The sequence below is a fragment of the Notamacropus eugenii genome, chromosome 2, assembly GCF_028372415.1.
Source record: "Notamacropus eugenii isolate mMacEug1 chromosome 2, mMacEug1.pri_v2, whole genome shotgun sequence".
Classification (NCBI taxonomy): domain Eukaryota; kingdom Metazoa; phylum Chordata; class Mammalia; order Diprotodontia; family Macropodidae; genus Notamacropus; species Notamacropus eugenii.
In genome coordinates this window covers 241,869,481-242,013,659 of record NC_092873.1, presented here as the reverse complement: position 1 = coordinate 242,013,659, position 144,179 = coordinate 241,869,481, and the positions used below count along the sequence as shown (strand labels likewise).

Below are 144,179 nucleotides of genomic sequence, written 5' to 3'. Positions count from 1 at the left end.
GAAGCTCATCACTATAAATTTAAACTGCATTAAACTGGTTTGAACTGAATTAAAATTATTTTTACTTGATTAAAATAAATTATACTAGTTTGAACTGGCTTAAACTAGATTAAACAAGTTTGAACCTGTTTGCACTAGATTAAACTGGCTTTCATTGGAGTAAATTTGTTTGAAACAATTTTCACTGGATTAAACTAGTTTGTACTGGATTGAACTAAATTAAACTATTTAAACTGGTTTGTACTGTTTTAATCCAGTTTGACATTAGAGCACTTTACCTGGCTCTCTCCTTCATCTCCATCATATCCTACACTGAAACATGTTTATTTGTATCCAGTTCTCTTTTTTTAATTTATTTCTTAACCTCCCTGCTCCTTGAGCTAAGAGATTTTGTCCCTTTCCAATCTCTAAATCCTCCATGACCAAGCAAAATGCCTTGAATGTAGTAGATTAATAAATTACTACATTGAACTGGTTTGAATTGGTTTATACTGTTTTAATCTGGCTTATACTTGTTTGAACAGGTCTATACTGTTGTGAAATGGTTTGAATTGAACTGGTTTAAACTGCTTTGAACTGGTTTGCACTAGATTAAATTGGTATGAACTGCATTAAATTGGTTTGAATATGTTTGTAACAACTGGATTAAATTGATTTTTACTGGTTTGAACAGCCTTAAACTAGTTTGAAATGGTTTTAACTGGATTGAACTGGTTTAAACTGGTTTGAAATGGTTTTAATTGTATTGAACTAGTTTTTAACTGGTTTGAACTGATACAATTGGTTTAAACTGGTTTTAAATGGCTTTAACTAGTTCATACTTCAAACTAGTTTTAACTGCATTAAACTGATTTGAAATGGTTTTAACTACTTTAACCTAGATTGGACTAATTTTTAACTGTTTTTAGTTAGTTCATACTGGTTTAACTGCTTTTAACTGGTTTAAACTAGTTTGAACTGGATTAAACTTGTTTGAAGTTAATTGAACATGTTTAATAAATTAAAACTGATTAGAACTGGTATGAATTTAACTGTTTTGGATGATTTTAAACCAGTTTTAAATGGTTTTTATTTATTTAAAACTGTTTTTAATTGATTCGTATTGGTTTGAACAGTTTTGAAGTGATTTTAACTGATTTTCACTGGTTTACATTGGATTAAACTGGTTTGGAACAGTCAAGTGGCACAGTGTATAGAGTATCAGGCCTAGCATGAGGAAAACTCAGCTTCGTGAGTTCAGATCTGACCTCAGCCACTTACTACCTTAACCCTGTTTGTCTCAATTTCCTCATCTGTAAAATGAGACAGAGAAGGAAATGACAAATCACTCCAGTATCTTGGCCAAGAAAACCCAGTCACAAAGAGTCAGCATGACTGAAATGACTGAACAACAACTACGCTAAACTTAGACTATATTCCAAAAATTCATTTTTGATTTGGTTGCCTGAATTTAGACAATATTTTCATATAGAAACAATATTCTAATTGATCTATTTCTATGACTAATATGATCCACAAAAATCTATTTAATTCTAAAGTGGCTGAATTACAGATTTGTAACCACTAATGTCAGAGACTTTGTCCTGACATAAATGTCCTTGATAAACAATAGGGAGGGCTTTTCACTTCTCTATTTCATTGCTCCCAGTAACATAATATGGGATTTTCAGTATCGATCACTCTTAGCCCCAGGGCCACAGCTGGTGTATTTGCCAGCCTCCCTTACAAGTACACAGGTTCACAAGGCACAAAGCATTAACAGGTTTGTTTTGCCATTCAAGAGGAGGAAATAGAAAGTTTAGCAGGACACCTAGAAAGCAGCAATATTGCTAGTGAGCTTACTCTCCCCAGAAACCTATACAATCTCAGTCCCAGGATTTCCCTGACAAAATTGTAGCAGGGATACCCAAGTGGTTGCTCCCTGACTTTAATACTCTCCTCTATTGCTTTTCTGACTGACTGTGCAGCATAGTTTTTCTAGCAGTTAACACATCCAGCTTCTCTCAATGGATTTTGGTTCTGTGACATATCACAGCTTCCCACAACGATCCTGACTTTGCCAGATCTCATGCTCAACATATCCTCTCTGGGGATCAGATGACAACAGATGACGGTCATTCTTTTTCCCAAAAGACTAGTTCTTTCTCTAAAATTACTGGCCACCTATAAGGCATCTCAAAAATACAGACTCAGATGATTCTCTTTGTAAATGTTTCTCTTGTATTGTTCCCAGCCTCATTCAAAAGAGTCAAGACGCAGTTCTTATATACCATGAGCAGGTCTCTCTCCCCAGTTCCATTTTAGCTCAGGTTGAATTATCATCATTTGAAATCTTCTCTCCCCCAGTTCCCTAGGAAGCAGACTTTCTGACTACCTCAGAACCTCAAATGCATCTAGAGGCTTCAATTTCTCCTTCATTGTCTATCAGTCCTCCGTGACACGTTGTCCCCTGAGTAGTTGGGTAAGGTTGTTCACATTACCTGGAGCAACTTCTTAAAATACCTAGGAGACTGACAGAGAGCTACTCACTCTCTGACAAGTTAAAAAGAAGAAAAAAGTTCTTTCAAAGTATAGCAGATAAATAGGTAAAGATCACACGGATTAGAGATATTTATTACAGTAATTTTATATACAGTAGACTGTCTAGATACTTTTTTTATTTGTGTGTCATTCACCCCATAAAGCAGTATAACTTTCCAGAGTCAAAATGGCACTTCTCAGCACACTGCCAAGTCAAAAGCCTCGTTCACTGGCTCTAGATTATCATGTTAGTCTGTGTCTTTGCCAAATAGTCTTGGTACCTCTGCTACAACTTATTGCCATCTGTGAATCCTGTCTTTCTTTTCTATGTGTGTATTGGGTTTGATATGAGTCATTAAGAAATACTCTTCTGGGATCAGGCTATAGGTAGATAGTTTATATCAATCTATCAAAAAATTGGTTTAATTTAGACAGAAGGGTCATTTTGCCTATCTTTCTCAAGGATTTCAGTACCAAACCTACCCTTATATTAAAGGGACTTCAACATACATGTTGATGGTCTCTCAAACACTCTGGCCTCTCAGTTAACCAAATCCCTCAATTCCCAAGGCTCACACCTTCACTCTACCTTAGCCATACCAAAAGACAATCATCCCCATGATCTTATTATCTCCTACAATATTCTTCTTCCTTGATCAAGAATTATGAAATTCTTCCCTCTGACCCTAAGTTCCTACCATTTCATCTCTCCTTATGCTTCATTATTCCCAATTCTATTTCTTTCTTCTTTTCTTACTTCCTTATCCTATTTCCTTTCCTTATTAGTCATGACCTTACAGATTCAACTTTACACTGCATTCTACTGTTGAATTTCTTGACCTTTGTCCTATCTTGACTTGTGTCTTGCCAAACACCAAATCTGGATTACCTTCATCATCCATCTCCTCTGCTATGCATGTGCTGTTGAATTATACTAGAGGAAAACATACAATCCTGCTGAATGAATATTCTAAAAATTTATGTGAACTCAACTGGGCCTTCACAACCTCAAGACAGACCTTGTACTTTTCTTCAACTGACTCCCGTTCTCATTCTTGAAAATGATTGTTCCAAACTATCTCTCCTCTTTTCAAGACACCACCCTTTCTTCCATTCCTCTAAATGGTGGGTGTCCCTTCATACCTTACTGAGAACAGAGTCCATTCACCATAAACTCCCTCTTACCCCCTATTCTATATCTCAAAATCCCTAGACATCATCCTCCATTCTCTCTTCCTTTACTCCACTATCTCCTGAAAATGTGGCCCTTATCAAAAGCAAACCCCACTACCTTTATATACTTTGTTCCCATCCTCCAGCAGAATGTCCCCATAATCATCCCCTATCTCTCTACTCTTCAATCTCTCCTATGACTCCTTCCTTGCTGTCTTAGAAATATCACCACTACCATCCCACATCTATCTTTTTTAAAAACTTATTACATGACCCTACCATGCTCTCAAACTATCATCCCATAGCTCTCTTACCTTTCATATCAAAATTCTTAGAAATGGCTTACAATTCCTCTTCTTTCCTTTATTTCCCAAGCTCTTGTAATTTGTTTTCCAAACTGATATCTTAACTGAAGTCGTTCTCTCTGAAGTTAACAATGATCTTTTAATTGCCAAATTGATGACCTTTTTTCTCTGTCCTCATACTTATTGACTTCTCTAAAATATTCAACACTGTTGCCTACCTTCACCTCCTGAATAGTCTCTCCTTTCTGGCTTTGTGATCCCCATCTCTCTTGGTTCTCCACTGTCTCCTTTGTTACAATATCATCTATGTTCCACTTTGGATGCATAGTTAGGGAACTATGAGTGCACCATAAGGCACTCCTAGGTCTCCTTCCTTTATCTCTTTACACAATCTCTCTTGGTGACCTCAACAGCAACTGTGGGTTCAATTATCATTTTTATACAAATCACTCCAAATGTACATGTCCAGCCTAAATTTCTCTCCTAAGCTCCATTTCCATATCATTATCTGCCTATTGGATCTTTTGAACCAGATTTCCAACAAGCTTCTCAAATTTAATTTATCCAAAACAGAACTCTTTACCTTTCTAACTTCTGTATTTCTGTCAAATACATCAAGATCCTTTCAGTCACCCTATAACATCCTTCAAGGTTGAAGTAAATACTTGCTGATGACTCATCCACTCTCTCAGTCCCAATAACCAATCAAATGCTGAGTCGTATCCATTCTACTTCCACAACAGCTTTCACATCTCTCTTCCACAAAACAACTGCCCTGGTTCAGGCTCTCATCACCTACTAAGTGATCTCACTACCTTTAATCCATATACCATACAACTGAGAAACTGATATTCCTAAAGCTTGGATCCAACCATGTTTTCACAAAGCTCCAGTGACCACTCAATGCGCTAGTATTAAAGGTGAGATTCTCTATTTGTCATTTAAAGCCCTTCACAATATGATTCCAGCTTACCTTTTCAGATATATTATAACATCATTCCCCTTTGCATACTTTGGTCTAGCCAAATTGGTCTATTAGCTGATCCTCACTCCTGACATTTCCTCTCCCATCTCCATGACTAAACAGGACTGCTACTCATGCCTAGAAATCACTAGCTTCCTTTTAAGCTTGCTGAAGAGCTATACACCACTTACTTTATAAGGCATTTTTGGGTCTCTGCCCCACTCCCAACTTTCCCAAAACGCTGAAATTATTTTGTATTTCTTTTTATATATTTTCTATCTATTTATATGTATAAATACTGTTCCCTTTGATAGACTATAAACTTTTTGAGGGCCGGAACTGTTTTCATTTTTTTCTTTGTATCTTCAGCACCCAGTATAGTACCTATTATAGAGTAAGCATTTCATAAATGCTGTTGATTGATGGATTGATTGATTGAACACCTTGGTGAGATTGATTCTTTTATCTCCCTTTTACACAAAGGGAAACTGAAGCTGAGGTTAATAGACTTGCCAAGAATCATACAGCTAGTAAATTTCTAAGACAGAATGAACCCAGATCTTCCTGACTTCAAGTCCCTTGCTCTATTTACTGATTTATGAGAGGAAGTTCAGCCCTAGCCACAGTCATTTTACTTCACGAGACATACAATCTTAAGAAAAGTCAAACTCTATTCCAAAACTAGTAAAAACTTGCAGTTTTTAGCCTTTCTATGGAGCATACTACATCAGTCTCTCCAGCAGGAGAGTTTGAAAGAATGGGCAAAAAAAAAGTTGTTGGCTTTAAAGCCTGCATATTACCATGCAAAAAAATGTTGTTTCCTCATAAGACACCAGGCCATCAAGAACTGTTCCAGCATGAAATTTAGCAACTACTTCCAAAGAGCCTCTTGCATTAAAACCAGCCCGACTGAGCAGCAATTCCCTTTTCTAAATATTGTCACAGTGGTATCTGAACACTCCCACCAGGGTTGAAGCCAAATCTATAAATAGTTGTAAACAGTGAAACTAATAGAGGGACCCATGATTGGGGATCTTGGGAATGGCAAACCAGAATGAATCCCTAGCTTGGGGCCTTGGTGTTTATTTTTGGGGGACTGGCGGTTAGGGAGGTGTTGTGGAGTGCAGGGTTTTTATTTCAGACAGGAGTACTAGGAAGCCAGAAAGACTGCCAAAGATGTGAAAAATGTAGAGAGAGGGTTCTTTAAGGAAAAGAAAGTAAGGTGTAGACTCTGACATGCTTCTGCAAAATTGGAAAGAGCTTGAGAAAAATATACACACATACTCTAAACTCAGAAAACTTGTGCTGCGAAATTCTTATTTGGACCATCTGCTGTGCTACCCTACATCTGGCTTTTGAATGCCAATGAAAGGAACTGCCTATATTTACTTTACAGACCTGACAGTAAAATTCTCTTCCCGTACTACTCAGCGCTCTTCTCCTTCTGAAGTCTCCCATCCTACCATCCTCCTTCTGAATCTACCCCCATGCTCTTTGGTTTAGGGCTGACTAAAGATAAAGAATCCTGTAGCTTGAAAGATTGCCCCGTAATGTAACTGACAGCTCTTGTGGATCTGAATGTATACCCACTCAAAAACACACACAAGCTGAGCCCCTAGCGGGGAATCCAGCCAGGTTAGCTTGTATACTTTCTAAAGAATACCCAGTAAATGCTTACCATGTGCAAAGGACTAGAGACACCTAAAGTACAGTGGATAGAGTGCTAGAATGCTTGGAATCATGAAGACTTGAGTTCAAATCCACCTTCAGATACTTGCTAGCTGTGTGGCCCTAGGCAAGTCATTTAATGTACTTCAATTTCCTCATTGTAAAATGGGGCTAATAATAGCACCTATCTCTTAGGGTTTTTGTAAACATGAAAGGAAAGAATAATTGTAAAAATACTTTGCCAGTCTTAAAGCATGATATAAATTCTTTACACTTATAATATTGCAATGCAATGTACTATGGACATAATCACAAAAACAGTCCCTGACCTCAACAAGCTTGCGTTCTAGTAGGGAACACAATATGAACATAAATTAATAAATACAAAATAATTTAAGGAAAAAGGAGAGTGCTAACAACTAGAAATATAAGGTGAAACTTCCTGTAGGACCCCAGTTAAGAGCTGAAGAAAGCTAGCCACTCAAAGAAATGGAAGTTAGGAGAGAAGGCAGCCCACAAAAGCATGGAGACAAATCATTAATTGTTCAGTTCAGGGACAAACAAGCAGGCTTGTTTGGATGGAATCTACAGTACCCCAAGGGTAGCAACATGAAGTAACCCTGGGAGGCCACACACATTTTTTCCAGGCTTGACCTGGCAGAGTTTTCCCTCTTTGGCAAGGCTCCCATATACATGCCTAAATGCAGGGTGTGAATTTCTTCCCCACCCAGATAAATGCCAAATATATTTCCTAAGCTTTATAACAATCTGTTCTCCTCTGAACCAAGAGAACAAGGTGTCATAGAAATCCCATGATAGATTCGATCAATTCAGCAAAGAAAAATCAGTCAGACATTCTGAAGTCTCAGAGAAGTGTGCTGTCCATGTATGAAGAAGATGTAAATAATCAACCAATGACAGAATACATGCTTTAAGTTTATTCACTTGCCCATTCAACAAACATTTAACAAGTCCCTATTATAGTCAAGACTCTGTTTTAATTGGTATGGGGAATAAAAAGATGAATAAAACAACATCTCTTGGCCCTTAGGATTATAAAAAAATTGCATCTTAGGCAGCCAGGTTGTACAGTAAATAGAGCACCGGGCTTGGAATCAGGAAGACTCATCTTCATGAGTTCAAATCTGGCCTCACACACTTAACTAGCTGAGTGATCCTGGGCAAGTCACCTAATCCTGTTTGCCTCAGTTTCCTCATTGCAAAATGAGTTAGAGGAGGAAATGACAAACAACTCCAGGATTTTTGCCGAGCAAAACCCAAAACAGGGTCACAGAGAGTCAGACACGACTGAGAATACTCAACAAAAATAACTTAGGCAGGGTTTTCCAAAGAAAAATTTATGTGGAATCATTCTCACTCTTACCCAGTACCATTTGTTACCATGATAACACACCTTCTGAATAGTTGGTCAGGATTAGGGGTATATTCTATAGTCAAGAACAGGACAAAATTAACTAGCCCAAGCTTGAACTCTTTAACATGATACTATAGCAGGTTACTGTTAAAAGCACTTAGAAGATGCTAAGATTTTTGTGAAAGGAACTACCAGAAACTTGTACTAAAACTCCAGTAATGCCCAGGAAATCTCAAAAATCAACTAGATGCCTTTGATGTTGGCCTGGATTAAGACTATCCATCTTTCAGTAGAAAACCATCTTATCTGTTGTTTCCCTATAATGTACACTAGAAACTTACTTATCCTTCCCAAAGTGGCACTTTTCCAGTTTAGCAGAGAGATGGGCACCCAAAGAGAGATGAACACTGCCCAGTCCAAATGCATATCATCTCTAATGTCGGTCAACAAGCATTTATTAAGCACCTACTGTGTGCTAGGCACTGTGCTAAGAGTTGAGGCTCCAAAGAAAGGCAAGACAGACTCTGCTCTTAAGGAGTTCACAATCTAATGGGGGAAATAAACAACTTTATACAAATAAGATTTTATATACATATATATATATATATGATAAAACTGAGCTAATCAGCAGAGGGAAGGTACTAGCATTGAGTGGGAATATAAAGGGGTTCTTAAAGAAGGTGGAGTTTTAGTCAGGACTGGAGGGAAGCCAGGAGGTGGGAACGAGGAGCCGAGAACATCCAGGCATGACAGCCAGCCAGTAAAAAGGCCAGAGACAGAGTGTCTTGTTCAAGGCCAGTGCCACTGTATTGCTGAGTAAGTGAAGGGGAATAAGGTGTAAGAAGACTGGAAAAGCAGAAGTACCATGAATTGGCCTTGAAAGCTTGCCACAATTTGTTTTCTGAAGGCTTCAGTCCTCAAGTTAGCCTTGTTTCTGTCTTTACTTCCCCACACAAGTAGGGTGGGAATGGCTGCTAATCCTCAATCAGTTCTTAAATCAATTCTCAATTTCTTCTTTTGAAAAAGATCTGGCCTCTTTTCTATAGTTCTTCCAAGCAGCTAAAAGACTTTTTAAGACAATAGCAATAATTAAGTCCTACCTTTTATGAAACTGAATAATGTGGTATGGTATAGATATAACTGAAAAGATTTATGAATTTTCATAGATCAGAATTAGAAACTTCATTCTTCTTTGTTAGATCATTTAAACTGTAATGAAAGTTCTTACAATGAAAGGAGTTGAGCCTGATAGGAAATTCTAGGCTTACAATTTCATTACAGCATTTGTGTTGGAACTTGCGAATCATACAGGAATTAATGGAAATTTTTCATTTTAAAGGACAGCTAAAGTTGGCTAACTCTCCATTATTCCTGAGTCTAAGAGCACTTTGTTATATTTTTGCTTTCGTGATGCTATGACTGAGTGAATAAGTCATTTTGACTTTTATAAGATATTTGACTACTATAAATACCCAAATTAACTATAATGAACATATGAAGAAAGACACCATGTGCATGCAGAGAAAGAACTGATAAATAGATGTATAGAATAATTTTACATATATGTGTGTGTCTAATGGTAGCCATCTCTAGGCCGGGGCTAGGGAAAGGGAAGGAAAAAAGGGGGAGGGGAAGAAATTTATAGATAAGTTTATTATATATTTAAAAGGAATAGCAAGTTGTACATAATATATTTTTAGTTTCATATTCAATCATCTTTTTTACTATACTATTATAGAAATACTTGTTTTATTCCACAAATTAAAAATAAAATAAATTTTAAATGTATTTCTATGTGTGTGTATGTATATATATATATACATATACATACATATATATATACATATACATATATATATACATATATATATATATATATATATATATATGAACATGAAACAGGTTCAATCATGGGGTCTCACCCCAATCATAACATTTATGTTAACTTATCTGTTCCTATCCATTTTCCCCTCGGAATGTCAGAATATATTTTGTACTCAGATCTCCAGTGATGTGTGTGAAAGTGTCCCCAGTTTCTATTTAAACACTCAGAGTAATAATGTATATAATATGAAACACAGCTTTTATCCCAAACCCACAGAAAATATAAAACAACACAAAAAACTCACAATAGCCCATAAATAGTTGATAAACATTTATTAAGTACCTACTATGTGTCAGGTACCGTGCTACATACAGTGCCTGCTCTCAAGCAGTTCACAGTCTAATGGAGGAGACAAAATGCAAGCAAATAATTTACAAATAAACTATACGTAGAAAAAAATTGGAAATAGCAAACAGAGGGAAGGCACTAGTATTAAGAGGGATCACAAGGAGCTTCTTATAAAGATAGAATTTTAGACGAGTCTTGAAGGAAAACAGGGAAGGTAGGAGACAGAGATGAGCAGGGAGAGAATTCCAGGAATGGGGAAGAGTCAGTGAAAATGCCCCAAGTCAGGACATGGAATGTCTTGTTTGAGGAATGGCAATGAGGCAGATGTCACTGGATTGAAGAATATCTGAGGATAGAGGGGTTTGAAAGTATGTAAGAAGACTGGAAAGGTTGGGGCTGGAGTGGTGAGCATTACGAAGGACTTTGAATACCAAAGGATATTATATTTGATCCAGGGGATGACAGGGAGACAATGAAGTTTGTTGAATGGGGTCAGGGCTTTGATGTGGTTAGAAAATCACACTGAGTGAAGGATGGACTGAAGTGGGGAGAGACATGCAGCTGGAAGACCAACTAGCAAGCTATTGCAACATTCCAAGCATGAGGTCATCTGGTCCTGCAATGAATGGTGACCATGTTAAAAAAGAGAAAAAGCGTATGAGAGAAATGTCATGAAGTTTAAATTAACAGGTCTTGGCAATAGCGTAGATGTAGGTAGGTGAGAGAGAATGATGAGTTAAGGATGATGGCTCAGTTGTAAAGCCATGGGAGAGATCAACAAGAATACTAAGCATGATAGCAGGAGCTTAGAAAAACTGTAGTGCAATTGACAATAACAAGAAAGTTTGGAAGTGGGGAGGCTTTTGGGGGGGGGTGGAGGAGGGGGAGAATGAGCTCAGTTTTAGACATGTTGAATTTAACCAGTTCCAGATTTCCAATAGGCAGTTGGAGATGCAAGACTGGAGATCAGCAGAGAGATTAGAGTGAGAGAAGATTGGAGAATCATCAACATGGACGTGATCACTGACTCCACAGGAGCTGATGATATAACCAAGTGAAATAGTATAGAGAGAAAAGCCCTGGAGAACACCCACTGGGTGCGACCCAGATGAAGATCCAACAAGTCAGACCTTCTTGGTTTTATTACAGCCTGGTAAAAGGGATCCAACAGACTTGTAGCAGCCCAATATTTTTGTGAGAGTTCTTGAAACAGCTGAGCACAGACCAGAGAGCAGTCAAGCTAAGAACAGATAGTTGTTAAACATATATCAGAGCACCACTGATTGGGGAACACTATGTCGGTGAGAGAGTGGGAAAGATGGAAGGTTGTGTTGGAAGAATCTAATTCCAAAATTCAGTATCTTGAGTGTGGTGCAGTTCCTAGAAACGATGTAACTTAAAGAGTATGTCCATGCTAGCATGTGGCTGAAATGGAGCAGAAGAGGTGATTGTGGTGGAAGGAAGGAAAGAAAGAAGGAAGGACAGAAGGAAGGAAGGAAGTGAGGGAGGATAAGGAAGGGAGGAAAAGGGTAGGGGAGAAAGGGAAAGGAAGAAAAGGAAGGGGAAAGAGAGGGGAAAAGAAAGGGGAAAGGGAAGGGGAAAGGAAGGGAAAGAAGAAAATAGCCATGGGAGAGATTAACAAGAATACTAAGCATGACAGCAAGAGAAGAAAAGTAAGTGGCTAGTCATTGAGTAAGTTGGGAAAGTCTGGAGGTCAGCAGATGACAAGCATGAGGCTAGGGAAAAGTAGAATAAATGGATTGTATAGTTCAGTGCTTCTTAAATTGAATGTAATTGAATGTGGGGATCTCAAAAAAACTGGCAACAGTAAAAGGTTTCAGAATGTGCAACAACCAAAAATTAATTCAAAATCAAATGTGTAAGGATTCCGAGGTGTTTCTAGCAGCACTTTCCGGTGTTGCATCACGCGACTTCACTGCAGCCTCAGTTTTGAACATAGCATGGCTGATTATAAAATCAAAATATCAATCAACTCTGAAAAGCATTGAAGATGCTCTGTGTCCTGCAGTATCAAATATTCCTCCAAGATTTAATTCTTTATGTAAAAATAAACAAGCAAATTAGTCTCATTAGTATGCGTATCTGCTTTCATCTTTAATAAATGGTCAAACTATATGCATACCAAAGAATTGTTTTAAAATAAATTTCTTTACAATTTATTATCAGTAAATGATAGATTTGTATACCTATTTTATGTACCTATACACCTAGGGTCATGTAAAAATTTCTCAGGTGAAAAGGCATCGAGTGAAAAAAGTTTAAGAAGCCCTGGAGAATATTCAAAAGAGTAAAAAGGTTATTTAAAAATTGAGATAAACCACAGAGTAACTTTGTTACTACCTTGTTCAGTTGAATACGTGTATATATGCTTTTATTAAAAAACTATTTAACAGAATTTCATACCTTCTTATACAATCCTCTTTCTGGGTGAAATGTTTATGAATTCCACAACAAAAAAATAATATAAAAAGTATAGAAGAATGTTGTGAAATTGACAATGCATCCCAACTCCTACTCTTGGCCCTGTCATTTCAAGGGAATGAGTAAATGAGTGGACTACCATGAAGATGGAGGCAAAAGAAATCTGTCTTTAGAGGAAACCCAAGTTTTGCTAAAATTAGACTGTGGAAGGAGTATTAGTTAAAAAGTTCAAGGATGTGGAAGGGTTTGTTAAAGGTAGAACAGAGATTCCAAGGACCATAGTGAAATCTGTAAGAATTATGATAAGCAAAGAAGTTTGGGATGGGTCTGCAGGATCCCAGAATAGTGTTGATCAGAATATGGATAAGGGTTCATCAAGAAGAAGCGGGAACATGCAGATAGCTTGCTCTCATTAAGCCCCATTGCTGATAACTTGGATGGCTTATTTGAGACAGAATTGAATAACACTCTCACTTGGCATGCCTCAGAGAAAGAATCTCTCACTACGTTCAACAAAAAAGCTCAAGCCAGCCTTCTTTCTGCTCTCACTGCTTCCTCCAAACTCCTACGGAAGGCAGTTCCTACTCCATTTATTTTGGGATTTTAACCTTAAAGAAATATGCAAAGGCCTAATCTCTTCCCTTTGCTGCACCTGAGGTGCCCTCTAGCGTTACTCTTAATTTTAGCAACCACAGTAATTGGCCCCTCATACTTTATCTTTCAAGTGTTTCATAGCTGTTTGCAATATTTATCATCCACAGTTTTTCTAAGGTTAGAATTCTCAAGCACTGAAAGAAACCTGAAATGGGAGTCAAAAAATTTGGCTCTCTGAATTCTTCCATTGATTCAATAAAACAGGGAGAAAACACTTGACTACCACATAAGTATAAGAACAAAATGAAATGTCTATTAAAATTAATCTGTTAAGACTTTGAAATGTCAATCAAGCAACATCATATTTTTAAGGGAAAACAATTTTTATTCTCCTTATTTTACAAGTGAGAGATTAGGTAACTTCTAATGGAGAGATTCTTACCCTTTTTTTGTATCATATATCCCTTTGGCAGAAACCCTTCTCAGAATAATGGTTTTAAATGCCCAGAATAAAATACACAGAATTTTAAAAGAAACCAATTATGTTGAAAGAGTTATCAAAATATTTTTAACAAGGTCATGGGTTCCAGGTTAATAAACCCTATTCTAAGGTCACTAAGATTCTATAACTGAAGTCAAGAAAATTCAATCTGTTATTTACTAAGTTCCAACTATATGCTAGGCATTAGGGGTAGCCCCTGCCTTTGAGGAGTTTATATTCTCCCAGAAGAGAGAGGTCAAGTGAATTCCAAGAATTAAAAAGAAAATCAGCTCCTGAGTCAAGATGAAAATATGCCATTTTCACCATTCTTCTGAAACATTGTTTCTATCTGCCCCTTTCCCCATGAAGGTCAGGATCCAAAGTTTATGGATGGAAATGACATCACTCAGTTTGGCACACATAATTTCCTTACATTTAACCAAGTTAGTAACACAAGTAGGTAAAATGAGAGAATTATATTAATTGGCCTTTCCCAGTTCAAATCTTTGATTCCCTGATCATACATAGCGGTAATGGACAGTCTCATATGTACTTTCACTTCATGTTCAACCTCAGTTAGGTCACCTGAGAATTATCCTTGTTGGTACACTATGAAGAGATGAGTACAACAGTTAATTTCCTGTCTTGGGTCATTCCAGTTATAATAAAACAAGAAATCAAAAGCATCATGAAATATCATAACCACTATGAATCGTTCATCTTAAGCAGCAAGTTGGACACCTAGTGAAAGTAAAGCTAGGGATTATTTTACCTGGGGCAAAAATGCTTGGAGGAGGGAGGTAGTAGAAATGATGATGGTGGCAATGGTCCCTGTGCAAAAGACAGTCTCACCATGGTTAGAGATAGTCACACTGGGAGAAGAGAATTGGTTTCTAGCTCCCTCAGTTGCTGGAGGGAAGGCAAACCACAGTGAGGAGGCTTAGGATGGCAACCACAGAATAGCAAGGGCCACTTAAGAACTATAGATGAAGCAGAGGATGGTGGAGAATGTAGTAGGGGAGCACAGCATCTTCCCCCAGGGGAGAGACATACTTCCATTTCTTGTTCTAGTAACCATAATCAAATCAGCACTGACTGCTTCAGGAAAAGAATGTGTAAACTAACTGCCTTATTCCCTAGCTACCAATCTCCTATATATGGTATGTCCCTCTATTAGAACATAAGCTCCTTGAGGGAGAAGAGGACTATCTCACTCCCTATTTATACTCCCAGAACTCAGTACAGTTCCTGATATAAAATAAGTGCTTGATAAATGCTTTTTTCATTCATTCATTCCAGATATCAGTGCCTTAAGGCAAAGCCCAGGTCACCTTCTACAAGTTAAGACTCTAAAAGAGAGGTACTGGGAAATTTACTTGTGAAATTGCATGGACTCAAAATTGGATGTTCTCTGGAATATATATACATTTTATATATATGTATGTATATATATATATATACATATAAAATGTGTGTGTGTGTATACTCAAATGTCCAACTACAATCAGCAACCTCTTCCACCACTGATGCGTACTACTCGTTCTTAATAATAGAGCACACAACCTACTAACTATCAGACCAATCAGATTACAAATCCAAATCTCATTTTGTGTGCTTTTTTCATGCTAGACAATTTCTGTTTCCATATTCCTTGGATTAGATAACCTCTGAGATCCCTCCCAAATCAGAGGTTTTGTGATTCAGTAGCATGACTTTGGCTATTCAATCTCTAGCCCAAATAATTGCTTCAGGTATGAGAGTACAACTTGTAATTAACTCTGCTGCCCCTTAGGAAACTGTTGACTAACTACCTGCTGTAGCTTCCTGTTAAAGCTGATGGATTAAACATTTTTTTAGTAGGGAAAGCAGGAAAACAAAAGAAATGGAACTGGAATATCTTTTTTTTAATTTAGTTCCTAATGGAGAAGTGTCTTTGCAAAGAATAATAAGAGGAATTTAATGAATGCTGCACTGAAAAAGGTCTCCACAAAGTGCAAACAGAAGGCAGATAGAATTTGAGCACTAGCTTTGATGATAGGGTTAATTGGACATGAAAAAAGTGACCAGGAAGATTCCAGTTCTTTCTAAAAATGACCACCACTAGCTGGTAGTGGCCATTTTACAAGTATTTAACACTGAAGGAGCAGGAGACCAAGAAGGTGATTGTGAATTCACACTCATGGGAGAGAGAAATGAAAATGGGGAAACAACAGCCTTTGTCTATGAACTGGGGTCAAACTGTGTACTTGATATATTCCTACTGACAAAGAAAATCATTTGCATGAAAAAAGTACAGCTATGCACTGTTTTATGTGCACAGCTTTGTTTATTTTGTGTGAATCCAGTTCATTATTTCAGTATGCTTCCAACTTTTGGCCATTTATTGTATAAATGAAAGGACATAAATGCTTTTCATCTTCATCAAGCAAAGAAAATATTTTTGAAAGGTTTTAAGTCATTTCTTTCTAGCACAAAATCCTGCCAGTCTCCATGCTCAGGGTGGCTGTGACTAGATCACGTGGTGTCTGGGCGCTGGAGCTGAGCAGTGAATTATGCAGTTTCTAGGCAGAAAAGTGTTCCCATCGCACCCAAATGCCTCCAAGTCATATAAGGTGACTTTTTCTAATCTGTAATTTGACTGCTCATCTGGAAACTCAAAGACACTTCTCAGACTGCATGATGCTTTTTTTTAGGTTTGTCTCTCAAGATGGTTAAATACATATTTAATGACGTCTGTGTAGTCAGTGGGTTGATAATTCCTACCACTGAGCAAATTCTGGAAAATAATTCACAGGAACTCACACGTAAAGCTTCCACTGAGAACCATGAAGAGCTATCCAGCAATATCTGATGCACTCAAATGACTTTAAGGCTGCAAAGTCAGTTATTATTTTAACAAATAAGGTTTTTCTTAAACCAATTAGGAATACAAATGTTTAATAATGAAAAGGAGCTATAGAATTTTTTAAACTTTCCCTAGCTCTCTGGTATGAGTAGGAGTTAATATACTGGCATTTAGGGAGATGGAAAATTGGAAAATTAAACTGAACAGAAATCAAAGTGTCAACATTTACATTGGCTAAAGGTTACCAAATTAGATAGCTTGAGTATCCTTATTATATCACTGAATGTCATTCTGTATCCCCCACAACCCATCTTGGGTAGTCCATAAAAAAGGGGGAGCAGTGGGAAGGCTGAGGTAATGAGTGTCTCCACAATTCTCACAATGCTCCCTGATTAGCATGCAAATAAATGTCGGAGCAAGAACAAGGAGTGCTAGGTGAAACTGGCTGAGCTATCCACCTCCACCCCCATTCTACATGCCTTGCTGTGTCTGCCAATGACAAAAATCACTGTTTTTGTTAGCCAGCACAAGCCTCACTGATAGCCCTACAAATCATCGATGACCTCTCCTCCCAAACACCTACAGCCATAAAGATGTATCCAGGCTATGTCCCTCCTAAGTTTAGTCAGAGTTACAGTCTTAGCCACAGGTTCTAGAGCTAGAAGGGGCTTCAGAAATCATTTAATTCAATGTGACAGAAGAGGTACGTATGGTTCAGTCATGTCTTACTGGTGGTAACCAGCATTCCCATTCTTCTGTCTACAAAAGGGAAGAATCAATTTGATAATATCAGTGATATCTTAAAAGCCATTTATTCTCATATACAAAAGAATGTCTTAGTCCTTAAAATAGTCAAGTGTACTCATCCAAGCCCTGTTTCTAAGAGGTGTAATAATGGTAATGAAGTCAAAGATTTCCCTTCTCCCTTTCTATTTTGTTGCCCACTTCCCATGACTGAGATAGCTCCAAGTTCCTGAGACAAGCTAAGAAATAGCTCAAGTAGCAGGGATATGGTGACTGTCCCAGTCCCAAACTGGGCAAATGCTATTAACCAATTTTGTGCTTTCACTATTTGGGGGTATAGCTTTCTTTTCATCAAGGCTCTGTATCCACGGATATCATCCTCTCTCAATCTAATATCTAGCAGTCTAGAGAATGATTTCTAAATTTCTGTTTGTGACATCCATCTTATAATTTGAGAGAAGAGTAAACAGTTAGGGATTCCCAACACCCTAGGTCTTATACATTCGTTTAGATGCTTATGTCTCTTTGCCACTAAATTGAATTTGTACTAATCTATCTCATTAGATAAGGGTGAGGGCCCTAAAACTTTTAAAGACCTATCCATATTTTTCCATTCAATTCATCTAACAATGTAGTCGGAAAAGCTGGCAAATTAGGAAGAATACTGGATCTGGAGTTGGGAAAGCTTGCTTTTGACACTTACTCGCTGATATTTACTAATTATGTGGCCATGTACAAATTCCTTGCTTCTTCTGCGCCTCAGTTTCTTCATCTGTGAAATTTTTTATATTTGCATTTATTTATTTATATTTTATATTTATATTGCATTTTATATTTATATTTGCATCACAGGGCTATTCTGAGACTCAAATGAGGCAGTATACATAAAGCCCTCCATAAACCCTCAAGTCCTATATAAACGTCAATTGTTGTTATTATCATTACTAATACCTCTAAATCCAATGGACTTTTCTCAAGCCTCATCCTTCTTGATTTTTTTTTTACATTGTTACCATGCCTGGGCCTCCTATCTCCTTTGGATTCCATTCTCATCTCTCTCTCCAAGTTTCATTTCTGACTCTCCAGACTTTGCCTACCACACATAACCAACCAGCTGCCAAGGGCTGACAATTCTATTTCCACAGCAACTATCACATTCATTTCTTCTTCCCCAGTCCCAATATCACCATCCTAGTTCAGAATCTCATTACTTCACACCTAGACTATTGCAATATCTTCCTAAATAGTTTTCTCATTTCCACTACTTCTACTCTATGATCTATCCTCCACCTAGCTGCCAAAATAATTTTCCCAAATAATATTCAGGTTAGGCCATGTCACTCTTCTGACCTAAAACTATTTATTAGTGATTCCTTATTGTCTCTAGGATAATCCTGGCATTTAAGACACATGACAGTCTAACTCTGACCTCCCTTTCTCTTTACTCCCCTTCATGAAAGGGGAAATGGACTGCTAGACTTGTGACCTTGGGCAGCTTACTTCATCTTCCTGGTTCTCTGTTTTCTCACCTATGAAAAAAATGCCGGATGGCATCCAGGGTCCCTTCCAGATGTAGATATGTGATCCTATGATTCTGTTTTCCAAACTCAGCTTTCTATCTTCCTTCTTCATTCATTCTCACTAGCCATCATTCACACCCAAGCTGCATCCTTTCCTCAACTCCACCTCTGATTCCCTCAAGGCTCAGCTCCTGTACCCCCTCTTCTGTGAAACATTTTTACCCTTCCCTCTCCCATTTGTTAGTGTCATTCTCCTCCCCAAATTGCATTGTTTTCCTCTATTCTAGACCATTTAATATACTTCAACATCTCAAGAATCCATGGTTTTCTTACATCCACCAATATTAGACCCTATTCTAACACTGGTAATTGTCTACTAGCCCATCTTATAAACGCATGACACCCTGAGTGAAAGTTAATCTGTTCATTGTACCTAAAGCATGAGGTAGAATATGGAGACCAGTTCAGCAAAGTTAAAAGTTAAATAAGAAACTCAGGCCAGGAACAAATTTGAGCACTTTTGCTTTTGGTATGAAATCATGATCACTTGCGCAGGGGAGTATTTCTGATGAGTGTTACAGGTGCTCTTTTACTGGGGGGAAGGGCAGTTTCTAGGATGATGATTTCTGGGAAAGTAAGGTTGTCTGCTGCACTTACAGATCTGTTTTCTGGTATAGGGCATTGTAATTAGTTGAGAGAGAAAGAGAAATAGAGAGAAAACATGACTCATTCCAAGGCTGACTTCGGATCTCTTTTCATAGAGGTATGAGCCTACAATTTTTGGCTTTGGCTGGACTTCTCTGTCTTTTTCCTTTGCTGGTACAAATGCAGATATCCCACATATCACTCATTTGGAAAAGTTTTTACCGCTAAATGTAGGAACTGCAATGGGTATGAAAACTAATAAAGTCTATTTATTTTAGGACTCCTAGAACTCACACAAATATTCTCCATTCAAATTGTGACAGTGAGTCATTCTAATTCAACTAGGCCTACCAGTGGGCTCCTTTTAGTGGCTAATTCACCCTCTATGTCTTGGTAGATGGTCTTTGAGGGATTTTGTTGCTAAAAAAATAATTACCTTAAAATATGATAATCTCTCCAAACTTAGTAAGCTGGAAGTAGATTCAAGGTAATTTGAAAAGGGAAGAATTTTACCTGAAGAAATTAAGGAATACTTCCTGGAGATATCATCTGAGCTGAGTTTTAAAGAAAAATAATGAGGAAGTCTCTCACCTTGTTCTTAATACAAGGCTCTCTAGCTTTGTAGAACATTTGCCCCGATGGCATAGACTTTTTGAACTCATGATCACCTCTATGATAGGATGGGGCAGCTAGGTGGTACAGTGGATAGAACACCAGCCCTGGAATCAGAAGGACCTGAATTTAAATACTGCCTCATATACTTCCTAGCTGTGTGCCTCTGAGCAAGTCACTTCACTCTGATTGCCACCCTGCTCCCCAAAAAAGGCAGAGTAGGAATTTAATAAATGTCTGCTTAATTAAATTTACTTTTTAAGGCACTTTATTAAACTCTGGATTACAAAGACAAACAACTATCCTCAATATTCTTACAGTCTAATAGGAAGGAACACAACATATTCCCAAATAAGTTTGAAAAAAGATAAAATACATTAGGGGGCACAGGGAGATCCAGACAAAGTGCTCTTAGAAAATATAAAAGACAGATGACATTCAGGCAGGGAAAATAAGGAAAAATTTCAGGAAGGAGAAGGATTCAGCATCAATCTTTTCTAGGCCTTGAAGAAAGCAAAGAAAAAAAAATTCAACAAGCACAACTATAAATGGAGTACATTCCTAGCCAAGAGTCTGGAAAGGGAAGGGATAAGGAAGCAGCCAGTAATAGAGTTTTAATGAAATGCAAATTTCATAAAAGCAAGTGAAATAAGACTAGAAAGCTAGATTAGGGTCAAGTTTGGAGAACTTTAAAATGCCACATTAGAGCTTATGTTTTATCCTATAGATAAAAAATGGAATCACCCAAAGGGGTTTGCAATTAGGGTTTTTTTTTTTTGGTTTGTTGGGGTTTTTTTGAGGGGGGGGTGGGGAGGATAAATTGGACACAGGTGTGAAGGATAGATTAGAGAGAGGAAAGACCAAATGCAAGAAAACCGATCAGAAAGGATATTTTTCAAGCACAAGACAATGAGGGCCTGAGTTAGCATGGTGATAATTTGAGATGAGACAAGTGGACAGATACAAGCGATGCTGTGGCAGTAGAATGAATGACAGGACCTCATAACTGATTAGATGTGGGAGGTGACACAGGAGAAGAAATCAAAGAAACCTTGAAGTCTCAAAGTTTTAGACCTAGGTCTGTGGGAATGGAGCCATTAACAGAAGTAGAGAAGAAAGAATTTAGGTAGAACAATCATAAATTCAGTTTTGAAGATTTGTTAGTGAAACATACAGAGGACAATTTCCAGCAGGCAATTGAAATATGAGATTGGAGTTCAGGGAAGATACTTGAGTCAAATATATAGATTCCTTCTCCAACCTCCTCACAGTCATTCCACATGTCTGTTGTGATTTTTAAAATTCTTTTAAGTTTTTTTTTTTAATTCAGGAAGTTTTACACCTGAACTTGGCAAGAAACGTAGTCAAAGATCAACTCTGATTAAATGATAAAGGTAATTATATTTCACAAGGAAAAGACAAAGTCATTAGCTTATACTCTGAGTAAGATCCCTTATGCCCACACTAAGAATGAATGAATGAAAATCATTTATTAAGTACTTACTGTGTGTCAGGCATTATGCTAAAAACATTTTGGGGATACAAAAGCAAAAGTGAAAACTGTCCTCAACATCAAAGAGATGACATATTGAGGGGAACAGTGACCAGGGAGTCAGATTTTAATTTTGAAATTTACAAGAATATAACTATAGGAGAGTAGATCTTTTCCCATACCAATAGCAATATTGATTGTTTTATGGTTCCAAAACTGGAGGAGTGTGAGGAGTGGAACTGAGTATATACCCATGGTCAAGGAAGTTGACAAGTCAAGGAGTAAAGTGAAACATTGTTAGAGACTAATATAATAAGCCATGTAAGGCAGTCCCAAAATGAGAGATCTGGAGATGAAAGAGTTAATTCCTCCAGCATGGTATTTCTGTTCCAGGACCAAAGCTGCTGGTGAGGAGGAGGTGCCCAGGAAGTAAAGAACAACATGACTGAACTGGTCTAGCCTAAATCTTCTATAAGCAACATCAGCTAAAGATTTATAATTTCCACCTTTGTTCAAAGTATCACCACTGGAGCTTGCCCACAGTCACCATTCCTGTTTCTAGGCAACCACCAGAAAGCTTGAAGAGAAAGTATTGGGGAGGGGGAGGCAATGATGCTTCTGGTCACATATGACTCATCAATGAGAGTTTTGCACAGAGAAATGATGGAAGTCACCCAATTGACTGCTGAGCTGGAGGAGATGATGCCTCAGTGGATATACAAAATGAATTTAAGCCACCACTGACACTCACCTCACCCCCATTCATATGTTCCACCCCTACTCTGCTCCTTTCTGGCTAAGAATCACTGGACAAGTAGTGATCTTTGTCTCTAAACTCCCAGTGAGAGAGGATAGAGGGAGGAAGGGAAACAGATTCAATCCAGTGTGCCCGCACCTGGGGTTTTCTCTGCTATTTCTGCTTTACGTTTCTGAAGCAAACAACTGAGCAACCACCTCAGGGAGGATGTGTCCAGGTTGCGAGACTACCTTGCAAGTTCAATAGGTCCAGACGTCCTGGGTTCTAGTGAGGAGCTGGCTGCAAACAAAAGAAGCTTCTATATTGGAGTTTGCCAGTGACAGGAAAGACTCCCAAAACTATTCCAGTGATCTTGGAAGAAAGGTTGGCCCATGCTTGGCAGTTTGTTTGGACAGCACCTTGCTAAGTTGAAAAGCAAAATGACTGCATCCTTTACGAACTGCTCTGTCTGATTAATTTGTGTCAGCCTCCCAGTAGATTGTAATAGTAGTTATATGTCAAATAGATGAATACTATTCTATTAATGTTTAGTTGTGAATCTTTTTGTGTTTAACATTTCTTTTTGTGAGTAGAAATAAATTAACAGTCCTATAACCTAACTCTTAAGCAATTTTTCCCTGAGGCCTCTGAGTAGAGGTCTTAGTAAGAGTATGTTTATGCCATATCCCACCTCCACCAACATTCTTATCCCAATGCAAGCTGTTCCCAGTATACATCCCTCCCTTCCTCTTTGTGTTAATGGTGGGTGAAGCCCAGTCCCAGAAATGGGATGATAAAACGAGAAGGCTTTCTCAAGGCACCAACATGTAGGAGTTTAGCAGGAGTTAGCAGTCCCAAGACTGATTGGTCTTGATCCCACCATGTATGGGAAGGTGGCAAGATAAGAGAGCTCACTGATGTAGAATTGGGATTTTTATAGCAACTCGCCCCCCCGCCCCCATGGCAATAGGATGCTCCTATCCCAGGGAAATATGGTGAAATTCTCAGTGTTTTCCATCGGTCTTCCACCTCTTGTTTAAATACATGGTATTCAGGTTGCATTCATGCTACCTTCTAGCTTCTACCTGGGTAGGAAGCCCCCAGAATGTTGGAATCATATGGAAGAGGAGATGCTTGGTTCCAACTTTATCAGACCTTGGGAGAGGAACAGTATTCCGTTACAAGAGGAGCCCAGAGAACTGATATCTCACCCCTCCCATTGCCCCTCGTGGCGGTGCCATTTTGGTGCTCCTTATATGCATCCTTGCTTAATGGTTTATAATTCTCCTTATAACAGAATTTAAATAAAGTAGCTATAGCCTCAGAGATTAATGGACAAATATATCCCTAAGTAGAATTATGTAATATATTTTACATAATATTCATATATTTATGATATATTCTACATAAACCATTAGGCAAATATCATGTCATTTATATATCTCTGCATGTGTATCATATAATGTTATATAGATAAATATAATATGTATACATTTACCTAGGTACATTACTATCTACATTTATACATACATAAACACACAAACTTAAAAGGGGTACCCAAGAAATGACAAAATATCCTAGAGAAAAGCCTCCAGTACAGTGAACAGATCTTCCATGAAAGAACATGGAAAAGAGACACAGATGGGGTCAAATCTGTACCTATGGACTAAATACCGAGAGATGAGATCACCATTCATGGAAGTATATATACTTAAAAGAGAGAAACTTTAGCGAATAGTGATTGTTACGAGAAACCTCTAGGTGGCACCATAGACTCATTTTTAAATTTTATTTTCCTTTCTTACAACTTTATAGTACAGTCTTTTAAATCATTTTTACTAGTCTCTTAATTTTACTAACATTGAGACTCAGGCCCAGAGACAGTAAAAAACTTGCCCATCATCAGACAAGGAGTAATTAGCAGAGCTAAAAATCCAAATCTAGTCTCTTTGGGGAGACAAAACAAAGAGAGAATTGTCAGAAGTAGTCCAAAAATCTATTATTTAAACTCTTTTATATTGCGGTCTCACATTTTACTTCATGAAAAATTACTTTTGATGAATCCATTGTCTTAAGGTCTACTAACAATTGCTATTAGGAAAATGCGTAAGGGTGAGTGGTCTGGCCTAATTAGGTTAGTCAATAAGGATTTATTAAGCATCTACTATGTGACAGGCACTGTTTTAAGAGCTGAGAATCCAAAGAAAGGCAAAAGACAGTTCCTCTTCTCAAGGAGCTCAGAGTCTAATGGGGAAGGAGACAATATGCAAACAATTTTGTACAAATAAGCTTTATAGAGGAGAAGTTGGAAATAATCAACAGAGGGAAGAAGACACTGGAATTAAAGGCGATTATACAAGATGAAAATGGAATGTACAAGGAGGGGCATGGTTAGCTGGGACTTGAAGGAAGCCAAGAGTGGGAGAACATTCCAGGCATAGGGGACAGCCTGTGAAGACAGCTGAAATTGGAAAATAGAGTGTCTTGTTCAAGGAACAGCAAAGAGGCCAGTGTCCTCTGTGAAGGCAAAGCTCTTAAAGCATTCAGGAAAAGAAAAGTTAAAATAATGGAGGAATTAAATTGTATTACCACAATTGAGGAGCAGGGTAGTTGACTTGCAGAGCAAATGGAAAGAAACTACCAGTAGAAACAACTAGAACATCAGTCTCTCTCTCACTCTGAAACAACTGTCGACAATCAGAAAAGCCTAGAAAGTCTAGGCTTCTGGGTGGTGTTTGGTTGTATGATTTTAGCTATATGGTTTAGAAGAAGAAAATAAATGATTGAGATTTCTTTTTGGCAGAGCATTAGCTTTTGAAAGCCTGCTTTCCTGGTGGACTATCCCTATGGGTCTGTTAATGTTCCCCCCGACCCCGTGTTGTGTATGTCCCTAGTAGTGCTGGCATTAGGATGTCCTCTAAGTGCTTGAAAACCTAAACACAGAAAACACCAGAGAATTGGGCAGTGAGGATTCTGTTTCATAAAGTCATCAAGAGCTCTGTCCTTGAAGAGCACCTTCTGAGATCTTCTATGCTTGTGTCAGAGGTCCTAGGATTCAGACCCAATTGACTCCAGCTGCCAAGGAACTAAAAATCAGCAGCCACCAGACTTTGAGCCAGGAAGATCCAAGTTCGAATTGTGACTCTAATGCAAACTAGCTATGTGACGCCAGGCAAGAAATTTAACCTCTCTGCCTCTAAGATTCCTCATCTGTAAAATGCGGAGGTTGGACTCACTGACTTCTGTTCTAAATGGCTGCTCTAAATCTATGCTCTTCTGACAACACAAAGCCCTTTTATAGTGATCTTGAGAGCATGCAGAAAATCACAGAAGGAAACAGATTTACTACTTGTAATGGATGAGTTAGTGATTGTGGGTGATAGAGAGAAGGCAGAACTCTCCACATTTCTTTGCTTCTGGAGTCTATAGGAAGAATGATCTCAGATTAGGAAGGATAGAATTAAAATGTTTACAAAGAAGATGAAATCCCAGATAAGTGGTAGGAGAATACTTAGTTACCCTCAATGAGTTAACATCATCAGGCCTAGATAAATTACATTCCAGGGCACTGAAAGAGCTGAAACATGTGATTGCTGATCTGATTTCAGTAATGTCTGAAAAATCTTAGACAACATGAAACAAGTTGTTTGACTAGAGACTGGTAGATCTATTGATGTTGCGGAAAAAAAAAAGAAGAAGAAGAAGAAGGAGAAGAAGAAGAAGAAGAAGAAGAAAGAAGAAGAAGAAGAAGAAGAAGAAGAAGAAGGAGAAGAAGAAGAAGAAGAAGAAGGAGAAGAAGAAGAAGAAGGAGAAGAAGAAGAAGAAGAAGAAGGAGAAGAAGAAGGAGAAGAAGAAGAAGAAGGAGAAGAAGAAGAAGAAGAAGAAGAAGAAGAAGAAGAAGAAGAAGAAGAAGAAGAAACGAGCTTTTTCAGGCTATAGCCCAAGAAAGTTGGATTAAATTTCTGGCAAAATGCTAAATTTGCAATGTAACAGTGATGGTTTGTAAGTATTTAGAAAGAGACTCAGACACTATTGGGTCAGTAAAAACCAGCATGGGTTCATCAAGAAAATGTCATTCTGACTAATGTGAAAATATGTTTAACATGATTGTACATGTATAACCTATATTAAATTGTTTGCTCTCTTGGGGAGAGGGGAAGGAAGAGAAGGAGGGAGAAAAATTTGGAACTCAAAATCTTACAAAAAATAAATGTTGAAAACTATCTTTCTTTATATGTAATTGGAAAAAAAACCCAAAGTACTATTAAGTGAAAAAAAGGGGGAAAAGAAAGAAAAGGTCATTTTAGATCATATTTTCTTTTTCAATAGTGTTACTAAACAGGGAGATCAGGAGATTGTCGTAGATATCATATGCCTGGATTTCAGTAAGGTATTTTACAAAGTCCTTCATGATAGACTTGTCAACAAGATGGACAAATGTGGACCAGCTGCCAATACAGTGTTGTGGATTTGGAAACCAGCTAAATGACCAGATCCAAAGAGTAACGCTTATTAAATCTATCTCAAGCTGCAAAAAATATCTCTAGAGGAACAATACAGAATCTATTCTTGGTCTCACTCTACTCAATATTTGGTGGGGTTTTTTGTTTATTTGTTTGTTTGTTTTACAATAACATGGTTAAAAGTAGAGAAAAATGCTTATCAAATTTGTCAGTGGCATGAAGCTGGAAAGGATCTATGCGAGGAGGAGAAGTGCCTTCTACTCAAAAATAAGCATTCTTTTTTATTCTTTACTTATTTTATTTTTAATTCATGGAATAAAACAAGCATTTCCATAACATAATTTAATCAAACAATATAATAAATTATATTATATATTATATAAAAGATATAATAAATATAATATAAAATATATTAATTAAATATAATATAAAATTATATATTATATAAAATAAAAATAATATAATAAAAAAGATGATACATGAAACTGCAAGTCTGTTATGTATAACTTTCTATTTCTTTTAAATGCATAATAAAGTTGTCATGTAACTTTTTTCATTTTTCCCTCTCCCACCCACCCTAGAGATGGCTACCATTAGACATTTATATGTAATATCATTCTATACACACTTCTATTTATTAGTTCTTTCTCTGGATGCAGATAGGGTCTTCCTTCGTATGTCCTTTGTAGTCAATTTGGGTATTTATAACAGTGAAAATGACCTATTTGTTCAAAATTGTACTGAAAACAATATTGCTGTTACTGTGTACAGTGTTCTCTGTTCTATTCATTTCACTCTTCTTCTCATTCATATTTCCTCCAAGTCTATTCATGTTTTTCTAAGATCATCAAGGTCATCATTTCTCATAGCACAATAGTATTCCATTACAATCATATACCACAACTTGTTCTGCCACTCCCCAATGAACACAGAGGTTTTTTTTCCTTTAGAATGAACATTCTGACACCTGATCATACCCTACACATCCCAGTGATTCTGAACCTTCAGAAACCCCATTCCCCATATCCCACAACCTGATTCCTAACTTTAATCTCCCTCAACCCTTCCACCCCAACGACTCAACCAAACACCATGCACTTCTTCCACTGTGCCCTCTGGAATGCCTGTTCTGAAGATAATAAACTTCCCTACATCTTAAATCTTCTCCTCTCCCACTCCTTCCTTCTTCTAGAAATCACTGAAACCTGACTTTTCTCTGATGACATAGCCTTCATGACCACACTTCTCTTCTCCCTCTATACTACTTTCCTTGGCGATCTCATCAACTCTCATGAATTTAATCTCTACAATAGATCATATTATTATAATATGTTATAATTATTTATAATTATATCACAATATAATTATAATTACATGGAATACAATATTATATTATAATATCATATATCTCTATGCTGATTATTCTTCAATCTACTTATCTTTCTCTAACCTCTTTGCTGACCTATCTCACATCTCCAACTGCCTTTGAGACACCTAGAACTGGATATCTAGTAGATATCTTAAACTCAACATGTCCCAAACATTTTTTTTGCCTTGAGTCCTTCCCACCTCCTACCTTTCCCTTAATATAGAGGACAACACCATCCTCCCAGTCCAAGTATAATTCTCAGTTCCTCACTTTCTCTCACCTCACCATATCCACCAAAGGCAGCTAGTGGCACAATGGATAGAATGCTGGACCTGGAGTCAAGAAGACATGAGTTCAAATCCAGTCTCAAATGTTTACTAGTTGGGTGAGCCTAAGTGATTCACTTAATCTCTGTATGCCTCAGTTTCTTCAACTGTAAAATGGGCATAATAACAGCACCTACCTCACAGGGTCATTGTGAGGATCAATGAGACAGTATTAAAAAGTGCTTAGCACAGTGACTGGCATACAGTAAGTAGGCACTACATAAATGCTTATTGCCTTCCCTTTCCCAAGGTCTGTCAAGTTCAACTTTGCAATATCTCTAGAATACTCTCTCTTCTCTCCTCTGACGCTGTTACCCCTCTGGTGCAGGCCCTCATTACCTCATGCCTGGACTATTGTAATAACCTGATGGTTAGTCTTCCTGCCTCCAATTCATTCTCCATTCAGCCACTAAAGTGATTTTTTCCTTAAGTGCATGTCTGACCACCCCAACCCCAGCCCTGACTCTCCTCAGTAAACTCCAAAGCCTCCCTGTCACCTCCAGGATCAAATACAAAGTGCTCTGTGTGGCACTCAAAGCCCTTCATAACCTAGTCCTACCCCTCCCTTTCCAGTGCTTACCTTACACTCTCCCAACATATACCCTTTGATCCAGCGACCCTGGCCTCTTGGCTGTTTCAAGAACAAGACATTCACTCTGAGCTCCAGGCACTTTCTCTGTCTGTTCCCCTGTGCTTGGAATGCTCTCCATCCTTATCTCCACCTCCTGGCTTCCCTGGGTCCTGCCTAGTCCTAACTAAAATCCCATCTTCTGTAAGAAGCCTTTCCTGACCCCTTTGAATCACAGTGCCTTTCTTCTCTTTTATTTCCTGTTTACCCTGTTTGTAACATGTGTGTGCTTATTGTTTGAGGGCAGGGACTCTCTTTGGGCTCCTTTTGTATCCTCCAACAACTACAGAGGGCCTAGCACATGGGCACTTAATATGTTTATTGACTGAATTCATCAAGATCCAAAAATCATCTTAATTGTTGTTACAGATATTGTCATAGCTGTTCAAAGTTTACAAAATTCTTTGCATACATACATACATACATACTATGAGATAAGTATGTGAGGAGTTCTTGTTTTTATTTTACACAAGAAGAAAGTGGAGTTCATAGAAGTTAGGTGATTTGTTCACAGTCACACATGTTGTTGTTCAGTACTTTCAGTTGTATCTGACTCTTCATGACTCCATTGGGAGTTTTCTTATCAAAGATACTGGAGCAGTTTGTCATTTCCTTCTCCAGCTCATTTTTACAGATGGGGAAACTGAGGCAAACAAGGGTTAAGTGACTGGCCCAGGGTCACACGCTAGTATGTTTCTGAGTTCAGATTTGAACTCAGACATTCCTGTCTCCAAGTCCAGCACTTTATCCACTGAGCTGCCCCAGCAAGCTGCCCCAGTCATAGGTGTAGAAGGGGTTAAATACAGGATTTGATGCCAAGTCTTCTTGTCTCTAAATCCAGCACACTGGCATGCCACATTGCTTCAACCAAAAAAATCTCAACAAGCTGGAAAAGTGGTTCAAGCCTATTAAAATGAAATTAGTTAGGGATCAATGTGAAATCTTGATAGCATTTATAGATAAAACTCAGGCAGAGAATGGTAAATAGATGCAACGCGGAAAAGACCTACTAGCATTATTACAACAATCTGTTCTCATCAACAGCAACAAAGGAGCCATCACATTTGCTTCTCTAATACCCCAACAGCTGATATGCTAGGAAGCAGAACTAACACTCCAGAAGGTGATGTTGAGAGCAATCAGTCCAGAACAAATATGCAAAAAAGCAATCTGTGCCTGAGGCAACATGATTTCAAAGATGCTCAGAGGTCAGTTTCTAAGATATTTCAAAGTAGATGGTATAACTGCTCCAAAAGGTAACCAAGATACACCACCAGCTACTAACTCCTATGATTACTTTCCTACTTACTCATCTCTAAAAATTCTTTATGAGAATAGTTTATGCTCACATAAGATAGAGGGGGTGATAGAAGAGTCATTAATAAATTTGAGGAGTTAATCAACCTGATGAGATCATAAAGGGGAGGGCCATTGTTCTGAGGCAACCAAATGGCAAATCCTCATGGAATGCAAACATGTCCACTGATGCCACACTGATTGGATTTTAGTGACTGAGGTTGCCTCTTGGTGACTGGTTGACTGAGAATCAACAATCCATCCCTGTACTCTACAAAAGTGAGTAGTGAAATGAAGTTCAAGCTTCCTCTGTCTCTTCTTCTACATACTCCCCCCTTCATCTTTTCCCATGTACCTTCTTCCTTGTTGTTCAGTCACAGCTGACTCTTTGTGATCCCATGGCCCATGCCTCATTATGCCATTCCCCATTTGCATCCCTCCATGCCCTTCTATCCTCCACTATCTCCACCAAGTTCATGTTGGTTGCTTCCACAGCACTATCATCTCATCCTCTGCAGTCCCCCTTTTTTTTGCCTTCAGCCTTTCCCAGTATCAGCCTTTCCCAATATTTTCCAACAGGCCTTATCTTCTTCCTGAGCACAGTGAAGAAAGGAAGGAAATTTCTCATTTTTCTGGTCCCTGGGTCAATGATGGCGACATATCAGAAGCAGAGAGCAGTGGTAGAAATGCAAACATTTGCATGTATCCCGAGGGATAGTACCTAGGATTACACAGAGTTAGAAAAGACCCTAGAGACCCTCTAGTCTATAACTCTCTTATTTTACAGATAAGGAAACAAAAGCCAAAGGAGGCCAAGTGATTTGCCCAAGGTCACAAATGTCATCAGCATGAGAGGTGGGATTTGAACACAGGTCCACTGACTCTGGAACCTGTACTTGTTTCACCAGACCATAATGCCTTCCCAATAAATCATGGTTAATATTTATGAACTAGAACTCTTCAGGGCATTTCTGGATGTACTATGATCCTTGGGGGTTTCCTGTGAAGCTTATCTTAAAGAGCAAAGTCAGGAGACTACTCAGACATGGCAGATCTGAAGAAAAGGGGGTTTGCTTGTATAACCATCCTCAAAGTATTGTATACCTTCATCTTCTTGTTGAGTCGTGTCATTCATGTCCAAGTCTTCATGACCCCATATGGGGTTTTCTTGACCAAGATACTGGAGTGGTTTGCCATTTCCTTCTCCATCTCATTTTACAGAAGAGGAAACTGAGGCAAACAGGGTTAAGTGACTTGCCCAGGATCACATAGCTAGTAAGTGTCAAAGGCCAGATTAGAATGCAAGAAGATGAGCCTTCCTCACTCAAGGCCCCAGTACTCTAACCACTGTACCATCTACCTGCCCATATACCTTCTAGGGGGAGTCTAAGTCAGAGTAAGTGGTACTTCAAGTTTTAGGGAGACTGTGAGTCAATAAAAAACATGTTGACTGGTATGGATGGCCTCAAACCCCAATCACCCCCCAGGATGTATATATGCTAAGATTCAACTGACCTGAAAACCAAGCACTTCCCTCCCTCCCCAGACATTTGCTTACTGTGGAACAATTAGGGTTAACTTTCCTAGGTCACTGACCCTCCTTCCTAACTGGGACAACTCAGAAAATACCTTCATTTCAGTAGTCCAGACTGTAAAACTCCCTTGCCTCAAAGGTGTCTAAGACTCTGAGAATACAGCTTGTTGCATGTCTGAGTCATTAGCTTGCCCATAGAGGTGAGGACAGTGTGGGAAGGCAAGATAACTCATTATGCCATTCCCTATTTGCATCCCTCCAAACTCCCGTGGCTGCCATCTCTGTGGCAGTGTTGCTTTGTAGAAACAGTTACCTTTCCTTTTGCCCTACAGAGACTACTTGGAATTCTGTGGGAAATGTAAATCGACCAAAATGACAAAAAGCTGCTCTAATAGCAACTCCAAGTTCAGCCCCCTTCCCCTGGGAGCTGATGGGCTATTTGAGTGTTTTATACTTCAATATCTGTTCCTGGATTCATATGAATCCTTTACATATTCTGTATTTTCTATGGGGTAAAATAAAAACCACCATGCCTCATGCCTATAATGTAAACTGAGAGATATAGGTATGGGGTATTTGTGGAAATTGTGGAAATATGATGCTTAGACTCAAGAAGAAAAGACTCGAGGAGAACACAGTAGCCATTCTCAAGTAGTTGAAAGGTTCTTTATAAACGGAAGAGGGATTAGAATTGTTCAACAAGTATATGAAGGTGGGATTCGATTTGTTCTGTTTGACCTCAGAACTAGATTCATGAGTTAAAAAGCTGCAAAGAAGCCAATTTAGAGTTTATAATTCAACAATTTCTAAAGATTAGAGCTGTCCAAAAGTAGAATAAATTGCCCCTTCCTCTTTCCTTATTCTTCTCCATATTTGTATATTTCTACCCAATTATGAGAAAATAAATAGTTCCTTGTTTCTTCCTTATTTCTTTGTCAATGTATTCTTTTTTCCCCTCCCTTCTTTCTACTCTGAAATCTTGTAGAAGAGGAAAATCCCTGGGCTCCACGTTTGTCTACCTTTACTCTTTCAGTGGCCCTAGAAGACAATGAGATTCTGAAGATAATTGTCAGTTTCTCCTTTATTAGACTATAAGTACTTCATAATCATTCTGGTTCTTCTAATGGTTCTAAAGGTTCAGAGAAGTGGTGGGTCTCTCCTCCTTGAAGGTCTTCAAGCTGAGACAAGATGATCTCCTGTTAGGTTATGTTACAGCAGAAATTGCTTTCACAGATGGAATGCACTAGATGACCTCAGAGGTCCCTTTTAACTCTCAAATTCTGTGATTGTTTCTCAATTATAGATAATGTCAGATTAATTAACCAGGAGTCCATTGATAAGTAGTTTGATAAGATGACATTGTGAGAGAAAACAGGAATCACAATCATTTTACATCTTGATGAACTAACAATGTTGAAATTCCCCAACCACATGGTGCTCTAATCATAGATGTTCCCCAATTGCCACAGAAGGAGAGAAAGACTATAACATACTTTGCAAGGACATGTCCTATTCACTGTTATAATAGCTACTTGTTCTTAGATAAGAGATGTCTGCATCTTGTATAAATGGCTACTTCAACCAGGCAGGTTTATCTAAACAGACTTCTTTAACAATTGAAAAATATTTGTTCATTTTCCCCTTGTCTCTTGCCCTTGAAGAGGAAAAGTTTTCTTATAATAAATCCTTCCAAATGCATTCCAAATACATTCCTTTTCTCCATTGGTTATTACTTAACTCCCTTCTCTTTCCCTCCCCCCCCCCCATGAAATACTTTTTATTTATCTATCATAAATTGCTACAGAATGCTGTTGATTGGCTGTGTACTCAAAACGAGCCTGAAAAGTTAATAAAACTCCAGTCTGTACCCTAAAAAGCTGAAGCTGTTATTCATCAGGCCTTCCTTAATACACTAATAAATTTCTTTGCTTTCAATTTGACTTCCTATGTGACCTCCTGTGGGTCAAAATCCATAGTACTCAGATCCCTATTTACAGGTATGCCTCTCCTAAGAATTCCAATTCTCACAACCCAGAGAATTCCCTGATAACATTTTCTATTTTGCAAATAATTACTATAAAATTGGAGTTAATTGCTTTTGACTGCTCCCTCTCTACTCTTCCTATTAAAAAATCCTTTCCTTGTCCCTATCTGTTTTCCTGAGTTTAATGTATTTCAGCAACCCTTCTGTTCATTCAAACCTCCTCTGTCCAGTTCAGATAAGAGTTGGGTTCACAAAATGCCCTTTCCTCTTCTCCATGTTTGTATATTCCTACCCAGTTATGAGGGAATAAATAGTTCCTGTTTCTTCCTCATTTCTCTGTCAACATATTCCTTTTTCTCTCCCTCTTCTTTCTATTCTTAAATATTATAAAAGAGGAAAATCCCTAAGCTCTACATTTGTCTAACTTTACTCTTTCAGTGGCCCTAGAAAACAGTGAGACTCTGAAGATAATTATCTCTTTCTCCCTTATTAGACTATAAGTACTTCATCATCATTCAGGCCCTTCTAATTGTTTGACTTCCTGGGTTTCTCTTGCCTCCTCTGTGTTTGTATTTCAAAGATTTTGATTCATCAGGATATAAAATAAACACATATAAATATGTATGTGTTTATTCTATACATTACCAACAAATTCCAGCAACAAGAATAGAGAAGTTCTATTTAATATAACTGTAGACAACATAAAAAACTTGGGAATCTACCTGCCAAAACAAACTTCAGAACTAACTGAACACAATTATAAAATACTTTTCACACAAATAAAGTCAGATCTGAACAACTGGAAAAGGGTGAGCCAAGCCAATATAATAAAAATGACAATTCTACCCAAATTAATTTATTTACACAGTGCCACACCAAACTACCAAAAAATTATTTTATTGAACTTGAAAAATAATAAGAAAATTCATCTGGGAGAACAAAAGTTTAAGAATATCAAGGGAATAAATGATCTCAAACTATATTACAAAGTCAAGACAATCTGGTACTGGTTAAGAGATAGAGCAAAATAGATTGGTTATGCAATATACACAATATAATGACCATAGTGATTGATTGTCTGATACATGCAAAGATCCCTGCTTTTGGAACAAGAACTCACTATCTGACAAAAATTGCTGAGAAAACTGGAAAGCAATTTGACAGAAAGAAGGGACCAACATCTAACACCATACACCAAGATAAAAATCAAAACATGATTTAGGCATAAAGAGTGACACCATAAGCAAATTAGGGAAGCATGGAATAGTTTACCTGTCAGATTTACGAACAAGAGAAGAATTTATGACCAAACAAAAGACGGAATGCATTATATAATATAAATTGGAAAATTTTGATTACATTAAATTAAAAAGATTTTGCACAAACCTAACCAATGCAGCCAACACTAGACAGAAAACAGGAAACTGGGGGGGGGGGGGGGGTGGAATTTACAGCAAGCTTCTTCGGTAAAGGCAAATATATAGAGAATTGAGTCAAATGTATAAGAATACAAGTCATTGACCAATCGAGAAATTGCCAGAGGATATGAACAGGCAGTTTTCAGAAGAATAAATGAAAGTTTTCTATAGTTATATAAAAAAAAGATCTAAATCATTATTGATTAGAGAAATGCAAATTAAAACAACTCTGAGGTACCACCTCACATCTATCAAATTGGCTAATATGACAGAAAATAAAAATGGTGATTTTTATTTATTTATTTAACATTTAATACATTTATTTATTTATTTATTTAACACTAATACATTGCTGGTGGAATTATAAACTGATCCAACCATTCTGGAGAGCAATTAGGAACTATACCCAAAAGGCTACAAAACTATGCATACCCTTTGACCCAGCAATACCACTACTAGGTCTATATCCCAAAGATATTTTTTTAAAAGTAAAAGGACCTATAGGTGCAAAAATATTTGCAGCAACTCCTTTTTGTGGTGGCAAAGAACTGGATATTGAGGGGATACCCTTCGATTGGAGAATGGCTGAACAAGTTGTGGTTTATGATTGTGATGGAATACTATTGTGCTACAAGAAATGATGAACAGAAAGACTTCAGAGAGGCCTGGAAAAGACTTCTATGAAATGATGTTTAGTGAAAGGAGCAGAACCAGAAGAACTTTGTACACAGCAACAACCATAGTGTGCAAGGAATTTTTCTGGTAGGCTTAGTACTTCATAGCAATTCAAGAACCTAAAAAATTTCCAATGGACTTTTGAGGCAATGCCTTCCACATCCAGAGAAAGAACTATGGAATTGGATCACAGAATGAAGCAGACCATTTTCTTTTATGTTATGTTTTGTTTTATGGTTTCTCCCATTCATTTTAATTCTTCTATTCAACATGACTAAGGTGAAATTGTATTTAATAGGAATGTATGTGTAGTACCTATATAAGATTGTACACCATGTTGGGGAGGGGGTGGAGAGGGAGGGGGAAAAAAATCTAAGATATATGGAAGTGATTGTAGAACACTGAAAACAAATAAAATAATTATTTAAAAAATGATGAACAGGATGCTTTCAGAAAAAGTATTATATGGAAAGCCTTATATGAACTGATGCAAAGTGAAGTGAGCAGAAACAGGAGAGCATTGTATACAAGTAACAAAAATATTTTATGATGACCAACTGTGAATGACTTAGCTTAGTAAATCCATTAAAAAATGAAACAAACCTGGCAAGACCCACTCTTGATAAACCTGTGCTATTTCTTTATGATCACCTCTTCCTTTTCAAGATGTTGTAATGGTAATTTAAATGGGAAGATCTTTCCCATTCATTAATAGATCCATGTGACCTGCTTAAATCACATGGAAGCCTAAATCACATGTGGCAGGAGGAGCTTGCTGAACAGGTAAAATAGGAAGGATGGAACAGAACTGGGAGGAAGTTGGTGAGAGTGGTTAGGATGGAAGAGAGAGGACACAGGCAAGCAGACAGCTAGGCTCCTGAGTGTTTGTTTGTGGAAAGACCCCACCAGGGGAGGCAGGGGAGGCTTAGGAATGGGTTTATCCCCTGCAGTGCTAATGTGTATCTACTTCTTGGTTACTATGATGGATCTAGCTTTCTAGTTTTGGGATTTGGTTTTCTGGTATCTGAGTAAATGTTTTTCTTCTGCCTTCAGGAGAGTCTATCATACTTTGCAATTGAGAACTACTCTGGCAGTTCTATATTCATAGTCACCACTATTGATGTGAATATTGCCTTGGTGATACAGATGTTCACCAACCATTTCTTTAATAATATATATTTTTTTATTTTTGCAAGGAATTTAAGTCAATCTCATAGATTTCTCCTCTCCCTCCTTTTTTTTAAATCAAGATAATTTTTTCCTTTCTTCATTCCTTTGGTAACTCTCCTGTTTTCTATCATTTTTCAAATATCACTAACCATAGCTCAGTCTTCACATGACCAGTCCGTTCAGTACTTGAGGATATAGCTTATCTGGACCAGGTGACTTAAATTCACAAAGGGCAGTTAAGTGCTTTCTACCTCCTTACTTATCTTCAGTTTCATTTCTCTGTTAGACTTTTTTGTCCTGTAATCTCACGTACAGAAGCCATTCTCCTTAGCAGCAAAAATTAAGCAACCCTACTTCTCCTCTTTGTTGTCAATTATCGTATCCCCACCCACTCCAAGCAAAAGCCTAATCCCATCATTTTAATTGTTGTCTTTCCCCAAAGACAGTTGAAAAAACTTATCATCATTAGTTTTTCTCAAATACTACAACTCATCTTGAGCTTTAGCATTCCTGATACTATTATTACAGTATTATTTCACACTTTTGCATTCATCCTCTACTATCCAATCTTGCCTACGTTTTCTGTACACTTCTTTTTTTCATCCATAGCTGTGATTTGACTGGTATTTCCTAGTGAGAAAACTTCCTCCTTTTTAAAATCTACTTTGTTTATGATCATTTCTCCCCAACAATCCCATCATTTCTACTCCCAGGAACCAGTTGCCCCCATCAGCAAAAATCACATCCTGAATAGAATTCACCACCATTGGCTCCTCCATCTTTTGAAGGATAAATCATAACTCTCAAGTCAAGAACTTAGTAGTTGCTCTGCTTTGGGCAGAAGAAGACTTTCAACAGATATGTGGATAACTGAAGTCTCTTTTTCATCACGTATGTGTGCCTGGATTAAAGAGTTTCCCAAATTCTTCATCTGTTCCTCTTTCTATCCAAATGGTCTATAATAGACCTTAATTTTTTTTTTTAAAAATTCTTTCTCCCTCTCTTAATCTTTATTTATCCAAATGCTCTCCACAAAGCTTCTCTGATTCCTAGATTTTTTCACATAATTATACCTATTATAGTATACAGTATTACTATCACCTTACCCTTTTACCTGTTCAGTTTCTTTTGAATAAGGTATATCCATCCAGATCCATACTCCAGTCAAAGGTTTATCCTACAATATCTCAATAATATCTTTGAGGTCAAATTTCTCTTTGCATTAGTGTTTTCTAGTTCAACTTGTTATTTGCCCATACTTTCATATTTGTGTATGGACATTTGAAGCCATGTGTGTTCATGAATTCTACCAAGCCACAGTTCTCACTAGACCCAGTCCTGGGTTGTGCTCAAGGACAGAGCTGAATAGACCACTATAAGATCAGCACAAGCACTGATGAATCATACGCAGTCTCCCCATGAATCAGCATTCTGTTTTGGTCGCAACACCCTAGTCATCATTCCCTTCCCATTTCAACTGTGTCACAGCTGTTTTGTGTCCCAATAAGAGATTTCAAAATCTTCCAAAACTGCCCTAAGAAATCAACATAAAAGTAGGCAAGCGTGTACACAAACACATATACATGGTGACTTGAGGAGAAAGAGGGCACTAATAACTAAAGGGCACTAGCCAGGTGATCTTTTGTGTCTCAGTTTCTTCTTCTGTAAAATGGAAAAGGTAGAATATGACTTCCTGCTTTAAACTTAGTTTCCTCCAGGATTTAGATGGAAAAATCCATGTTCACCATATTATGCCTTTCATGAATTTGCTTTCCTAATTATAATCTCTTGTTAGCCTTCATCTTTTTAGATTAAAGAGTTCTGATATTTTTAGTCACTTCTTATCTAGAAGTTCTTTTGTCCAGTGATAGGAATTCTGATGCTTAGACCTTGAGAACAAACATATTTCATTCTTGACCATGTTAAACAGAGAAGAAAGAAATAGAATTCTCAGATAAAATCATTATAAATAATCCTTGATCATAAAACCAATTCAGGCCAAATCTCTCTCACAAGTCATTCTAGTGATGCAATAGTAAGTCATTATCTCAACTTAGCTCCAAAGGGCCCTTTTGCATGCAATAGAAAAATACGTTTGTGGCCCTACAAGGTGGTAAGGAGGGACAGGACAGTTAGTGAAGAATGTTTTCTTCATACAGTACATAACAGCTTTGCTCCCAAAACAGGGCCTACCTCACAGGCTCACAATCTTGCAATAAAGATTAAAGAGACAATCAAAGTGAAAAAGATTATGAAACACTAAAGCACTACACAAATGTAAAAGAGAATGTGAATGATGATAAGGGAAAGACAGTAAAGTCAAGAAGGTGAATTTTCAGTCCAATTTATTGTTTAGTAGATTGGTTAGTAGGTTGAGTACACTGATTAATGATAATGCCAACCTGGACAGACGTCTTCAGTGACAAGTCACAGAGCTCTTTCTTTCATCCAAACACATTTTTGTCAATCATTTATATAAAGATGCAAGTGATATAAGATTTGCAGATAACGTAAAGATAAGAAAAGGGACAGTTAATAGGCGAAAAACAGAATCAAGATTCATAATTATCTTGGGCTAAAGCCAGCCAGTTCAAATTTAATTCAACATAGTGAATACTGATGAAGGCTTACTATTTATAAGACATTTTGTAGTACTTACAAGCTGAGAGGAAGGTGAAAATGATCAGGATGATAAGAGGAGAAAGGAACAGATGTGAAGACCCAAATGGATCTATGATCTCATGATTAATGCAGCCCATAACCACTCAGGCCTGCTTACTCTGTGAAACTTGTCTGCACCCTCCCAAATGTTCATTATAGGGCTCCACTCAATGTACCAGAAGCCTTCTTCTCTTTTTCCTAACACGACAAGGACACCAAAGAAGGATTCAGTCCATTCTGTCCACTATCAGCTCTTGCCCTCACCACATGAACAGTTCATATTTTTTCCAGTCATCCCAGATGATAACTACTACCCCTATTCTTTTTCAAATGTGGCAGCCTGGTCACCCCCCAAACACTTCTCCATTACCCTTTGTGTGATATGTTCAGTGCTTTGGAGACTTGTACTCCACATCTTTTATGTGAATATATATATATATATATATATATATATATATATATATATATATATATATATATATATATATATATATATATATATATATATATATATATATATATATATATAGCTATTATACAAAAGAGAATGTGATAAGCTCAAAAGAATAACCTTGGCAAAGTTCCATGCAAAATTTAAGGATGAGGAGATAACATTCAGCTGGGAGTAAATGGGAGTCAGGGAAGATTTTATGGATGAGGCAGTACCTAGAAAGATATGGTAAATGCCTAATCCAAGTATGAAGGACAACATTATCAAAGAATGGGAGGAAGAAAAGAAAGAAACAAGCATTTATTAATCACCTACTACATGCCAGGCACTAGGATAAATGCTTTATAAACATTATTCATTTTATTCTCATAAAAACCCTAACTGAGGGAGACAGAGGTTAAATGACTTGCCCTGGTTCACATAGCTACTAGCTTGGTAGACACTAAGTGTCTTAGGCCATATTTAAATTCAGGACTTCCTGACTCCAGGTTTAGTGCTCTATCTACTGTGCCACCTGACTAGTAGTTAGGTATGAAGATGGGAGAGGGCAAAGAGAGTAGTCCAGTTTGCTTAAATGTGGAATACTTCTGCAGAGTAGCATGAGATAAGGCTAGAAAGTTCATATAAGTCCTTGAATGCTAGGACCTAAAGTTTATACTTTGTCTGATAGGTAATGGAAAGACAATGAAAGATATGTGATAAAAACTGGTAATTAAAATGAATTCTCAGTCAGTGATGTGAAAGATATATTGGAAAGATGATTAGACTCAACCTAATGGCAACTAACTTAACACTGCTACATTAAGACCAGTTTGGAGGCTTTTACAGTAGTCTACAGTAGTCTAGGGTAAAGGGATGAGGAATTGGGCTGGAATGACCACAGAGAAAGTCAAAAGATAGAGACTGATTCAAGAGGTATTACAGAGACAGAAATGACAGTCGTTGATAATTAATTGGCTCTGTGAGATAAGGGAAAAGGAAGATTCAAAGAGAGACTCTGAGGGTTCAACCCAAAGTGAGTGGGAAGTTCATGATAAATAAGGTACAGGAATACAGAAGAAGGTTCAGTACAAGTAGCTGGGGCAGATGATCTGTTCGGTTTTTAAAATATTCATGTCAAAATTCATTTTAAGGATGGCCCTTCTCTGTTCTCAGGTTCACATGAGCTTTCAAATTATTCTCATGCCTTCTAAAAGAGTGTTTAGCTTTTCTGGGAAGCTAATTTTAGGATGAAGTCCTGTGTAAGTTCAGGTTAAGGATTTCAAGGAAGAGAAAGAAAACCTCATAGTTAGTTGATCTAAGTGCAAGATTGAATTCAAACCACATGAATGTATTCATATAATCAACCAAAATGTACATTTCTATTTCACTGCCATCCACTGAGCCTTCATCTCTGCCTGACACAGAGAAATGAAAACACATACTTAATTTTCTCCCAGAAGGTCAGCTCATCCATACAATAACCCAATGACCAGATGGTCTGAAGTTGCTAAGGATGGTAAGTTTTGTGTCAATTTATACAAGAGTTGAAGCGTTAGGAATTGATCAGATTAAGTTAGAAACAGAAGATTTTCACTTAAATATTCATACGCTGCACTTCTCAGGATAAAGTTTTTAAATGATTGGAAGAAATGCTAAATTTTAGTTAGAGGTTAGTATAAATAAAGATGTAATTTTTTTCCCATTCAAGTTCACAGACACTTCCACCTTCAAATCTATCCACAGCTCCCTTGGGAGTCAGTGTACCACAGGTTAAAAGCCTCTGATCTGCAGGATGCTCTCAGAAAAAACCTGGAAAGGCTTACATGAACTAATGCAAAGTGAAATGAGTAGAACCAGGAGAATACTATATACAGCAGCAGCAATGTTATATGATGATCAGTGGTGAATGACTAAGCTATTCTCAGAAATACAACGATCCAAGACAATTCTGAAGGACTAATGATGCTATATGCTATCCATCAGCAGAGAAAGAACTGCAGGACTCAATGCAGATCGAAGCACCCTGTTTCTTTGTTTTCTTTGTTTTTTGGGGGGGTTGTCTTTTCTTTCACAACATGACTAACATGGAAATGTTTTGCATGACTGCACATGTAGAACCTATATCAAGTTGCTTGCCTTCTCAATGCGGGAGAGGGAAAGGAGGGAAAGAATTTGGAACTAAAAAATCTTTTTAAATTAATGTTAAAAATTGTTTTTACACGTAATTGGGGGAAATAAAATATTAAATTTGTGGACATGAGCTCTGTAACGACTATATGCTAAAATTTCCCTTCCTCACAGGTGAACAAGACAACTGAGTTACACAACAACTAGCCAATTAGAAGGATTTCTGAGGCTCAGAGCTGCTTGACATATCAGTGATCTTTACAAAGTGAACTCTAGATGAACTTGGAGATGGTGGTAGAGGCCAGGCCAGACCAGCCTTGAACAGCTCAAAGCTGCCTCAAGCAGCAGTTGCAGACTCAGGACTTTCCAAATACCTTACTCCCTGGCTTGTATATTATCTTACCCCTTTTCCTCTCCCCTTTGAGCAGTTGAAGAACTCTCTCTACCTTTCTGTTACCTCATAGGATCTTCTTTCCGCTACAAGCCTTTTCTCAGACAATAAATACATTTATTTGGTGTATTGGACACTGTTTCATTTAGGGTCCCTTCATGGTTCTGGGGGTCATATGTTAACAAATTTTTTAAAAGAATCCCTAATATAAAAATAAATCAATGAAAACTTCTGCTCTGGCTTTCTATCTGTATACCCTTCCTGCTCTTAAGGGACTTATTCTAACCAGCTGTTAGAAAGTCCTATATCTCTTAACTTTTAGTATATGATGTTCCAGCTTCTTTGTTATTAACGAATTTTTGTAGAAAAATACTGAGCAATTCAAATTGTTTTTTTTTTCTTGTATGAGAGGTAGTCAATCTTTGCATGCAGAAGAGCAACACTTGTACCTGTTTTCACCTTTCAGCTCAAACCACTGACCAGGGATAATCACATGACCATCTCAGTAACCACCTAATTACCTGCATTTTTGCCATCCTGCTACAATTAAATCAAGAGACTTTGTCAAATCTCTTATTGAAATTTTCTTATCTATGGAATTTTCCTGATTTAAGAATTCATATCTAATAATCTAATGCCTACCCCAGAGGTGGGGAAACTGCAGCCTCAAGGTCACATGTGGTCCTTGGGTGCTGTCTTTTGACTAAGTCCAAGTTTTATAGAACAAATCCTTTTATTAAGTGGATTTGTTCCGTGAGGTTTGGATTCAGTCAAAGGGCCACACTTGAGGACCTAGAGGGCCACATATGGCTTTAAGGACACAGGTTCCCCACTCCTGCCCTACCTCATACCAAAAAAAAAAAAAAAAAAAGGAAAACAGGTTCAAGATAGGAAAGAGGAACCTGTGGCTAGACAAGACAGGGTAAGAGAGCAGTAATTAGAAGTCTAGCAAAGACCTCAATTTCCCAGCATACAGTTGTACTTGACCTACCTGGGCCCATGTTTCTAATGTTGAGTCTGGGGCACCTATACCAACTGTGGAGGCAAAACTTCCCTAACTGCATTGAGAGATCCTAGCAATGCTACTCCAGAAGACTAGGCTCAAAATGGTGGAATCATTGTCTTTTCTAGGATTTCACTATAACTTTGGCATTGAGATCGAAGTCACTACATGGGATTGAATACAAGTGACCAAGATGAGGTCAATAGGTAGGAAAGAGCTGACCAACATTCTTCTAGCTCTAAGTACAAGGCAACAGAGCAACACTTTAAATTCAAGTCCACATCTTGGAGGCTAGACTTCAGCAGGACCAGCAGACAGAGGAAAATGGAACTGGAGGAGGGGGGAAGGGATGGGTTTCCACACTACCCAGCCCTCTGAAAAGGAAGAAGCCCAATAGAAAATTAACAAAATACTGAACAATAAAAGATGATGTCAAAGTCTCTCCCTATTTGTACCAATCAACCCAGTGAGAGATAGAGAACTGGTGAATGTTTTGTACCCTTAACTAGTAGGATAGTTGCCAAAGGTAGACAGTTTTCCCCCCTCAAGCATTCAGAAAACCAAGTTGGTTTTCCTTTTCTCCTAGGAAGAAGGTGAAGGCAGGTCATGACCTAACTATACAACAGGGTTTAGAAGGGAAAACAGGCACAGTTCCTATCCATTTGTGTGAAAGTATTTTCTCCCTCACCTCACTCCCATTAACAAGTAGGGTGACTGCAGAAAGTGACAGCTAATCTATTTGGTAGCATTTAGGAGAATCAGGAAGTAGGCACCAAGCTATTTGTCTTTGAGAGGCCTGAGAGTCAACCAGAGTATGGCAAATATAGAACATGAATTAAGAAGCAGTAGTTCAGAGTAGAGTTTAGGAGCCTTGGCAGTATGTTGAGGTGTAGCTTAACTAGTGAAAATTAGAAAATATGGATAAGAACTTGATTACATACTTACTTATATACTGGGTAGGGCAGCTAGCTGTTACAGTGCATAGTGTACTAAGCTTGGAATCAGCAAGACATCTTCATGAGTTCAAACTCAGCCTCAGATATTTACTAGCTCTGTGACCCTGGACTAGTCACTTAACCCTGTTTGCCTCAGTTCCTCACCCATAAAATGAGCTAGAGAAGGAAATGGCAAACCATTCCAATATCTTTGCCAAGAAAACCCAAAAATAGGGTCATGAAGAGTCGGACATGACTGAAATGACACAACAAATGTACTAGGCATGTGCTAAGCTGTGGATATAGTTTCAAATAGGCTACTGGCAAAGACATCACTGTATGCACAAAGGCACTCCTAGTGTTCTCACTACTAGTCCCCCATCCCTATCCCCATTCTCCGGACATGGCATATACAGTACAGGCTCAACAATGATGATACATGGAAAGATCAGATTCAGTCTAGTACAATTTGTCTGATTCATGGACATCTTAGAGATTTTGTTTCAGAGATTGTCCAGGGAGAGTACTGGGCAGCCTAACAGCTCTCAAAGAGCATTGATTAAGCAATGTCAGTCTAAATAGAGGCAGCTAGTGACATATCACAGAGCTCTAACTCCTGTCCTGTTCAATATTTTTATAGATGACTTGAATGAAGACAGAAAAAAAATGTGAATAACAAAAAACTTGGAAGGATAGCTAATATATTGGATGACAAAATTAGGATCCCAAAAGTGCCCCCCCAAACCAATCAGAATGTATTTTCCCTATTAAATCTCAAATTCAGCAGTTAAGTTGAAACACATCAACTATTATAGAACAGGGAGACCTGGATTAATAACAGTTCACATGAAAAAAATTTAGTTTACCAAGGGAATCATCAGTCAATAATATGACATAATTTTTATAAAATGCAATCTTAGCTTTCTAGGTGACAAAGTGTGATAGAGCATTGAACTTGGAGTCAGGATAGAACTGAATTCAAATCCAGCCTCAGACACTTTCTAGATATGAGACCCTAGGCGAGTCATTTAACCTGCCTACTTCAGTTTCCTTATCTGCAAAATAGAGATAATATCACCTACCCCTCACAGCTGTTGTGAAGATCAAATGAGTTATTTGTAAAGCTTATATAAATGCTATTAGGCCACATCAATATTTAATGGTTGCATTTATTATCGTCCAGTCCTGTCCAACTCTTCATGACTCCATGTGAGGTGGGATCTTTGGTTTATTTTTTGGCAAAGATACTAAAATGGTTTTCCATTTTCTTCTCCAGCTCACTTTACCTATGAGGAAACTGAGACAAACAGGGTTAAGTTACTTACCTAGAGTCCCATATCTAGTAAGAATCTGAGGTTGGATTTGAATGCAGGTCTATCTTGACTCCAGCTCCAATGCTTTATCACATGTGTCACCTAGTAAACTAAGATTACATTTTTTTAAAATTTGTCACATTGTTGACTGATGATTCAGACAGCTAGTAAGTGTATTAGGCTGGACTTGAACTCAAGTGCTCCTGACTTCCATATATTCACATTTACAAAACAAATATACATATTCATACATATGAAACAAATACATATACTCATACATATGAAATATATATTTCAAAGGATCATTGAACATGTAATTTAGTGAGAGCCTGCGTTCTAGCTACCCTCGCACCCCCCTCCCCTTTTCACGGATGAAGAAACCAAGGTCCAGTGACTTGCCCAGGGGACTTGTGCTGTTAGATGCAGTGCTCTTTCCATTACGCCTAGCTGCCACACAGAGTTTACGTTCCGGGAGACGCAGATTATTAACAAAGCCTCGGTGAGTCTTAATCACAGCCTTCGCTCCACCCCTTGCCCTTGACCTGAAAACGCTTCTGGTTCCGAAAGGCGGTGCACCTTCCGTTAGCAGGGCTGGGAAGCTCCTCACCCCAGCGTCTGCCACTCTTTACCCGAACCCAGGCAGACCGGGGCGGCGGGCAGAGAGTAGAAGAGGGGGGTGAGGGAGGAGCTTCCGGGCGCGGTGAGCCAGCTGTTCGGTGTCTCCTGCCACGGCCCAGAGTCCGTCGGCGGCACACATTGCTGAGAGCCATCTCCCGGGCGGGCAGGTGCAGGGAGGGAGGGGAGGACGCGGTGGAGCCGCGTCAGGCGCGTGGGTGTGCGCCCAGGAAGAGGAGAGCTTTGGGAATCGCAACACCCCCCCAAAAAGCCAGGCCATGCTGCCTCGGGCGGCTGCTCCACGGGCCGGGGAGGCGGCTTGGGCCGCGGTGCAGCGAAGCCCTTCAGGCGGGCTGCACTGAACCTGGCTGGAGCCAAAGGGACTGTGGAGAGCGAGGGGGACAGCGCCGCGCTCGCGCCCTCCCTGCCTTCCTGCCCCTTCTCCTTCGTCTCCATCCTCCTTTGCTCCTCCTAGGTTCTGTCCCGAGCGACCCGGGCGGCTCCGCACGCAGCCTCGGTGCTCCGTCTACGCCCGGGCCTGCAGCCATGGCCTGGGCTCCCGCGGGCAGCAGCACGCGGGGCCGGCGGGTGCAGTGGCCGGGGCTGCCTTTGCTGCTCGGCGTGTGGCTGCTGGGCCAGGCGGCCGGCGGACAGCGCTCGGCACCTCTGGCGGATCTGCGCTCCTCCATCTCGGGCGTGGAGGAGCTGCTGGAAGAGTTCCGCAAGCAGCTGCAGCAGGAGCCGCCGGCGCGGGAGCCGGAGCCCAGCGATGCCCACCGCGAGCGGCCGCAGCAGCGTGCCGGGGCCGAAGCCGGCTGCCCCGGCGGCGGCTACACGGTCCAGACCGACTCCATCATCCGCACCAAGGACTCGCTCGGCGCCGGGGCCACCTTCCTGACGGCGCCCGCCGCAGTCCGGGACTGGCAGCAGTGCGTGGCCGCCTGCTGCGCCGAGCCCCTCTGCACCGTGGCCGTGGTGGAGCTGCCCCAGCCCCAGGCCGCCGGCGACCTCAACTGCTACCTTTTCAACTGCACCTACCGCGGCCGCAACGTCTGTAAATTCTCCCTGCACCGGGGCTATAACAGCTACAGCCTGAGCCCGGCCGCCGAGAGCCACCGCAACCTCACCTCCCGCCCCGGGGGGCCTCCGGGAGGCGGCCGAGGCCGGCCGGCTGCTCCCCAGGGGCCCCGGAAAAAGCCGCTGCAAAGCCCGACTTTGGCTGCCCAAGCTGCCTCGGCAGCCTCGTCTCCACCCCAGGGTAAGAGCAGATCTGCACCGAGCCTCGGGCATTCCTTCCCTTCCCCTTCCCCCGACTATCCGTTCTCCCTCATCAGCGGTCGGAGGATAGCTTATTACTTTTCCACTCACTGCCCTCCTTATCAGTCGCGTCCTTTCCCTTCTTTTGCCCAGTCTCTCTCCCCTCTCTGGCTCTCAGACCAAGTAGAGGCTGAATGGCCGTGGGATGCATAGCCAGCTCAGAAAGTGGGCAAAGGTGTGTCTACGTGTCTTGTTTTCTAGTTTTCTGTTTTGTTTTTTTCCTACTAGGCTCCCTCTAAGTGATTAATAGCCACTCAAGGAGAAGTTCGGGGACTTTGCATCATTACTGTGGTTTCAGTGAGTCTGAACTAGCAAATAGCAAACCGGCATTAAAAACCCAGGAGAGTTTGAAGAATGAAATTAGATTTTAAAATGAAGCAGAGAAAAGTCAGGTTTAAAAACACGTTTTTATAGTGAATGGTGCCAGTATATTAGATAGGACAGGGGTGAAACTGTTTCAAGTGCAAATGTAACAGAGCTGCCTTATGTGATTACAGCTGATTTTGCCTTTTTAAAATGTGGCTCTCCTGATTCCACCTGGAATTGCTTCCAGCAGGGAAGGAAAACATGTACCTCATTTTGGTAATGGCTTACCAGCTGTTATTCTTTTGTTGAAGTGAGAAGACAGTATTTCAGTAAATAGCAGTAACAAATCTCAAGTCAATTTTTTTTAATTACAACTAACTATTAATTAGTAACTAAAATTACAACTAATTCTGTGGGTTTATTTCACGCACACTTTAGCATTTTCTGTTTAGCTGTGAATAAGCGTTAAAACACATACATCAGGCTGTCCTGGAAGAAAAAAAATGTTAGGAAAGGAACAAACTCATGACTGTACTTTTACAAAAATATGTCAAGAGTGAATGGGTTGAATCATATTCTCTTCCTGTTGGACCTCGAATCACAAAACAGAGGGCAACCTAAGAGATCTACTGAGAAGAGAAATGAAGACAGAAAAAAGTTACTTTCTTAGCTTAAAAGGAAATGGGTCTGTGTTTCACACCGACCTTGATAATGTAAGGAGAATAAGTAAAGAACTCTATCTTAACAATTTCAGCAAATCATAGATCTGGAGGTACAAGGGACCTGATAGGCCATCTAGTAAGTCCTCTTTTAAAGTTGAATAAGCTGAAGCCCAAAGGCAGGTTCTTAGACCCCAGCACCAATGTTCATTTCACTCTTTTTGTTAAGTTGTTTTTCAGTCTTGTCCAATTCTCTGTGACCCCATTTGGAGTTTTCTTGGCAGAGATCCCGACTCTTTTTACAGATGAGGAAATTGAGGCAAACAGAGTTAAGTGATATGCCCAGGGTAACACAGCTAGTAAGTGTCTGAGGCCAGATTTGAACTCAGGAAGATGAGTTCCTGACTCGACCACTGTGCCACCTAGCTGTCCCCCATTTCACATTACTATCTCCTTGCTAGAAGACACATCGAAAAGTCACCTAGCCCATTCCTCTGACTTAAGGACAGACTACATTTAAAACTTTTCTTTGCAGATAAGAATCTTCTTCATTTATGAAAAATATAATTCTATAACTTCCCTCTTTTATATCATGTTTCACATAGACTATTTCATTAGATTCTTTTCTCCAGGAACAGTTAGTGAATAATCTCATCTACTTAAAGATATATGCTCATACTCATCTGTAGTCTAGTCCCATTTCAATCATCAAATGTATAGTGAGCTCTCATAGATCTTAGCTTTGTTTTATAATTCGTCAATATTCCTTTTTCTTCATTTATGAAAAAATCTCAAAGAGTTTTTATTGTTTTTTAGTTTTGGCTCTTAGAATTGTGCAACCAAAGGTATGATAGGAGTGCCTAGTGTTAGCCATGGTCCTAATGTTATATTCCCATTTTTGCATCTTACTGTCAATTCTTGCTTTTTTCTTAACTGCACAATTGATGGATAACTTGTCAAACATCCTTCTTAGCAGCCAACTTGATGTTCCTAAAGCACCAGTCTGACCACATCACTCCCCCACTGAAGTAACTTCAGTGAATCACTCTTACCAAAAGGGTATAAAATGCAAACTCCTCTGTTTGGCATTTAAAACCCTTCACCATATGGTTCCAGCCTCCCTTTCCATACTTCTTACACATTACTCTCCTTCCTGAACTGTGACTTCCAGCCAAGTGACCTGTTTGCTGTTCTCTGTACATGGCATTCCATGTCTGTTCTCGGTACTTTTTATGCAAGCTTTTCCCTCATTCCTGGAATGCTTGACCTTCTTATCTGTGCTTTCCAGAATCCCTACCTTTCTTCAAGCTCAACTCATGTGACACCTCCTAAAAGAAGCCTCTCTGAAGTCCCACCCACCCACCCAGTTGCTAGTACTCTTATTTCATGAATTACTTTGTAAACATATTTTGCACTAAGATTTCTATGTATGTATTGTTCCATATCCGAATGTGAGCTCCTCAAGGGCAAAGATCATTTCAACATTTCTTTGTTTACTTGTGTCTTCAGTGGCTAGTCATAGTGTCTGGCACTTAGTAGGTGCTTAATAAAAGTTTATTCAATTGAATGAATTGAATAACAGCCCCCACTTCCCCCCAAACACTCTTTTTGTGCTATACTCATCACACTTCATCTTCCTTGTATTTATCTTGTATTTATACTATCAAATTTTGTATTTATATTACCAAATTTTCTTCCCCCAGTATCCTATGCCATGCATACATGTTTACACTTTATTCTATTTGTTTATGAAGACTTCTAATTTTCTCTTTGAATGGCCTTTCTTTTCTTGAAATTCTGAGCTCTTGCCATTTTTATAATTTCTTTCCCCAAGGTTGCCTTCTTGCTTCAGGTATTTAACTAATCCCTTCCTTTTGCAAATATTTCATCAGAAGATTTATCTCCTACATTCTGCACAATAACCACATGTAAGTCCCTTAACCCTCTCTGAGTCTGATCCCTATATATAACATTCTGTCTCTTTTCTCTGCCCTTTTATATAAGCTTTCCCTCATGCCTAGAATGCATAGTCTTCTCATTTCTGCTTCACAGAATCCCTACTTTTCTTCAAATTCAACTCATGTGCCACCCCCTAAAGAAAGCTTGAGTCCCACCCACCCATCCCGTTGCTAAATACTCTTCCCTTAGGAACATGTAAAATGATGGTGTTGGACTTTATTCCTAAAGCTCTAAGTCTATGAGTCTTCTTCCATTTAATCTTAAAAATATGTCTGATGATCCTGCTACTTTAAATTTTTAACTGGCATCATGGTAATTACCACTAGGCTCTTTGCCTTGACAGTTTTGCTTAGTTGCCCCCTTAGGTTTAGTATACCCAGACTCTCCTACCAAAAGGCTAGTTTTCTTTTTCTAACAGAGATCCATTCTGACGAACCTTTCTTCCTCTCTTTCTTTCTCATCCTTCCTTCCTTCTTTCTTTCTAGACCATGAAGTAAATATATTTGTCCTTAATGTGCAAAATCATTGAATATTGCAGCAGGAAGGAATCTTAAGATCATCTAATCCCACTTTCTCATTTGATATAGTAATAACTTGAAGCCAAGAAAGTTTAAGGCTGCTTGCTCAAGGACACAGTTAGTGGCAGAATGGGAGCTAGAATCCAAATCTCCAGGCTCCCCAGTCCATTGTGGTATTACTGTACACTAAATTGCCTGTCTTTCCTGAACCTTCCATCTTTCTTAAATAATCTGTACACCTCCAGTCTGAGAATATCATCACATATCAATTAGATCAACTCCAGTTGAACTATCATCTTCCATAGCACATGCATCAGTTTAAAAACACTTGGCTTTATCTATGATGCCTGATATAGCCCCATTCAGAACATCTGAGGGAGTACCTTGAAAGGTATCATGATGTACCAAGCTAGAGAGGTACCTTCCAGGGGAGGTTGTGGGGAAGTAACCAAATGTGACTTTAGGAGATTAGAGCCTAAGGATATAAAGCTAGAAACTGGCAATTCTCTGTGCGTAACTTACTACCGACTTTTATTTATTATGACTTGTCATCCCAGTTCTGAGGAGCAGATTATAAAGGGGTGGAATTTTTTTCTTGTGGGGAGGATGTGTAGATACCTTGGGTAAAACTTTTTTTTCCTGAAAAGGAATAATATTGACTCCACTGGTAACCCAGTCTTGGCACATAAAGAGCATGAGAAATTTTAGGGGAGAGAATTGACTTTACAAAACCAAAGAGGCAATGAGAAGGGGCAATGGAAGAGAAGGGTATATACATAATATATACATTTTCACTGAAGTTGGGAGTTAGCTACTCTATAAACTGTTACAACTTTGCTAAACTCTGTATCAGTCTCTTTTTAGGTTGTTGTTTTAAGCTCCGAATACAGTCAAAAGAACACTGGATCTGAAAGTCAGAGAATCTGGTTTCAAATTCCACCTATCATTTTTTACCTTTGTAAAGGCAAGACATCATACCTGTTTGGACCTCTCTTCATTTGTAAAATGAGTATGTCAGAAGAGAAAGAGCCTTTGACTCCAAATCTGCAATCCCATGATCCTGCCTCATAAACAGGAAGATCAGAATTTAGGTGTCTGAATTTACATTTTCCTCCAACACATATTGGCTTCTTCACAATCCTGAGCAAGTCCCTTAACAAGTCAGTGTCCACTACTATAAGTTGCAGAGTAGACTGATTTGCATTGGCAAAAGAGGCTTCCTCATGAGGAACTCCCTACTTCAATGAAATCACAAGCTATATTTTTTTTTACATTTCCTGGTAATAACTAGTTTAAAAACCTAAGGAAATGGTCTTCCATGTTTACTTCCAAGACACCTTGGTAGCCAAGAAGTTGGAAACTCTTCATTCCCACTTTGTTGCTTTCATCTGATTGATCTAGGTGAAAGGAACACAAGATCAGAAAAGGAAAGGTGATATTGTTAGTAAAGGGGGTGAGAAGCAGGCAAGGCCTGCAATTCACAGAAAGTAGAACTATAGAAGCAGACTGTGATTGAGAAGCGTTTTAGGAATAAAACACAAATGTGGGTAAGGAGAGCTGTTATTCTTACTCAGCAGAGAAACTAGCCTGTTTGATTCCAACTCTCTGCAAGCAAAATGGGGTCTGGGGGGAATGCGTTCTAAGTGTGCTTCCTTACAACCTGGAATGTGTCTTTCCATAGGAGCAATATACTAAAAGGTGGTCAAGTATCTTTGAACAAGTACCACTAGTAAATTACAGTTTGGTGGATCATCCTGGAAAATAAACCAACATTTAACAACATTTGAACCAGAACCTAATTTTCCTATAAAAATAATCTATTGATGTTCAGTGGGTATCATCAGGATGTAGCTTTGTTCCTCCTTGAGCTTTATTTCTAAATATAAATAACCAATTATTGTTATTAACTATTAATATTTCATTAGTAACTATATTGATATTATTTTATTAATACTTTTTAATTAATAACTAATTACTAAATTAGGACCAAGATTTTTCCCCTTTTCTACTTCCTCATCCAGAAATCAACCAGTGTGGGAACTCTCAGTCTTACCTAGACTAAAGATCTAATCAAAAACAGTAAAAGAAATTCTAAGTTTATATGAATGGATTTCTGCTCATTTTGTTTACTCAGATCTGAGAAAATGTGGATCCTTTCTTTTGTCAGACAGGTGATATGGAAATTGATATATCTTTTTGACCAAGACTTGGGTGATCCAAGTCACGTACCTCAAGATACTCATTGAAAGATAGCCCAGCTTCTCATTGTAATATTCATCCTCTCATTTGTTGACCCATCAGAGCTGGTTGCTACCCTCAGGAACACCCACTCTTCCAAGAGCATATAACCAAGAGTATATAAACTGGGAGCCCACCACCGTGAGGAGTCTTTGGCATTCAAGAGTGCTACTGACCTCCTTTTATTATTAACCATGCTAGCCATATTAATAAAATGATTAAATTACCCAGAAATTATGTTTCTTTTTAAATATCACGCCTTTATCAATACCTCTTTTTACTTCTTCCCGGAAGCTTCCCATTTTTCCAATAATTTTGTACATCATTCTTCTCTAATTTGTCCCACCCACACTCACCCTATTTTAAAGCTAGTTACCTTTATCTTTTATTTAATAGAGAGAAAAGAACAGAACCAGATAAGTGAACAACCTTGAAAGCTACAAGCTGAGCTTATTTTATACTTAAAAAGAAAAGTCAGCTGTACCTAATAGAGAACTGAAGGTTCATGTTTTATATTTTTCTGTTCTTCCATATATACGTAAATCCAGAGAAAACAAAATTTAATAAAATAAGAACTAGTTAGCCTCCTATTAAAGACATTCTTTTCTGATCAGGTAGACTTTAATCCCTGTTGAGGAGTCCCTCCTTCCAGAGAGTAGAGGACACATGTTTTTGATCCCTATCCTTTCTTCTAGTGCTAGGGGGTTCTTTACCTTTTTTATGTCATAGATTCCTTGGTTATCTGGTGAAGCCTATGGACTTCTCAGGCTGATTTTAAGTGCATAAAATGAAATTCAGAGGATTACAAAGGAAACCAATTATGTTCACAATTATCAAATTATTTTTTAAAATTCATGGTCACATGGGGTAGCAAGTTGACACAGTCAATAGTCTGGAGTTAGGAGGACCAAATTGAAGTCTAGCCTCAGACACTTAGCAATTGTGTGATCCAGACACAAGTCACTTAATCCCAATTGCCTCAAAAAAAAAAAGTTCATGGACATCTGGAAATTTATCTATGACCCTTTTGGAGATTGGTAGATGCCGGGTTAAGAATACCTGTTCTATGGTCTTATGGCCCCCTTTCATCTTCTCGCAGCTAATATGACTCTCTCATCTGTACCAACCTGAATAAGTAACACAGGACAAGAATCTTTTTTTCTCTGCATTAAACCATATTCATAACCATGTCACTCCCAGCGCAGAAACCTTCAATGGCTTTCTATTTCCCCTAAGATAAAATAGAAACTTCACCTTGGCATTTCACAATCTGGCTCCAGCCTACCTTCCCAGGCTTATTTTGCATAAATCCTTTTTATATATGCCACTATTCAGCCAAACTGGCCTACTTGCTGTTCCTAGAACTCAGCATTCCATCTCCCTACTCTGCACCTTGTCATTTGGCTTTACCTCATTCCTGGAATGCATTTTCTCCTCATCTTCCAATCTTAGAATCTTTTATTTCCTTCCAGCCTCAGCTAATGGGATACCTCCTCAAGGGAGCATGTCCAGACTTCCTTCCTCACCCTCAAATTGTTAGTGTTTTCTACCTAATGACCCACTGTTTATTTATTTCTTATTGCATCTTATTGCATTAAAATAATGTCCTTGGACAAAAAGAAATTCTAGGGTGGCATGTTTTCCAAATCATTTTGGCCATCTGATGTTTCTGACCTTAAAATATATTAATGGAACCATAAATGCTTTCCCAGGGAGTCTGGGGACATAAAATTTTATCTCAGGATAAAAGGGAGTTGGGGTCATTTTGGAGCAAAACAGAAGAAATCAGGCCTATTTTATGATTGTTGGTTGCCTAATTTAATATTTAACATTTTAGAAAATAGGAGAAATCTCATTAGTATTGACATTTGATTTTCATGAAGTGCCTCCACCTCTACCATCAACAGAGTTCCCAGTGCAGCATGGGAAATAGCATAGGTAACAAAGAAAATTTAAAGAATTCTTGAAATATGATTAGTTAGAAATTTTAAGAATAACCAAATTCTTCTTATGTCTATAAAATGCCTTTAATATTCCATTAGTAAGAAAAGGGTGGGTAGGATGAAATGAATAATCAATTAGCTTATTTTTCTTAAGTGTACCGAATTGAAGAGGTCATTAAGGGGTTTCAATTAAAATTGTCTTGGAGCTGTAAATGATGCCTTTTCCAAAATAAGTTTCTAATATTTGTTGAAAAACTCAAGAAATGAATGAAAACATGATTTTTGCTGAGGGAGCAAAAGCTTTACTTCTTCTTTTCATCTTTTTTTTCTCCAGCACTGACTCCTGCTTTGACACATATTTATTGTTCATTGTGGTTTTGCAATTTTGTAATCCACCAGAAGCACATTTAACAAGTAGTTTCAAAATAGCAGACTTAAGGTGGCAATGGTTTGTAGCATATCTCAAGAAATATTTTCTTTATTTAGCCAGAATAGTTATAATGTATCGCTCATAACTTACCTCAGTTTCATCAAGTATTTTTTTTATGAGAATATATTAGAAAAACAAACATTCAGCTCCATTAAACTGCAGTGATATAAAATCTAAACCGAATGATATTTTTCCTGTTCAACAGCCAGGTTAAATGTCTGTGCCATAAATGATTGATCTTCCTCTAGATCTCCCTGGTAATGTTCATTCATTTTAAGCTGAATGTTGTAATGTTATTCTTGTTCGGAGTAGGAAGGTTCTGGTTCTTTGTAAATGATTCTCTGTCATGTATTCTACCTAACTGTCAACTAGGGAGCACACCTGACCTTAGCTCAATAATCAGAGGATGTAAATGAATGAATAGATCATTTTTTTATTTATTAAATGTCTACGTGCCAGTTATTGTGGATACAAACACAAAGAATAACAAAGCTAATAGTATTTATGTAGCACTTTAAGGTATTATTTCATTTTATCCTCACAACAGCCCTGGGAGGTCGATGCTATGAATAGCCCATTTGATAGATGAAAAAACTGAGACTGAGAGGAAATGAAAGAATACCTACATCCAAGTACCTTCTATTTCATGTCATTTAAAGAACCACAGAACCATAGAATTTCAGCATTGGCGGAACCTCAAAAGCTATCTATTCCAACTTTTTCCTGAACAAGACTCCTGTCTGCAACATAAATGAAAAGTAGCCATCCAGCCTTCACTTGAAGACTTCATTAAGAACAGGGACACATTGTCTCCCAAGCGAAGTTACATTTTTGGATAGTTCTAATTATCCAGACAGACAGACAGACACACACACACACACACACACACACACACACACACACACACACACACACACAGTCAGACAGACACACACACGCACGCACGCACGCACGCACACACACACCTTTCTTTCCTTTCCAATACTAATATCCCCAATTCCTATAGCTTGATTGTGAAGTATTCAGGTTTAAGGGTAGAGAAAGCCAGGTAGTCTGGATTTTCTACCAGGGCAAGAATTTGTTTTTTGCTTATCTCAATTCAGAATTGATGTCTCTAATGGTACTGAACATTCCTAAATCATAGAATGCCACACCTAGAATTGTCCTTAGAGTTAATCTAATCCCCTTTAGAGCTAATAATCCCCTTACTCACTTTATTGATTTTTAGCTTTTAGGAAAAATATATCTGGCTATTTGAAGATAGCATGTGTACCTACAAATAGGGATATTTCTATGCGTGGGATATAGTACAGTAAAAGGAAAAGAATCATCATTTTCTTGGATAGTTGTATGACATATTCAGAAAAGAAATTATATCTAGATGCCTCTTGTGTGAATTACATTGCTTTCAGACTGTAGTTATTTATTTAATAAATGAATAATAATAATTTGAGATCCTTTCAAAAAAGTGGTCTCCCAGAAGCAGAGCCATAGCTGGGAATTCCAGTACCTGGCACAAATTCAGAGAAGGGAGGGGAGAGAGAACAGAGACTTTGGGACACTCCACCACTATTATTGTTTCTACACATCCCACAAGATAGGAGTCTCCAGGCCATCGTATGCACAATCCTTAACAATCTGAATACCATATAGTCAAACTGGTAGGAGAACACAAGACCAGAAGTGATGATGACAGGAGCCTTGAAGAATGATTCACAGGGGGGGGGAGAGGCATGGCAGTCCTTGGATTAGGCAGTAGTGAGGGAAGCCTGTCATCTCCCTCTGTTCCCTGGTTCAGCACTGCCCAAAATGACTACTTAAATAGAAAGCCCATGTCCCCACATCATTGTAAGCAACCCAAGGGCAAACTCCCACTTACCTTGGCTGCTCTGCCTAGAATAAACCTTTCTTCTGATACTACTAGTGTGAAAATAATGTAAATTTTCTCACAATGCAGAGTAATTTGCATGAGAAAGCAAATTTGGTGAAACGTTATAGTTTATTATTTTTGAAAGTCTGACTAGTTTTTTTTTTCCCTTCAGAACATATCTAGTACAAAAATATACTGATTGGACTCAAATAGATCTGTGATCGATGTAGTTATTGCCTCCACCAATCCAGTCTAACCTTTGTTACTCTTGTCCACACCACAAGTTTTTCACCTAACTTGGAGGAGGTCTTCCTAGCTTTTTTCCAACACTGGGAAGATATTAGTTGTAGTAAGCTGAAAATTGGGTTAGTTAGGCTGTAGTGCAGATATAATAGTGCAACTAGAGTTAATAAGGAACTCCCCCACTCAGGTAGATAGTCTTGGATATAGATACAGATTACTGGATGAACAATCAACCAAGAAATGGTCTCCCAAAGAGCAAACCATGAATCTTTCAGGCCTGACAGAACCTCCAGCTCCTTGCAATTTGCCTTTACTGGGAAGCTGTGCTCACTCTTTATCCCTGTGAACCAATTCCTATCTCCATAAATTAACTGTTTATATACTCAGACTCCAAGCACTCCATTGTATCAAATCGGACCCATGCCTAGAACACCAACAGCTCTCGAGTTGTCTCTTTGTTATCTCTCACTCTCACCATGTTACCAGTCAGTCCATTTTACTTAGACACTTCTTGGATGACAACTTTTCCTGCCTTTCTCCATCACAATTCCTTGTTTATAATGTGCCACAATGTGTTCATGCCCACTAGTCTTTGGAGACTAAAGTGTTTGTTCCATGACTTGTAGCCATGTAATACCGATGGAATTTTGTTGTTGGAAATATTGGACTTTGTTTCATGGAGAATTTTGAGTTTATTAAAGGAATTTCATAATTTTCTGAAAGCAATTCATTCCACATTGCTCTTGTTTAATCTGGGCCCACTTCCTAGTGTCTGTCCAAGATATTTCTACTAATGAACACTATAGATTATCTAATTTTGTATCATGGAATTAAAATAAAGAACAAATATTTCTCTTCACTTGGTTATTACTATATGATTAGTTTAGGCCACACTCTTCCGAGTAGTTATGGATCCCATTTTTTAAAAATGGCAGTTTCAGGTCTTGATATGATCAGCCCCAAAACAGGAGCAAAAAGTAGAAGACTTCATCATCCATTGGGAATCCCACTTTGACTTGGCCTCCAATCTGGATCTCGTCCATGTCAGCGGCCAACATTTTGGCAAGCAGGCATTTTCCAGTTTTATATGCTTTACTTGGTATTAGTGATTATAGGGTCATTGAATAGGGCTGTCTTTCTTGTCATTTCTTGCCAGGAATCTTGTACAATTGTGACTGATGAATGGGAGAAAGCATTTTGGAGGATAGACTGTAAAATAGTGTTTGCAAATGAGATAAAGTCCATAAAGCACTTATCACACCTGGCACTTAGTAGACACTAATAAATGCTCATTCCCTCCCCTCTGCAGAATAAATTTGGTTATAATCAGTAGATAATAAGCACAGTATTCTTTATGTCTTTAGGTCAATTTTGTGATGGTAAAGAATAATCTCCTATGGAATATTGCCTGCAAAGTCCTACCTGTTCCCTTCTAATACCTTTATTAAGGATAGCTTCAGAATATTATTATTCTCCAAGAAAATTTATATAGATGAGAAAGCAGGCATATGTTAGTTATTAATTAATGTTCTCTTGGTCACATTTTTGGGTTATAATAATGCCTTAGATGGTTTTCCCATGTCTTTAATATCTTCTCCTTCAGACAGTTTGAAACTTGGTCTCCCCAGGCCCTTACAATTGTTATGCTTGCAGCAAAGACCTCCTCTAAAGAGACTTTATCTAGTCAAGCTGTTTTTCCCATCTCTGTTCTCTTTATGACATTTCTAATCAAGTCCAGCTATAACGTTACAGTACAGTTGTGATTATTCCACAATCTTTGCTAGGAAAGTGTTTATTACAAAAATCTCCATAGATCCTTTTCTATTTTTCATCTACTTATTTTATTCTTTCCTGTTTCATCCTCAGATACCTTCAGGGTTATTTTCCCAGTTGGGTCTACTGCCAAACTTTCTTTAAACATATTTTTCCTGCACAGATTTGATTTTTTTTTTGACAATTTTGTTCATTATTTTTCACCTTCACTTTCTATAACAATTAACAAATGCATTCACATACTTATTGGGTGTTACATGTATAGAGATGTGTGGTAACTAAGGCAAGTCTTTGGTGACTAAGAAACTTTTTAGGCTATTTTGGTTCTCTCATCATGGAATTTGATTTACATTGACTACACTGCTATGTGAAGTTATTAAGATTAACGTCAATGTCATTTCTTTCTATCCTATATCTTGGCACCAAAAACTTATTTATAAAGGCTTAACCAGATTGTTTTGATTACATGCTATATCTTTTTTTAATGTTATTCTTTTTTCTGAATTTATATAAGTTTTTATCTTTGCTCTAACAAGTTGGAATTTTGATTGTATATAGACAGCTAAGTAAAGAACTTCAGACATACACAGGATAATCACACCTTTGATCAAAAAATTCTCCACAAGTGTTCTAAGTCCATGATCAAGAATTATGAAATTCCTTTATCTGACGACAGCTTGAATTTCATTTCTCTTTGTAACTCTTTCAGTGTAAGCATATTCTTCAGCCACACCCCCAATCTCCAAAACTTCCATCCCCCAGTACTATTGGAGTCCATCGCCCTGACTTTAGTATCATATTCTTTTCTTCTTAATTATGACTCCAGAATTAACCAGTTCAATGTTACACTGTCCTCTGTTCGTGATTCTCTTGTCCTCGTGTTTCTCACAGCTTGCTAAACTCCAACCCTGAATTAGTCCCACCATCTGCCTCCTCTACTCCTACTCACAGACAGAAGTGCTGAAGAAAGATGTGCAATTGTGCTGAATGGGCCCATTACAAATTCATGTTCTCCAATCACAACTGGGTCCTCATTACAGTAAAGTAATTCTTTTACTCCTCCCTAATTGGTTCTTCAGCCTATTCTACACAGCAGCTGTTCTAAATCTTCTCTCTTCAAAACGTTCCATACCCACCAGAAGACCTTGCTTCCTACAACACTAAGATAATAAAGGTTTAAGTGGCCTCATCTCTCTTACTCTGTATCACAAAATTCCATGACATCTTCATGCATTCTTTACTTTAAGTCCCCTATTAAGAGATGTTCCTTCTCCATACAAAGACCATTATTTGTATCCTACATCCTTTCCCTCCTGTCTTTTCCAATATATTACCCTCTCTATCATACCCTCTCTCTAATCTTCAGTATCTCACTGTCTACTGATTTGTTCCCCAGTGATTACACACGTACCTAGGTCTTCCCCATCTTAAAAAAAAACAAAAACAAAACCTTTCACCCTACCCATCATTTAATCTTATCTTATATCCTGATTCCTTTGCATAGCCAGAAAAAGTTATTTATATTCTTTGCTCCTTTTCCTCACTTATCACTCATTTTTAACTCCTTGCAATCTATATTCTAACCTTCTCTCCAAAGTTACCAATGATCTCTTAATTATCACTTTTTCTCAGTCCTCATACTGTTTGACCTCTCTGCATCGTTAAATACTGTTGACTTTCCTGTCCACAATATTCACTTCTTTCCAGGTTTTCCAGATGCTACTGTCTCTTGGTTCTTCTACCACTCCTCAGGCTCCTTTGTTGATTAATCATCCTTATCCTACCCCTTAACTGCTCATATTCTGAGCTAAATTTTGAAGAAGTCTAGGGATTCTATAAGGCAAAGGGTAGCTAGTACTGAATTCTAGCTATGTATATTACAAATATGTACAAAGACGTAGAGAGGGGAGATGGGATGTCAAGTGGGCCAATTTGCCTGGATTTGGTATATGTGTAGAGAGTAAAGAGCAAGTTAATAAGAAAAAAGTATGAGAAGGCAGACTAGTGACATGATCAGATTAGTGGCTGTGTGGGGAATGGATTAGAGAGGGGAAAAGCTGCATGTAGGGGTGCCAATTAGGAGCCTACTGCTGGTGTTTAAGCAAAATGTGATGAAAGCTTAAACTAGAATGATGGCTGCATATGTAGAATGAAGGGGTCAAAAGCACGATAGATTTTGTAGATCCTAGCTAGGTTCAAGCTGCAGCATCTCTTTCAGAAAGGCAGCATGATACTGTGAAAGAGCAATGGATTTGGAGTTAGAGAACCTGAGCTCAAATCTTATCTCTGTCACAAATTGCCAGTCTGACCCTGGATAATTCCCATAATCTCTCTGTGCCTCAGTTCCTCATCTGTAAAATGAAGGCACTGGACCAAATGGCCTCTATGGTCTCTTCCAGTTCTAATTCTAAATTCCTATAAACTTGTTATAAACAAGACTTGGCAACTGATTGTATATATGAGGAGTAAGGGATAGAGAGGGCAGCAAGGTGGTGCAAGGGATAGAGCGATGGACCTAGAGTCAGGAAGACTCATCTTCATGAGTTCAAATCTGGCCTTATACATTTACTAGCTGTGCAACCCTAAGGAAGTCACTCAACCCTGTTTGCCTCAGTTTCCTCATTTGTAAAATGAACTGGCATAGGATATTTGCCAAGAAAACTCCAAATGAGGTGACAGAGTCAAACATGCCTGAACAACAAACACAAGGGACAGAGAAGAGATTTCTGAGACCAAGAGTGCCTGGAAACATGGTTGTACTGTAGGCAGAAACAGGATATTAAGACCAAAATGATACTTCTTATTTCTATCATATTTTTATAAACAATATGCAACAAACAGACTATAAATTGTTTTATTTAAACAAAACAAGTTTATATGTTCTATTTTTTGGAAATTTGCAAAATGAGAAATTTGGAGTCAGAAGGACAGAGTTCAAATCTCATTTCTGCATGTGTTGGCTTAGGCAAGTTATTTTTAATTTCTCTGTCTCAGTTTTCAAATCTGTAAAATGATGGAATTAAACTAAATCACCTCTAAAGTCTCTTCCAGCTCTAAATATATGATCCTTTGATCCTTAACAGTAAGCACAATTATTTTAATGAAACAAGTGTATTATAGTACATGTTAAATTACATCAGTTATAATTTTAAAATCTGAAGTTTTTAAACAAAAGTCAAATAAATTACTTCATCCAAGCCAAAAAGAGATTTAAAATATTGAGGCTTGCAGCTAACTCAAAATTCTTCTTCCTCCTCCTCATTATTTATATCCTAAAAAGGATATGATTTCCTAGCTTACAGATTATTTTTAGAATGATTTTTTTTCCAAAGGAACAAAACATTCTTTCTACATTTGTGAAGGGAAGCTTATTCCTAAATTTGAACATCATCTCAATAAAGTGACACCATGGTCACTCAAAACAATAAGGAAAATATGGGGGTGAAGTATTCTAGTTAAGTAAGGTAGCTAGACTGTTACAGGTGATCTTTTTAATGATCCATATTTTGAACCATTAGAAGTACCTTAAAAGTAATAATCTTTCTAAAATATACGTTATAAATTCCCTGCCTAGTAAATAGGCTGTACTGAACATGATGTGAGCCCTTTGACTGACTCACTCTTTTGAGTTCATATCTCTACTCCATAGCACAGGGCTGGGCACATAGTGCATGCTCAAAAACATACTTTTTCATTCATTCTTGATTTCAGGGTCAGAGGAGGTGTTGGGTAGGAATGTTTTGAGGAATAACATTCTGTAAGCTTTTGAAGCACTATATAAATGTTAGGTTGTTATTATTTAGTAAGGTAGACAGGTAGAACAAGATGTTGCTGCAGATATATCTTAACATCTGGGAGCTTTGGGGAGGGGGGAGGGAAGTGTACCTTGTAAGTAAAATGACCTAATTTCTAGTCCTAGCCCTGCGATAACTTAGCTTATGACCTTGAGAAAGTTACTTAACCTCTTTAGTCTCAACTTCCTCATTTGTAAAATGAAGTGATTGAGTTTGATATTTTAAGGTACCATCTCAGTTAAAAATTCTGTCATTTTCTTTGTGCTCTATGGTACCTGGCACAGAATTCAATGAAACCTTGTTGAATGAAGAGAGAGATGTGTTATTTTAGGCAACAAGCACATCTAGTTAGAAAAGACTTTGTCTAAATCACAAGTTCCCAACCTGGAGTATACTCCAGATCACCTGGGTGTGAGAAGCTTGTCAATCTTGTCAAGCTAAGGAAAACTGGGAAAATAAGTATATTATCCTGTGAGCATGAATCTCTATTTCTTATGTGCATACCCGTAGCAGATGCTAGCATTTGTTTCCTTTCATATTGAATATAGAATAAAGGAATGTATATGAGACATTTTTCTAAGGACAGAAAAAGTTAGTAGACCTTCGTGTAAGTATTAGTATTTGAAGGAGGGAGAAAGACCATGTTCTAAGCACAGGAAATAGCTTCAGTAATGGTTTGTCGTTGTATTAAATATTAATTTAAGGGGAGGATATTTGCGCAAACTGACTATAGGGACCGAGTAATAGGAGGTAAGGGATATTTTTGGTACTATGGAAAAGAGGGAGAAGTCAATCAATCAAGAAGGATTTATCAGGCACCTTCTATTTGACAAGTATTCTGCTAGACCCTGGAATATAAAGACCAAAATGCCAGTATTCTAAAGGAGTTTACATTCTCTTGGGCCATGCAGGTGGGTAGCACAGTGGATAGAGAAATGGTCCTGGAGTGAGGAAGATCTGCAGTCAAGAGGTCAAATCCAATCTCATGTATTTACTGGCTAAGTGACCCTGGGCAAGTCATTTAACTCCTTTCTGCCTCAGTTTCCTAAGCTGTAAAATGGAGATAATAATAGCACCTACCTCCCAGAATTGTTATGAGGATCCAGTGAGGAAATACTTGTAAAGTACTTAGCACAGTGCCTGGCTTCTAGTAGGAGTGTAATAAATGCTTGTTTCCTTCCCTCCTTTCTCTAGACAATATATAAATACCCACAGAATAAATACAGCATAAGATTGTTGTTTGACTCTTCCTGACCCCGTTTGGGTTATCTAGGCAAAGATCCTGGAGTGGTTTTGCCATTTCCTTCTTCAGCTCATTTTACAGATGAGGAAACCAAGGCAGAGTCACACAGCTATTAAGTGTCTGAGGCCATGTTTGAACTCAGGAAGATGAGTCTATCCACAGTGCCACCTAGCGGCTCCTGATGTTTCTGTCTGGGAAACGAGGTAGTTTGAAAGGTAGCTGAGGGGATCAGGAAGGACTTTATGTAGAAGTGATGCTTGAGCTTCATCTGGAAGGAAGTTAGGGGGGAGTTAGGGGCTCATGAGAGAGGGGTGAGGAGGGCATGCATTTAGACACGGGAGACTGCCAGTGCAAAGACAGAGACAAGAGAAACAGAAAGAGGAAGAAAGGCCAAGTATTAGACTAAAGATTGCAAGGACAGTAATGTATGAGGAGCAAGAAAGATAGGTTGGGGGTGAGCTGTCAAGTGCTCTATGAACCAAACAGGACTTTCTGTTTATCCTATAGTCAGTAAGGGAAGAGCACTGGTTCAGATGTGGAAGTAGTTAGGAAGCCATGAAAGGTGGTGAGTGTTGTAGCTAGTGGTTTTAAACGTTAAAATTAGAAATTCACTTTGACTCTTACAGAATAGACATCTGCAGTTCCTCTGCTGTGCAGTGTAGGGGACTGTCTGGCAGTATTTACACCTACAGAAAGAGAGTGGGGAGGCAACTGGTGGGAACAAATGCTCTCTCTTGTTCTGACTCTACCTTGCTCTCCACTTTATATTTTTCTCTATACAGACTATATAAGTGGAAAGAGTGGAAAAAAGCCTTGAGTCCTGCCTCTGAGTAACTGTGTGACTATTGTCATGTCACATGACCTCTAGAACCCTCAGTTTCCTCATTTGTAAAAAATATTTGTATTACCCACCTCACAGAGCTGCTTTAAGGGAAGAATGTTGCAAACCTTAAGGTGCTACATAGGTAGCACTTCAGATTAGTAATTAAGTGTTGGCAAATGAGTAACTTAAAATTGCAGACGTTTAACTAAAGTAATTGACACACACGCATGCACACAAACACACACACACACACACATACACACACACACAGTGTTTTATAGAGTTATCTATCTCTGTTCCTGTCAGTAAATCACTGCCTGAATTAACAGAGTTGGGAGGTCAGTACCATACATACAGCCCTAGTACTCTGACCTCAGAATGGGTCATGGACCTTGTAGAGGATGTTTAGGTAGCATCCGTGGCATGATTTAAGAGTTAGGGGAGTTGATGGAGTCATCACAGTGGTGAGAGAAATGATTTGAGAGCATTAAGTCAAATTAATTAAGAGTGATAAGAGGGGAGGTGAGTCTCTAGACCAAAATCTGAGTGATGGTTTTATTAGTGGGAAGTGATAGAGAAATAATAAATCCACAAAATGCTGTCTAAGAAGCAGGAGAACATTTTCTCATTAGCACCTACCCCCTGGTGTTGTGATGATGATCAAATAAGTTGATATTTGTAAAGCACTCAGCCCAGTGCTTGGCACAGAGTAGGCACTGTCCAAATGCTAGTTATCATCACCATTCTTATTTTCCTATTATGTTATGTTACTTCTATTAAAAAATACACTGAAATGAGCTATAGAAATCTTTCTTGCCCTACAGGAAAACAGAAGGAAGGAGATGGGGGTGGGGTGATAGAAGGGAGGGCATATTGGAGGAAAGGGTAATCAGAATACATGCTATCCTAGGGTGGGGGGAAATGGGGAGAAAATTTGAAATTCAAAATTTTGTGGAAGTGAATGTTAAAAACTGAAAATAAATTTTAAAAATAAAATAAATTAGTAGATTAAAAAATAAAATAAAATATATGCCAAGATTACCTATTGTGATGTTTTAAAAGTTCAAGAGACATAATTTCTGGATAATTTAATCATTTTATTAATAATACCAGCATGTTTATTAATAAAAGGATGGTCATTTGGCCATCTCTCTCAGACCAAAGACAGTCATGGCAGAGGGCATGGCTTTTATGCCCATTGGAAGAGGACTATTCCCAAGGGTAGCGATTTAATAATTAATAAGAGAATAAATGTTATGAAGGGCTGAGAGTGACATTATGTCAAATAGAGATTATCCCTATAGCCAGGCCACCCCCAGTCTTGGACAGTCTATTCAGATAATTTATCCCCACCCTGAGTAGAAAACAATGACTTCTACCTGAGTGGGTTCTGAACAAGAGTTTTAAGAAAGTTAGTCCAATCTCATTATGCGTATTGTCCTTCAAGAGACTGAACTTTCGAAATTAGGACTTTAGAAAAAGGGGAGAGCTCTGGATTACCCTAAATTATTGGTTATTAATAATCATTTCTTTCACTATTGAGTGTTTAAATACTAGTGTGCCTTTTTTGCACTTCAAGATATTTTCAACCCTAAAACAGATGTCAGTATTAATTTTTAAAGAAACACAATTAGCCTTAAATTTTAAAATACCACACAAAGTCATAAGAATGAACATATGCTTGGTTTGCTGTTATATTGGTTTTGCCATAAAGCAAAAACTCATCTCTAATTATATTACATATTAGTTGCCTGCTAGAAAAATTCAGATTTCTCTTTTTTTTCTAGGTGAAGATTTAGATTGTTATTTTCTATGGACTTATTTTTTGTACAGGGAATAGGGCTTTTTTTAAAAAAAAAAAATTGTTAAAATGTAACAATGATCAACAAAGACAATTAATCAAAAGAACATATAAAATATGGAGCAAGATCTTAGGTAGAAGCCATAAGAAGCAGTAAACAAAGGAGACCTAAACAAATTAACAGACAAAACAAAAAAAGCATTTGCTTTTCGTCCCTGCCCAAGTCCTTCTGAGGTTCTGACTTTGCTTTATTTCATTTTTAAAATATAATTATAGTTTGTATATAGTTCTGGTTCTGGTGATTGGCTTTATGTAAGTCTTTCCTTTCTTTTCTTTATATGCTTCCTGCTTGCTGTTTTATGGCAACATAATAGTCCATCAATCAGTCCACAAGGGTTTATTAAGCACCTCCTTTGTGTCAGACACTGCATTAGATAGTGGGAGTACAAAAAGAAAGCTAAGAAAGAAAGGAGAAGAGCAGAGGGAGTGTGAACATTTACACCTCCTACAAATTAGGGCTTGATTTATTGTTTTGTTCATTGTCTAGACTTTAAAGTGTTAGCAATGCAGGTTAAATTTTTAAGTGTGTACACATTATTTTTTCTGGAGAAGCCAGTGGTTGAATGTTTACTACCCCACCCTGGCATTGCTCTATAAATATTGCTGGGGCTCAACAAGCGTACAGAAGAAGGATCAGAGAAGGAAGTCATCATCAGAGGAGAAGACCTGGTGTCTAGAGGCATGTCTATAGGGCTTTAAGGTTTGCAAAATAATTTACGTACATTTTCTCATTTGAGCCTCGAAATACCCATGGGTAAAAGAGACTAACCACCAGAGGAATTCTGAAAGGCTTCTCAAAGGAAGTGGAACTTGAGCTGAGCTTTAATGGGAGCTAGGAGTTCCATCGTACTACTGTTTCATCATTTATTAAATCTGCAGGTCTTCATTAATTGGATAGAACAATTGTTTCCAACTTTTTTTTTTGCTTTCATAAGTAAAGCAGCTATGAATTTTTTATGTGGATAAGGCTTTTTTTCTTTCTATTATGTTTTTTAGAATAAACTCCTACTGGAATCAAAGTGTCAAGAAGTAGGATCGGTTCTGTGACTCTTACTGTATATTGCCACATTGTTCTCTAAGTCAGGTTCAAAGGATATTAAGCATCTACTGCATGCCAGGAACTATGTTAATCAGTGGGGATTCAAAGAAACATAAAAGACAGTCCTAGCCCACAAGAAGTTCAAAATCTAATTGAGGAGACAACATAAAACAATTGTTATATAATATATATAACATAATAATAATATATATAATATATAGTAAGGATATATATAAGACTTTAACATGTAATTGGAAAAATATTTTTGAAAAATATATATGTATATGATAAATTGGAGATCATCTCAGAAGAAAAGCGCTGCAATTTAGAAAGACTGGGAAAAGTTCCTTGCAGAAGGTAAGATTTTAGCTGGACTTAAAGGAAATCAGGGGATCCAGGAAATGCGAACATTCAGTATTCCATATGTGGAGGGGATGAGAAGTAATTGAGAATTCCAGGAGACTAGAGATTGTGTCTCTTGTGTGAGACACAGGGTCACTGAATCAGAATATATGGGAGGAGGGAGGAAATAAGTATATGAATACTAGAAAGGAGAGGGCCAGGTTATCAATAGCTTTGAATGCCAAACTAAGAATTTTGTATTTGACCTTAAAAGCGAAAAAAGGCACTGGAGTTTATTGAATAGGTAGGTGACATGATCAGACTTCCACTTTAGGAAGATTAGTATGATAGCTGAATGGAAGATACACTGGAGTAGGGAGAGACTTGAGGCAAGGAAACTGTCCAGCAGGTTGCAAGATCATGATGACCTGTACAAGTTATCTAAAATGTAGTCTACAGCATTATAATGTATTAGTGTCTGTTTCTTCACAACTCCATCATTATTGAATTTCATCATTTTATGCTACTTTTGTTATTTTGATAAGTGTAAAATGAAATCTTTGTCTGCACCTCTCTGATTATTAGGGAGTTTGAACAACTTTTCATGTAGTTATTAATTTGTATTTCCTTTTTCAAAATTATCATTCATATCTTTTTTAACCTTTGTTCTGTTTAGGACTATATATTCAGATCTTTATTTACTGTAAATCTGCTTTTCCATTCCATTTATTCTCTTTTCATTTTAGAAGTATCTTTTTGTTGTGAAGCTTGCCTTAACTTTTTAAAAAATATTGTTTGGCTATCTTTTTTTTTATATCACCTTTATTTTCTGATATAGCCCTACCCCTTCTCCTAGGCTATCCCTTATAATAAAATATAAGTTCAACAAAATCAGTCAACATGTCTGTCAAATCCAACAACTTATGCAGTGTTTTGTGTCCATAGTCACCTATCTCTATGAAAATGGGAGAAAACGTGTTCTTTCTTCCTTCTTCGGGGTCAGGCTTCTTTGGTGACTTTTCATTTACATTTAGATTGTTGGAGTCGTTGTATATGTATATTGTTTTCTCTTCTTTGCTTACTTCATTCTATAATAGTTCATGTCTCCTCATTCCACTATGTATTCTTTACATTCATTCATTTTACAGTGTGGCAATATTTCATCATAGTCAGTTATCACAGTTTGAGCATTTCCAAAGCCGTGGGCATTAACTTTGTTTATATTCTTTTGCTAAAGTCATATCCAATAGATATGATCTATAATTGAATTCACTTCCACTTGAAAATTTGAGAGGAATGAATACTAACAACTATGTAAAGGAAGCTAGAGTTATATGCAGATATATACACAACAGCTTCAAAAAATTATTAGGGAAAAAAATTATGTGCTCCTCATAGTCATATAACAAAATTTTGAACTTAAGATATTTGTGAATTAAGTTACAAATTCGCTTTAAGGACAATACTTTACCAAACTTGAATAATAAGATCTTATATTTGTGATATTGGCATGCTTCTGTTGACATCCCAACTCCCCATACCTTCTGCAATATGATCTACAGCAATGTTATTTACTAGATCCAAAGTATGTAAATATTTCTGCACAATACTTATTTTTTTTTAAAGAAAAACCAATAAGATAATAGATTTTAATAAGGAGAAAATCTTTTACTGGTAATATTATAAGAGCACCTCCATTCTGTTAAGGAGTTTGTTTAATGAAAAATAATATTTGTAGGTAGGGTAATCTCATTCAGCAAATATTTATTGAGCACTTACTACATTCAAAGGATTGTATTAGATGTCAGGAGGGCACAATGATGAACAACATGGTCCTTGATTTCAAGGAGCTTATATTTTAGTTGGTGAGAAAACATGAGCTGACAGAGAACTAGAATATGAATCAGAATATAATAAATGCACAGAAGACATGCTATAAGACCTGCAAAAATAAAAATAATGTCTTCAAGGAGCACATAATCCAGCTTGTGAGATGACAAGAACACAAGTTACTTAAACCCAAGGTTGCATGTGAAAAAATGCTATAAGAGAGGTATAAACCAAGTGCTATGGAAATTTAGACAAAGAAGACGTCAATTTCAGCTGGAGGTTGTCAACCAGACTGAACATACCTCTAATGTGTGGATGGCTGGAATCAAAGCAGAGCAGGTTAGATACCGGAGAGTCAGAAATCAAACAGTAGTTTAATTTCAGAGTGAGGGAAATGGCTTGCAGGCAAGGAGGGGATCTACACAAGTGTGCAGGGGAGCCCCATCCCTAGTGAGGGGACCTGCTTTAGTATAGCTAAAGCTTGATACTTATACCAGTAGCTATACAGTGAGCTGTAGCCCTGATGATGAGGGATAAGACAAATTTGATTCATAACAGGATTTCAAGACCAGAACGTGTTCAAGCTTGTCTGGTGCTTGTCCAAGCTCAGAGTACACCTGGTGTGGGTCAAAGTAATACAATAATTATATGATTTTGTCAGAGGTTAAGATCATTCAGAGGGTAAGTGCAAAGGATTATTGCTATGCCAAGCTCAAGGGCACACCTTGCTTGCTGGGCTTTAGCTCTGGAAAACAGGGTATCTCCTAGTGTCTTGAGAAGGTAAAAGGAAAGAGCACTGTATTAAAAGTCAGAAGACACAAATTTGCAAACTGACTCTATCAGTAATTAACTGTGTGACCATTGTCCTCATTTTTCCATAATATAAGTAAAATAAGATCCTTAATTTCATCAGACTAAATGATCTTTAAGGTCCCTCCCAACTCTAAATCCACCAAGACGAGGAGGACTCTAATGCCATTCCATCAAACTCAGGCCTTCCACAGCTGGCACGCTTAGCAAAATGGCAGATTAAATGAAGCTAAGATGGATAACGATTTTGTTTGATCAAATCAGGATCCAGAAAGAGTGTAATGAAGGGCCAAATAAAACAATGGAATTTTAATGGGACAAATGCCATGTACCGCAGTTGAACTCAAGAAAATCAATTTCATAGATATAAAATTGGGGAAATGTGGCAAGGCAGTAGGGAATAGGTTTGGGGGTAACTGAAAGCATTTTTAGATTGTATTAATAAAAATAGGTTGTTAATTCAGTGGAGATAATAATTTACTATATTCTGTGCTAATCTGACCACACCTGCAATATAATACTTAATTCTGGGAACACCATACACTAATAATAACTGAAATCTGTGTCATACTTTTAAAGTTTGCAAAGCACAAATAAATAAATTTTGTATTTAAATAAATCATTTCAACTGACCCTACAACAATCCTTTAAGACAGATACTATAGGCGTTATTTTTATTCTTTTTACTTCTTAGTATGGTAATTCATACTAAACTTCTGCCTGATTAATCTAAGTATCATGGAATCTTAGATTTCAAAGGGACATCAGAAATAGTGTAGTCCTATATTGATAGATGACTGATACATCCCTGCAGAGGTCATCTATCCTTTGCTTGAGTAACTCCATTGGGGAGTTTTACAGATCTGGAAACTGAGCTCTGAAAAGCTAAATGACTTGCTTATCTTCACACAGCTAGTGTCAGAGACAGCATTGGAACTCAGATCTTGTTAACTCTCAGTTCAGCACACAATCCACCATGACACATTAATCCTCATTTTGAAAGAGACCCTAACAAGCTGGAGTGTACATAAAAGGTGACCAGGAATTCAAAGTCATGTTATACGGAGAACTGTTGAATAAATTTGAGATTGTTTAGCCTGGAAAGAAAACACTGAATGGAATCTGTCTTCAAATGTTTGAGGGCTATATGTGGAAGAGGTATTAGTTTTATTTTATGAAGTCCCAAAGGACAGAATTAAGGTCAGTGATAGAAAGAAAAACAGAGAAGTAGACTTGGGCCTAAATATGCAAAATCTTTTTAACAATTGGAGCTCTCCAAAAACAAAATGTTATTCTCTGAGTATTAATGTTCTACACCAATGGAGCTGTTCAAACAAAGGCTAGATGGCCTCTTTTCAAGAATATTCTTGCATCAAGTAAAGTGTTATTTTTGAGATCCCTTTGATATCTAAGATTTCATGACCTTTAGATAAATCAGACAGCAGAAAGTTAGTATAGATTTTTCATACTAAGATGTAAACAGAAATAAGCAGGGCACTTAGAAGACTGTTGAAATAAATATTTTTGGTTAAGAGGTAATGACAGCCTTATCTAGTAGCAATAGTAATAGAGAGGAAACAGAATCTGTGTTTGGATGTGGAAGAGGAGAGAGGAAAAAGTCAAAGATGATTCTAAGTTGTTCAATCCTAGGTGACTGGAGGGATGGTGGTGGGGAGGAGGAAAAGTCATTGGAGACAAGGAGTGAAGAGTTCCATTTGAGGTATGTCAAGTTTGAGGTGCAGGTGGGTCGATCAGGCATGCAAGTAGAATTGGAAGTCCTTGGGTTTCTAAGAAAGGTAAAAAGCTTAAGATGTGGATTTGAGAGTAATCAGCATAGAGGTGAAATGAAATTTTCTGCATCCATGTGATAAAAAAAAAGGTAGGAGGACAGAGTATGTAGGTCTTTGCCTTTTTTGCTATTTTGCCAGTCTGATGAAGCCCATGAGCCCCTTCTCAGAAAATTTTTTTAATTAACAAAATAAAATATATAGGATTTTAGTGATACTAAAATACAATTAACAAAATATTTTTTAAAACAAGTGCACAGACCCCTGGTTGAGAACCGTGATGTAGAGAAAGAAGTACCAGAAGCAGAATTTTGAGAAGCGAATGAAATTAGGAGTAAGAGGTTAGCCATGGAAAGGAGGTAAGCTTCTTCTATTCTATTTCACTAATTTTCTTTTCTTTCTTAGAATATGATGAACCTCCACATAGCAAGGCAGGACAAGATGTAGTTTTGCAGCTGCCTACAGATTGGGTGACTTTGGATGGCCGAGAAAGCACAGATGACCATGCAATCATTAAATATGAATGGACTTTGCTGCAGGGTGACTCATCATTGGATATGAAGGTAATATAAATTGTATAGATGCAGTTCCTGACCAAAATTGAATCCTGGTATCATTTGGTGTGATTAAGCTGCCTCTCATTGGCATTCTGCACCTGTTCTTGTGCTGACTAAAGTCAACAAAAGTGGGTATAAAATTCACCCACGGAATCAGCATGTTATACACAAAATTAACTTTTTTACTGATTAATCAATAATATAGAAGAGTTACTTTTCTAAAATGAGAGGATTCTCTGTCAGCAATTATTGTATGCAATCCTAAGGAAACTCAGAAAGTTTTTCACGATGGCTGAAGTGTCCTCATTAGAAGACCCATTTTTCCTTTGACCTCTTATTTAAGAAAAATGTAGGGTCTCACTAATCCTACTTCTGGCATCTCTTGCGGGGAGTCATAAACTCACTAAGCAAAGTTAAAAGCAACACCTAGTAGTCCAACTCCTTCATTTTATAGATTGGGAAACTGAGACCCAGAATATGTGAGTTGCCAGAACAAGGTCATTTGACCAAGTTAGTTGCTTCATGCCAATCTGTATAACTACAATTCCAGCATGGTTATAATCCCAAGAAATGCAGGAGATATGAGTATAATAAAACTAGGCTTTTCCCCAGGGCTAAACTCAGCAGAATCTAAGGATCACAGATTTAAAGCTGGCATGGAAAGCTTTTAATCCAATCCCCTTAATTTTCAGATTAAGTAATTGAGGCCCAGAGAGAGTAAATGACTTGCTTACTTGTCACACTACAGAACCACAGTTTGAATTTAGACTCTTATTTCTCCAAATCCAGTGCTCTTTAACTAGCTACCAGACAATCTGAAAAAGAGGTTCCACTATTCAAGCTATATTAAATATCTGATATAACCTGGTTTTTAAAAAGTAGGGCTTTATCAGTCCCTTCTGGGTCAAGATTTCCTTGATTATCGAAAAGCTCCTGGCACTCTCTTTGTGACTCTGGTAAGGCTTGATGGGATGCTATGGTGACATCAAGCATTGTTTCCCATAATACAGAGGATTTAAGGAAGCTTTTGCCAAAGCAGATTAGGAACATGTGAATACCCTTAGGGCTAAAAGGGCACCTCTTTCCCAGACATGTCACCCTCCTTGTCTTCTCTTCCATTGGAGATACTTCAGGAAAGGCATTCCTCAAGGAGCACTAGACTCAATGGTATAAGAATGAAAACCTCATATTCTTTTACATTCTTTTTTAATGATGGAGTGAGTTGGAGCCTTTTTTCTTGAATTATTATAAATCTTGGATGAATCCTGGCAACTTCTGGTTTAAGTCCAGCCCCCCATGCCAAAAGATGGCATGTAGCCATGTCTATCCTAGACAGCCTTCTATGCCAACTTTACTGATCCCCAGTAAACACCAAGTGGATAGCCATGTAGGAAATAAATTAGACCTAGTCCAGTCGACTGTACTTTTCTCAGCCAAACCTATATTGGGGGACTTCATAATTAATGATTCTGGTAGCAATTAACTGACCACCCCCTGAGTACCACACCTCAGAATCTAGTCTCTAAACAATTAGATTCCTAAGGCTCAACATGTCATTCATGTAGTTTCAGTGTACTCCCATCCCTCGATTCTCTCGTATACAAGATTGAATATCACAGAGTTATATGGCCCTCAATGGGGAAATAATCCAATTCCTCAACTGATTCTCCTAGGAAAAAACCAAGAAGATTTATATATTTTCCTTTCATGCTGTAAGCCATGAACTTGTCTGGAGATATGACACCAGATACCATTCTCGTCTTCAACTACTTGGGAAACAACCACCAAAATAGAACCTCTCCACATTAATGTGAAATCTTTCTTTTGGAGGAGAATTGAATCTGCCAATCTATACTACACCATTTTATGTACTCTTATGTTCTTACTAAACAGGACTATTACTATTCTCTAATCTGATCTTTGCCTTTCTTTCACATTTCCACACACCATATTGGCTCACACCATATTCTATGTGGAATTCCTTTCCTCCCTTTCTCATTCTCTACATCTTCCCCACTTTCCATCTTTACCTAATCAAAGCCTACTCATCCTTCAAGGCCCAAATCAAATGAAACCTCTTCCATGTAGCTTCCCTTTACCTTTCCAATCAAAAGTAATTTCTACCTTCTCAGATTTTTTTCATAAAACGTACTTCTCCTTCTGCTTTATTCTATTCTAAATAATTATTTTACCATCATGTGCATCCTATGTTCCCTAGAAAGCTACATACTTTTTGAAGATAAGCTCTATTTCTTACATATCTTTGCATCCCCAGTATAGTGCCTTGAATATAGTAGTTGTCCAATAAATTAATAAATATGTGTTTGCTGAACTTGTATTATTTCAAAGGGAAGTCAGGATCACGTAGGGTACAACAAATATCCACTTGGTGTGACGTGCAGAGCTGTGAGCTAGGCACTTGATGGGTGCAAAGCTTAGTTAAGAAGTGATAGTTTACAAGAAGGAATAAGACACTCATACAAGTGATAGTGCCCATTATTACATGATAAGCACATTCAAATGACAAAACAAAGTGTTACATAAGTGAAGCGTGAAGGGGAAGATTGTTACCATCTGGAAACAACACAAAAGACTTCCTGGAGGAGATGACATTTGAAATTGGCTTTAAAGGATCAAGAGGAGTTCAATACATGAAAGTGGGAAGAGAGGGCATTTCAGGAATAAGGAATACCCTGAACAAAAAGCCATGGAGACAAAAGGGGGCCATGAATGTTCAAGGAACCAAAGGTTTGCCAATCTGACCAGAGCACAGAGTATGAGAAAAGGAGAACTGTGAGATAAGACAGGTGTAGAAGAGTCCAAGGTGTCAAGCAGAGGAATTTCAGCTTTATTTGTCTGGTAATAAGGACTCACTATCACTTCTCCCCTCTCCTTTTCAGATTTTATTTCATATTAACCAAGAAAATTTAGGTCATCTATCATGATTTCTCCCCAATTTTATATACCTCAAATCCCCTCAACATAACTCCCCATTCTCATCTCCTTTGCTTCAGCTTTTGAGAAAGCAGTCCTCCTTGCCAAAATCAACCCTTCAAGTTCCATCCTCACTTCCATGCCTTACTGTCTCTTCTGGGAGTTTGCCCTTCCCCTCTTCGATCATTCTCTCTCTGTCTCTCTCATCCTCAATCTCTCCTTATTCATTGACCTCTTCCTCTCATACTGAAAACATGTCCAGATCACCCCCACCCTTAGCAAACCTCTACTTGACCTTGCTGGCCACTCAGATTGTGACCTTTCTCTCTCCTCCTTTCACAATCAGATTTGAGACCCAGAAAGAGAAAAAGGGAGAGAAAGAGACAGGGACAGAGAGAAAGAAAAACAAAAAGAGACAGACTTGGAGAAACCCTTCACCTTCATTGCTTCTCTTTCCTTACCTTTTATTCACATTGAGGCCTTAGAGGAGGAGTTTTGTAGAGGCAAGAATTAAGAGTTTGTTTACATAGGTTAAATTGGGAACTGCATGCAGAAGGTGTTTATCTTTAGCTTTATCCTTTCTTCTAATCTGGTGTTGATTTTTACCCCTGCTCTGATTCCATGAGGTCTGAGGGCGTATGGCGGCTGGTTTGGAAATGACTCCTATGTCAATAACAAGACCTTTCATCTTCATAAAGATAAAGACAGTTTCATTTTCTGTGATGTTCTTTGGGCTTTGCCATGCTTGTTGCTTTCTCTTCTTAAAGACCATTATTCATTATTCAGGGTGAGCTTCTTGTTCTTATTTCAATTTGTCTTGTTGTTGTCTTCTAAGCCTTCCTTCACAATGAAACTTCATATCAAAGTATTATTCACTTGGCTTTGAGAGCTTCTCAAGTCTTTCCCTACTTCTTCATCCAGTGCTACAGATGTTGGCATCTGAATTGCATTTATCCATGATGATATGCTCATTTGGACCAGTGGAAGGGGAGATAACTAAGTGTCCCCTGAGATGATGGGTTTGATGCCCTTGGGCACATCTCCATCAACTCCTTTATCAACTCCATGGGAACCTTTAAGCTTTAAAGGCTAACCTTTAACCTTCTACTTAACTGTAACTTCTTTTCATCTTTTAATTTCATGGATAGTGGGGATGCCACACACTGGGGTTCTTCACCTTTTTTGGGTCATGGACCCCTTTGGCAGGCTAGTGAAACCTATAGAACCATTCTCGGAATGTTTTGAAGTGCATAATATAAAATACATAAGATTACCAAGGAAACTCATTATGTTTAAATATCATTATCTGCTTGGGGCCTGTCCCCAAGCCGTGGCCTGGTTGCTTACCGCTCCTGTAAGCCTACCGATTTCCCGGTCTTCCGACGTCTCTGGCCCCTCCTGTGGGGGAGGGGAATCCCCTCCTGTGAGGGAGGGGAATGACCAAACAGTTCACCCGAGGAGGCTGCTTTACTTCACTTTATTGCTCACATCATTCCTCTCCACCTTCCCTTGTTTCCTCCCTATATACCCTGCCAGAGCTCTTCCCATTGCTTCACCATCTCATGACTATTCCAGTAAGTAAGGAAGCTTATCTTGTTCCTGCAGCTAGTTCCTGGGTTCCCAGGCTCACTTGTAACTTTACTGTATGGGTCATCAGTATCTGCGGGAACATCAGGTTCCAGGGTCACACAGAGCTTCTGCCAGGGTGTGCGTCAGCACCTTTCCCACGGGAACAGGCTTTGCCTCTTACTTGCACCCCCTGGGACCCTCTGGGCCCCTTACAATTATCAAAAAAAAGACCCTAGGTTAAGTGATAGTATACCATTGGTAACTAGACAAAGATTTCACACTTAGTATACTAACAGTTAGATGAATAAATAGGAACAATCTAAATTTATCCTCCCCGGCACCCTCTGTCTGCCTACTTTTCTACCCCTCTGCTACCATGACTGTGGAAGTGCAGAACCAGAAGCACATTTTGTATTTTTATTTGTTTCATAGGATGTCATTATCTCATAGCAAACTTGCTGGCAACCAGCCTAGCCATTCTAAGCCAGTGCAGGTACTTTGTAACTGGAGCTGTGCTTAAAGTTCTCCCAGGCTGGTATAACCTGCCAGGGCTTGTACTTACTGGCATAGACTGTGAGAATCCAGGGACACCTCTATACCATGCTGAGGCTTCAGATCATGCCTCTTAATAGAGGTGGTAAGACACAATAAGGATATGAGTTGGGGCCAAAAGGCTCCAGAGGAAGTGAAGATATACCAGCTATAACACTTAGCAGTAACACTTATCATCAAGCTCTGAAGAAATATGCTCTGGAAAATTAAGAGGAGTTTGAGAAAGAGTGGGGATGGAAAAAAGAAACCTTCCCCACAGGGTTTCTTCCTTCCTTTGTCTCCCACTGCCACCAACCTACCCCAGACCCCCAGCCACCCACCCAACCAGTCTGAACCTCCCCTTAACTGAGCTGGGCACTGGCAAGTCTTTGAGTTCCTACTTACTTTGAGAAGAAGTCGTGCGGTTCAAGTGAGAGAATGCATAGAAAGTGCTTTATAACCTAATCCAAGTCCAGGGCGATGGCAGGCAAAGCTCTGAACTTGGAGTCAAAAGACATGGATTCAAATCCTGATTTTGAATGATTGGTTCTATGACTTTGGGCAAGTCATGTAACCTTTATTAACCGCCATTCCCTTTAGTAACATAAAAAAGAGTTAGTCTGGGGCAGCTAGGTAGTACAGTAGAAAGAGTTCTGAGCCTAGAGTCAAGAAGACCTGTGCTCAGATTCAGCCTCAGACACTTAACAAATATGACCCTAGGCAAGTCACTTGACCAGTCTGCCTCAGTGTCCTTATCTGGAAAACCAGGAGAATAATAGTACCTACTTCCCAGAGTTGTTGAGATCATAATTAGCTTAGCACAGTGCCTGGCGCATAATAAACACTGTAAAGGTTAGCTATCCTTATTTTTATTATTATCATCATTATTATTAGAACTTTAGGCATTCTTCACCTAGGGTCCATGATATTTGGAGGGTTTTCATATTTTGATAACTGCATTTCAATATAATTTGTAATACTTTGTTATGCATTTAAAAATATTTTTCCACTGGTTTCACCAGACTGCTGCAGGGTCTATGACACAAAAAAGGATCGAAAACCTCACAACTCGAGAATTTGTCTAAGGTTTCTTCAGGCTGTAAGGTTCTGAACTCTGAATGTCTGTGACGTCTTAAAGTCCTATAAAAGCCTGAAGGTTGACACCAGTCCTGTGCTCAGAATGGACTCCCTTTCTCTTCCACTTTCAAATCTGATACCCCTTCTGGCACCTTTGCCCAATTTCTGACTCTGGGCACCTTGGCCATCCCTTCTATTAGCACTTCCACTTTTCCCAGGGCTCGAGCTCTCTTTACTTCCCCATCTTCCCAAGTATTTCTTTTCCCACCCCCTTCCCCATCTCAGAGCTACAGGTTCTTTTTCAAAGATCGCTTTACAATTATACAATGCCTAAAATACTTTAGACATAGTTTAACAATTCACAAACTGCATTAACAGTAAAGGAGGTTATTTCATCACACAGGAGTTAGTACACCTCTTGAAAAGAAACGCTCTTACTGCTAAGTAACTGAAGGTTAGGGTAATCGTTTTGCTCTTGCCATTCTTTTGTTGATTTATTTGCTGTGCATAAGCATGGAAAGAAAGAAACCATTATTCGTATGTACCTTAAATCTAGCGTCACCTGACACCTTGTTTTTCCATGAGATAAAAGCCTTTAGTGACTTAAATATAATTGAGTTCCTGGTTGAGGGGCAAGTTTATGGAAAGAGCTCACATTCAGTTGTAGCAAGCAGCCCTGAGGTAAGAAAATGTCTTCTGTTTAATGTGTATTTAATCTAGGTTGGAATTGGTTCAGAAAAAAATGACCTGCTTTTCAGGTTGCTGCTTAGACACCAGGATCATTGAACTGTATGACAGGTAGTTTTTTCAAACCATGGTGTGGAAGCTTTCCATCCACTTTAATTTCAGTGTAAGGATTATGTTACTCAAGGAAACACTTGGATTTGAGGGGGAGAGAGAGTAGGAATCATTGTTATACCCTGAGGGTCTTCCCCTCCCAGTTTGAATTTTTTTTTTTTTAATTAAAGGAGTCATTCCTTGAGTAACTTAAAGTAGCCTATTCATTGAATGGATGTATCTCACTCAAAGTGAGAATGTGATTTGAAAGGGCCAGGGTCTCCCATTGCATCCTAGGCCGTCTCCAGTCATCCTGATGAATATCTGCCCGCTGGACCCAGATGGCTCAGGAGAAGAAAGTGAGGCTGGTGACCTTGCACAGCCCTGCCTCACTCAAATCAAAGTCAACTACAAGTCATGTCATCATCCTGATGTCATGATCCTCTTCAAGAGCAAAGGACAAACACAACAACATATATGTACTCAACAAGTATTGCCAAGAATTTGGCCAGGTTTTTAATAACTCTATTTTTAAATGTATATAAAAAAATATTGATTTTAGTATAAAGTAATCATGAGGAGGGACTAGATGACTACACCTCTGATTTCATTAGTGTAGGCAATTCAGTGAGGAAACTCTCTGCTAATGTATATTAGCATACGTTCTTCGACACCTGGGACACTCAAAAGTTAATGATACCTTGAGTTACACAGCCAGAATATGTCAAAGACTGCTCTTAGTTTCTTCATTTATAAAACAGAGAGAATAATGCCCATGGCACCTTGTGCAAATCAATTGAAATAATGCGTCAGTCGAGTAGCATTTATTTAGTACTTATTAGTACAAGGCATCCTACTAAGTGTTGGGAATACAGATTGTTGTGGTGTTCCTCCATTCTCTAAGAAGACCATGACATCAGAGAAATGATGACATGACTTGTACTTGACTTTGTTTTGAGTGAGGGAGACCTGTGCAAGATCACCAGCCTCACTTTCTCTTCCTGATCCATCTGAATCCAGTGACCAGATATTCATCAGGATGACTGGAGATGGCCCAGGACGCAAGACAAATACAAGTTGAAAGAAAGACTATCCCTGTCCTCAAGAAGCTTATATTCTAATCAGGGAAGACTACACATAAAATCCAGTCCATTTATATTTAGTTTTATGACTGTTAAATTTCTTTTCTTTTACTATTCTTTTTGTTAATTATTATTATTGTTAAATTATTATTCAGTTTACCAGAAAGTTATATGATCTTATGTTTATTGTTTTACTATCAAATTTAACTAGATCACACTAACAAAGTTCCTGTGTTTAACACTCCTAACTTTGTAGATTTCTTTGGAGTTCCTGTTCAACAAAGGCAGGGAATTTGCTTTGGGCCTATTTTGACCTAGGGGTAGCCAGGCGGCACAGTGGATAGAGTGCTGGGCCTGGAGTCAGGAAGACTTATCTTCCTGAGTTTGAACCTGGCCTCAGACACTTACTAGCTGTGTGAAATTGAACAAGTCACTTAACCTTGTCAGTTTCCTGATCTGTAAAATGAACTGGAGAAGGAAATGGCAAACTGTTCCAATACACTTACTGAGAAAATCCCAAATGGGGTCACAAAGAGTTGGACAATGACCGAAAAACTACTGAACGATAAAATTTTGCCCTGTCCCTCATCCATTGCCTTTTAATTTTTTTTTTTGAGACACACTTTTGAAACATTTAATGATACAACAATATTCTAAAGGTTCTCAAACTTAATTAGTAACTGATTTATCTCTACTTGGTATCTATGTACTTTTTCAAGTCCATATGCTTCACAGATGTCCATCTCTTATCTTCATGCATTACAACAAACTTTGCTAGATAAAAAGTTTTGAACTCATTCTTATTAATTTTGAACCCTTCATACTCTAATCCCTCTGAGGAGTAGTTTTTATGATTTTATTTTTGTTGACAAGTTTGTCATTTCTGTCTTTCATCTTATAGCTTATAAAATTATTTTACAGGATAAAGATGTAAAATTGGAAGAGAACTTTTAAAGGTCCTATATTTGGATCCATCATTTTTCACATGAAGAAACTGAAGGTCATTGAGGTTAAGTGTCTTACTCAAGGTCACCAAGACAGTAAATTACAGAGCAAGGATTAGAACCCAGCTCCTCTGAACCTAAATCCAACACACTTTCTGTTATGTCAAGGCTTGCTACTATAGTGCCAGAGCTCAATAATAGTGTGTCTGGGATGTTTAATTTGTGGTTTTTCCAGACTGTAACTATACAGATTCTTTCTGCTGTATATTGCTACTTTTTAAAATAATTTTTGAGATTTTTCTTGAATTAATTTCCTGAAATTAGAATATAATTCTTGATTTTTTTTCTCAATTTCCTGAGAAGACAATATGCCCAAAGTTATTGATAATGATATTAATAATAGCTGAAAATGATCAAGTAAAAAGTAAAAGTAAAGTAAAAATCTGATTTGATATTTACAACAAGTCTATGAGATAGGTAGCTAGCTATTTTACAGATACTAACATAAAGTTAAGAAATTTCTAGTACATGTGTTAGATGAGATTTGAACTCAGTTCTTTCTGACTCCAGGTCCAGCATTCTATGCAATGTGCTCTACAGATCTGCCTTTGGAATTTGCATATTTTATAGTTGTTTCAATAACTGAGTAATATTATGAGCTTATTTCTTCACTTAATCTATGCTATCTGAAATTCTGTTTTCTGCTATAATAAGTCTGACCTTAGGGGCTTCTATTGATTTTTTTTTTAATATTTTAGTTAGAATTTCTACATTTGTAACTTTTTTCATCCTTTCATCTCAATCTTTTAATTCTACTTTTACTTGTCCTGTGTTTAAAAAAAAATCCACATATTCTTATTTTATTTTAGTTCTGGTGTTGATTCTTGTTTAAATTTTTTTAATGTGTTATTTATCCAATTGAGGATGAATTTCAAAATAGCTTGAATTGTTTCTTTTTACCACTTGTGTTATTTCAGGTAGTTTCATTTGCATCATGGTAAAGATATGAATTGTTCATGGTTGAACCATGCCAATAAGAGAAAAAAAATGACTCTGCTACCTAACAATTTATTCACTGACTTGACAGCCAAACGGCTAGAAAAAGAATAACAGAATTTATCTGGAATGACAAAAGGTCAAGATTATGAGGAAAAAAAATAAAGAGAGAATATCAAATTTTAAAAAAAAAGGAAGAAAAGGAATCTAATAATACCATATCTCAAACTGTTCTACAAAGCAGGGATGTGATCATCTAAATGTATAGACTTGGTTAAGAAAAATAGAAAAGTTGATCAGTAAAGCAGATTAGGTACAAACGTACAGAAGCAAAGGATCATTTCCAGTTTATCCTTCATATATTTTGTTTGTACATATTAATTTGCATTTTGTCTCCTCTATTAAACTGTGAGGACATTGAGAACTAGGACTTGTCTTTTGCCTTTCTTTGTACCCCCAGGGCCTGGCATATAATGGTGATTAATGAATGTTTATTTATTGACTGATATAGATTGACCTACTAGTTATAATGTCCATCAAAGTCAAACACTCCCACCACTAGGGCAAGGCATCCCTACTCAACAAAAATTTCTGTAGCGTTGCAAACATTAAGTTTTAACAAATATTTCACACTGTATCACAATAAATTCTAAATGGATGCATAGTGTAGATATAAAAGGTCTGACCCTAAGCTAATTAGAGGACAGTGGACTGAGATACCTTTAATAATTATGGATAGGGAAAGAGTTTTTGACCAAATGAGGAATAAAGAGGAACAAAACAGACAAAATGGAGATTTTATTATATATAATTGAAAAGTCATTGTCCAAGAGTAATCAATTACAGTTAAAACTAGAAGGGAAATAGTGAAATGGGAGAGGGGAGATGCAGAAAGTTTCTTTGATAAAGGCTGAATCTCTAATTGATTCAAATATAAAAGAACAAAAGCCATGTAAAAGGATACGAACTGACAGTTCTGAAGGAAAAGAAATCTAAGATATAATCCAAGTCATATGGAAAAGTGATCCAAATCACAAATAATGAGAAATGAAAATTAAAACAACTCTGAATTTCCACTTCATATTCATCTTACTGGCAATGATGAAAAGAAAATAAATTATTGATGCAGAGAGATTATGGAAAAACGTACACTCTCACTGGAGCCTATGAACTGCTCCAGACATTCTGGAAAGTAATTTGGAACCATGCCCAAAAAGTCCATAAAATGTGCATATCCTTTGACCCAGCAGTATCATGATTCAGCTTTAACCTGAAAGAGATCAAAGATGAAGAAAAAAGACTCATATGTACCATTCTATTTAGTGCAGCACTTTTTATGCCAGCAAATAACTGGAAGATAAAAAGATGCTCACCCACTGGGAAATGACCAAGCAAATTATGCAGTATTAATGTAGTGGAATATTATTGCACCATAAAATTGCCCAAGGAAACTTTAGAGAAACTTGGGAAGATTTGTATGAACTAGTGCAGACCAAAGTGGGCAGAAGCAGAGCAATTTATCCAAGATGTACAACATTGTAAAATTTGGAGAAAAAAAGTTTAAACTGCAACTTTGAAAGACTTAAAAGCTGGTCAATGTAATGACCAACCATTGTTCCAGAAGATGGTGATATAGCCTGCTACCCACCTCCAGGAAAAGAATGGCTGCCTGGAGTTGTGGAATGAGATACAGTGTTTCAGATGTGACAATATGTGGTTTGCTTTGGCTTGATCATGATTATTTATAACAAAAAAGTCACGTTAATTTTTTTTACAAGGAGGCTTGGAAACAGGAAAAGGGGGTAAAGATTAATTAATTATTAATCAAAAAGGAAATTTAACAAAGGAGAAAATAAAGTATCATTGAAGATGAGAAGAGAAGGAAGTTCATGGTGAGACATACAAGCAAAACAGCTTTGAAACATGTTAAACTTTTTATCCATACTTTAAACATAAGCTGTACATAAGATAAATGTGCAGTTTCATATACAATTCTTTTTCTATTAATTATATATGGAAATGTTCATGTTTATTGATACTTGTCAAGTTCAGAATAATAAAACATTTTCTTTAAAGACTTTTACACATGATTTTCTGTAACAGATGTCATCTGTGTAGTCACATAGCTGACTGATCAAATCTCTCTGTCTATTGATTACACAAAAAAAGTTTTTTGACATAGAAAAAAATCTTAGCCTTCAAGGGTCTTCTTGAGTAAAATTTATTCCTCTTCATATGATAGACCCCAAAGTAGAGATAACTCTCTTCAACAAACTGCTGAATGTAAACAGCAAACAAAACATCGAAAAAACATAGTTCAACAACATGTTCTTTGGTGCCCTTGAGGATATCATGCTCAAAGTCTAAAGAGAAAAGGGGTTCTTTACCAACGGCAAATTTTTTTGAATAGTCTTGTTTGGAATTAATATTGTGGTGATAAATTGATTGGCAACATCACAGGGCCTCAAGAGAGATTAGCCTACCTACCCAAAATGGAATAACAAAGTGGATAAAGAATTCATATTGCCCAGATTTTATCACGATTGAGGAAGCAGTATGGTGTGTCAATAGACAGCTGGCCTTGGCATCAGAAAGAATTGGGTTCATGTCCTGCCTCTGACATGACAGCTAAGTGGCACAGTAAATAGAGTCCTGGGCCTGAAGTCAGGAAGACTCATCTTTGTTCAAATCTGGCCATAGACACTTACTAACTGTGTGACCCTGGGCAAGTCACCTAACCCTGTTTGCCTTGGTTCATCTGTAAAACAAGCAGGAGAAGGAAATGGCAAACCACTCCAGTATCTTTACCAAGAGAACACCAAATGGTATCACAAAGAGTTGGCCATGACTAAAATGGCCAAGCAACAATCTGTCTCTGATACATCAGCTGTGGGACTCAAGGCAAGATACTTAACTTTGAAGCATGTATATTACAAGCATCATCACATGATAATTTTTTGCAGTGGAGTAAACTTAAGAAAGTGGATAGGCATCTTCATTATTCATCCTATCTGAAATCTAAAAATAGCAGTTAATAGCATCACTATTCTTCATCTTTGCAAATAATCTACATCTTTAAAAAGGAAAACATCTTTCTAGCCATTTTGTTTGAGACTTTTTTTTTTAGCCACTTAAGTTATGTATTTTTGAAAACATGTTTTTGTCCTTGGCTTTCTGCCAATCATTCCTTTGTATATCAGAGTTGTGTATACTATTATGCCTTTCAATTCAACAGATATTTATTAAGTACTTGCTGTAGACAAAGCCGAAAAGGGAATGAGATGTAGAAAACAATCACTACCCTCAGTCACCTTATAGGCTAGGAGGAGTGAAGGAACTAAGAGAAAGGCACAAAGAAGTAGAATGAAAGAGGGAATATGATGAATGACCCTGAGAAGCTCAGGAAAAAAGTATTAGAAGGATTCAAAAGAGGGGAAGATTAAATCCATTGAAAGAATTCAAGAAAGGCTTTCTCAGACTTTGAATAAATAATGTGTCACACTTCTATTGGCAAAGATTGGGGAAAAAACATGCAGCAGCAAGAAAGAGCATGAGGTTTGGTTTAGAGGTAGGAAAAAATGCCAGCTGTAGTGTGGGACAACACCTAGCCCAGTTTGACTGGCATATAGGGTTCATGCAGGGAAATGGTAGGAGATAAGACAGGGAAAGGTAGACTGGCACCATTATGTGTCCCTAGCCCCTTTCTGTTTGTAGTTCATTCAACACGGAAACAGTAATCTGATTAAGAATGTCGACCTGGTTTCACATCACTACAGTCTAGGTGGGACATCTTGCCAAATCCAAAGCAAATCTTCGTGTGTGTGTGTGTGTGTGTGTGTGTGTGTGTGTGTGTGTGTGTGTGTGTGTGTGTGTGTGTGTGTGTGTGTGTGTGTGTGTGTGTTTTCTTGTGGCTGCCCTGGTACTCTAAACATCACTTCTTACCCTTAACTCTATTTCTACACTCATCCTGACTTGTTTCCATTTTATATTTTCAGTTACGCAGAAATCCTCAGCAATCTAGGCCCAAAATTACCACCTAAATAATATCCCCCTCTATCTCACATCCACATACCAATCTACCCAAACAGGCCCAGAACCACTCAGTCTCCCACACACAATGCAAACATAACAAGAGTGACAGTACTCTCAATATAATTCACATACGGGGTGTTCCAAAAGTCCCTGTTCAGTTTGAAGCTATTAAAAAGTTTATTTTAATCTATTAAAGCTTAAAACTATATTAAGACTTTTGGAATACCCTGTATTTTATGCAATTCCAATCAAAATACCAATGGGTATTTTGAGTCATAGATTCCTAGAACTAGATAAGATAATAGATGTCATACACACACACACACATATATATATACATACACACATAAATAAACATATATACAAATAGATACAGACTACATAGTATTGATTATATATAGATATATATGCAAATATATAAATGGTGAAGAATAACAAAGGACTCTAGTATATCAGTGGATATAGAACTGATAAACAAAACTAAAAACTGAATTTTTAAAAAGATTAACAAGTATATAGACCATTAACTAAACTGATCAAGAAATAGAGGGGGAAATCAAGTTACTAATATTAAAAATGAATAGGATATATTCAGAATAAGAGGAAATAAAGTGAATTATCAAAAACTACCACATCCATTTATATGCCATCAAAACTAAGAACCCAGGGGAAGTATATAAGTATTTATAAAAATTGAAATACTCAAATTAACAAATAATTAAGAGCAGAAATCTTTCAGAAGAAGAAATTAAGTAAACCATAAATGAATTGTCAAAGAAAAAAAATCCTGGTTCACATGGATTTAGTGAATTCTTTCGAAGATTCAAAGAACAATCGATACACGTTCAATAAAAATTATTCTCAAAAATGGAGACAGAAGGCATGCTACTAAACTCCTTGTATAAGAAGAATGTCTTGGTATCCAGACTCTAGAAGAACAGAGGGAAAAGGACTATAACACAGTATTGCTAATGAATCGTGATGCACACATTTTAAGTAAAATCCTTAAATAAAGAAGAGACTACTGTATGAGAATATATGCAGAAAACAATTTATTATGACCAAGTTGGATTCATACTAGGGAAGCAAGAGTGGTTGAATAGTAGGAAAACAATTAGCATAATAAATCATATAAACAAAATATTGATTATTTCAATAGATGTGGAAAAAAACCTTTGACGAAACAGTATTAATTTCTGTCAAAGACCCTAAAAAGCTTTAAAACTCAAATTACACTGCTAGGTATATTTTCTGATTATAAAAAGAAAGTCTTCATATACAGCAAATATTTATAGCAGCACCTTTTGTGTTAGCAAAGAACTGGAAACAAAGCCAAAGAAATTTTGGTATATGAATTTAAGGGAATATTAATGTGCTATAACAACCAGCAAACATGGTGAATCCAGAGAAGCTTGGAAAGACTTACTTTAACCTATGCAAAATGAAGTAAACAGAGCTAGGAAAACAATGAATGACCCCAGCAATGTAAATGGAAGAACCAGAAACCATGAAAGAGTTCAAAATGGATGAAGTGAAATTATGTAGAAGTTTAGTTCCAGTGAAAAGATGTGAGAAAATACCTTCCCTCTCCTTCTTTGTAGTCAGGGTTCGCTGGTATTCAACATTTTTATGCATTGACTGGTTTTGCTACATTTATTTTCTCTTCTTCCTCTTTTTCTTTTTTTCTTCTTTAAATATTATTTTTTATATGTTGCCTCCTAGAACAGGAAAGAGAAGGGATAAAGAAAATCCAGGCAATATTAAAAAAAATATATATCATTTTCAAAAATATTTAAACCCTAAAAAGCATAAGCAAGAAAGATCCCTTCTTTTACATTATCAAAAGCACATTTAAAATCAGAAGTTAATATTATTGGCAAAAGATGAACTCTAGAAGTTTTCTCAGCACATTAGCAAATATATCTCTCTCCCTATTATTATTCTACATAGTTCTAAAATTGTTAGCCGTGGCAAAAAGACAAAAGAGAAAAATGCAGATTGGCTAAAAATATATATTTTATGTGAAAAAGATATTGGTTAATAAATAACATATATAAGAACAGTCAAAAGACAACATCCAGTTCATAGGGATAGTTTATAAAATAGAAAAAACAAATTGATAATTATCACTTGAAAAAAAATTCACTAGTAACCAAAGAAATGTACATTAAAACAACTGTGATTTATCATGCCCTTCAAAATAATTATTTAGTTTGCAAAACTGGTAAAGACAAAACCAACAAAACTCAATGGTGACAACGGGGTGTGTCACTTTGGGAAAGTAATCTGGCAAACAGCAAATGTTCTGCAAATAATAATACGAAAACATTTTAACCCAATGTTTGTGTTGCTAAGACTGTATAAGAAGAGTGTTGGGGAAGGGGAGAAAGGAACCAAGTAGATTTTGGTCCAAAGATTTTTTTTCATAATTTTTGTATTATTTTGAAAACTGTTCCATGTTGCCCATGCCATCTTTGAAGAACTGAAAATTCATGTAAACAGTAGACATTGGTGAGGGATGCTTTTGATGTGAAAAGCTACAATGTATAACAAATAAGAAATTTCAAAGGACTAGAGTAAAGGATGTCAGCAGGGAAACATGTGATCCAAAGATAAGAGATGAGCTAATAAGGAGAAGGATGACAAACAGCTGGACAGCCCAGGAGTTCCAGTGGTATAGCCTCAGTGTCAGGAGAAATTGAACACCTCCACATTGTTGGATTGATCCCTTGTGGTGAACTCTTGGAGGACATGAATGGGTTATGTAAGATGAGCAGACCTGGATGGGTTACAAGTTGTATCAGGGGCCATCTCCAGTCGTCCTGATCTGTAATTTGTCACTGGACGCAGATGGCTCCAGAGGAGAAAGTGAGGCTGGTGACTTTGTACAGCCTTCCCTCACTTAAATCCAATTTATGTGCAAGTCGAAACATCACCTTCCTGATGTCATGGTCCTCTTCAAGAACAAAGGACACAACAAGCTGTATCACTAGGAGAGAAACATTCAGACTGATGAGATCACAAATTCATTTTAGTATTTGTATTATTTGGTATTTATTTTAGGCAATGCAGTATTATTCAGAAGTGTAAAAAATAAACACTGAAAACATGCAAAATGTCTCATAATAAGGGAATGATTAAATCTATTGTAGTACATTAATAGAAACAGCATCATTATAGAATAAGTCCTGTTGGATTTGGAATCAAAGGACATGCCAGTGTCAAACAGCAGCTCTGCTAGGTAGTAAATGCATGACCTTGGACAAGTAATTAGACCTCATTAGACCTCAGTATCTCATTACGGCAATGACATAGTAAGAGTAGATGACTCTACAATTCCCTCCAGCTCTAAATCTATAATCCTGTGAAGGGAACTCCTTTAATGTAATTCAAATAAATAAGCATGGGAAATATTTCAGAATTTGGAAAAAACTCTCATGAGACTATGTAAAACAAAAATAAAAATCAGAACCAGGAAGACAGCATGAATACATTAAGATCTTATAAAGGAAAAATGAACAGGAATGAGCAGGTCAAGCAAAATGTAAATGTAGTTGGTTTTATTGATGTGTTGATACTATTAAGTTCTTTTCATAAATCATTTTAAAAGAAAAGATGGTTGAAAGCAGTTTGGAAGCCAAAGCAGAACATTTTAACATGTCAGAGAGTCTGGGTTCTTATCCTGGTCCTCAGCTACTGTCTTTGTTGTTGCTGTATCCATCATGTCTGACTCTTCCTGACCCCATTTGGGGTTTTCTTGGCAAAGATCCTGGAGTAGTGTAAGGGCAAGCAAAGTAGGATCTTTTGCTGTTTTTGTTTTAGTATAATCAAGAAGTATAATGCCTCCGATTGAATCTTGCTTTTATCAACCAAAAGTCTTTACTAGGAGAAAAGTACAAAAACCAGAGTTTGTTTAACTAGAAACAGTATACGTATTTGTATTGTTGATATGATTAAAGATCTTCCCCACCCATTAATGGGGAGTTTGATTGGGGAAGATTTGTGGGGAGGCCCAAATTTTTTGTTAATGAGGCACTGGTTCTCAAAGGTTGGGATGCCCTCTGGCTCTAAAAAAGGTATAAATAGCCTGAAGGACAGGTTTTACTTTGGGGTTTAATTTTTGGAAGAAGCTTTGTGTGCCATACAAGACTCTGGGAAGCTGCTAAGTAGCCCCCCAGCTTTGAAAATCCAGATGTTGATGCTTCCCTCTCTGGAAACTATGGTCAGACAGTTGCACTTGTCTGCTGATTTGTGATATATGTGTTGATTACGGACAGACAGTTGGGAGCCATATCTGTTGATCCTGCATTTTCTCTGAAGTTCAGGGTGCTAACTTTTTTCCCTGAGCTAGGTGAATGATATATGTGCTTGATTAAAGAAAATTGTTAACCCCTCAAAAGTTGCCTTTAGTTTTAAAATAGCAGATCAAAAAAACCTGTGATAGCAAGCTCCCCTGTGTATGTTGGGGTGTTTACTGATACAAGTAGTTCACCATTTCCTTCTCTAGATCATTTTACAGAGGAGGAAACTGAAACAGTTAAGTGACTTGCCCCAGGGTCACATAGCTAATGGAGAGATGAGTCCTCCTGACTCTCCACCGAGCCACCTAGCTGCCCATGTTGTCTTTCTTAGGTAGTGTGAAAGTCAATCACTTCACAGTGATTTAGTGTCCGCCTCAGTATAGCAATGTTAAATTAAATTTCACAAATTAGTTTTAAAAATTAATAAGAAAGCTAACGTGATTCACAAACACACTTTGCATTATAATATGTAGTAGTAATAGCATATGCTATCCTGAAACTGTGCAGAATATCAACTTCAGGGTTTCATGAAAAAAAACAGCATATAATGAGAGGTGATAAGTTAAATAATAGGTCTATACTCCAGGGACTTCAACAAATATACTTTCAAACTAACATGGGATGATTATTGAAAACATCATGCATTTCTAAGCCCTTTTCATGGTGGCAAAATATTAGAAACTGAGGGGATGTCCCTCATTTGGGGAATGGCTGAACAAGCTGTGGTATATGAATATAATGGAATACCATTATGCAATAAGAAATGATAAACAGGTAAATTTCAGAAAAACCTGAAAAGACCTGCACAAACTGATGCAAAGTGAAATGAGCAGAATGAGGAAACCATTACACACAGTCTCAGCAACATTGTGTGATGATCAACTATGAATGATCAGCTCTTCCCAGCAACACAGTGATCGAAGAGTCATCTTACATTTTTATCCAGGTAGAAATGTTCAAGGAAAACTTGAGCAATTAATATATTTCCTCCATGTTGATTGTGGCTACTACAATGGTTCATGATATCCTTTAACAGATTATTTAAGTGGCCAGTGCAATATCTGTTATCCCTTGGTACTTGCAGAACCATCCTAGAGATCAGGGGCTAAGTATATTATAGCCATTTGAATGAAGGAGTTAAAAATTGGGCAACTGGGAAGTGCAGTGGTTAGAGTGCTGGGCCTGGAGTCAGGAAAATTTATCTTCCTATATTCAAATTCAGCCACAGACACTTACTAGCTGGATGGCCCTGGGCAAGTCAGTTAACCCTGTTAGCTTTACTTTCCTCATCTGTAAAATGACTTCGAAAAGGAAATGGCAAACTACTCCAGTATGCCTGCCAAGAAAATCCCAAATGGATTGAAGAAGAGTTGGACATGAATGAAAAATGATCAAACACCAGAGTAAAAATTGTAGAGTAAAAGTATATTTGTCCTATAAGGAAAACAACACTAAGCACATATATCTGATAATGATAGCTCATATATACACACATATTATTTCATTTGATCTTCCAGCATTTGAGTTAGGTGCTATTATTATGCCCATTGTACTGGTAAAGCTGAATAAATTGTAGGAATTATAGATCTAGAACCAGAAGAACCTCAAAGGTTATCTGATCCAAAACCCCTCATTTTATAGATGAGGAAACTGGAGCCTGAGAAAGTTAAGTGGTTTCCCAAAGGTCATAGAGGCAATAAGTACCAGAAGCAGCCAGGGTAATCAGAAAGCCCCAGGGGGACATTGGAAGCCTCTGGGAGTGATGTGACGTCACTCAAATCAGGACACCTCAAGTTCAGGGGCTCTGAGATCCTGAGATGCCAGAGAGGGCCTGCAAGATCCAGCATTCTGAACTTCCAATGTTGGGGGAGAGGAAACAGAACCAACTCTGGGAAGTAGAGGTCAGAATCGTGGTAAACCAGGGCAGGACTTAGGATGGACAATTACACAACCCCAGAAACACATCAGGGAGTAGCCTCATCCTGACACAAATCCCCAGACCAGGAATTAAGACTAGAGAAATGAGTAAAATAAATAACACACTAACCAATATGAAAAATAATTATAGATCTATAGATTCCCCCCAAAAGAGGAATAACTGCCTATAACCTGAGACTCAAAGGAAAAGATTAATTTTTCCACAAGGTCAATCAGTACTTAAAAAAAATAAGGTAAGAGATAAAAAGTAAAATAAAAATTCTTTTGGAAATAATTGGAAGGAGAATAAAGAACTTAAAAAGAAAAAGCAGTAAAACTTGCCCAAGTAGCAGACTCCCTGAAAACTAGAATTAACCAAACATAAATCAAAAACTCCATGAGACACTAATAAATACTAGAATAAATTTAAAAGATTGCAAAAATAGAAAATATGTAAAATATCTGATATAAATAACTATTGGCCTGAAAAATAAATCTCAAGATCATTTAAGAATCAGGGAACTCACTGAAAACTCTTTTTTTTTTTAGAAGCCTGGACCCTATTTCAAGAAAACCCAAATAATAACTGCTCACATCTGTTAGAATCAGAGAGCAGAATGAAAATAGAAAAAAAATCTACCAATAACTATTCTGAAAGAAAGCCCCCAATTAAAAGTCCTAGAGTTGTCATAGCCCAAATCTAGAGCTCACATATCAAAGGAAAAAATACAGTAAACGTGAAAAAAGAAGCAGTTCAAATACCAAGGAACCACTGTCAAAATCATACAAGACCAGGCAGCTTCTACAGTAAACAAGAGGAGATTTTAGAATGCAATATTCTAAAACATCTACGATATCTAGAAATATACATATTTATAACCAAGAATAATTTGCCCTGTAATACTAAGTATAATTTTGCAGGTAGAAAAAAAAAGTAGATTTTTAATGGACCCTCAAGCATTTCTGTTGAAAAGATCAGAGCTGAGTAGAAACTTTGAAATGTAACTGTGGGAGTCAAAAAAACCTAGAAAGATAAATTTATTTGAGTAACTGGAAGGGGTTATATGATGATTTAATGCTAATTCTAATATAGGAAGAAACAAATGACCCTTCTGAACCACCGTGTCTTCAAAGGGTATTGAGGGGTTAAATTAAAAAACAGGTCCTGGGTGTAGATTGCTTCTGCTTTGAGGTTTTAAAGAGGGAAAAGAGAAAAGAGATTAAAATGTAGTTTAGCATAGAAAGGAGAAAGATGGAGCTGGAACTTGCTACATCTCTTAAAAGAAGATGGGTATACCAACATGAAGGAAGGGATGGAGAAAGAGGGCATCACTTGAAGCTCCTTCTCATCTGGACAAGGCGGGTTGCGCACACACACACACACACACACACACACACACACACACACACACACAATTTTGAGAGACTTTAGAATTCTGATCAGTGTTGTACCAACTATGTCTCCAGGAAAACCTATGATGAAGTATGTTACATAGCTCTTAACAGAGAAAAAAAATGGACTCAGTGTGCACAAAGAAACATATTTTGCACATGCGAGGCCACTGTAAGGATTCATTTTGCTTGACTATTCTTATGTGTTATAAAACTTTTCTTTTTCCTTTCAGCTTTTAAATTTGAGGTGGTTGAAGGTGGAGGAAGAAGACAGGTAGCAAGAGTAATGTCAGAGAAGAGACAAAACCATTGAAACTTTTTTAAATTTTTTAATGCACAGAAGAGAATAGGAAGTGTAAAAGAAAGCACAAGCAAAAATAAACCATTTTGAAAATAATGTGGAATGTTATATAGTTTTTTTAAAAACAAAATTGTAGGAAATGGAAATTTATTGTTTGTTATGCAATTCTCTTTCCCTGTTCTGTTGTATATGTGGAAATGTTCCTTTTGGAAAATTGAAGTTTGGAATTTTTAAAAAAATGAAGTATCAGGGTTGGGATTTGAATCAAGACTTCCGTCTCTAGAGGGAGTACTTGTTTTCATTCAGCTAATAAGTGTCTCAAACACACACACACACACACACACACACACACACACACACACACACACACACACACACACACACACACACACACACACACACACACACACACACACACACACACACACACACACACACACACACACACACACACACACACACACACACACACACACACACACACATATACACTTATACTTGGAGACAGGAAAAAAGACCCAAGAGAAAAAAAATGGGGAAAAACTAATGAACCGGAAACTTGCCAAGTTCAAGATAGTAGAAATAGCTTTTCCACACATTTGGGACTCTGTTACCCTATCCAAAATAGAGAGCATCTGGAGTTTATGGAGTGTGAGGGAGGGATACAGTCAGACCTGCTCTTTAGGAAAATCACTTCGGCAGCCATAGGAGAATGGATGGAGCAGGGAGAGGCTAGGCCAGGTGGGGAGCAATGAAGAGGCTATTGGGATAGTTCAGGCAAGAGGTGAGGAGGGGCAGAACTAGGAAGGTGGCTCTGTGAATAGAGAGAAAGGCCCCAAACTAGACATGTATTCTCTTAACAATAACAAATCTAATTATTTCCAAATGGCAACTGAAAACGGAATAGTGAGCACCAGAAAAAAAATTGTCAGTGTTGTATACAAAAGCAGAAGGTCTGTGTTGGCCTAATGCCAAATGAAATTTTAATATAGTTTAAATTTTATTACCTCACACTATTTCAACACCTGGAGGGGGAAGGCCCACAAAGAACAAAAGCTACACACAAAAGAGTTAAGAAATCTTATAAATAAGTTGGTTTATCCTGTCATATAAACTAAAACATTTCAGTGCAAGTAAAGGGTATCAAATAGTTTTCATCAATTGTTCACAGGTTCTATGTATCATAGTAATCATCCAGAACCAATTAAGATAAGATCATGTATTTTTAAAAGGGTCTTAGAGGCCATCTGGTCCAAACCCTTCATTTTAGTTAGGGAAAAACAGACCAAGCAAGGTTAAGTCATTGGCCCAAAGTTACACAAGTAGATTTGATCCAGAGCCCAGGAGACTTCTGGAGGGCCACATTGTTTCTCACATCCTTGCCTGCAATTTTTACAATCTTACCTGAGAGTGTTGACAACCCCTTACCCCGTACCCATTGAGAAAGAGAGCAGAAAAAAAAACAAACCAGAGAACTGTAAAATTGGTGCAAAAGCAGGTCAAGTGTGAGAGGAGAATTAATAGATTCTGCGTTTGTTCAGATAGGGGCAGCTAGGTAATGTAGTGGATAATATGTCAGGTGTGGAGTCGACCTGAATTCAAATCCAGTCTCAGACAATTACTAGCTGTGTAACCCTGAGCAAGCCACTTAACCCTGCTTGTCTCAGTTTCTCTTTCTGTAAAATGAGCTGGAGAAGGAAATGGCAAATCGCTCTAGTATCTTTGCCAGGAACACCCCAAATGGGATCATGAAAAGTCCAACACCACTGAACAACCACCAATTTCTATTAATACTACAATCGTCTTCTCAGTCACCCATTACTCAAATTCTGATGCCATCTCTGCCTATCTCTCTTGCCCCACACCATCTAATTAGTCACCAAGTCCCTACTGCTCCTAGCTTGAAAATATCTCTAGAATGCATCCTTTTTTTTCCCCAGTCTCACTGCTACCACTTTCCTTCAGGCTCTCATAGAATTTCTCTTGTGGACTACCACAATAACCTCTTAACCTGTCTTTCTTCAGTCCGTTCTAAAGCACAAGTGTCAATAATAGTTGATCATAGTCGTGACCCTGGGCAAGTCACATATCCATTCTTGATCTCACTTTCTTCAAATAAGGAAGTTGAACTAGATCACCTATAGGGACGCTTTCCAGCTCTAAATCCTATGTACCTACGATATAACAAGGTAGTTACATGTCTACGGGGTTTACATTCTTCCATTGAAGCACAATATAAAAGGAGAGATATATTCAATTTGAAAAAATGAGGATAAAAACTAAGTTTTTAGGCTTTTTCTCTGAATAGACATCTCAGCTAACCCTGCATGAACATGTAGACTGCTGTCTTTTTAGGCAGCTAGGTGACACAATGGATTCAGGGATGGCGCTGGAATCAGGAAGATTTACTAGCTATGGAACCCTGAGCAAGTCACTTAACCTCTCTTCCACAGTTGTTGTGAAGCTAAAACAAAATAATAATTGCAAAGAGTTTTGCATATGGAAGATATATACACAAACACGTATATGCATATATAAATGTTTGTGTACGTATCCTGTCTATCATTATTTTTCTGACCATTTTGGAGGTTGGTACCACTATTTCCAAAGTTGTTTTTAAATATTCCTGACTCTTGCCTCAAATCTACCTTCTCTAACCCTCCTCCACACAAACCACCAAAGCGATTTTCCTAAAGCATAGATCTGACCTTGTTGCTTCCTTATTCTATCAATTGCAGCAACTTCCTACTGAAACTAGAATAAAATGTTATTTCATCTTTATTTCATCCTCTTTTTTTTCTATTTTGTGCAAACGTTATAATGTTAAGTTATTAGTATGGCAGAACATGCATATAAATAAGTATACGCAGATTGGGGATAAATGCTAAAGGGTGTTTTACTGACAGGGGGACATGATCAGAAGTGTGAAGACCACTGACCTGAAACACTGCTTATGCTCAATAAATGTTCAATTGTACCATATCAACTGAAATGAGTTAGCTCATGCTAGTTAACAGTGGATGCCAGTTCATTTTGATATTAACTCTATACTTTAATTTCCCAAAGTAAAATGTGATGTTTCCTGTTTTTGGATCAGGTACCTCTATCAGGAATCCTGAAGCTATCCCACTTGCAAGAAGGAGTATACATCTTCCAACTGACTGTGACAGACACTGCTGGTCAGAGGAGCTCTGACAATGTCTCCGTGACTGTACTCCCCAAGGCACAAACTGCAGTAGGTGAGGGGGAGAAAAATTAAAGTATCATTGGAGGATAATTCAACTAAAAAAAAACCCATGTTATTTATGGATCTGTAGTCTTCCTATGCTTACAGGAATAAGGGCTTTTGTAGGTTCTTCCATTTGATTTTCTAAAACCTGAAATCTGATATCATTTCAGGATGATTAACACTTCATTATGGGCAAGATAAGAGCTTCTTATTCCTGAAATTTACAATGAGATGGTTAATAGAGTGTGAGAGCTTCAGGGCATAGTAAAAGCCCCACAAATATATTTATATGTGTACATGTTTGTGTGTGTGTGTGTATATATATATATATATATATATATATATATATATATATATATATATATATATATATATATATATATATATATTCTGTTTGCAAAATATTTTACAAATACTATCTTGTTTTAGTTTCACAACAACCCTGGAAGATAGGCTCAGGGTGATAAAACTACTACTTTTTTATTTTTCCTATTTCTCCTAAATTCTAGGTCTCTTGTTGGAAAGATTGTTGATTGATTTAGTATGTGTATGCATACATATATGTATATATAAATATGTTATATATCACAACCCATATATGTGTCCACACACATATATATGTATATGCATATACATATATATTTGTATGTGTGCAAATGTGTATGTGTGTATTTCCTGCAGAGCCTCTACTAATATGTAATTCTAAATGGATAAAAATTAATAAGACATTCCCAGGATTTTGTTTTGTTTTAATTATTTAAAAATATTGTATAACTACCATATTAATATGTAAATAATAACAAGATTATTATTAGATTATAAGTAATAATAATTTTTAAATATTCAGTATATAAATCCAATTCAAACTCACTGCCTTTATTTCTTTTGAATAATCATCAAACTTTATTATCTTCTAAAAGCTCCTCATTTCTAAGGTGAAAGCATCAAGTGCATATGGTAAACCAATCCGTATGAGTCATGCGGATTGTTCACCAATGGCACTAGGCAGCACTGAAGCTGGTGAAGTAAGACATCTAAAGTTGTTTAGCCATTACTGGGAAAGTCACTTTTGGAGAGACGCTGTATTTGTAAGCCTGAGATGTTACATACTGTTCTTAAGCTTGCAGCAAGCCTCTGGCAGTCTTGGACTTTCCATTATTTGCAAAGGAATTAACATAATGGGCAAGTAATAAGGATAGAAGGATTAAAATATAAATATAATTTCTCCAAAACTATTCTAAGCTCACATCAAAGATATGGCTCAGCATGCATATTAGAAAGAAAAATTTCTAAGAATTCCAAACCTATGGAGCATGGCAATCTTCCAGTGCATTATGCTTTCATTAGAACACCAGTTGTCCATTTTTCACTGTATTTGTGATCTCATTGATGTGGGTATTATCTCCACTGATGCTGATCATAACTCATCCATGCCCAAATTATGCAAGTCTTGTTCATGTCTTCCCCAAAATTCATCATGTGGCATCCACTCGACACACTAGAGACAAACTATAGGTCACAGAGTAAAAAATAAAATTTTTGACCATTTACTTTGCCTCCTTTAACTTTAAGCTTTAAGGGTTTATGGGAACAGGTCAGACAACTTTTCTCCATTCTGGCAACGGGAGCATGTGAGAGAATTCAGATCCTTGCCCATGAGCCAGCATTAGGCTGATGCTCAGTTGACAGCCCCATGAATAGAGAGTAAACTTCCTGTGCCAGGTATGGGCAATTGATTAACGGCTGTGCCACACAGGGAGTGATTGACTTAACAGTCTGTTGAGCACCCATTTGAAGGCACTAGATGTAAATCAGGAAAATAATAATAGCTCACATTTATATAGCTTTATACAGTTTTAAAGAGCATTTTTATCTCTCACATACAATTCCTTCTCTCCATTCACACAGCCACCTTCTTTCTGCCCCTCATCACCTTTTCTGAACTATTATAATAGCCTCTTACTTGGTCTCCCTGCCTCAAGCATCTCCCTGCTTCATTCATCCTCCTCACAGCTGCCAAAGTGATTTTTCCTAAGAGCAGGTCAGACTATATCCCCTCCCTCCCACTCCATCAACTCCAAATGTTCATGTTACTTCTAAGATCAACTCCTCAGTTTGGCATTTAAAGCTTTTTATAACCTTGCCCCATCCTACCTATTCAGCCTTATTCTCCATTACTCCTTTCCACACTCTATGGTCGAGTCATATTGGCTTTCTAGATGACCACCTCCCATTTCCATACCATTTCAAGGTCTCCTACAGCAGAAAGGATCTTCACTTTTCACTTCTACCACTTGGAATACAGAGTTCCCTTCAGGACTCAGGTCGAGTACCACTTTCTGCATGAGGTCTTTCCTGTTTCCTCCACCTCATCTGCTAGTGCTTACCCCACTAAGATTGCCTTTTATCTGCTTTGGAATTTATTGAGCATATCTATATGGATATATGTTGCCTTCCCCATTAGTATGTACCTCCTTGAAGATGGGAACTATCTTATTTTTCTTTTGTCTTTGTAGCACAGTGCCTAGCACATAATAAGCATTTAATAAATCTTGTTTGTTAGATAAATTGATTCCTCACAAACCTGTGAGATAGGAAATTGTGCCCATTTTTTTATGAGGAAGTTAAAGGACAGAAAGTTTAAGTGGCATGTCCACAGGTCACATGACTAGTTTAGTACACTTTGGGATTTGAATCTAGGTTTCTTGTTCTAGGCTAGCTTCACTACACTTCCTCTCATGAAGTATATGATTTCGTATTCTCAGGAGTAAATGGTACCTGTGTTGACCTAAATGATTTGTGATTGAAGCTCAGTACGTATCATAAATGTTGGATTTGCTCTGGCTAGTAGTTATCAGGGTCACAGGACTCTCCTAGGCACATGCCTAGCCAACTTCCCAATCCAATATTGATTCTAGGGAACCTAGATCTGGAACTAGGCTTTTGTCTCTGTCCATGTGTAAAGTAACAGGTGAATATATTCCTGGCCCCTAAAAACAAAATAGAAAAGGTGTATTTCTCTGACAGCTTGAGAGCACCATTTTCTCACTACCTGACTCTGCTTGTGTCTTGGGGGCAGGGAGAAAGTAGCCTAAGACAGACAGATGGTGGGCAAACAGCCAGGCATTTGTTTTGCCTCCATCCATTTGCTTGGCCAGATTCTACAGTCTCCAGTAGCAACTTGGCAATTAGAAATGAGAAAAGGTCTTTGAAGTTGCCTGGGACAGAGTGAAGTGAATGTCCTTTGAAAAGCAACTTCAGGCTCCAGACTCTCGCCTTCCTTCCAATGGCCTTGTGTCCTGCTACAGAGCGAGCTCACATGTAGTTACTGCAGATGTTCTCTTGAGTCACACTTTACAGCTAGGGCTTTGTCATTGCCTTATGAATAAGATGTTAGGAATCAGACCCTGGGAGTAAAACTCTTTAAAATATTGAAAACAGGAGGTGGAAACGTTTCAAACATTGCTCATCATTCTGCAGCATATAATGACCTTGTAGCTCAGGCAGAGCTGTAGTGAATCAGGGCCACTTCATTACCATATCGTCCCCGTCACACGCCAGCAGGCAGCAGACAGTGTTAATTGTGCAATGAAATCTGGCTCAGTGGGATTAGATTTTGTATGAAGAGGCTGTGTATTTTCAAAAGAGAAAGCTTGAAGATGTATTCAGAAGTAACTCTTCTACACATGAGCTGACATTTTTGTGTGTGTTCTTTTAAAGTAGGACAAATGGCTCATTTAAATATGCCAAATGTTTTCATTAACTCATTGTTGCCTAGAGCTTTCTTGTGGCAATTTAAAAAAAAAAAATGTAACCTAATAAGGACTTTGCTATGCCAGAACTCTTCTACATCCTTCCCTACCTTGTCATTTCTCTCCATCTCCCTGGAATTCTCTAGAATGCTGGCCCTATTCCCCATCTTCCTTCCCTGGTGACAGTTGCTATCACTGCTCTCCTCACCCTCTTCTTTCTAATTCCGATTATTCCCCAACTTCCTCAAGATCAAACATTTGCTTTTTCCCAACTTTTCCAACTGCATAACTTCATCATTTGTTTCTCTAGAGTAGAAATCTCTAAGGCTTTGCTTGGGCATGTGCACTGTACCTTTTATTCCCTATCTAATATGATATTTGTGTTATAAAAAGATCTGTTTAATCCACTTTGTTCCTAGGAACTTCTGAAACTTTTCATGATCCTGCTCTGGCCAGACCTTTAGTCTACGTTGTATATGCTAGATGCGTGCTCAATTGAGACAGATTTAACTATGAATAGATAAATTATCCTTCAAAAAAAGGTCTTCTCCTTAAAAGTCTCAATTAGATAAAAGGTCTTCTTGAGAGCCCAGGAAGGAATATGATTTCATCATCTGGAGAAAATAAAATTGTCATTGGCAAAAAGCAGAGATTCTGACAAGGCACTGCCCTATGCCAGGGACACTATGACATTCACTCAAAGGATGCAATAGTCACAGGTTGAAGACTAACCAAAAGAAACTATTAGTGAGAAGACAAGAGTACACACATGATATAGTGAGAGATAGTGTCTGCTTTAAAAATAATGAAGTAGTATTTTAAGATGTATCACTAGTGTGGGAGGCAGCTGGGGAGCTCAGTGGATAGAGCACTGAACTTAAGAGTCAGGAAGACCTGAGTTCAAATTCAGCCTCAGACACTTACTAGCTGTGTGACCCTGGGCAAGTCACTTAACCCTATTTGCCTCACTTTCCTCATCAGTAAAATGAGCTGGAGAAGGAAATGGCAAACTGCTCCAGTATCTTTGCCAAGAAAACCCCCAAATGGGGTCGCAAAAAGTCAGGAATAACTGAATTACAACAAAAAATAAGATGTTATCTTGGAGATAGGTTGAGATGAGCAGCTAGGAGACAGAGCAGATAGACCACTGGACTTGGAGTCAGGAAGCCCTGGATTCAAATCCAGCCTCAGATGCCTACTAGCTGTGTGACCCTGGGCAGTTTACTTCTGTCTGCCTCAATATCCTCATCTCCATAATGGAGAAAATAATAGCACCCACCTCCCAGAGTTGTTGTGAGAATGAAATAACATAATATTTATAAAGTGCTTTGCAAACTTTACAAGGGTGTGTGTGTGTATATATATATATATATATACACACACACAGCTATAATTGTTATGGGGAAAGAGGTCTTGAGGTATAATCTATACAATGAAAAAAATGGCAGGAATGAGTGGTAGAAGTTATTTGCCAACCAAAGCTCAATAACATTCTGAAATATCGAATGAATGTATGAGTGAGTGAGTATAGGGCTCTATCACAAAGAGGAGTATAAGACATTGGTCACTAAAAAAGAAAACATGGCACCCTGGCAAGTCACCTAATCTTTGTGAACCTCAGTTTCCTTGCCTGTAGAATGAAAGGCTGGACTAAAGAATCTCTAAGATACCTTCTGTCTTTAAATCTGTGATCTTTCACTGACCCAGTATTCACCCTCACTTAAAAATGAGTTTAATGAAAATGTGTAGGAGGGGAAAGTGACTCTTGTGCCATAGGTTGTTAGTGGCATGAACAAGAATCCAAGGGAAGATATATGAGCCTTCTTTTATTTTTTTCATTTGTCTGATTTTTTTTAGTGCCTTTTGTGTGTATATAAATCTTTTCTTTGTTATTGGTTTTTAAAGTGGATATCACAGAAACTTGCCTTGTTTGGTTCTTTCCTGTTCTGAATTTTTTCATCTTCTTCCATGTGTTTTTTAATATCTTATTGATGGTTTGGGGGTATTTTCATAGCTTTCCATTAATCACCCCACCCAAATTGAAGCCTTCCTTTAAAGTGAATGAGGATAGTCATACCAAACTGAATACATTAGCTCCATCTAAAAATGTTGGCAACTGGAGTCTAGACTCATCAATTTCCCCAGAGCCTGCTTTTCTGACCAGTTACTAATTCTTTCCGCAGCAGCTGCATCCCTTTGACTCGGTATATTTCTTTTACCTGTTCTTTGTTGCCCTAGACCCCTCTAAAAGTCACAGCTTCTGTGTGCCCCATCCCAGAGGTAGCTTACCAGTGATTTGAGGTTTGCTTTATAAACAGAATGTTGGAAAGTTTGCTCACGTTATCATTTCTTCTGTGACGACGGCTGCTGCATCGACATCACGCTGGCTTGCGATGGAGTGGATCAGTGCCCTGACAGATCTGATGAAGCTTTCTGCCAGAGTGGTGAGTGGCCAGGAGGGAACACCCTTGGTCTCGGGGCTTGGAAGCCCAGGGAAGTGGATTTGTAGCACAAATGTCTGCATGCTTATTTTTAAGGAAGTAAGGTTCTTTGAGGCAACTGAGTGGCTGAGTAGATCGAGCTCCAAGCCCAAAGTCAGGAAGACTCATCTTCCTGATTTCAAATATGACCTCAGACACTTACTAGCTGTGTGACCTTGGGCTAGTCACTTATCCTCTGTCCAACTTAATGCACTGAAGAAGAAAATGGCAAACTACTCAAGTATCTTTGCCAAGAAAATCCCATGGATAGTATTGGTGTGCTTTGGTTCATGGAGTCACAAAGAGTTGGACACGACTGCATGACTGAATAACAACAATACATTTTTTTCATCCAGAGGTTGGGTGGCATTTTTCATCTTGGTATTGTTAGTGTCTGCAACGACAGTGACAATAACTCGTACTTATATAGTGCTTTAAACTTTTACAGAGTACTTCATATGTATTATCTCATTTCAACTTCACGAAACCCCTTGAGGTAGGTATTATGGTGGGGCAGAGAGATGGCACAGTGGATAGAGGATCGGATTTTACTAGCTGTATGACCCTGGGCAAGTCATTTAACCTCAGTGTGGCTCAGTTTCTTCATCTATAAAATAGGGATAATAATAGCACCTACTTCCTAGGGTTGTTTTAAAGATCAAATTGAGATAATACTTGTTATGCCTTGGCACAGTGCCTGGCACATAGTAAGATCTCTACAAAAGTTAACTATTATTGTTATTATGTCATTAAAGATAAAGAAATGGAGACTCAGATTACCAGTGGTCACACAGTAGTTAGCTTCTGAAGCAGTATTTCAACCCAGGTCTCCGTGGTTCCAAATTCAGCATTCTATCCATTACATCACCCCTGACTTTCCCGTCCCTGCATGTAGTAGGCACTTAATACATGTTCACTGAATTGAATCAAAAAGGAAGTTAAATGCATAGACCCTTTGTCATTGATAACTGCAATCTAAATTTGCAATCCCAATCGAAATTTTTCATTGTGTGTACAATATAAAATATGAAATAGTGGTGATTGTCAGATTAATTATTGATCAGATTTCAAATAGCACTCTGTAATTCGGGGATTTCCCACATGCTTGATGCTACAATGTCCTATCACTGCTTCATACTTCAGTACTCTTGCCTGATCTAAAAGTACTCATAACATGTACTTTTTGAAAATGTACAAGTATTTATTTTCTCCCCTCAGCTTCTCCCCTTTTAAAAATAATAATAGCAAAATCCTTATGCTTCATCAAGCAAAACAAAGGCCCACATGGGCATGTCCAAAAATGTAGGAATTCCTTCTCCTTCTACTTCCAGTCCATTCCTACCCTCTCAGGAGGTAGACAGCCTCCATCATCACTGATCCCTTTAAATCATGATTGATCATTGCATTGATCAACGTTTTGAAATCTATTAAAGTTGTTTGTTTTTACAATGGTGTTATTATACAAATTACTCTATCTGGTTATTTGACTCTTATTCATACACTCATCAGTTCATGCAAGTCTCCAGGTTTCTCTGGTAAAATAGTGTTTCATTACATTCCTATACCATAATTTGTTTATGGTATCCCCCAAGTAATGGGCACTCTTAAAATTTAAATTAACATTAATTTTGTTTTTGAAGTAATTTTTTCAGATTTTTATGACTGATGTTTAGTATAATTTATGAAAACCAAATCACATGCTAAAACGCTTTTCTAGTTATAGGTACTACAGGAACACAACCAAGGGGAAAATCACAATATTAAAAAGACTGATAATGTTCATTGATTAGATCTGCAAATGTTGGGTCTGGGTCTTGACTCTGCCATTAACTATTTCTGTCTTTAAGTCTTAAATAAAAAAGTTCAGACAAAAATTGTCCATTAAAAACCAGAGATGATGGCATTTATTTAAAAAATTTAAATACTTGCATTTAGAATTCTGCATAACTGCAATATTTCATTATTAGAGATACACTGACAAGTTAGTGTTTTTCAGTTTATTTTTACACCCAAAAAAAAACCCTGACAACTAATAATTAATTTATTTCCATTCATTCAGTGAGTCCTGGCCGCAAGACAATAACTCATGCTGCTCTAAGTCCAGCCCAGCAAAGAACTGTGGGATTGACTGAAGATACAAACAGAAGTCTTCCTTCGCAAAACGTCCAGAAAGCCACAAGGAAACAGCTGCTCCCCTCAGCCAATGCAGACAAAAGTAACCATTCAGTCTCTCAGGGACCACAGAATCAAATGAGTGCTTTAATGCCAGGTAAGGGCTTAAAAGTATCACTCTCTAAAAAATTCTTTTAATTTAAAAAAATTTTAAATGATAACATCAATTCAATAAACATTAAATAAATATTAATGATCATCAGTAGACACAAACTTTTCCATATACAGAGAACAAGGAGTTATATAAGGAACTACATTTCTGTTGCCTATAGTTTTTAAAGTATATATTAAATTTAACAAGATGAATTGTTCTACTTTTATGTCCATTTCTGAGCTTCTTTCTGAGCTGCATTTGCCAAAAAATATTTTATTAATGCACTTCTTTTTTTTGCATTTCTATCACTACCCATCCAGTCCCAACAGAAGTACTCCCTTGTAAAAATAAGTATTGTCAAACCCAATAAACCACCGCATTGTTCATGCCTGAAATTGTGTACCTCATTCAGGACCACCTCAGTTCACAAGGGTCTTCTCATTTTTCTCTGCACTTCTTTTTATTTCTTATGGTGCACTTATTGCTTTTATACGCCAGAGATGTGCAGCCATTCCCCAGTTGGTGGGCACTCCTTATCCTTCCAGTTCTCAGCTACAACAAAAAGTACTGCTATAAATAGTCTTGTATGCATAAGTCATTTCCCTATACATCCTTGGCCTCCTGAAGTCATATATAAGGTATATATTAACTCAGTGTCTCTGGATCAAAGAATATATACAATTTAATTACTTTGGGGGTCCAAAATTATGGAATTTTCTTCAATAAAAGCAAAAAAAATGTTTATTGTGATTTAATCTTGATTCGCAATTGTTTGTATTTAGTGTATAGTTAAGATTGAGAGTTCAACCTAATATTTTGGGTTTTGCTGTTCAGTTCTTTCTGTCATGTCCAACTCTTTGTGACCCCATCTGGAGGTTTTCATGGCAAAGACACTGGAGTGGTTTGCCATTTTCTTCTCCAGCTCATTTTACAGATGAGGAAACTAAGGCAAACAGGGTTAAGTGATTTGCCCAGGGTCACACACAGCTAATAAGTTTCTGAGGTCAGATTTGAACTCAGGAAGATGAAGCTTCCTGACTCTAGGCCTGTGAACTCTTTTCACTGTATCACTTAGCTGCCCCACAGCCTATTATTATCTAGCATTTGAACAGAGCTGACTAACAGAGTCTTCAGAGTTGAAAGAAATTTTGAAGGTCCACTATTCTAAGTTCATGACCTCTCAAACATCCAGCCTCTGTTTAAACATGTCTAGTGACTAGAAGTTCACTATCTTACAAGGCTATTCATTTCACTTTTTAAAATAAATCCAGTTCAAAAGAGTTTCCTCAAAGCAGAATGTAAAAGAAGTATTTAATATATAATATGAATCAAGTATGGGATAAGAGTTTATTCCTTTCTTTTTTTAATTTAATTTAATTTATTCTGAACTTAAGAAATATAACAAGCTTTTCCATAACATAGTAGACTAGAAAAAAGATGATTGTACATGAAACTAAATATATAACATGATTCCAGTATGGGACTTTATTCCTGCACACAGAAGGAATGCTAAAAACAGCGGCCTTAGAAGCATGCAGTAACAGAGCAAATTAAACAGGCTTCATATTTAGTAAATTTACAGATTAGGAAACAGGATTAAGCAAATTAAAAAGATTCAGTAATTTAACTTTTAACTACTATTACAGTCTTCCAGGACGCTGACATTTAACTGTGTCAGAACATAAGGTAGTACTAAGTATTGTTGATTAGGCATTTAACATTTTGCCTCTGCGCAGCCCTTCCCTTATGATTCTTAGTTGCCCTCCCCCTCCAGGGTGTTAAGGTAGTTGCTGGGGACCACTGCAGTGCTTTCATTCAGCTCTAACTTTTCATGGAAGCTTTAGACTTCTTGAACTCACAAGGCCACCTCCAGTCTTGGACACATCCACTTCAGTATATTCATCAGAAAACAACACAAAAAAAGCAAAGGAAGCTGTAGACCCGGTGCAAACTCACCTCATTTTGACCCCTTGCATTAGATGCCACATAGACAAAGTCACCAGGAAACCCAAATAGAAAAAGACCCATCTTTCCCAACCCCTCACTGGAGTCACATGATGCCACATGGAGAGTCACTGCCAAGGGTCCCCTCAGGGTTTGCAAAGTCCTTTCAGCTCTGGGCTACCACATGTCTAGAAGAAGTCAAGAAGTTCATCATCTCCAAAAGCCCCCAGACAATAAGTGCCCATGTCCTTGAGGTCCCCAGAAATTTCCAGGGGATCCCTGGGTACACATAAGAGAGGATCCTGTAAGCCAACTCAACCTCTACTACACCATGATTCTGTGAACTAACATATTCCTGCATTTTTCTCTATTTTGTCCTATCTGCTTGTCAAATGAATAGATAAATTTCTCCCTCAAGCTTATTTCATCATCATAAAATGATCATCTACATTGGTGATTCATTTTCAAATCCATGCTTAAGCCTCAGAAATGTTTGATTTTCCTCATCGTTTCCTCCACTATAAGGTTAGGGACTTGACAAAATCTCGGCGGTCTCATTCTGCTCAAAAGTTTTGTGATTCTCTAAAAAACACGAATGTCTATTTATATTGTTCAAATATCTTGATTCAACCAAAAAAAATTCTATTTTTTGTTACAAATGCTTCAATTAATGTGATGGTTCTATCATTCAAGAATACAAAATGTCCCATTTCTGTCTACATTTATAACCATATCGTTACCATTCACTCTAAGCATAAATTTTTTTTAAACTTTCTATAGATATTTAAGTAGCCTAGCAAATATATACATTGAATGGATTGCTTACACACTCAGCAGCATTTTGTTGTGGCTGTTGGGTGTGGTTTTTGTTTGTTTTAGTTTGGGGGTTCTTGAGATCATGGGTTCCTTGAATCTCAGAGCCAGAAGTCAATTTAGAGGTCATGAAGGCCTATCTCCTCATTTTACGGATGAGGAAAGTGAGCCCTGCAAAAATTAAGCTGTGTCATGGGCAGCAGCATCTGAGCAAGGACAGTCCCATAAACACTAGGGTTTATTTTCTATCAGTTTTATAAATATAGAAGGGAACATCAAAGAAGTGAACACTGAAAGAAGTAGGAAGCAGAATCTTTTTTTGATTGTCAGTAAAGGAAATACCAAAACAAAAAAAAAGTATCCATCCTATGTCCTAATTCTCTTTTGGAGGGAGGGAGCACACGGAAGGTGCTATAAGTTCTGTATGCGTCAACCATATGTCAGGGAATACCACAAAAAAACTGCTAACATGATATTAGGCTACGTTAACATAGTGTCCAGAATATGGAAGATGACAATCTCATTATAATCTTCCCTGATTGGACACATTTATGTAATATCAGTATTTAGTATTGTACCACTTTAAGGAAAGGTTATTAACTAAAATTTGCCCAGAATGACGAAAGAACTAAAAATGTGCATAGGATTTGTTGGAGGAATGGAAGATGTTTGGCTTGGAAGACTTAGGGCAAATATCATTTTGTTGTTAAGTCGTTTTTCAGTCATATCTGACTCTCCATGAGCCCATTTGGGGTTTTCTTGGCAAAGATACTGGAGTGAGTTGACCATTTGCTTCTCAACCTCATTTTACCAATGAGAAAACTAAGGCAAGCAGGGTTAAGGGACTTGCCCAGAGTCACATAGCTAGTGTCTGAAGCTAGATTTGAATTCAGGAAGAGGAGTCTTTCTGACCCCAGACACAGAACTCTCTCCATTGCACCACCTAACTGTCCCTGCAGATACCATAGCTGCCTATAAATACATGAAAAGCTGGCCTGTGGAACAAAGATTATATATGGGCTTAGACAGTAGAACTAGAAACACTGGGTGAAAGCTGCAGAGGCAAATTTCAGCTGGATGTAAATAATCATTCTAACAGAGCTCTTACTAAAAAGGCAGGTGGTTCTTCCTCTGTGGGTGACCATTTGTTGGAGATGTTGGGCAAGACATGCAATAGCTCTGGCTGAGAGACTCCTTCCAACTCTTGAGACTCTGCAGTTCTCTAATATGACCTTGGTTGTTCACTCTTCAGCCCAATTCATTCTTTTCCTCAGCAATGAGTGTCAAAACTTTTGTAGACAGAGCTTAGGGATGCTTTTGGATACAAGTCACAAGGTTTGAATTTTAAAATTCCTCTATAAAGTTAGGGAAGGGAAAAGCTTATAGCCTAAAAATACTAAATCAAATTTATATAACCCTTTCAAAGAACTTTCCTCACAATAAATCTGTGAGGTAGGGATTGCAAGTGTTATTATCCCCATTTGTAGATTAGGAAACTGAAGCCAAGAAGGGTAAGTGACTTAACCAGGGTCACAAATCCAGTAACTGTAAGAGCTGGGATTTGAAGTCACATCTCTCCTGATCTCAAGACTGGCGCTGCAGTGTTATTTCTCTATCATGCTATAAATTATTTCATGGTAAATCTTCATTGGAAGATCATCAACTTGTTCCCCAAGCCACCTGGGTAAGTAGGATTCTGAGATGTGGGTAGAAAGTTATCAGTCCTAATAACTCTAATATAAAAAATGAAGAAGCTGTGCCTACATTGAAAACTTCGAAGTAAAGTATCCTGGAAGTAGTTATTTGTTTTCTCTTTTGATCCATTCCCCTGTTTGAGTGACTAAGTATAGGATGAGGGTTCATAGATTCAAAGATCATTTTATTATAGAACCTGAAAGTTGATATAGTCATTAAAGGTTCAATGTCAGTTTGGCAGTCTAGTGCCCTAGGGATCTGTTCTTGGTCTTGTACTGTTTAATATTTTCATCAATAACTTTGACAAAGGCAAAAAGAACATCTTTACCAATGACATTAAGCTAGAAGTGACAGCTAAACCCTGGATCACAGGGTCAGAATCCAAAATGGTCCCATCAGACTAGAACATTGGTCCAAATCTTATAAAAGGAAATTTAATAGGGATAAATATAGATAAAGTCTTCTACTTGGGTTCAAAAACATCAGCTTCACAAATGTTATATTAGGAAGGCATAACTAGATATAAGCTTATCTGAAAGAGATCTAGGGGCTGTAGTAGACTGCAAGCACAGCATGCATCAATATTATATGCTATGTGTTTACACACACACACACACACACACACGCACACACACACACACTCACACTTATAAGTGTTATATGGAAGCCAAGAAAATCAATGAAATCTTGGACTGCATTAAGAGAGGATCAATGTCCAGGACTAAGTCAATGATCATCTCTCTGTACTCTGTCCTGGTCATGCCACATCTGAAGTGTTGTGCTATGACCAACCACAGTTCTAAGAGGATTCAGAATGAAACATGCTTCTCACCTCCTGAGGGACTCAGAGTACAGAGTATTTTTGTTTTATTTTGTTTTTGACACTGCAAATAAAGGAATTGGTTTTGCTTGACTCTACATCTTTTTAAAGGAATTTTTGTTATTCTAGCTTTCTCAATGGAGACGCGGGAAGGGGGAAAGTGTGGATCTGAAAATAAAATAAAATTGAATGAGAAAAAAAATGAAGTGTTGTGTTCAGTCCAGGGCACCACTTTTAGGAAGGAAATTGATATTCTTTGCAGTAACTACAAGGAAGGATTTTATGTCTATTCCATGTGAGGATCATTTGAAAAAACCAAGGATATGTGGAGAAGAGAAGATCCAATGGGTACATTATAGCTGGACTGTCTCATATGAAAGACAAATTAGACTTGTTCAGTTTGGCCTCAGGCAACAGAATTGGATTCAACGAGAAAAAATATCAAAGTGGAAGATTTAGCTTTGGCATAAGGAAAAACTTCTTAACAATTAGAGCTGTGCAGAAGTAGATTTGGCTGCTTTGGAAGGGCGTGGGTTATCCCTTCATAGAAGGTCTTCCAGCAGTATTTTACAGGAAGGATTCTTAATCAGATACAGGCTGAACTAAATAGTTCCTTCCAGTTCTGAAATTCTGGTATTCTGATTCTGAGAGCTCAGATGTTATCTCATCAATACCTCCATGAGAATATATGTATACAATATGCCCAACAAATGATCATCCAGCCTCCACTTGAAGTCCTGAAAAGCCGTGGATAGCCTGCAATCTGCCTCAAGGCATTAGATGTTTTTCTTTCTCTTATTAGACTTATATGTACACCATAAATGCCAGAAAAACTGAGCGCATAAATTAAAAGGAGAATAGAGTCCTACTGTTGCTTGATAAAGCCCTTTGATTGTCTGGACTGCCTTGTGTTTACCCTCTGTGAAAAGGCAGGATTGCCAAGATGTTGTTGGATTTCACTGTTCAGCAGCAGACGCTGCATAGTCTGTGGTCTGTTCACTCATTAACACTTTTTATCTGACCTGGCCAAGGCAAAAGAAAGCTGGTCTCTGAGACAACTAGGATCTGTTTTGTATACACACACAAATTGGCTCTTTTTCATTTGTAACTTGATTAACTTTGTCCTTTTCAAATCCAACTCTATAACCTTATTTAATGGATTGAGACAAAATTTACATGTTGAGTTTCAAAGTTCTAAGTTTTCATTAGTTCAGCTGTTTACAGCATAGAAGCAGGGTTTCTTAACTCAGGATCTGTGTTTTGCTTTGCAAATTTTAAAGTGCTATAAACTCCGAGCTAAAAATGTGGGGGTTTTTGTTGTTTTTTAATATTTTGATGATAGAATTTCCCTTGTGATCCTATGTGTTTTATTTTATATATTTAAAATATTTATGTATTTAAAACATTACTCTGAGTAGGGTTCAAGGTTTTGCTAGACTGCCAACGGAGTCCATGACACACAAAAAACAATTAAAAAAAAACCCTGTACTAGAGCCTGGACGTGACTGGAGTAATTACCAGCTAAGCATATTGCATTTATGACAGTGCATGCTAACCAAGGTTTCTTGCCCATTGTAAATTTTTTGCAAACTAAGTGGCTATAAGATTTCGTACAGTCATTCTCATCATCAAATTTTCCTGTTTCCTTGCCAGGAAATTAAAGTTTAAAGAAATTAAAAGATGATATTTCTGAGAAAGGTAGATTTAATTTATGAGAGTTTGACAAATACTATAGCTAGGTAGAACTCCATGCTCCCCATGATTACTGTTTCAAAGTGTTGGAATTCTGACTTCTCCATCTTAGCAAAAAAGCATTTTAGTTCTCAAGCGAATAAACGACCAAATAAAAGCCAATCCATTTATCATTGTGAAGGAAAATGAATTTTTTTGCTGATAGAAAAACAACTCTTTCTACAAGTTTGTTTTAAGGAAAGCAAGCACTAAGATCTACGTGTCATAGTCTATATTATTGATAATGCCTTGTGAACAAATATAATCTAATAAATCATAATCGACCAATGCCAATATTAAGCGTTACTTCTATGCATAATCCAGCCCTGAACTCTGAGGAACAGACAGCAAAATTAGTTCTTGCTTTTTTCGAGTTTATGGGCATGTATGTAACTATTTGGGTTTTTTGAAGTCTACAGACATGATAATTTGTCACCATTCAGAGTGATAGGTGCAAAGCCATTTTGTTTCTAATGAAAAGATACTAAGATACACTAATTCATCTGTTCCAAATCATTCCTTGGTTTTGAACAAAATGATGCTTTTATTTTGTCAAAAAACAGAATGTCACCAACATTCTGATGCCATAAAAAGATTATTCTATAAACAGCCTTGTAGATAAGCACAAAATAATTTATCAAAACTGTCATGCTTTTATGGGTTGTTCTCTTCCCCTGAATGCATGTTGGTAATATAATTGATACAATAAACAGTTTTATTAGGACCTATTAATAGTCTTGCAAATAGGCTTACTATAAGGCAGCTAGGTGGTGCAGTGGATGGAGGGCTGGGCCTATTGTTAGGAAGACCTGAGTTCAAATATGGCCTTAGATACTAGCTGTGAGAATCCTAAGCAAGTCGTTTGACTTCTGTCTGCCTCAGTTTCCTTGTCAATAAAATTGGAATGATAATACCACTTATCTTCCAGAGTGATTGGGAGGATAAAGTGAAATAGTATTTGTAAGTTATTTTGCAGACCCTGAACAGCTATATAAATACTAGCAACTCAACTCTGACAAACTGGTAAACTATTTTTTAAAGTTGGCTACTACCATAATAGGATAGCTGACCAAACAGAATTTTATTATAAAAGCTATTTGTTTATAAGAAAACTCAAGTAATATTTCCAGTACAGTAAAACAACATGGAAATTAAGATTACTTGTACTAACTCAACAGCAGAGTAGTAACTAAAGAGATTTTATAGGTTTGATGTTATAGGTGTGAAACGTGACCTGTCAAGGAATGATGGCGAAGCACACAGTGCTAAAAGTCAACACCAATATTTCTCATTCATTTTTGTTGTTGAGTCATTTCAGTCATGTCCAACTCTTTGTGACCCCATTCTATGATTTCTTGGCAAAGACCTGGGAGTGGTTTACCATTTCCTTCTCCAGCTCATTTTGCAGATGGAAACTAAGGTAGGCAGGATTAAGTGACTGGCCCAGGGTCACACAGGTAGTAAATGTCTGAGGCTGGATTTGAACTCAGGAAGATGAGTCTTCCTGACTTCAGGCCCAGAATTCTATCATTGTGCCACCTAGCCTCTAATAATAATCACATTGCTTGAAACTGACCTGTCATTCAGATGACGGAAGGAACTTCTGATGAAGGAAAACCCTCCCTCCCTTCCAATGCATATCATCTTCTCCTCTGTAACTTTGAGTCTTAGAGAGCTGTCTGAGTCATTGATAAATTAAGTGATTTACCCAGAGTCACATAGTATGTGTCAGAGGTGAGACTTGAACCCAGGTTTGCAGATACTAAGACCAGCTCTAGTCACTTTAGCACATCATAATAGCTGCTCTTTATAGTGCTTTAAGATTTATAGCATGTTTTACATACATGATCTCATTCAATCTCTTTGGTCAACAGAGAGTCTAGAGTTGCACTCAATAATTCAGCCCTGAGATCCTGTTTCAGTCAAGTACAGGTTAACACCAACTATTTTAGTGGGATCTTGTGATAGTCAAGGGTATTCTAGCGTTCCTTCTCCACTTTGCTTGAATTACTTCTGTTATGGCTGTTAAGGATATGGAAACACCTTCAAGAATCCAGCTCTTCAGTTTGGAACTGTGCCCAAAGAAAGAGCTATAAAAAGGTGCATATCCTTTGACCAAGCAATATTACTTCTAGGGCTGTATCCCAAAGAGATCGTTAAAATGGGAAAAGGACCCACATGTACAAAATTACGTATAGCCACTCTTTTGTGGTGGCCAAGAACTGGAAATCAAGGGGATGCCCATCAATTGGGGAATGACGGAACAAGTTGTGGTATATGAATGTAATGGAATACTATTGTGCTATAAGAAATGACAAACAGACAGACTTCAGGAAAACCTGGAAAGATTTAGGTGAACTGATTCTGAAAGAAGTAAGCAGAACCAGAATACTATACACGATAGCAGCCACTGTGTTTGAGGACTGTTTTTGATAGACTTAGCTCTTCTTAACAAAACTTTTCCAAAGGACTTATGATGAAAAATGCCATCCGTGTCCAGAGAAAGAACTATGGAGTTGGAATGCAGAGTGAAGCAGACTCTTTTCACTTTTGTTTTTTTCTCATGGTTTCTCCCATTCGTTATAATTCTTCTGTGCAACATGACTAATGTGAAATGTGTTTAATAGGCATGTATATGTAGAGCCTATATCAGATTGGATGCTGTCTTGGGGAGGGAGGGGGAGAAAATTTAAAACTTATGGAAGTGAATGTTGAAAAATGCAAATAAATTAAATATTTAAAAAAAGAATCCAGCTCTTGCTCATCAGTGCAGATGCACATAGAATAAGTAGATTGTAAATTCCTTGAGAGCAGAAAGATTGTGGTTTATCCTTCTTTGTATCTCCCTTGGGGCTAATCCACATAGCCAGTGCTCAGAAAATATTGGTTGAATTCATTAGGAGCAGTATGTGAGTAGGAAGAAGAGGGAAAGTACTTTCATGTCTTTACAATTATCCCTTCCAGATTGGAGGGCGGAGGGAGGTGTTAGGAGCACAGTAGGGAGAGGGGAGTTGTTAGGCATATAGAGGGGAGAGTACGCTCAATGTGGAAAATCCACATAAAATTTTTTGGTCCTCCCTTCCTAACAGAGAAGTCCGAATTCTTATTATATTAAAAGATAAAATATACTACACATATATTTTATGCATTTCTGAATTTCTAAACTTTTTTCCATTTCATTTCCTGGCCTTCACAAGTCATCAGGGCTTATGCAAAATTCCCAAAAAATTCCCATTTAATTTCTTATTTCATACCATGCCATATCCAAACTGCAATGGGGAAAGTTTCCATGTGGAAGGGATGACTGTATTTCTTTCTCACAGAGACATCAGACAAGCAAATTATCAGCCACAAACAAATGACTCTGGGCCCTTTTTATTATTGTTTTTGCTTCATCACCTAAAAGCATAACTGAGATTGGAAGAAGCAAAATAATTGCCTTATGCCATGCTTTTTATTTGAGGTCACAAAAAAATGAATCTGGGACTCTGGTAAAGTCATAGTAAATTATGTCTAGAAATATTTGTCAGAGGAAAGCTGAAGGCCAGTTTAGGTCTGGGATATTTAGATGAGCCTGTTCTGCCAGAAGAATATCCTGTTTTCAACTTTGAAAAGCTAGAAGAACTCTGATAAACACAATGACAAACAATGACTCAGTGCTTAATACGGTAGCAGGTACTTAATAAAATGCTTCTTGTCTAGAAATGCTCACTGATTCCAGAGGATTCTTCTTGAAGCATACTACCCACTTCCTGACCCAGAAGTGTTCGATTCAGGGTGCAGACTGAGAAGTAACATGTTTTTTTGGACAAAGCCAACGATGGAATTTGTTTTGCTTGACTATGCATATTTGTCACAAAAGTTGTACTTTTCTTTTTTCTTTTCCAATGTGGGTGAGGGGGTAGGAGGGAGAGAAAATAGATTTTTGTTTATTGAAAATAAGTTTAATTTCAAAAAATTAAAAATAAAAAGAATGATCTTTTTCATGTGGTCTAACTATGCCTGGAGATTCTGTACTTTTGAAGCTGATATTTTTTGAATCACCCATTTTCTGGAACCATCCTCTCCAGAATTTCCAAATGACCTCTGAATCACCATATCTGATGGTCTTTTCTTAGTCTTTATCCTTCTGGACCTCTTCAATGCATTTAATACTCTTTACCACCCTATCCTCCTATATAATCTTTCCTCTCTGGGGCTTTTTTTTTTTTTTAACAGTATTCTGTTCTGGTTCTCCTACCTGTCTAATGACTCCTTCTCAGTCTCCTGTGCTGTTTTATCAACCACGTCACACACACCCCTCAGTGTTAGAGGGGAGAAGGCACAGACCAGAAAGATAGGCAGTATTTGTTTTATTTTTAATCTATCTCCAGCATCTAACACAGTGTCCAGCACATTGCAAGGGCTTAATAAGTGCATGAGGATTTGTTGTTTATTTTTCTCTTGAGTGGGGAGATTAGCCAGTTAAGCCACTTTATTTAAAAAAAAAAAGATAAAGATGCTATGAGAAGTGCTTTGATAGATTTGTGCTTTTGATTTTTATTTCTGTCTCATTATTTTAGAAAAGGGAGCTTGTATCCACAGCTGTGTGACCTCATTCACAATTCACTTTGGAAAGATAAGCAAAGAGTTCCATTGCAGGGTAGCTCTCAGAAGTCAGTCCAGGAGTGAGTTCCAAGGATCTGCAGACAGTCAGCAGCTTCAGATCAGTCATCTGACCTTCTAGTTTATGAGCCTTCTATAGCCTCCGCAGAGTGTCTTGCACATCAGTGATTTCCATCTCCATAAAACCAACTCTACTTACATGCTTCTTTTATAAAGCCATGAATAAGATAAATGCTTAGAAGGATGCCCAAGCTATGTGAGTGTGAAAGTAAAAAGGCCCACACAGAGCCTCCAAGTGTTGAGGAGAGAACCATTTGAATTGGCAAGGATGATCTTTCCAAGATATTGTATTCAAAATGGAAAGGAAGTAGAGCTATATTAACTAACACTTTCCAAATCATCAGCAAGTTGAAGTCTTAGGAAAATTCACAGAAGCTGCATGAGTGACAAAGTGAAGCTATGTTGGTAGTGGTTGCAGATAGGTGGTACAGTGGCTATCATGCCTGACTTAGAGTCAGGAAGACCTGAGTTCAAACCCAACCTCAGACACTGTGTGACCCTGGGCAAGTCACTTAACCTTGTTTGTCTCAGTTTCCTCATCTGTAAAATGAGCTGGAGAAGGAAATGGCAAACCACTCCAGTATCTTTGCCAGGAAAACCCTAAATGGGATCACAGAGAACCACTGAAATGGCTGAACAGCAAAAACAGCTCTAAATCTGTGAATATCCTTTGCTATTTTCCTCGTGTGCATTGTTATTTTCCCTTGATAAGCCTGGTGTAATGGATGGAGAGCTGGTCTCAGGACCAGGGTCTGAATCCAACTTCTAACTCCAACCAGTCCTCAGAGTTTGAATCTGATCTCTTAACACATACTGTCTCTGTGACCCTGGGCAAGTCATTTCACCCTGAAGTGCTCTAAGCAGCTCGGTAAGACTATAAATCTGCTCATCTAAGTGGCTCCTACACCAAAGAAATCATGGCTACGGTCCTATCCCTAGATAGATGACTCCTTATAAGGCTACAGTTAAAACATGCACAATATAATTTCATTTATCTAGATGAATCAGGACCAAAGATGATCCAAATATAAGATTACAGTCTTTCCTTTTACTGGATTCTGAAAAACAGAGGACTTAGATGAAATATGTTTAGCATACAAAGGTATTTCTTATAACCCTGAAGATACTCTTTATTGAATCAGCCTCACTTTTGACTTCCTGGTTGGTCTCTTAAAATTTCCAAGCTGGGGGCAGCCAGGTAGCACAATGGATAGAGCACAGGCCCTGGAGTAAGAAGGACCTGAATTCAAATTCGGCCTCAGACACTTATTAGCTATGTGACCTTGAGCAAGTCACTTAACCCCATTTGCCTCAAAAAGAAAAAAATCTCAAGCCACATGTGGTTTGCTTGATCCTACAAGTTTAGAAGACTAATCTTCTAGAAGATAACATAAAAGTATACAAGTTTATTATCAGAGATCATTTGATTTACCAGACTCATTCTACAAATGATGAAATGGAGGCTCAGAGATTGAGAGGTGACTTTCCCAAGGTCACACAGGTGGTGAATAGCCAGCTAGGATATGAACACAGGTCCTTTGACTCCAAATGCAGGGTTCTTTCTACTGCAGCTTGTACCTGAATATGAATTCCCCTCAACAGCATTTCCAGTAAATAGTAATCCAGCCTCCTATTGAAGACCTTCAGTGATGGAAGACCTAACTCTAAGAAGCCCATCTAACTTTTGGACACCTACAATTGTTAGGAAGTTTTCCTCTATAGGAATCCAAAATCTGCCATTTCAAATGCTTACTTGGTGCTCCGTAGCCCCAATCTAATCCATTCTCTATATGACAGCCTTTCATATACTTGAAGATAATTGTCATATATGCCCTTTTCCTCTTCTCCAGACAAAGCATCATGGATCCCTGCAACTTGATAGGGCTTCTAGGCACTATCACTATCCTAGTTGACTTCTTTGGAGTGAACACCAACTTGTGAATGGTTTCCTTATCTAAAAAATGAGGAAATGGCAAACCACTCTAGTATCTTTGCTAAGAAAACCCCAAATAGGGTCACAAAGAGTTGGACATGACTGAAATGACCAAACAACAATTTAGATTTAACTAAGGCAGAGTGCATCAGGATGATCACCTCCTTATTCTAGAGTCTATGCTTCTCTTAATGTAACCTAAAATCACATTAGCTTTTTTGACTACCATGTCACATGGTTAACTCAGGTCTTTTTCATAAGCTATTGTCTAACTGTGTCTCCTATGTCCTGTACTTTTGCGGTTGACTTTTTTGAATCATGAAACTGAAATTGCAGTCTCCAAAGTTACCACTGATACTTTAATCAACATATATGAGGTTCTTTTCTCAGTTCTCATTCTTTTGAAAAAATTTTATTTTATTTTTAATTTATGAAATAAAATAAGCATTTCCATAACATAGTAGAGTAAAAGAAAATGAACTGCAAATCTATTAAGTATAGTTTGCCATTCCTTTTAAATACTTAATAAAGTTATCATGTAAATTTTTCCCCTTTTTTTCTTCCTTCTCCTGCTTGACCACTCTCTTCTCCAGAACAATATCTTCTCTGAATTCTTATGACGCTATTCTTTCCTGGTTCTCCTTTTACTGATCTCACTCCTCAGTTTCCTTTGCTGGCTAATCCAAATCATGCCCCCTCACAATCAAACAAAATATTGGCCCTCTAGAACTGACTGCCCTCCTTCTAAGCCATGTATATTCAAGGCCATGAAAAGATGTGCTTGGGCATCCCACTTGTGACTAGTGAAAAACGTCTACCTAGATTCCTTAAACAATTAGAGCCCTCTGCTCCCAAAAAGAGATTTCCAAAACAGAGGATCGCTGTTCTAGTGTCCTTTTCTTAAACTTGTTCTCTTTTGTTAAACAGGAGCAGTTTCCCAGCAGACTACCACAGAGCCATCAGCCCACTCTCACTCTAAGCCAGGTTTGATCTTCTTTCAATTCTTTCAATTCAATGTGGCTACAAATTGATTTTGTGGGTCAGTGGGAGAAAGGAAGGGAAATGAAGGTCAAAGATGTGTGGGAGTAGGGGGAGAGGAGGTTTGGACTAGGGAGGATGAGACCATGAGAAGGAAAATGCTTTCTTCGGCTTGTTGGTGAGATAATGAGGCAGCAGCTTCCCGGGTTTCTATCTCTATCAGAAGCAAATGAGTAGGAAACATAATCTGTAACATTGTAATGCTGGGCCCCCAGCTCTTTCTGAGATTTCAGAGTGTCAGGTTCAAGATCCACAGTGACTGGATTCCACCATGTAGAGTTTATCCAGATGACAAACTTGTCTTGCCAAGTAGGCCATGACCAGACCCTATCAGCACACTCACACAGAGAATGCCAGATTTATGCTGAGGGTGTAAGGAAGTCTGAAAATGATTCCATTGTAAATGTCTCCTTAACCCTAAGAGAAGAAGGAATAAAGATTCATGAGGGAGTCAGGTTTAATTTTTATTAAGAATAGGCAGTATTAAGAAATGTGAATTAAAACAACTTGAGGTACTATTGAGGTTTAGGGGTGCTGGGATCCTGAAATAGTGACACATGGGTCCTGCTTGAATGTATTTGACCCAAACCTTCTTTCTACCAAAGAAAAACAAGGTTTGTCAAAACGCTATCCAAGGTGGGTATGATTCTAAAAATCTTCCATCTTGGCCAGACTCTTAAGGAATTTCACCTTTATATTGCTAATGCAAGTAGGCCAGATTGAATCTAAGCACTTTAATGGAAACAGGATGTATCTTATATACAGAAAGACTGTGGGAGTGATCCAGGAGTGGCCAAGTAGTCTGGAGTGACTGGAGGAGGGGTCTAGAGAGGATCTTGATGGGAGTGGCTAGTAGGCTGGGGTGACTGAAGGTCAAACACCTGGACAAAGAAAATGGGATATGGCTAGGATCAAGACTGGGAAATAGGCAGTTGTAGATCTGGAAGTAACAGACAATGAAGGGCTGTGCTAAGTCAAGGGCAACAGAGAATTGGGCATGGGGACAATGAAAGGCCAGTTGAGAGGATTACTGGGATGCCTCAGGTGAATGCCAGAGACTTAACCATTTGGGAGAGTTCAGGGGGGTTTCAGAGCCTGTACCCTCCAGTACCACCTCACACCTATCAGATTTTCTAATATAACAGAAAAGAAAAATGATAAATGTTGGAGAAGATGTGGGAAAATTGAGATACTAATACATTGTGGCTGGAGTTGTGAAATGATCCAACCATTTTGAGCGATTTAGAACTATGTCCAGAGGACTATAAAATTATGCACTCCCTTTGATTCAGCTGCACCACTACTAAATCTGTTTCCCAAAGAGATCATACAAAAGGGAAAAGGACCTACATGTCCAAAAATATTTATAGCAGCTCTTTTTGTGGTGGCAAAGAATTAGAAATTGAGGGAATGCCCTTAGTCATTTGGGGTATAGCTGAACAAGTTGTGGTATGTAACATATTGTGCTATAAGAAATAATGAGCAGGTAGATTTTAGAAAAACCTGTAAAGACTTACATGAACTGATGCTGAGTTAAATGAGCAGAACCAGGAGAACATTGTACACAGTAACAGTAACACTGTGCAGTGATCAACTGTGATTGACTTGGTTCTTCTCAGCAATACAGTGATCCAAGACAATTCCAAAAGACTCATGATGGAAAAAGCCATTCACATCCAAAAAAGGAACTCTGGAGACTGAATGCTCATGGAAGCATGTTATTTTCACTATTTTTATTCTCTGTTCTTTGTGGCATTTCCCTTTTGTTCTCTTTCTTCTTTCACAACAGGATTAATGTGGAAATATGTTTCCATGATCGCCTATGTATGACCTATATCAGATTGCTTGCCATCTTGGGTTAGGGGAAGGGAAAGGAGGAAGGGAGAAAAATTTGGAAAAAATCTTATAAAAATGGATGTTGAAAACTATCTTTCCATGTAACTGGAAAAAATTAAATGCTATTTACAAAAACAGAATAGACAGTAGCCAAAATTCACCTGGGATTCAAAAGCTTGAAAGTGCAGAGGATAATTATAGAATGTTGGAGTACTAAGATCCCAACTCTAATCACTTTGAAATACTCAGGCTATTCTCAGTAGAACTGCTAGAGAAATCATTCTGTCATTTTAGTACTTCCACTTTCAAAACAGGAAAATTAGACTGTAGACCTGATGAAGCGATGGATAAGAGGACTAAGGGAGAAAACAAGGGAAAGATGTCAGTGAGACAGGACGTAAAGAACTATAAGAGAAGACCCTAACCTCAGGTGACTTATAATCAAACTAATAATCAAAATCAGCATGCACAAAATGAATATATTCATTCATTTCAGTCATGTCTAACTCTTTGTGACCCCATTTGGGGTTTTCTTCACAAAGATGCTGGAGTGTTTTACCATCTCCTTCTCCAGCTCATTTTACGGATGAGGATATTCAGGCAAACAGGGTTAAGTGACATGCCCAGGGTCATACAGGTAGACTGTCTGAGACCACATTTGAACTCAGGTTTTCCTGACTCTAGGACCAGCGCTCTTATTGACAGAGCCATCTAGCTGCCTCTATGAAACATAAAGAGGACATCTAACAGTGCTAAACTTGTATTCTTCCTACTCTAAATGCAACTGTGGAGTTGAGTAGTAGGGGAAATCTTCATGGATGAAGCAGGCTTTTGAGATGGGCCCTGATGGATTGGCAGAATGTGGATTTTGTAGAGAGTAAAGTTTGAAATGGTTTACTTGGTGTTCAAGGCCCACCACAATCTGGCACCGCTTTATTGTGGCCATTTTTTCTCCTCTTTCCCCCGCCCCCACATTCTGCAATATAGCCAAAGATGATTACATACAACCAAACACTCCACACCTTCCTGTCTCTGCCTTCTGTCACACTGTTCCTGTTGCCCAGAATGTCTTCCTTTCTACTCCTCACCTCTTGAGTTCTTAACTATCCTTTCAATTCAAGTAACCTTCATCTTTCCTAATCCTTCCAGGTGGTAATAAACTTCCCCCTGGGCCCTAACATAATACTTTTTTATAGCTCTCCAATTCATTTATCATGAATTGTGTGTGTATATATATATATGGATATATGCATATATCTATATATATAAGATATATAGTTGTATAACACTGTATGTGTTCATCCTTCATGTATAAAATATATAGTTATATAACACTGTATATGTTCATCCTTCGTTGCCGAAGAAGACCATGCCATCAGAGAAACAATGACATGACTTGTACTTGACCCTGTTTTGAGTGAGGGAGGGCTGTGCAAGGTCACCAGCCTCACTTCTCCTCCAGAGCCATCTGAATCCAGTGACCAGATATTCCTCAGGATGACTGGAGATGATGCAGGATGAGGCAGTTGGGGTTAAGTGACTTGCCCAAGGTCACACAGCTAGTGAATGTGAGGTGTCTGAGGTGAGATTTGAGCTCAGGTCCTCCTGACTCCTGCACCGGTGCTTTATCCGACGCACCACCTAGCTGCCCTGCTTAACAACTAATGAGAGAATGAATATTAAAATGAGAATTGGGCTCACTCCCATGAGGGGCTAAGAGAGGTAAGTAAAATCATGTCACTCTTGGTAAAGAGACTATCTCTACTCTCAGACCACCACCAACCTTAGGTAATCTAGACAAAGGATCTACCTCCACCCAAACTTACTTGAGTGCGACATAATGGGCAGGAATTCAATTTAGATAAGATTTCTTATAAGATTGGGTGGGATCTGACCAAGATTGAGAAGAAAGTTCAATTTTCAGAGAATAAGCTTTTGAAATGAGGACTTTAGGAAAAGGGGGGAACCTTGGATCTTCCCAAATCATTAGTTATAAAATAATTTCTCTCATAAAACACTTGATAAGTTTTCAATTGATTAATGCCTGAAGGTCTTAAATGCACATTTGTTCTCTGAAATAGAGTAAACCTTCCTTCTTGCAACCTAATTTACACTATTACAAATAACTTAACAGAGGTAAACTATAACCTGTGTCTCAATTAATATAAATTCGCCAGTTTGATTGTTGAGACTTTGCTGTATACTATGTTTGCTATTACTTATTGGGTTTGAGAATGCAAGCCTTTGGATAGTCTGGAAATCCTTATTCCAATCCCCAGTTCTTACTGGAATGAGCCGGGCAGGAGATCACAACAAATGGGGAACCAATAGTTCATTCACTCTGAACCTACAGAACCTCCCAGAGAACTAACTGTGACTGAGTTCAGCAGCAATCTGTGGATAAGAGGGAGAGTAGATTAAGGAAAGCAGTGGTTAGAAACAAAACAGATTCTTGAGGAGGAGACAAGGTAAAAATGGGAAAGACAAGTATAAGAGAATAGAATGGAGGGAAATATACAGTTAGCTATCATAATTGTGAATGTGAATTCATAAAACAAAATCTCAGACTGTACTATAAAGCTATGATCATTGAAACAATTTGGTACTGGATAACAATGATTGATCAGTGCAACAGATTAGGGACACTGATGTGAAGTAGTAACAAAAACACTTAAAGAGTCATATAACATATATATATATAATATAGAGTTATTTCTGTATATATGCGTCTCATCCCCTTGTTAGACTCCAAGATCTATGATGAAAGGGGCCATATCTTATATAAGCCTTTTTAACCACCTAGTGCCTAGTGTAATTTTTTGCACATAGTGTTTTGAATGAGAAAATGATTGAATGAATGATGAATGGGGCAGCATATAGGAGGAGGAAAGGCACTGAGAGGGGAATGAGTGTAGAGTGTATGCTGGGGATAGTGAGGAGACCTGCCTGACAACAGGCAAGGATGCATGTTAAAGAATAATGTGTAACGTGACACAGCAGGGTCAGGTTACAAAGGGACTTGAAAGCAATCTGAGAAATACAGTCATCATATGTGGTAGGCTATTCTCTCTTTTACTCAGTTGCAGTGCTCTGAAGGTATGGTGTGATGTTCAAAGAAAAAAAACCTGTCAGTTCCCTTCCTGTGTTTTCATCTGTGATAAACTCCATCTGTGTCCAGGACCGTTCTCATTAAAATTTTACAAAGATGATAAATTAGCTGTATCAGCTAATAGGTATCTTCTCAGTTGGCTTTTTTTTTTTTTTTTGGTAAAAGAACTGTCCTTTGCATTCTTGAAAGTTGAACTTCTGAGTACTTTTAAAATTCTGTAATTTCCAGGAGGCTTTCTTTTGTGTTTATTCTTTTGTTGTTATTCATTCATTTCAGTCATCTCTGACTCTTTATGACCCCATTTGGAGTTTTCTTGGCAAAGCTACTGGAGTGGTTTGCCATTTCCTTCTCCAGCTCATTTTACAGAGGAGGAAACAGGGTTAAGTGGCTTACCCAGGGTCACAAAGCTAGTAAGTGTTTGAGGTGGAATTTGGACTCATCTTCCTGATCCAGCACTCCATCTCCTGCACCACCTAGCTGTCCTGCTCTTTTCTGTATGTTTGTTTACATGCAACTACCCTTCCTAACTTCTTCTTTTGAAGGGTCACTGCTGCTTCAAATATATACATATCTGTGTATGTGTGTAATTTTTCTTCACATATGTGCATACACATTTACACATACATACATGCATGCACACTTACACATACATACATGCACACACATACACACATGATCAGGAGCAAGTGACATGAACCATGCCACTAACAGAAGAGGAGAGAATAATACCCGATGAGGGAGAAGATGGAGACAGCAAACATGGGGGCTGCTTTAGCACTGAGGAAAGGGGCAGAATGGAGGAAGATCTTTCTCCTGCCCACCATCTTGAAACTTCCTATTACCAATTTTTCTTGTTCACTTGCTCACTAGGCTTTGTAGAACTGCAGGAGTTGTCAGTACCTTCCAAATTTAGTGCCCTGGAGGAAAGCCCCCTTCATGTTAAGGCTCTGGCTCTGACTTCTTTCGTCCTAGGATTTGAGAGCAATTCTTATTCTAAAAGACCCACTGCTTGGAAACTCAATTGCATAACCTAAAGCACTTATCACATTCTAGCTGGGTGACCATGAAGAAATCATGTAACCTTTCAGCCTCAGCTTCCTCATGTGAAAATGAAAATAATAATGCTATCACTTATCTTACAGGGTTGTTGAGGATCAAATGAAATAATTGTGTGACAAATACTTTGAAAACCTCAAAGCAATATAGAAATTTGAGCTGTTATTGTTCTTATGTCTTATTTATCCATTCTGTTCCCTTTTGTATTTGTTTCCATGGGGATGCAGTATGGTACAGTGGAGAAAGCAATGGATTTAGTCAGAAAAATCTTAGATTCAGATGGTTTCATAGTTCTGGTACCTATTAGTTGAGTGATCTTGAGTAATTCACTTCATTTCAATTGATCCTCAGTTTTCTGATCACCAAATTATGGATTTATAGCCATAAAGAACTTGAGAGGTCATGTAGTCCAACTTCCACCCTAGTTTACAGATGAGGAAACTAAGACCCATGGAAGTTAAATGACTTCTAAGTAACATAAGTATTAAATTGCATGATTTGGGGGATGTGAACTCAGGTCCTCTGGCTCCACACTAAGTACTCTTTTTATTATGGCAGAGTGATGTGTAGAATGGGGAAATATCTATAATAGCTACCAATTAGTGTTGTGAGAAAAGTGTTTTGCTAAATGTACAACATTTTATAAATGTGAGTTGCTGTATTATTATATGAGTTGTGAGAGTATTCTAAGTCTACACATATTTTGTTATTCTCTCAGCCCAACCATTTGTTGTTGTGTTGCTGATTTAGTCATACCTAATTCTTTGTGACTCCATTTAGGGTTTTCTTGGCAAAGATACAGAAGTGGTTTGCCATTTCCTTCTCCAGTTCATTTTACAGATGAGGAAATTAAGGCAAACTGAGTTAAGTGATTTGCCCCTGGCCACACAGCTAGTTGTTGTCTGAGGCCGCACTTGAACTCAGGTCCTCCGACTCTAGGTCTGACATTCTATCTGCTGTGCCACCTTGCAGTCTAACCATATGGAGCACCAAAGAATATGCTGGGAATGGAACAAGGCCAGGAGTTGTGACACATGTCTGTAATCTCTGCTGTAGAGGAAAGTCAGGCTAGTGGATCACTTGAAGTCAGGAGTTCTGAGCTGCAGTAGATTAAAGTAGATCAGGTATCCACAGTAAGTCCAGCACCAATATGATGAGCCACAGGGAGCAGAGGACCTCGAGATTACCTTAGGAGGGGTGAACCAGTCCAAGTTAAAAGGAGTACATCAAAGAATCAGGCCTGTGATTGGCCACTGTCCTTCCTGCTTGGGCAAGAAAGAGAGATACAGCCTCATGAAAAGGTGGGATGAAAGAATTGCATGGCAGTGGTGGCTATAGGCAAATGAAAATTTGAAGAACCAATAGTGTTTACAAGTTGAATAATTGTTGACAACAATTTAGACATTTGCTTCCATTGCTTCCATGGAAAGTATACTGTGGATAAGTAAATTTCTTGTCCAGACATCCTGCAAGTGAAGATTCTATTTTTATTACAGACCTACTTCTTATTTCCCAATGTTAATCCCTCATCATTTGAGGACTTAACAAACTCCCTCTATTATCCCCAAAGAATAAAAAGACTCAAAGCCATACTTCTCATCTCGATTTCTCTAGGGGAGGACCTTTTTAGAGGGGTTGAGCCTATTTTCATTACCTTTTTTCTTTTATCAGGACTGATTTCAGGTCAAGTTATTGAAAAGTTAGGAAGACATAGTTGGGAAAGAGAAGCAAGAAATTAACAGTGTTTGATTAGGGTCTCTTTCTCCTTTCTTTTCTCGTGCTATAATTAGGGTGGAGACCTATGAAAATCCCCTTTTTTCTTCTTCATCCTCAAGGAGTACCATTAAATCCTCCTCTTCCTACAGGTACTTCAGAAATAATAGTTCACAATTTAATGTAAACACTCTTTTCAGCCATTTCCACAGCTGAGATACTTTAACCTTTCAAAATAGCCACCATACTTCATGAAAATGTATTTCTAGTCCTTTACGTTCAATACCAATAAAACATTACCACTGGAGAGCCATTAAGACTAACATTTTCCCAGGGCCATTAGAGCCATTTTAACCTTTATCATTTTCCATTCCTTTATTATCTTTATGTTTCAAGGCAACCTCTTCTCAACAAAGTCACTTCTACTACTCAAAGAAAGTTATCCTTTCAATGTGGTGGTGCATTCTATAATCCTTGCTACTGGAAAAACTAAGACTGGTGGATCTTTCAAACTGGGGAGTTCTGAGCTATACTGAGCTATGAAGATCGGGTATCCAAACTAAGTTTGGTACTAATATGGTGAGCCTGCAGAAGCAGTGGACAACCAAAGAAGGGGTCAAGAAAACAGAAATGAGTCAGAAACAGAATAAGTTTAAGCTCCCTTGCTGAATCAGTAGTGGAACTGGGCCTATAAATGCTCCCTATATTTCCAGCTGAGGAGACTCAGTCATTAAAAAAATTATCCTAATTGAATTGCAGTCTCTCCTTGACATTGAGTACCACTTCATTTGTAGGTTTTCATACATGTCCGTTGATTACTGGACATACACATGCCCTCAAGTATTAAAAATGAGCACAAAAATAATCTTTCCCAACTAAATTCTTGGTGTCATCCCCGCAACTATGAAAACATTTACATAACACTCAAAATCCTATTAAAATCATACCATTGCAAGCAAATTTGTCTGCCTGCCTATGCTGTAAGTCATTGTAATGCTCATTAATATTAATAATGTTCTCTTTTTCTGCACTCTTGGTGATCTCATCAGCTCCCACACATTTAAAAATCCCTCTGCAGATAATTCATGAATCTCCATACTGTGATAATTTAAAAAAAAATTAAGAGACCTAGTTTCTGGGTAATTTAATCATTTTATTAATAAGACCAGCACATTTGTTAATAAAAGGATGATCATTTGGCCATCTCTCTTAGACCAAAGACCCCTCATGGCTGTGGACTCACAGTTTACATGCCCTTCAAAGAGTAAGTGTTCCTCAGGAATACCAATCAACTCTGATCAGTTAACACAGTGGGAGATGGGCTATATTAAAATGAGGGTCTTCGGGTATGTGACTTGGGGCACCCAAAGTTTGGTCAAAGAGCCGTCGATTTCCATATCACCTATCTTGACAAAAGGGGGAATCAACCTTTTCCCAGACCTGTCTGAGCAAACACAATGAGCAGAAATACACCTTGTCAGCCCAAATTTAAAATTTGTTTTACTGTCTGATTAGATCTTGACCTGAGTAAATCTTTAAGAGAGATTTCCCACACTGGTTGGTTTCTGGATAAAGAAGTTGAAAAGGAAAGAAAAAAAACAAACTTGTTTCTAATACAATAATTAATTATTAAACACAAGAGAGAAATATTCATTTCTCACAATATCCAATGCCAATTTTTTTCCCACATCACCAACCATCTATTGGATAGGTAAACTCAAAATGTCCTGAACTGAACTCATTATCTTCCTCTACAAACCTGTCCTTCTACCAAACCACTCTCCTTGGTTAAAGGTACCAATATTCTTATGGTTTTCATGGTTCATAGCTTCTGTGTTGTATTTGATTCTTCAGTCTTCCTCACTTTACTTTTCCAGTCATTTGCCAAATCTTGCTATTTCTACCTCCACAATATGTCTCATATCCAACTCCTCTTTATTCACACAACTACCCCCTTCATGGAGGACCTCATCACTTCTTGTCCAAACTATTGCAAAAGCCTCGTAATTTGTCTCCTTGCCTCAATTCTCTCTCCATTACAATTCATTCTCCACGAAGATGCCCAGATGATTTTCCTTAAGCACAGATCTGACCTTGTCACTCTCCTACTCAATAAACTCCCATGGCTCCCCATTACTTCTAGGAGAAAACATTCTTCTGTTTGGCTTTTAAAGCCCTTTACAACCTGGGTATGACCTGGCTTTCTGGTGTCATGTTACATTATTTCCCTTTCTTCTCTTTCTTACATGTATCTTTCCTGATACAATGTAACCTTTATGAGAGTAGTCATTTTCCTTATTTTTCTGTCTGTATTCCCAGAGCTTAGCACATTATGATGTTACTGTTATGAATCTTTGTGACCCTATTTGGGATTTTCTTGGTAAGGAACTCAGGAAAATGAGTCTTCCTGATGCTAGGCCCAGCACTCCATCCACCTGGCTGCCTTCTAGTACATAATAAGTAGTTAAATGCTTGTTGATCAATTAATTGAAGATAAGCTATATGGAAAAGAGAGATGAGCATCGTATAGATAAAGTGATCAATCAGCATAATTGTGGCCTCTGCAGATCTGGGGGAAAACTCTATGGTTTTATTTCTATTGCATTTTGCCCTGCCTTCTCTGTAATTGAAAGTCATTGCTGAGTAATGGATTATTAAGTCAAAGTGTTGATTTTTACCAATTGGAGACTTTGTTCTTCCTTTCAAAATTTCTAAGTCACATTAGAATTAATGGAGATTTCAAGTGAATCAGAGAGAAAAAGACTGATAAATAAACTAAAATTCAGCCAAAAAGAAAAATCCAACAAAGAGAAAATATCCATTTTCTGGGTTGGCTTAATTAAATCATTAAAATAAAATGATATATACAAAATCACTTTGAAATATGAAGAGTCCTGTGGAAATTCAGGCTACTGTATTCATGATTATAAATTACAGGAACAGAATAGCAGACATTTCTTGAGGGTTTAAGGTCTATAAAGTGATTTACATTTACCAACTCATCTGATCCTCTCTGGGCTATCTCCAGTCGTCCGAATCTATGTTTTGCCACTGGACCCAGATGACTCCAGAGGAGAAAGTGAGGCTAGTGACTTTGTATAGCCCTTCCTCACTTAAATCCAATTCATTTGCAAGTCATGGCATCACCTCTCCGATGTCATAGTCTTAGAATGAAGGATAAAACAACATACTCATCTCAATTTCCTTGGGAGGTAGTGCTTCTATTATCTACAATTTATAGATGAGAAGAATGAGGTTAAAAGAGCTTAAATGACTTGCTCAGGGCCACATAACTAAGTGTCTAAAGCAAGATTGGAATTCAGGTCTTCCTCACCAAAGTCCAACTGTCTGGCAATAATAAGCATAGGATATCAATAGAATTCAAAGGCCAAAAATAAATTCAAAAGACGTAATGAACCAAGCTTATTTAGATAGGTTTGGGATCTGACTTTATTTTCCATTAAAGTTTTTTTTCCTCTTTTTCCAAGATGGTGGAGGTTGGGGGATTGAGAGTAGGGAAGGGTGGTAATCAATCTATTTCTTGCACCACTTCAACTGAATGCATTTATGTCTCTTTTTTTATTTCCCCAGACAGCAGCTCCTCAGGGAAAGATATAGACAAGAAAAATGGAAATTATATTCCTGAGTCAAAGAACAATCGAATAGGAGAACATCCAATCCCAGAAACAGGTAAGAAAAATCTTATCTGCGTTTTAGTAAAAACAGTAGTTTACACTCATATTTTGAAATCACTTTATAGAATCTAAAGTCAGGAAGACCTGGGTTCAAACCCTGCTTCAGATACTTACTGGTTGTATGATGTTGAGCATTAAATTCTTAAGAGTTCTTAGAGACTCGGTTTCCTTATCTGTAAAAGTGGGATAGTACTTGCACTACCTTCCTCACAGGATTATTTTGAGTATCAAATGAGATAATAGATGTAAATCACTATGTAACCTTAAAGCTTCATGTAAATGTTAGCTATGAGGAAAACACAAGCATGAACACATTATCGAAAATTGAGTTATTATTGTGTGATAAAAAGATTACTAACCTTCCAGGAGGCTAGAATTCTAACCCTGATTCTGCCTTTGAGTGGCTTTGCAACTTTGGGCAGGTCATTTCTGCCCCCTAAGTCTCAGCTTTCTCATTTGTAAAATAGTGATCCTGATGTTTGTAAGACCTGCGAAGTAGTGCAAATACTTTCTGAATTATAAAACCGTACAAGACTATCAAATTGTGAACTTTTGTTATTAACATAGAGTTAGGATGCTAGAGCCAGAAAGCTAGAACACTGGAAAGAGAGATGGATTTAAAGAAGGACGACTTGGGCTCAGCAGCACTCCTGCTGCTCCCTCTTTGGGTGACCTTGGGTGACGCCATGTTTTTGAGCCTCAGTTTTCTGTTCTGTAAAATGAAGGGGGTAGGAGCATCTTCAGTCATCTTGATTTATGTCTTGCCACTGGACACAGATGGCTTCAGGGGAAAAAGTGAGGCTGGTGACTTTACACAGCCCTCCCTCACTTAAATCCAATTCACTTGCAAGTCATGGCATCACCTCCCTGATGCCCTGATCCTCTTCAAGAATGAAGGACAAACAGGTGCCCTCTGTGGTTCTTTTATGCTCAAACTATAGGAACCCATATTTTTACAGAAGTTCAGAAAGGTAAAGTGATTCTCCCAGGATGATAAGCCCTAATATTCTATAATTCTCTAAGTGAAAAGAGGTCATTAATTTGGGGTAGGAAAAAAAGGAAGAGGGAAATGATATGGTGTCAAGCTTGTAGACTGACTAATTAAGAAAGCATTTTACTTTAACCTTGGATTGTCAGTGCCAATTATATTATCAATGATATGTGCACATTGGCTAAATCTAGACAGGTTGGGGCTCTAAAGCTAACTGCTAAATTTTCTCTATGATCATTTACCCCTCAGCAATTGACAGACAAATGCATTTTGATTTCTAAGTACAAAATAAAATCCACTAACCTAGAGTAGAGGAAATGTAGGTCATCTGCAGGTGATGCCATAGTTTGAGAATAAAAAATATTTCCTCGGCTGCCATGTGACCAACAAGTAGAATTTAGTTTCACAGGAGGTCACTAAAAAAAAATAACTTGGTTTGCTTTAGGAGGGAGGAATAAACACAGCTTAGTTTTCAAGTTATACAAGCTGAAAAAAAAATTAATAAACTACATTCCTAGCTGGCCACCTAGGTCCTAAGAGTTCACTCCAATCCTGAAAGCAATTATTAAGTACCTGTTATATGTAACACACTATACTGGGCACTTGGGGTACAACAACAAAACAAAAAAGTATTCCTGTCCTTAAGAAGCTTACACTATACTGCAGAATGCTATATGTCAGGGTTAAGAGTCATTTTCACTGAAACTCACACGAGGAAGTTGCTAACTCAAGCATTCTGTGAGATTTCACTTTTCATGATATCAAAGAATGGTCTCAACTCTGATTTCACAAATTAGAGAGTTTCCGGAATTCCCTCTGTTTTATTGTCACTGTACCGAAGTGACTTTCCCTGAATAACTTTCTCATTTTAATCCATGTTGTGAGTTAAGTATCTTTGTTACCTGAATTATCAGATGGGAGTTTGCAGCTCCTGGCCTCCCTACCCCCAGAATTCCTCCATTCAGGAGGCAGGTATTGTGGGCTTCCCCTTCTAAGCCCCTCCTCATCTCCCCTAGCCAGGGGTCAGATCCCAAACTAAAGTCTGCTTCACTCCTCTGGCCTACTCCCTGCTTCCCAACCCTCTACCACTCTTGCCACATGGACTTGATCACTCATATCACTTGGATGGGTAGGGGGTCATCAGTTATCATTCCTCTTGTAAGATGGAGAAGCACCAAGCCTTACCAGCTGCCCCACCAATACAACTCCCAAGCTCCCAGACACTGAGAATCTGACTGCAAAGATGCCTGAAGGATACCTGGGGCTGCCACAATCCCTGTAGCTGCACCCTTAGAACCACTGGTCTAGTCTGCCCTAAAGCAAAACTGTCCTATGTTTGGTGTCTCCCCCTAAATAGAATCTGAGCTCCTTAAAAGAAGGAACTGTTACACTCTATCTGTAGCCCCTAACACAGTGCTTGGCTTAGTTATAGGATCAAGATATTTCCCCGTGACTTCATTGATATAAGGAGCTCTCCAGTGAGGAAGCTCCTTTAGGCAATGCAAGTTGATACCTTGTCTGTACCTTGTACCTTGTATAGTCTTAGAGCATTGCCTAGAGGTTAAGTGATCTGTCCAGGGTCACAGAGACAGTGTGTGATAGAAACAGAACTTAAACCCAGGTTTTCTTGACTTCAAGAAAACTAACCATAAATCAAAATTCCCTGTCCATCTTGAGGCAACTAAGTGGATATAGTGCTGGACCTAGAATCAGGAAGACCTCGGTTTAAATCCAGCCTAAGATATTTACTGGCTTATTTACTTGTTTAAACCTATCTGCCTCAGTTTGCTCAACTACAGAATGAGGATAATAATAGCGCTTACCTCAAAGGGTTGTTGTGAAGATCAAATGAACTAAAGTTGGTAAAAGTGCCTGTAACTTTTGAAACCAGAGCAATACAATGAATAGGATGGCACAGGGGCCAATGATGTCGTATTCTGCCCACTTCCTGATGGAGGGATGATGGACACAAGATGCAGAATACACATATATCTTACATCCATGTATATATTTGAATATGACCAATATGCAGATTTGTTTTTCTATACTAATTTATCACAAAGGAAGAATTTATATTTGTGTATGGTATTGATGGGGGGTTGGGGACAGCTGGGTGGCACAGTGGATAGAGTACTGAACTCATCTTCCTGAGTTCAAATCCAGCCTTAGACACTTATTGGCTTTGTGAACCTGGGGAAGTCACTTAATACTGTTTGCCTCAATTTCCTCATCTGTAAAAATGAGCTCGAGAAGGAAATGGCAAGCCAGTCCAGTATCTTTGTCAAGAAAACCTCAAATGAGTTATAAAGAGTCAGACACAACTGAAAAGCAGTCACAATTGATGGCAGTGACATAGGAATGAAGCAAATATTTTTAATGATTTAAAAAAAAAACATAGAAAGGAATGAAAAAGAAATAATTGGGACATGTAAAAAATACAAGAGGAAAAACAGAAGATTTAGAAGGAGACCCAGACAAGCAGTATAGCTTTAAAATGATATTGAATTAATTATATGCTTTTTTTTTAAAAAGGCAAGTTATTGGTAATAGAGATTCCCATTCTCCAAAGCAGTCTTTATCTGTTTTTTGCAAATAGAAATGCTCATGTTAATTGGTGTATGTCAAATATAGAGTAATAAAAACATTTTAATTTAAAATTTTTAATATAAAAATAAAAGTGCTTTGCAAACTTTAACTCTCTATGTACGTCACCTTTATCATTACATACCCCACAGGATTGTTAAGGGCTTGTTGTAAAGGGCTATAAATATGAGCTCTTGTTATTTGTGATTCTAGTGATATCTGAGTGTCCCAAGAAGTATAGGAACTCTTCTTGTGTTCAAACCTCTAATGGCTATTTTTAGCCCACTAGCTATGAAGCCAGTCCAGACTTGTCCTGTATGTTCCTCTGTTCTCTGGTTGCACCAGCTGGCAAGACCTTTGTAGCTAAAAATAGCTCCTACTGTACCATCTCTAAACCAGGCCTGGTGGGGGAATTTGTAAGTTTAAGAACTGCTGGTGGATGTTGACTAGAGAAAAATAAGTCTATGAAACTTTGTCGTTCTTGTTATTTGGTCACATCCAATTCTTTATGACCTTATTTGGGGTTTTCTTGGCAAAAATACTGGACTGGTTTGCCATTTCCTTCTCCAGCTCATTTTACAGACAGGATTAAGTGACTTGTCCAGGGTCACACTAGCTGTCAGAGACTGGATTTGAACTCAGGAAGATGAGTCTTACTGACTTCAGGCATAGTACTCTAACCACTGCACCATTTAAGCTGAACCATATTTAATTTCTCCCACATCCTCCCAAGCTTATAAAGGCTATTCCAGTCTGAGAATCCAAGTAATAACTGATAATTATAGTTGGCATTCATAGGGTTGACATAGTATGTTACATGAATTTGATCTTCACAATAACTCTATGAGGTAGGTAACAAATGCATTATTATTGCTGTCTTACAGATAATGAAACTGAGGCTTAAGTAATTTTCCCATAGTCCTCTAACTGATGTCACAACTAGGATAGGAAATGAGTTTTTTTTCAGACCATACCTAAAACAAGCACAGCATCAGGAGGAAACCAGACCAATAGATGAAGAGCAGAGATTTGCTTAACCTCAGAACCTCCACACTCAGCCAAAATTAAGCCAGCATGTTGTGAAGTTAAGAGATCAGCATACAGTGTCTGATTTAAGCCTTGTAGCTTAAACCCACACTAAGATTTTTGAGACACCCTGGATTATAGAATTATATGGAGAGTTTTTTGTTATTCAGTCGTTTCAGTTGTGTATGACTCTCCATGACCCCATCTGGGTTTTCTTGGCAAAGATACTGGAGTGGTTTGCCATTTCCTCCTATAACTAAAGTTCAAATCAGAATTCAGAAGTCTCTCCTGCATTAAAAAAAAATTAGGATACTTCTGCATTGATCCATAAATGTAATAGTACAGTCAGTATTTTATTCACAGAAGTATTCCTGTAAGTGGGTCACAGCAAACTGGGGAAGCATCATCGTGACAAGAGAACAATCAGGAAACTTGAGCAGTGAAATAGATAGAGTTCGTTCTCAGTGTGCAAAAGGCTAGACTTTCCTACCTCCAAATAGGCAATCCCATGTGTCACTGACACCCCCTCTTCTTCTGAACCTTATTGCAGGCGCAGTCTTGCCCCTGGCACTAGGTTTGGCCATCACTGCTTTGCTCCTCCTCATGATTGCTTGCCGACTTCGATGGGTAAGACAGAAACTCAAAAAAGCCCGGCCCATAACATCTGAGGAATCGGACTACCTCATAAATGGGATGTACCTATGAGAAACATGTTTCTTAGTGGCTGAAGAGGGTGTTTCCGACGATAATTTATCTAGGTGTCTGATTCTAAAAATTAAATTTTTTTGGACTTGTGCTAACACTGAGAATATTAAAAAAAAATCCTTGTCAAATCCAAAACCTTTTAGTCTTCTTCCTTTTAGCTGTAGTTGAAATCTCCTCCTCTGACAGTACTCGATAACTATTGATGTATGTATAGTTGCTCATGGGATTAAAATAAAATAGAAGTCAAAGACTGATTATAGTAAGCTGTGCCTGAAAATAGAGGTATGTCATGTAATCCGTTCATGCAGGCAATATACAGCAGCTCAGGGAGATGGCCATTACGTGGCAGTGTGCGCATTTCATCTCACCCACTGATACAGATATGTGTGTGTGTGTATGTATATATACATATACATAGATAATATAGATAGTTCTATACATATATATTGAGAACCAGGGCCAAATAAAAAGTATATGAAGATTTTCTTGGGCAGCCCAGCCTCCCCTTTCTCCACTCTTCCTGTCCCCTCTCCATTTTGGGTACTCAGTGCCTTCCCCCTCACTCCTCATCAAAACCTGCTCTCAGGAATAAATTTCATATAGTCATTTCTACTTTAGTGTGAATTTGTCAACATGTTACTTCTGCAGATTTGTACTTTGACTCTTCTCTTTGTCAAAAGAAAGGCTTTGTTCCCCATTAAATGAATTTCAAACATCAATGAGCAGGTGAGGGAAATAAGGAGATAGGGGGTAAAATAATTATAGGGAACTTGGTTTGAATTTGACTTAGAAGAGGCCAGAGAATGAGAGGGAAAAGGTGGTGCAGGAGTTTAAACTGAAGGTGGGGTAGGTAGGAGAGAGAGGTTTATAGGAAGAATTTGTTCGTTTTCCTTATTCTAATTTCTCTTGCCATTGATTCAGCAATTAACATTTTTTGAGAGTTCCTAATATGATCCACATTAGTTCTCTGTTATGTCTAACATCTTGCTTTCCTTAAGAGCACAGCCGGGCCATTTACATATTCACCACATTTCAACAGGATTCTTTGTTCATCAAAGAAAATGAAGTCAGACTGAAAAGACAAGCACTTTCAGTGTATTTTCAGGCAAAATGTTGACAAAGATCTCAAGCCACTTGAGATAGCCACAGTTCCTTGGTTTAGTAAAACATACCAGTTCTTAGAATTTAATTTTTAAGTTCTCTTTTGCTCTGTAAATTCACATTTTATAAGTTGAATTCTGCCACCCAACATCAAGTATACACGTTTTAGGACTTGCTAAAATTTTCAGACATAGCAGCCTTCAGCTGACTCAGTCACTCATCCTCTTTGGTCTGCTGTATCTTGAAGGATTTATGTGATTCTGGTGTTCAGTTAATACTGACATGACCTATTGGGCAGACACACACACACACACACACACACACACACACACACACACACACACACACACACACACTGCCATGCTACTTCCACATACTGCGAAAACAAACAAAAAGTGTCCATGCATGCCTGTGGCAAATCTTCAAAGCCTTTTGAAAAACGTCCTAGAATGATTTGTTTAGATAACCACAAGGCTAGCTGACTCTCTACTAAAACAGTTTAATTCTGGTAGAGATAAATACCTGATGACAATATCACAAAACACTAGTTTTGAGGTCAATGCTGTTCCTGCAACCATGAGTTTGATTTTCAGGCCAATCTTTCAGTACATTGTACGAGTAAGACATCATCTCAGCTTCCTGAGAAACTCGACATTTGCCAACTCCACCTTTAGCACCCAGCAAAGCGTTAAGCTTCTCCCAAGGGCAGTTTGTAGAGATGTAAATGTTATCTATGATGTCGTGCAGTTTATTTTCATGTGTAAGGATGTCACTCATAGCCATAGCCAATAAAATTGATACAGATAAGGCATGCATCTTCCTGTACGTCATTTTTTTTTTGTACTTAAACAAAAAACAACTTTAGGATTGCCATGGTATACAAATACTTAAAATAAGCTGTCTATGTAAAATAATATTGCTCCAATAAACCCTATTTTATTCTTGTCTTTTTATATTCTTTTTTATTCAAAATAAATATGACTAAATAGTAGTATTAGATGACTATGTATACGTACTAATGGAGAGTTTGATGGAGAGGATCAAGAAGCTTGAGTGGGTAAAAAAAAAAGTGAGGAAAGGATGGGCTCTATGCCCCATCCCTACCTTGGTCTGCATCTATATCATTTCATTTATTCACTTCTTTTGAATGATGAAAGATATTCTTCCACTTTGCAATACTTTGTATCAAAACCCTTTCTCCATCAAAGAATATTTTTCTTCAAGCTAACTTAAGTCATATTCACCAGTCCATCTTCTTCTCAGTTCTCATTTCAAGAAGAGAAAAGCTAGTTGTTTATGTCGCCGTGGTGCTACAAGTCTTAAGTTACTCTTCTGTCTCTCCAATAAGCAAAATAATCAAAATGATATGGAGAAGGGACTAGGGAGTGGCATGGCTAGAGATGATTGTGATGTAATGGCATCAGTAAAACTTTTAAAATATTAAGAATTGGAATCCTTTCTTCTAATGACTTTTCTAGGCCTTCAGTTACATCCAGTCCTGAAAAGGACTTGAATGTATCTTTCTGCCGTCACCCCCACGTTTTTATTAGAACTTCCACACCCTACAGCAGCCAGAGCCCTCCCCAGGGTATATCAAAGTAGGACAACTGCCTATGTGTATCTAGTCCCTAGACTGCTATGGGGACCAAAAGGTTAAAGGAATGCAGGGATTTAACAGAAGGGAAAAAAGAGGTGGAGATGCCAGATGGTACAAAAAGAGACCCACATTACTCATGTATCAGCATCTTCCGAAACCTGGCTCAGTTTCCACTTCCTTAGAATTGCTGGAGCTCTCTCCCTCCTCGGATTATCTGGCATTTGTTTTATCTTGTATTTCTATCTCTCCATTAAGCTCTTTGAGAGCAAAGATTTCTTTTTCTTCCTTCCTTTCTTTTTTCCTTTCTTTCCATGGTATACAGATATTTCTGCCTTTCTTTTTTCTACTTTCCTTTTTTAATTTTCTTTTTTTCCCCTTTCCTTTTCTTTTAGTATACCACTACCTTGAAGGTGGCAGTCCTTAATCCATATTTAGGAAAGCAACTGGACCTGGGATTTCATTGTTACAGTTCATTTTTATTCCCCCTCAGTCAGTGAGCATTTATTAAAGCCTACTCTGTGTCAGGCACTCTCTCTCTCTCTGTGTCTCTCTCTGTGTCTCTCTGTCTCTCTGTCTCTCTCTCTCTGTCTCTCTCTCTCTGTCTCTCTCTCTCTTCTCTCTCTCTCTCTCTCTCTCTCTCTCTCTCTCTCTCTCTCTCTCTCTCTCTCTCTCTCTCTCACCATTGCAAACTGTCCTTTCACAAGTTTCTATCTCTCACACTGTTCATTCACAATCCTTTTATAATAACTACTTTGGCTGTGGCTTTTCCCAAATTCCTGACCCTTTACATAGAGTCTCAGTTCTGTTACTGTTAAGTAAAGCTGTCTCATTTGATGTTAACTTGGAAGACATTTTGTGAACCAACCTCTGGATGGAACACACTTTGATTTCTACCCATGGCCCCACAAAAAAGTCCCTAGAAATAACAGCAGCCATTACTGACTTTCCTTACTCATATCATGCCTATGTACCTGTGTACAATCTGTCCTCCTTGCCTGGAATGCGCTCCCTTATCCCTGTTCCTCTTAGGAAAACTACCTTCCTTCCAAGTTCAGCTCAGGCCTGCCTATATATGAGGCCTTTGATTTTTAGTCTTTCCCCCCTCCGCCAATCCTCCTCCCACTGCTAGTGCCTCCATATACAAATTTCATTGTAGTTATTTTGTGAATGCTTATATAGGTATAAGTTGTCTTCTCTTATAGAATGTCAGCTCCTTGGGGGCAGGTAACGTTTTACTTATGTCTCTGTATCTTCTGTGCCGAGAGTAGTATCTGGCACACAGTAGGCAATTAATAAATGCTTGTTGATTATTAACTGATTTGTTTGGTGCTTTAAAATTTAGAGTAATTTATGTAATGACCCTACTGTCATCATAACTGACTGACCATCTGATAGCATTGAGCACAGGATCACCCAGAAGAGTCTAAAATTAGGTTCTGGGATCATAATTTCAGTTTTTTTTTTTAAATTCTCATTTTTTCAGAGCAAAATTTATTTTATATTTTGGTCTCTTTGCTTATAGGCTTATGTTTATATACTTACCTGCATTAATCATTTGTGTTCATTTTCTATGAATTTCACATTTTGAGTTTTGGTTCTAAAACGGGTCCTTACTAGTTTAAGGATAAAGAAAGGTGGTTGGGAATTACAGTTCCTAAATCGGAGGGAATTGTTGGTTGGTTTTTGTTTTGTTTTTTTGGTCCGGGTTTTTTTGTTTTGTTTTGGGTTTTTTATTGTTTTTTTATTTTTGCAAACTTGCTGTTTAAATAATAATGTTGTTGATTCACTCTTGGTCCCAGGCCCATGAATGTAGGCCCCATTCTTCCTGAAACACTACCCTATTGTATTCTGAGAGAATATTCTAAAGATAAAATGAACATTTTAAATTACAGCAGTAACCTTCCTACACAGTCAATGTTGAGTTTATTTGTAGGAACAAGTAAAACCAGATGCTTAGAGATGAGCATTACGTACTTTCACTCAGATTTAGACCATTCTCTTTACTCTCTGACTGTAAATTGTGGGATATCTTAACCTCCAAAGAATCAGAGTTTTGGATAACCAAAGGACAATTGAGAAGTGGGCATATATTGCAGTATATTACAATAATGAAATATATTCAAAAAACAGTGTAAAATATATCATTAATGAGATAGAAAGCTACAGAGATGCATCCTAATGTATGTAGGATTCCCTATGGAGCCATTCCCCAAACTGGACAATAACATTCATTGGTTGGAGTCCCCATAGGGCCACTACTACTATTTTCATGATTATAGTAGTAATTTTGAGGTGCTGGATTTATAAATCCCCATCAGGGTGATCCCCGTTAACAATCAGACAGACATAATTAGCCTTTAGAAAGGGGATTTTCTGAAAAGGTATGTAATGAACAGTTAGTTAATGCAGAATATTATCTCCCCAAACTTGGGATGTATTCCCCCACAAATCCATACAATGTTCATGGAAGGATGAGCTAAAGCTTAAAGAACAATGCTAGTGAGATACACATGTAGAGAACATGTGTGGTTAAGGGTACCTCTCAACTCCTGGCCCACAAGTCCTTTTCTCTCCTT

The 144,179-nt window shown here is 37.9% G+C and overlaps 1 protein-coding gene across 2 annotated transcripts; it reads left to right on the top strand.

The window, feature by feature from the left end:
* The first annotated feature begins 46,645 nt into the window (after positions 1-46,645).
* LRP11 (LDL receptor related protein 11) lies at positions 46,646-140,953 on the top strand. 2 transcript variants are annotated; one of them, XM_072643683.1, is made up of 8 exons: positions 46,646-47,888; positions 73,821-73,978; positions 98,923-99,064; positions 105,125-105,250; positions 107,346-107,555; positions 122,081-122,137; positions 133,497-133,595; positions 138,751-140,953. In XM_072643683.1, the coding sequence occupies exons 1-8, from the start codon at positions 47,177-47,179 to the stop codon at positions 138,903-138,905; spliced, it is 1,659 nt and encodes a 552-aa protein (XP_072499784.1). In that variant the 5' UTR covers positions 46,646-47,176; the 3' UTR covers positions 138,906-140,953. The 2 variants fall into 2 exon arrangements, with proteins under 2 accessions (XP_072499784.1, XP_072499785.1); XM_072643684.1 differs by lacking the exons at positions 122,081-122,137; positions 133,497-133,595; positions 138,751-140,953 and adding an exon at positions 118,258-118,551.
* The last annotated feature ends 3,226 nt before the right edge of the window (positions 140,954-144,179 follow it).

What these genes read in the sequence shown, in the direction of transcription:
- LRP11 (XM_072643683.1), top strand. Translation starts at nt 47,177, where the DNA reads ATGGCCTGGGCTCCCGCGGGCAGCAGCACGCGGGGCCGGCGGGTGCAG. An exon ending in AATGAGTGCTTTAATGCCAG is followed by an intron (nt 107,556 to 122,080) that starts GTAAGGGCTTAA and finishes TTTGTTAAACAG; the next exon opens with GAGCAGTTTCCCAGCAGACT. An exon ending in CCACTCTCACTCTAAGCCAG is followed by an intron (nt 122,138 to 133,496) that starts GTTTGATCTTCT and finishes TTATTTCCCCAG; the next exon opens with ACAGCAGCTCCTCAGGGAAA.